The 144179-nt window shown below is 42.8% G+C and overlaps 2 protein-coding genes and 1 pseudogene across 3 annotated transcripts; 2 read left to right on the plus strand and 1 right to left on the minus strand.

Moving 5' to 3' along the window:
* The first annotated feature begins 22415 nt into the window (after positions 1–22415).
* On the plus strand, positions 22416–25028 carry LOC119817250 (PRAME family member 12-like). Its single transcript, XM_038334424.1, has 3 exons — positions 22416–22702; positions 23318–23893; positions 24506–25028. The coding sequence occupies exons 1-3, from the start codon at positions 22416–22418 to the stop codon at positions 25026–25028; spliced, it is 1386 nt and encodes a 461-aa protein (XP_038190352.1).
* A 10849-nt stretch (positions 25029–35877) lies between these two features.
* Lepr (leptin receptor) lies at positions 35878–118325 on the minus strand. Of its 2 annotated transcripts, none has more exons than XM_038333026.2 (19): positions 117709–118325; positions 100098–100157; positions 94127–94456; positions 91568–91691; positions 79958–80163; positions 73516–73658; positions 71898–72042; positions 66996–67286; positions 66731–66848; positions 64174–64373; positions 61007–61155; positions 59225–59384; positions 59031–59113; positions 55196–55412; positions 52532–52714; positions 50958–51053; positions 49319–49424; positions 48146–48221; positions 35878–38660 (listed from the first exon to the last, which is right to left on the minus strand). In XM_038333026.2, the coding sequence occupies exons 2-19, from the start codon at positions 100135–100137 to the stop codon at positions 37836–37838; spliced, it is 3492 nt and encodes a 1163-aa protein (XP_038188954.1). In that variant the 5' UTR covers positions 100138–100157; positions 117709–118325; the 3' UTR covers positions 35878–37835. The 2 variants fall into 2 exon arrangements, with proteins under 2 accessions (XP_038188954.1, XP_038188952.1); XM_038333024.2 differs by lacking the exon at positions 35878–38660 and adding an exon at positions 39491–41651 and having other exon boundaries at positions 117709–118311.
* LOC119816310 lies at positions 70263–71546 on the plus strand (annotated as a pseudogene).
* Positions 118326–144179: the final 25854 nt, after the last annotated feature.

Raw genomic sequence — 144179 nt, forward strand, 5'->3', positions numbered from 1 at the left:
GCCAACTGGCTGGTAAAGTCCTTCTATTGGCTGAAACCCACATGCAAGTAGTCTTCTTTGGTGGCTACCCCACAACAAACTAACTGGGGGGGGGGGGGGAGGGCGGGCAATGAGTTCAAGACCAACCTGGATGGCATAGTGTGCTGCAGGTCAGCGTGACTTACAGACTGAAGCTGTCTGTCTCTGAAAACAAAACACAGAAAAGCTGAGTGATGTATCTCAAATGATAAAAGCTCATCTAGCGTGCTGAAGAGTCTGGTTTCCTCGTCTACTCCCTCAACACACTAATGTCAACATCACCATCATCACACTGGGCATTGTGCAGAAGGCCTGTTTCCAGCATGTGAGGTGGAGTGGAAGGATCATATGTGGAAGACCATCAATAGCTATACAACAAGTTCCAGGTCAGAAAGAAAGCAAAGGAAAAGCCATCTTAAAGGACTGATCTGGATCTCGGGCAGATCTCCTGCCACCCCAAAGGTTCTTTGCTTTCTTTGCAGGCCTAGGAATTGAACTGAATTTCCAACTTCAATATGATTCATGTTACAGGAAGCAGTAACAGGCTTAGGTAACTAAATCAATACCCCTTGGGGACCAACTGTCCTCTGGCCTCGTCATGGCAATGATTCCCAAGGCAGATGTGTTACAGTCATAGAAATACAGAGTGTGGTGGCCCACACCTTTATCCAACACTAGAGGCAGATCTTGTTGAAGGCCATCCTGGTCTACAGAGGGAGTTCCAGGACAGCCAGGGCTAGCTACACAGAAAAACCCTGTCTCAAACAACAGAGGAGGAAGAAGAAGTCGAAAAAAAGGAGGAAGGAGAAAACCCCAGTGTTCACATAGTGACTCCATGAATGGCTTCTAGTCTATGATCTCAGTTCATTCTCCATGGAGATCTGATGAACCTGAACACACCCTATGGCATACCCTGCTGTGGAGAGAGGAGGATTACTGAGACTTAGAGGTTATCTTTCGCTACATAAAGAGTTTCAGATAGGTCTGAGCTAGTGTGAGAACATAGCTAAAAAAAAAAAAAAAAAGGAAAGTAAATGAGACGGTAAATCCCAGAGCTTGTAGTGAAGTATATGCATGGGCCTGGGACCTTGACCATGGTCACTTTTTGCTCCTTCCCAAATTGAGGTCTTATTCAATCACATACCAACACAGTTCTATTTGTTCACCTAAGATTTATGTTTTGAGGCAGGGTCTTTTCCTTGTGGTTATAATTGATTTGATACCCCAACTCTTAACAATCCTCCTGCCTCGGGCTTTTTTCTGCTAGCAGTACTGCTTTGGTCAATGCACCTGGCTGAGCATTTTTCATGTGACCCACATTGTTGAGTCAGATTGGAATCATGACAAGAGTCATGCACAAGATCTCCCCCAAATACCAAAGCACTTGTCTTATGGTGTCTAGTGCTGCTATGAAACACAGACTGACCAAAAGCAAGCTGGGGAGGAGAGGGCTTATTTGGGTGACAGGTCCACATCATAGTCCATCACTGAAGGAAGTCAGGACAGGAACTAAAAGGGCTGGAACCTGGAGGCAGGAGCTGATGCAGAGGACACTGAGGGATGCTGCTTCCTGGCTTAATCCCCAATACCTTGCTCAGCCTGTATTTTTATAGAACAAAGGACCAACAGGCCAGGGATGGACCCAGCCACAATAAGTTGGGCCCTTACCATAAATCACTAATTTAAAAATGCCCTCGAGCAGGATCTTATAGAGGCATGCTCTCACCTTTCCATAATCCTGAAATCAGGTCTGGAATAAAGAGCCAAGTTAGCTGCTAAGACCTTCTCTCTTAGCTACTTAGAAGGTTGAGACAGGAGGATGGCTTGAATCCATTAACATTATGCAAGAAATCTGAAGATGCATCCCAGCCGAGAGATCTTGCTTGCCTAGAATCACAAACCCTGGGCACTCACTTCAGCACTGAATGACTTAGAAGTGGGACATGCCTGTTGACCCAGAATTCAAGATTTGAGGCATGAAGATCATAAGTTAAAGGCTGGCTTATATTGGCTATATATCAAATTGGTGTAGATGAGCTACACCAGTTTCAAAATTATTACCAACAGTGATGGCTCAAGCCTTTAATACAGCATTTGGGAGGCAGAGGCAGGCAGAGTTCAAGGCCAGCCTGGAAGACAGCCAGGGCTACAAACACACAAAAAAACCCAGTCTCAAAAAATCTAAACAAATGAACGAACAAAAACTGCATCTAGCAGGAAGACAGGCTTGGTTCTCTGTCATAAGATGGTTTCACAGAAGACCAGTCCAGCACACTGACTAGAGAAATGAAATCAAGGCTGGAACCTGAGGCAAGGTCCTGCACACCTTTAATCCCAGCATCTCAAAGGGAAAGGCAGGAGGATTTCTGAGTTTGAGGCCAGCCTGGTCTACATAAAGAGTTACAGGCCAATCCCTATTTCAACGAAGGAATTGGATACGATATATGATGGCTGCTCACACTTATCAAGAGGCTATAGGGACCATATTGTCACTTCCTTGAATCTATTCAGGGCAAAACAAAAGCATCAAAAAGTACAACAAATAATTAGTCATGGATGTGTACTCCTTTATTTAATTTCAATGTTCCATAGCTAAAAACCTGGCTTGTCTGGTAGTCTAAGTGTTCAGGGTCCAAAGTTTCTACATAGAGTTCCAAGTCAACCCAAGTCACATAAGATGTCATCATGGCTGTTTGGGGGCTGGAGAGATGCCAAGGGAGTGAAAAGCAAGGACTAGGTCCTTCAGAGGACACAAGTCCCAGCACCCATGTGGCATGGCTTACAACCACCTATATATAACTCAAGATTCAGAGAGGTCCTAAGAGATCCAATTCCTCCGTCCGCCATTGCCACTTTCATTTCTTTTTACGAACCAACCTAAAAAAGTAGCTTGGCACAGTGTATCTTCTCGTCTTGAGCCACTGCATGAAGAAACTACTGTAGTCCTTGAGGATGACATACAAGATGGTATACTCAGCCAGCACCTTCATCAGCGGCTTCTTTCGCCCTGTTCTGGGATCTATTTCCCCTCGTTTGATCTCTGGAGAGTTGTCACGATACTGTGGTCCTGGACATCCTTCCCAGAAGTCATGATGGATCGGTTGTAAATTGAGCACTTGTAGTTTGCACTTACTATGGTTCAAACAGAAAGGAGATTCAGAGGACAACTGTAATCTGTCTTGATCCCACATCTCAACCTCCCCCTTCTACATTCTCTTTGAGTTTCACCCACGGCCTTTCCTTCCACACCAACTCAGCATCTCTCACCTAGGCCAAACGGTCTGTTTACACAGGAAATCAATTCCATCCAGCACAGCCTGGAAGTTATCCGTTTGGGCGTATTCTATCAGGGCCCCCAGAGGGAGGCAGGAGAAGGGCCAAGATACTACCATGGCCTCCACTATCCTTGCTTGTCGAGTAATGAAGGCCTGCTTGAACAGTGGTGGGAAGAACACTATGGGCAGGTTCTCCAGAGCAGAGATGACCAAGTCCTCATTTCTCAGCAGCCCCTGAATGGCCAGATGTTGGAGCGTAGGCATTTCCTGGAAGCTCATCTTGAGGGCGTCAGGTAGAGGGATCCTGAGGAAGCATCCAGAAAGACATCCTTTCAGACCACAGCTTAGAAAGGCCTTTGCTTCTCCCTCACAGAAAGCACCCCAGGCTCAGAGTCACAGCCCAGAAGGGACCTGGTCCTCCTGTTTGACTTTCTATCTGCTGCTCTCATAACCGCAGCTCTTCCAAGGCAGCATGGTAGACTGTGGACTGGCCATGTCAGGTGTGACTCACCATTATTCTGCCCTACCCCAACCCCTGCTGCCCTGAGTCCTACTCCACAGGGGAGCGGGTAACCTGGAGAGAGTGGAGCTTCATCCTTTTAGGTGAACCCTTGCTCCATAAGTCCCTCTGGATGAGCTGTTCCCTATAGTACTTGCCTCATTCTGCCTTCAATTCTGGGTCCTGGCTGGGAAAAATCTGTGAAATGGGCAGTTACTTGTTTTTAAGAACGTTAGCCGGGCAGTGGTGGCGCACGCCTTTAATGCCAGCACTCGGGAGGCAGAGGCAGGCAGATCTCTGTGAGTTCGAGGTCAACCTGGTCTACAAGAGCTAGCTCCAGGACAGGCTCCAAAGCTACAGAGAAACCCTGCCTTGAAAAACCGAAAAAAAGAAAAAAAAAAAAAAAAAAAAAAAAAAAAAAAAAAAAAAAAAAAAAAAAAAAAAAAAAGAACTTTAAAAAACTTTAGAAGCAGGTGTGTGTGGATTCCCCGAGTCCTATCCCAGTGTCTGGGAGGATGCGGCAGAATTGCAAATGTGGCACTGACCTGGGACAAGGACAGTGTCCAACACAAGTGCAGGGACTGGACTGAAACAAAAGCTTTCAAGCAGCAATGGTGAGAGCTTAGCATCCATGATAGGAACGGCTGAGAGGCTGAGGTCTGTGCCCAAGAGGACCCTGCATGTCGTATGCAATTAGGGGGGAACTTTTGTGAGAAGCAAACTCTAGGGTTAGCTTTCCCTGAACTTCATTTCCATTTGGGGGTGGGGATTCAAAACAGGGTTTCTCTGTGTAGCCCTGGCTGTCCTAGAACTCTCTCTGTAAACCAGGTTGGCCTGGAACTCAAGACACCGACCTGCTTCTGCTTCTCAATGCTGGGATTATAGATGTGTACCACTATCCGGCTACTGTTTGCTTTCTTAGTTTTCTGTTTTATTGTTTTGAGATAGGGTCTCATATGAGACATTGTCTGGCCTGAAACTTGTTATGTAGACCCGGTTGGTCCTCTTAAACTCATGAGATCTGCTTACCACTGCCCTGGGAGTGCTGGGATTCAAAGCAAGTATCTCCACCCCAGGATTCATTTAGACATAAGGTCTCCCTGTGTATTCCAGGGTAGCCAGGAACTGAAGAGCCTCATGCCTCGGCTCATCCCTTCACATCTGAGCTGCCACCCACTCTGTGCCTTTTAATTTAATTTCTTACAGTCTTCCCAGGTTCCCTCTTTCAAGGGTCCTAGCTGACCTAACTTTCAACCTACCAATGTCAGTGGCCACAGTAGCTAAGATTAGCGGCCCATGTAAAAGAAAATATTAATATCAAGGGACTGAGGACATAATACAGTCACTCAGAGCCCTGGCTGTCCTTCTAGAGGACCTGGGTTTGATTGCCAATACCTACAAGGCAGCTTGTGCCATATAGTGACAAGCCAAGACAGTGCCAAGATCCCTCTATCTTGTATTCTTGCAATTTCAGTATTAACTAGAATGTGATCTCCTTGATGGAGAATCCCATGGAAAATGACCCAACGTTATCCTAGGAAGCCAGTGTCGTGTCATACTTATCACAGCCTGTCTGTGCTGGAAACAACTCCAGCTCACTACTTATCTTAGCTCTTGTTGACTCTGTCCTTTTGCAAGATCCGCCCTGCAGCCATTAAGTGAGAGGCCAGATGTAAAATCAAGGTACTCAGGCCACACCTAGGTCTTTGGAATCTAAAATTCATGTGGTGAGGACAGATGTTCAGACAATCAATCATACATAAACCAGCATCCAAAGATTATTACAAACTGATAAAGCCATCGTGACATAAAATCTCAAACTGGGTGGTGGTGGCGCATGCCTTTAATCCACTAGGCAAGCAGAGGCAGGTTGGTCTCTGAGTGGTGGGTGGATGAAGCCTGAAAATTAAATTTGAGATCAGCCTGGGCTACTAGAGAATCTACTTTTTTAAAATAAAAATAGAAAAAAAGATCACCAAGACCTAGTAGTGAACCAAAGAGGATTTCTGTCACTTCAAGGCCCACCTGATCCAGTGTCCAGGACAACCAGGGCTACACAATGAGTGAGACCCTTTCAAAAATAAAGATGTTAGGGTTTTGCTCTCCCTTTGAACTCCTCCCGTTTTGAAGTTTTCACTGTCAATTAAAAAATCCACATTCACTCTACATCTTAAAAGAAAGAAAACTTTTTTTTTTTTCAGGCCAGGATTTCTTTGAGTAGCGCTGGAGCCTGTCCTGAACTTTCCTTTGCAGATCAGGCTGGCCTCAAACTCAGAGCTCCATCTGCCTCTGCCTCCCAGGTGCTAGAGATTAAAGGTGTGCGCTAAAAAGGAAACTTTGAAAGGCAGAAGCTGGAGATGCAGCAGGGGTGGTGTGTGCTTGCCCAGCTCACCGGAGACCCTAGCGGTACTGTCCTCAGCACTGTACCCAAAGGCCACTTTGGCCCAAACCTCCATTCCAGCACTCAGAAGGTGGAGGCAGGAGGATGAATCTGAGTCAAAGCCATTTCAGCTACATTCTACATTCAGCTAGATTCTTTGTTAGCCTGAGCTACAGGAGACTCTGTTTCAAAATAGCAAAACCGACAACAAAAAAAGCCAGAAATCAGGACTGAGGACATGGCTCTGGCAGAGGGTCTGGATTTGGTTTCCAGCACCCTCATGGTGGCCCAAACCAAGCACATCTCCAGTCCCAGGGGACCCCATGTTTCTTCTGACCTCTTAAGGCATCAGGCACATATGTGGTCCAAGTACACAAACATAAGCCAAACAATCACTCACATGAAATAAATTAAAATCTTTAAAATGATCTTTAAAAACCAGGAATAAACTGGACTGAAAAATAAGAGAATAGAATTTGGTCACCCTAGCCAGAACCACCAGAATTAGGAGGCTGAGGCAGTGGGAAGACACATTCTTATAACGCCAACATTCCACAAAGACAGAAGCAGGAGGATTACAATTCCAGCCAGCCTGAGCCACGAGGCCACTGCTGTTTTTCTCCGTGCAACCCCAGCTGTTCTGGGACTCACAGCATCAAACTCACAGAGATTCACCTGTCTCTGCCTTCCAAGTGCTGGAATTAATGGTTTGCACCGCCACACCTGGCCTCAAATTTTGATTTTTTTTTTTAAGCATTGTTTTTTTTAAAGTTCTATTTTATTGTTTTGTGGGGCAGGGTGCACATTCATGCCCTCTGCCATCATCGGTGTTGTGTGGACATCAGAGAACAATTGGAGAGAATGGCTGCCTTCCTCCCGCCATGGACCAAAACCCTGTCTCAAGACAACAAACCCATGAATCCACAAAAAGGCAACAACATTTGAGATGAAGTCAAAGCCGTCCTTGAAGCCGAAAGGAGTGAGTCTCCAGTCTGCTCATCAGAAGAGAGAGAAATGAGAAGTCTTGTGTCACCCACGGTTTACTGTTCCCAGTGGGGAGTGTTCTCATAGGGGTGAGGGACTTACCAGACATGGGCACTGGGGACACAGTCCTTTACCCAGCAGATCCAGGAGGTAGCTCCAAGCTCCTAAGGTTCTTCTGCTGTCTTCTTTTCATTCCCCCTTTCACTTCTTCAATTTACAGTCTTATGGACCAACCACAGGCTGCCACGTCATCAAATTGTTTGAGACTCCACCCATTTTATCTTAATTGGCATGAGGTGTGTCCAGAATGACTGAATCCGACCACTCTCTTGACAGCTTGAACAGAGTCTAGGGAGATAATCAGCAACCCATTCATGAACCCCCTTCAGAGTATTTTCCTTCCCTACTTCTTTTCTTTCTATCTCATGGTTTTTGTTTCGAAGCCGGAACAAGATATATGTATAAAGATATAACGCAATTGACCTAGAATTTTCTAAGTTGCCTAAGGTCAGCAGGAATTTACATCACGTCACCTCTCTCTCCATAATGCAAGGTTACATGAGTGAGCCTTAAAGCCCCTTATTTACAGGTATTTTGGGGAACAGGGTCTCATTGTATAGTTTGGGCTGAGACCCAAAACTACAGAGTAATTTGTCCTGCAGAGCTGTGCATTAGGATGTCCAGGGCTGGAAGCCTCTGAAGGTAGGAACTGTGACACAGGGCTGGGGAGGGCAAGTGACGTGGGAAAGGATGGTGGGTGTCTCTGACTCCGTGGTGGTAACTGTCTGCAGCCTTTGTCCTCTCACCTTGAATTCTTCTCTCGAGGCTGTCTAGAGCCCAGCCAGAATCCCTGTCCTCTCATCACTAACTAAATCATCCAAGTCCCAGGGAAATATTACAAATTTATAATCCCAGCTACTCAGGAGGCCGAGGCAGGAGGTGATAAATTCAGGGCCTGTGCACAGTGAGTTTATAACCAGCCTTAACATGCAGGAGACCCTGCTTCAGAAGACAGAAGTTGCTGGGCAGACTGGTGCAGAACTTTAATCCCAGCACTCTAGAAGCAGAGGCAGGCAGATCTCCATAAGGCCAACATGAGCCTGGTCTAGGTTGTCAGTTCCAGCTACCCAGTGCTAGAGGTGAGATATGTAGAACAGTGGGGTGGGTGGGGTGCACGCCTTTAATTCTAGCCCTTGGGAAACAGAGCCAGAGGCATCTCTGAGTTGGAGGCCAGACTGGTCTATAGAGAGAATTCCAGGATGGCCAGGGCTACACAGAAAAACCTTGTCTCAAGAAACAAAAACAAACAAACAAGCAAAACCCAACATTTTTGTTGATGTTTTTCAAGACAGGATTTCTCTGTCCACCAGCCCTGGCTGTCTTGGAACTCTCTTTGTAGACCTGGCTGGCCTCCAACTCAGAGATTCTCCTGCTTCTGCCCCCTAAGGGCTGGGATTTAAGGTGCTTACCACCACACCCAGTCAACGACAAAATTTTTCAGACCTAGAGAGCTAGGCCAACTCACCTAGCAAATAAGAGATCATAGATAAAATACTAAATTTCAAAAAGAAAAGGTAATACCAGGAATGACAATAAATACCTTTAATGCCCTCACTCAGGAGGCAGATACAAGTTAATCTTATCAGTCTAAGGACAGCTGTTCTACATGGTGAGTTCCAGGCCAGCCAAAGCTGTGCATTCAAATCCTGCCCCAATAAAACAAAATGAAACAACCCGAGTGGTGGTGGCACACGCTTTTAATCCCAGCACTCAGGGAGGCAGAGACGGGTGACTCTCTGTGAGTTCGAGACCAGCCTGGTCTACAGAGTGTGTTCTAGGACAGTCAGAGATGCATAAAGAAACCCTAACTTGAAAAATAAACAAACAAAAACAACAAAAAGAAAAAAGAAAGTAGGACACGGTAATTTACACTTTTAAATCCAGCTTTCCAGAGGCAAAGGCAGGTGGATCTCTGAGTTTAATACTCTGCAGCCTGGTCTACATGGTGAGTTCCCAAAAAGTCAGAACTACATAACAGAGTCTGACCCAAAAATCAATAAATAAATACATAAATAAAAGATGAATGTATTCTTTTTATATTTATTGAGCTCTACATTCCTCTCTGCTCCCCTCCCTGCCTCTCCCCTACCCCTTCAACCCTCCCGCAAGGTCCCCATGCTCCCAATTTACTCAGGAGATCTTGTCTTTTTCTACTTCCCATGTAGATTAGATCTATGTAAGTCTCTCTTAGTGTCCACATTGTTAGTCTAAATTCTCTGGGATTGTGGTTTGCAGGCTGGCTTTCTTTGCTTTATGTTTAATAACCACCTATAAGTGAGTACATGTGATAATTGTCTTTCTGTGTCTGGTTACCTTACTCAAAATAATGTTTTCTAGCTCCATCCATTTTCCTGCAAAATTCAAGCTGTCGTTATTTTTTTCTGTTGGTTAGTACTTCATTGTGTAAATGTACCACATTTTCCTTATCCATTCTTCAGTCAAGGGGCATTTAGGTTGTTTCCAGGTTCTGGCTATGACAAACAAAGCTGCTATGAACATAGTTGAGCACATGTCCTTGTGGTACAATTGAGCATTCTTTGGATATATACCCAAAAGTGGGATTTGTGGGTCTTGAGGAAGGTTGTTGCCTAATTTTCTGAGGAATCACCACACTGACATCCAAAGGGGTTGTACCAGCTTGCATTCCCACCAGCAATGCAGAAATGTTCTGTTTTCCCCACAACCTCTCCAGCATAAGTTGTCATCAGTGTTTTTGGTCGTGGCCATTCTTACAGGTGTAAGATGGAATATCAAAGTTGTTTTGATTTGCATTTCTTTGATGACTAAGGACGTTGAACATTTCCTTAAGTGTCTTTCAGCCATTTTAGCTTCCTCTGTTGCGAGTTCTCTGTTTAGGTCTGTACTCCATTTTTTTTTTTATTGGATTATGTGATATTTTGGTATCCAATTTCTTGAGTTCTTTGTATATTTTGGAGATCAGACCTCTGTCTGATGTGGGGTTAGTGAAGATCTTTTCCCATTCTGTAGGCTGTCGTTTTGTCTTGTTGACTGTGTCCTTTGCTTTACAGAAGCTTTTCAGTTTCAGGAGGTCCCATTAGTAATTGTTTCTCTCAGTGTCTGTGCTGCTGGGGTTATATTTAGGAAGTGGTTCCCTGTGCCAATGCGTTCAATTGTACTTCCCACTTTCTCTTCTATAAGATTCAGTGTGGCTGGCTTTATGTTGACGTCTTTGATCCATTTGGACTTGAGTTTTGTGCATGGTGATAGATATGGGTCTATTTTCATTCTTCTACATGTTGATATCCAGTTATGCCAGCACCACTTGTTAAATATGCTTTCTTTTTTCCATTTTATATTTTTTTGCTACCTTGTCAAAGATCAGGTGTTCGAAGATGTGTGGATTGATATCCAGGTCTTCTATTTGGTTCCATTAGTCCTCCTGTCTGTTCTTATGCCAGAACCAGGCTGTTTTCAGTACTGTAGCTCTGTAGTAGAGTTTGAAGTCAGAGATTGTGATGCCTCCAGAAGTTCTTTTATTGTACAGGATCGTTTTGGCTATCCTGTTTTTTGTTTTTTGTTTTTTGTTTTTTTGTTTTTGCTTTTCCAAATGAAGTTGAGTATTGTTCTTTCGAGGTCTTTGAAGAATTTTCCTGGGATTTTGTTGGGCATTGTGTTAAATCTGTAAGATGAATGTATTTTTTTCCACTTTTCTTTGTTGTTTTTTCTTTCTGTCTTTTTTTGTTGTTTGTTGCTTCTTTTCTGTTTTGTATTTTGAGACTGGGTTTCTCTATGTATCTCTGGCTGTCCTGGAACTTATTCTGAAGGCAAGGATGGCCTCAATTCAGAGATGCAACCCACCTGCCTCTGCCTCCCGAGTACTGTGATTAAAGATATGTGCCACCATCAGGCTTTTCTTTTTTAAGAGTGTCTAGGTTACCCTGGCTGCCCTAAAACTCACTATGTAACCAGGGTGGCAGTGAACTCACAGAGGTCCCTCTACCACTTCCCCCAAGTGCTGGGATTAAAACTATACACCACCACACCCAGCAAAGAAGGCTGTCTTAATTTAGATTAATTGACTCTAGAGAGGCTGAGACAAGAGGATTGCATATTTGACTAAACCTGGGCTAAAGTATAAGAGGCCAATCTAGGCTAGACAGCAAGATTCTACCTGAAAATAAACGAACTCCCAGAAAACCTAATATAGCTGATGCTGTACTCCTTTAATCCCAGGATTCTAGATGCAGAGGAAGGAGGATTTCTGTGAGTCTGAGGACAGCAAGGTCCAGGCCAACCAGGCCTACTTAGTGAGACCATGTCTCAAAGGCAACAGCAAAGAAAAAGAGAAAACCCGCTTTTTGTCATTGTTCAGGCCAGCTGGGACTTCAAGTATATGCCCCCACCTGTTGTTCATACAATGGTGGGGATCTAAGTGGGGTTTTCCTGAATGTTAGGTACCCATTCTACCTATTGGGCTTCGACCACAGACTCCGGTTCCAATGTATTTTGAGACTACTATGTCTATTGTAGTTAGATTTAGCCCCCAAAAAATCAGAATTTTATTTGAATCTTAAGGCTACTGTATCCATGTGTTACGTGTCTGTTTTGAGCCACGAGGTAGGAGAGAGGCAATATTTATGAGTTCCACAGTCTTTAATAAACCACCATATAAGATATAAACACAGAAGCCACAAACATTTGTTGCCAATTTAAAGTTACGTTTTCCCTAGGTTTGCCATTACTGCCACCTGCTGCTTTTTTTTTTTCAGGGCTGCACCTGAATCTACTGATATTTTAAATACCATCTGAGTCTCTATCATTCTTTTTACCAGTAAAGATTTGAGAGTCAGATGTTGGGTGAAAACCTGCTAGATCAGAGAATCTGAGAAGCAACCAACTCTCTTTCTTTTTTGGCTAGAGACCCAGCAAGAGAAGTGTCTCTCCACTCATCCCAAACCAAACAGACCTCAAATCTCTAAGTCCCTCCATATTCTTCCTAGCTCTCTGGAGACAGAGGCAGGGGGATCTCTAAATCGGAGGGCAGCCTGGTCTACAGAGAGAGAGCCATGACAATCTGGGCTACACAGCCAAACCCTCTCTAGACACCAAACAAAGTAAAGATATGTATAATAAAATTGATACAAGAAAACAGAATCCAGAAAAATGAACTGTAATGTTAAAGGTGACCCCATCCTCAGACAATCAGACTCAGCGTGTCTTGTGTGATCTTTCTATTCCTTATGTGACCGAGGAATAGGAACTAGGGCCCTGCAGTTGACGCTTTGACACTTTCGGTGACTCTAGAAGGAAAGCTCATTAAAATCCTACTGACAGACATTTTTTCACCTATAACTTTCTTTTTTAACTTATTCTTTGTGTCTTTCACATCACGCGTCTCCATCCCAGCCATCTCCCATACCCTTGATTCTGCCCTCTGTCCCTGCAAACAGCTCCCCCCAAAATAAAACAAAATAAAATTTAAAAGAGGGAAAAAAAGAAAAAAGGAAAAAAAATCTAGTCATAAAAGCTGCCATGCGACATAGTGAGGCATGCAGTAGACCCCTTTATCCATACATCTTTGCATGCAGGTGTTCATCGCGAAGAATCATTGGTTTGGTTGGAGACCCCTGGTCTCACTACACTATCACAGTTAGGTCCTCACTGGGACTCTTCCTGAACGTCCCTTTGCTGCCTGTATTGTGGAGATTCTGTAGCTCTGGGTCTGCAGGACCACGTCCTCCCCACCCCATACCCACCCCCAACCTGTGTCCCAGCAGATCAAAGATGGGGTGGATGTCGGGTGAGCCAACACGTAACCCTGGTTCTGGCCTGGGCAGTTGCAGAGTTGGTCTGTCCACCAGCTTTCCCCTGTCTTCACCAGCAGGGTACGCTCTCCTGCATTGCCCTGCTGGGCCATTTCTGCTTTCACATCCTCAGGGTCTGTTCTCCCCCACACACACTTTCAGGGGCAGCTCTACTGTGTTGCCCAGGCATGGTGTAGGGGCCACTCTCGTGAGTGCTGCAGCTGATAAGGGGCAGGGCCAGCTCTACCACCTGCCTCAGGCATTGATGGGCAGGGGTCTCTCTAACAACATTTCTCTAAGCCATAAAAAACAATTAAATAACATCTCAACATTTTCTGGTTAATTGTATTCACCAATGTACCTGGGTATGAAGGACAGAGGGGCCAATCCAGCCTGAACTGGTTTTGAGGACTCTGAATAAAAGTTCTCTTGCTTCTCAGGTTGACCTCCTTTTGTCCAACTATCAGAGGCCTTTATTTGAAGATAGCCCGGTGGTATGTGTTAGCAAGTTCAGAGAGCATGATGACCCGACTGGAGGATACTGAGTTCAAGGCCAGCCTGGGCTTCACAAAGCTAATAAGAAAAAGAAAAAAAGAAGGGAAAGAAGAGAACACTGTGGCTTAGACCACAACCCCATGCTTTGTGTTGTCATGGATTTTCTTTCAGTTGTCAGTCGTCTTCATTCTTTTTTTTTTTTTTTTTTCGAGACAGGGTTTCTCTGTCACTTTGGAGCCTGCCCTGGAACTAGCTCTTGTGGACCAGGCTGGCCTCGAACTCACAGAGATCCACCTGCCTCTGCCTCCCAAGTGCTAGGATTAAAGGGGTGTGCCACCACCACCAGGCCTTTCAGCCATCTTTGATGGGGCCCCAGCATCCCCAGCCTGAATATGCTGGATTAAAATTCCAGGCCCTTCTGCCAAAACCTCCTTCCAGAGAGAGCAGTTCCTCCTTGCTCACAGTGGTTTGAATTATCTTTGCACATAACCAACTGAAGAGCCACACAAGCAGGGAGTAACAGAGGCAGAGCCAGGAAGAAGGGAAGGGAATGTCAGTTGACTCCTTCATATTTAAATGCAGAAAATTCTAGGGCTTCAGCTGCGTTGAGGAAACAGCTCAGGGTCTTTCCACCCCTAAAGACACAGGACTCACATGACTTTGAACGTGGAAAGCGGCGGAACAGGTCAGGTCTATGAAAGAGCACACAGCAGTCTTCCAGGTTGCAGGGTCTGAGTGTTCCTTTGAAACTCCCATTCTGGGAAACCCTCGCTAAAACGTCCTTCATGGAACAACATTTACAAGCTTATAAGAGTCTCTCTGACTCCAAATTGTCACTTAGAAATGCAGAATTGTCTTTCTGACTCTAAAAGACACTTGTCCCTACAACCTCTTGTTCACCATGTCAGTCAGAGTCTGTGAGATCTGAACCCAGTGCACACAACTTTTCTTCCAATATATTGAACACTGTGAGAAGCAATGGGCTATGGGTCCCCTTGATAAGAGCCCTGTCCCTAGACTGCCACAGCCTACACAGCCTGGGGATTGTTCTGACTGGGGTGATAGCAAATGAAGAAACCAGACACAGGTGGAGCAAACGGGACACTAGTATGCCCAGGGCTCTGAGGGAGACACAGCAGCTACCAAGAAATTCAGCACAATGATATGCATCTGGCGGGGTAGCCAATCCTGGAGGGGGTCTTTGTGGGGAACAGTCTCAAGCTTCAGTAATCCAGGGAAGGAAGCAACGGTTGATACCTTCTGTACATCATCACCATCCCTGGATCTGAAGCATCAGGGTCCTTGATACATGCATGTTCATATCACTCAGGCCTCATCCATTCACCAAACTAGGCCTCCATTCCTCAGTACCAGATGCAACCTTTCCCTGTTTCCTGCTAGCAAAGAAAAACATCTGTTCTCTAGCTCAGAGACTCAGTGCACATTAATGGCAGATGCCCACGGCAGAAGAGACTGCCTTGGCTTGCCTTCTGTCCCTGAGTTTATCCAGGAGCTCAGGACAATGTTGAGAGAATCTCTCTATGAAGACTTCACCTAAGTTGTCACAACACTCCAAGGAGGGAGGGTACAGCACTTGTATCAGCTGGCCCAGCTTGTCTGAGTGGTGCAGAAGGTTCTTCAGGGCAGGACAGACGTGGGGATTTCATTATCATTAGAAACTGACCTTGATGAGCTGGGAGCATTGGCTCAGGACAGGCAAGAGGGCATAAAATGAGGGTCTCCCATCCCATACTGCTTAAAGTCTAGGGTTTCCGAGTCACTTCTGAGTCTCTCAAAAGGAGAACTCCAAGAGAGAGCACGGCAGCCAGTACTATAGCTCTCAGGTTCAGACGTGTGAGTTCAAGGGTGTCCAGATACTGGGTCAGTAATCCAAATCCAAGTGTGAGAGCTCACAGTGACCAACAGACAGATTTTTCAAGACTGTCTTCAGGCACTTTAAGGAGAGATTAAGAGATGAGTTCCAGCAAATGGTACTGAAGAGGGTTGGTGGGATTGACATCTAGACAGACGTCACTTGTCCCAAGGTCAGTCTATCTATATGTAGAAGTCAACTTCTATTAAATCTGCCCAGGGACAATAAGACCACTACCATAATTTAAACCCAAATTTGAAACAAGCTTTAATTAAATACTGACCAGATGGATGGACTCTGGCCCAGTCTATCTCTGGTTCCCCAGATGATGGCCCTGAATCAAGTTTTGCAGCGACTATTTCCCATCAGGTTCAATCAGGGGCAAGGATACATCCTGACATATATCTAACCTACATCTGGCCTACATCTAACCAGGGGCACAAGTGATCAAGCACATCTGCACATCCAGTGCCGATGGGTCAAACTTGTTTAGGGGAGTGAAGACACGTGGCTTGTTATCTCCCATAAATAATTGCCCCAGCATTTCAGGAACTATCTGTCCTTAGGCATAAGGCTTGCAGAACAGAAATTTTTTTAATGAATCTCTTAGGCATAGTAATTAAAACTTTAAAAGTAACTTAGTTAGGCTCTCACACACCCAGGACACCGTCTTTTGTGGTAGGCTCCCACAAGTCATAGCAAGCTAGTCCTGTGGGTATCACTGTGGCCCGCTCTACTGCACAGCAGTGCAGCTCCTTTTCCACTCTCAATAACAATGACCACATCAGGCTGGCGTGGGACATGTAGGAAGGACCACCCTGAACAAAAGACAGCAACATCCTAGAGACATTACCGGAGACCTCCCTGATCTCCGCCCCTCAACACAGCCATGTTTCTGTTCAGAGTCTTCACCACGCCCCTCGTTGTCAAAACCAGTGTCACACATTCCCACCCTGTAAACCCCTTTCAGAACTCAAAACCACTTTTCACATGTGAGCGGTTAGGGGCATGCCAGTACCTGTTCGCACATAGATGAGCACAGAGATTATCTGCTTGGATATTCTTTATCTGCAGCACTGCTGGGTTCACAATGGCCAGACAATTATACCTGCAAAGGAAAGGATGGTTTTCTGTGGTTGTTGACCTTCCTTAGCTGTGCAGGCCTTTTACAGGAGGCCCTTTAGAAAGTAGACAGTCCTTTAACCCCAGCACTTGGGAGGCAGAGGCAGACGGATCTCTGTGAGTTCGAGGCCAGCCTGGTCTACAAGAGCTAGTTCCAGGACAGCAGGCACCAAAGCTACAGAGAAACCTTGTCTTGAAAACAAACAAACAAACAGAACCCCAAACAAACAAAAAAAGATGACTTTTTTTAACAAAGAGATGTTGGTGACAGTGGAATTTGGGGAGCTGAGAAAGGAACACGTTTATCCACTTCTCTTCCTTCTCTGCAGAAGCAGAGATGCTGAAGTGCCTCTTCTTGATTCCATCTAGCAAATGTGTGAAGATTTCCCATCTGCCCCAGCTAAGGACCAAGTCTTGCCATGTCTTCCAGCTGCCACCAAACCTTCAGCTCTAACTCCAGGATACAGTTTGGAGTCTGGATCTATCATTTTCAAATCTCCATGACAGTATAGACAGCTGAGGCCCGACCTGCAGGTTCCTACAGCATAGCTCGATGGACCCTTTTCTGCGCTGGACCACAGCAACAAGTATGCTGCACATTCATTGAGATTTCCTCCACAAGGTTGAGATCAGTTAATACCTTCAAATGTATCATCACTCCAGGGTCTGGAAAGACTTGAAAGTCGATGATTCGAGCCAGGATGTGGTGGTGCAAGTCTTTAAGCCCAGCACTCAGGAGGCAAAGGCAGGTGGATCTCCATGTAAGTTCGAGGTCAGCCTGGTCTACAGAGTTAGTTCTAGGACATCCAGGGTTAAACAGAGAAACCCTGTATTGAAACAAAAAATGTATAAACTGAGGCCTACACCAGAGCAGTGAACTGGCCCTAAGAGATCCGTGTGTGGGGAAGAAGAAGGGCTGGTTAAGCTTCTGGCCATCAATGGTGTCTTTGCTTCCATGCTTCCCCAGGCTGGAGGGCACTAAGAGAAGGAACCAATGGGGTCCTCGAGAATTTGGTCCCGGGTGGATCAGAGGCTTCTGGTACCAGACTGGAGGACTTGTAGAACTTGGGCCAATAATGGCAAGTGCTTAGAACAGAGTAGAGCAGACACGGCCCTGAGGAAGAGGCCTGCCCCGCCTAGCTCACAGGTTAGTGTGGAATGAGGCTGGGACTGTGGGAAATGGGATGAAGAGAAGTGAGACAGGGCCGCAGACGCCTCTCTGGCAAAGAGCCTTTCCTAATGCACAAACATCTGGGGCTTGATTCGAGGCACAGGTGGGGGTGGGGAAAAAGCAAACACGTGCAAGGGAAAGCTGGTGTGTGGCGTGTGGATGAGAAGCAGGTCTCCTCTTCTGAGGATCTCACCCATTCCACACCTAGGACGTGCAAACTCAGCGTGGTTGATTTAGGGAATGTGCCTCATGATTTCTGGAGCATGTGGGCTGTGAGCCATGAGGGGGTTGCCCACCACAGGTCATGAGACAGAAGCATCAACTTTTTGTTTTGCGCCTTTTTTTTTTTTTTTTTCGAAAAAGGATTTCTCTGTAGCTTTGGAGCCTGTCCTGGAACTAGCTCTTGTAGACTAGGCTGGCCTTGAACTCATGAGATCAGCCTGCCTCTACCTCCTGAGTGCTGGGATTAAAAGCATGCACCACCATCTGTTGGTTTCAAAGCCAAAAGATTCTCCTCTCTTCTGTGGGAAGCCTCTCAAAAACACCCCTTTTCATTTCTAGCCTGTCCCATTCCACCGCAGCTCTGGTGTATCCATTCCCATGAGAAAGGTTACCTGAAGGGGCTTTGTCTATTGTTTGATGGTGAATGTACTGGCTCAGTTCTCCAGGACTCTAAAATGAGCCTGAAATAGAAAGTCCAGCATGTCGTTGTCAAAGGATCTTTGCCCTGCTCACCATTATGAACCTGTTCTGGAATTCAGGAGCTGTGTTGGATGCGGTGGCCGACACCTGCTGACAGAGGCAGGAGGATGGCTCGACAATGGAAGCTGAGCCAGGATGGGGGGGGGGGGCACACAGGAGCAGAGCCAGGCTGTAGTGGCACACATTGCTAATCTCAGCACTGGGGAGGAAGAGGAGACAGGCAGATCTGTGTCTGAGAGCAGCCTGTTCTGCAGAGCAAATTTCAGAACAGCTAGGGAAATCTTGTCTCAAAACCTGCCCCCACCCACCAAAAAGGCAGGGAGATTGCAGTAAGTTTCAGTTAGCCTGGGAAAAGTGGTGATACCCTGTCCAGACGAACCATCAATACCGAGAGCTGTGGCCAGGTGCCAAGAGCAGCTTGACAGGGAATCCTGGAGAATTAGGCAGTGACTCCATAGCTACTGAGAAACCCTGTCTCGAAAAACCAAAAATAAAAAAAAAAATAATGAAGAAGAAGAAAGAGTGTGGACCTGAAGGGGAGGGGAGGGGTGTTGTTCTTAAAAAAAATTGCTATAAAGTCCCAGGCGGCAGCTGTAGGCAGCAGAAATGCTGTAGGTCCCAAATGGTGGTAGCGGGCCATGTGGCAGCAGACAGCGGGCCCTGGGAGCAGCCAGTCCCAGGCAGGGAGACACATGGCAGGCAGGCAGGAGACAGAGACATGGACACACATGACATGCAGAGTGAGGTTGAATATTTATTCAAGGGGTTATGAAGGGGGACGGGAGAAGGGGAGAGGGAGAGGGGAAGGGAGAGAGAGACAGAGACAGAGACAGAGACAGAGACAGAGACAGAGAGATAGAGAGAGGGGGGAGGGGGAAGCGGAGAAGTGGGGAGAGGGCAGAAGTGAAGCTGCCTCTCTGAGAGGAAGATGAAAAAGAGAGCGAGCTCAGGCTGGAAGCAGGAAGCAGAAGATCAGCCTGCCTCAGTGGATGGGGGAGGGAGTGGGCGTGGCTTGTCTCTTAAAGGGACCAGGGACCAAAACCATAACAAGGGGAGGTAAAGAGAAACTGAGAGGAATAGAGGGAGGGGAAACTGTAGTCAGGATATATTGTATGAGAAAAGAATCTATTATCAATAAAAAAGAAGAAGGAGGGGGAGAAGGAAAAGGGAAGAAAGGGAGGCAGGGAAGAAAGAAAGAAAGAAAGAAAGAAAGAAAGAAAGAAAGAAAGAAGAAAGAGAAAGAGAGAGAGAGAGAGAGAGAGAGAGAGAGAGAGAGAGAGAGAGGCAGGGAAGGAGGGAAAAGAGACAGGGCAGTGGTGGGTGGTGGCCCACACCTTTAATCCCCAGCCCTCCGGTGGTAGAGAAGGCAGACTTTTGTTACTTCAAGGCCAGCCTGGTCTACAAGAGTGAGTTCAAACCGTACCTCAAAAAAAAAAAAAATTAAAAAAATAAATAAATAAAAGTAGAAAAAAAAAAGCCTGGCAGAGCAATTTTCCTTTTAAGTTAACAAAGATCCATTTCTTTTTTCATTTATATATTCTTGAATATTTCCTTTTTTTGGGGGGGGGGGACATAGAGCAAGGAGCCTAGCAAGTGATCTAGGCTGGCCTTGAATCTCTGTTCCTCCATCTTTCTCTAAAGAGTGGAGGAACTGCAGGTGTGCACTCCTGGGCCCATTGGTGGAGTTCTGGGGCCTAACCCAGGCTTCGTGAGGACGCGCATCCCAGAGCTTCTGCTGAGGGACGGTGTGTATGTTAGTATTTGCCGGCATGTCTGTGTGTATATTTGTGCATCACATATGTGACTGGTGCTTATGGAGGACAGAAGAGAAAGTCATCACCCCTGAAACTGTGGGTAAAGACAGCTGCGTGCCACCGTGTGACTGCTGGGCGCAGAACCTGAGTCCTCTGAAAGCAGAGCAAGTGCTCTTAACCCCCTGCGCCCTCTGTTCTGCCGCAAACCAGACTCTTTTTGTTTTGATTTGTTCTTCATTTGTTTGTTTTGTTTTTCCAGACAGGATTTTTTTTTTTTTTTTTTTTGGTTTTTCGAGACAGGGTTTCTCTGTGGCTTTGGAGCCTGTCCTGGAACTAGCTCTTGTAGACCAGGCTGGTCTCGAACTCACAGAGATCCGCCTGCCTCTGCCTCCCGAGTGCTGGGATTAAAGGCGTGCGCCACCACCGCCCGGCCAGACAGGATTTCTATGTGTAATAGCCCTGGCTGTCCTGGAGCTTGTTTTATTTGACCAGACAGGCCGGTCTCAGATTGCCTTTGCCTCCTGAATGCTGGGATTAAAGATGTGCTTCACCATGCCCAGATCTAAAACCAGTCTCTTAATGTGTTTGTGCGAGGTGCAAAGTAGGAATATTCAGTGTCCCCTTGAGCTGCACGCCACCCTTGGCTGCTGGAGGGAGGGTTGTGTTGTTGGAAAACACCGTGTGAACACCAGTGATCCAGCTTGGCAAGAACTCGGGCCCTGGGATTCAGACAGTGACTCAGACTCCTCTTTGATTGCTTTGGGCTTTTCAGTACTTGCTGTTAGCTTGTTTTATATATCTCTTTTTATTGTATGTGCATGAGGGTATTGCCTGCATGCACGTAAGTGCACAGCATGAGTGCACCGTGCACTGAGTTCAGAAGATGCCACCAGGTGCCCTAGAATTGGAGCTGTGGGTGGTTGTGAGCCACCCTGTGAGTAGTGGGAACCAAACCCGTGTCTGAACTGCTGAGCCATCTCTCCTAGCACCAAGTTCCTCAGGTGTTTTCGGAAGTCAGTACATAGCCACAATAGCACGTCAGCAGGAGAACATTAGTCTTTCTCTATTCTTTATGTCATATGTTTATTTTTATTTATTTACTTTTTACTTATTTATTTATTTGGTTTTTTTGAGACAGAGTTTCTCTGTGTAACAGCCCTAGCTTGTCCTGGAACTAGCTCTGTGGACCAAATTGTCCTTGAACTCACAGAGGAGAGCAGGCTTCTGCCGGCAGAGTGCTGGGATTAAAGGCGTGCGCCCCCACTTGCCTTGTGTTTAGTTCTTGAGGCAGGGTTTCACCCCGCAGCAAGATGTCCTTGAACTCTTCCTAATTCTCCTGTTTCAGCTACTAAGCTGCCTTTGACGTCCTTTGCTCAAGTGGGTTTGACAATCCTCCTCTTTCGGAGTTGGTCTTTCGTAGTACAGGGTAGTCGGGAACTTGCCAAGCAGCCTGTATGGTCCACCCCTTTTCCAGACATTCTGCTTGAGATTGAATGGCCTTATCACTTCTGGAATTTTGGGTTGTTTGCATGGGCTTTGAGACACTGACTGCAGCCAGGGCGGTGCAAGCTGACAATTCACTTCCTCAGACTCTAAATGCAGCCTGTGGCCCAGCTCACAGGGCACATCCGGGGGATGGGATTGGGGAACAGTGGGAATGGGATTGAGAGGAGCAATGACTAGTCAGCTGAGACAGCGGGGAACGTGTGTGTGATTGTGAGTTTCCCTGTGCTGTCTGCCAGGGCTTTCTTTTTTCTTTTTCTTTTTAGATTTATTTATTTATTTTTGTGTACAGTATTCTCAGTATTCTGTCTGCATGTATGCCTGCAGGCCAGAAGAGGGCACCAGATCTCATTACAGATGGTTGCGAGCCACCAAGTGGTTGTTGGGAACTGAACTCAGGACCTTTGGAAGAGCAGGCAGTGCTCTTAACCACTGAACCATCTCTCCAGCCCCTTTTTTTCTTTTTCTTTCTTTTTTTCCCCCTTCGGTTTTTCAAGTTAGTGTTTCTCTGTCTTTGGAGCCTATCCTGGGAACCAGCTCTTGTAAAATCAGGCTGGCCTTGAACTCACAGAGATCTGCCAGCCTCTGCCAGCCTCTGAGCGCTGGGATTAAAGGCGTGCACCAGAACCACCCGACTCTACCAGGACTTTCATGACTTACTTTCTTTTGGTGGTGGTGGTTTGATACGGAGGTGTGACTAGGCCCTTTAGTGATTTCTTTGACAGGGAGGAAGAAGGGCTTCCTAAGCCTCAGCCTGAAAAAGTGTTCTTTCCAGGAGCGTCCCCGTGATTCTGGACCCTGAGGATCTACAAGAATGAGTGACCTAGCCCAAGCCACACGCCTGCAGCAGATCGTGCAGTGGCTACTGCAGGACGAGGCCTTCGCTATCTATGCTCTAGATGACCTGCCCACGGAGCTCTTCCCACCACTGTTCAAGGAGGCCCTCACCGGCAGACACACTAACATCCTGAGGGCAATGGTGGCAGCCTGGCCCTTTCACTGCCTCCCCATGGGGACCCTGATGACTGTCTCCCACACAGACACTTTGAAGGCTGTGCTCGACGCACTGGATTTTCTGGTTACACAGAAGGTTCATCCCAGGTAGGTAAGACCCTTCTAATGGTGCTACCGGGCCAGTCGGGGGACAACCGGAGTGAGGGAGAGTGTAGTCAAATGTGGATCTGAGCTCTCTCACTGCGTGGAGGACTGCAGAGGCTTTTGTTCTTTTTGTTTTTGGAGACAGGGTTTCTCTGTATAGCTTTGGAGCTTGTCCTGGAACTAGCTCTGTAGAGTAGGCGGGACCTCGAACTCAGAGATCTGCCTGCCTCTGCCTCCAGAGTGCTGGGATTAAAGGTCTGTGTGCCACCACCACCCAGCAGGTCTCAGATCTTACAATAGGTACAAAAGACAGTCAGGTGTGGAGGGCAGCTTAGTTCTGACACAGCCTCAGAGTGAGCCTGTCCCCATGCTTCCAGGCAAAGTGGGATCAGGCAGGACTCACAAGAAGCATAACGAGGGCAGGAAAACAGAACTGCAGATGCCAGTGAGGAAAAAGAGTCCTTCCCAGAGGATGGGGCTATGGGATTGATGCCCAGCTCTGAAAACAAACAGTTATCTACGAGACAGTGGAGGATGGAAAGTGAGTGGAGATGTGGAAGAAGAGCAGACTATGTAGGGTCTGATCCCAGCTCTTCCTATTTCTACCTGTCTTCCAAGGAGGTGGAAACTCCAAGAGCTTGATTTGCGGAAAGTGCACTCGGACTTCTGGGATGGACAGGCAGGAGGCCTAGATATCAGCTCCAGCCAGCAGGTCCTGAGCCAGGAGCAAACCCGGGCTCCCCATCCACAGTGTGCTGTGAAGCAGCCCTTGAGGGTGTTAGCTGATTTTGACCTGTGTGGGGAGTGTCTCAGGGAAGCTGACCAATACCTGTTGAGGTGGGCCAGGCTGCGGAAAGGCCTGGTGCTGCTGTGCTGCAGGGAGCTGAAGATCAGATCATCACACGTCTCCACTGTCATAGAGATCCTGAACATCTTAGACAGAGACCGTGTCCCCGCGTCGGAACGGAATTCCTGGTGGCAACAGGGAAGCCAGGCCTGGCTTGCACATTTCCTGGGACAGCTGGGAAATCTTCTGAGAATCTCCAAGACTGTTTTCAGTGGTGACTCTACGCCACCAGACGTGAAGAGCTGTGTTACCGAGCCAGTTCCACAGCTCTCCAACCCTGATGGTCTCCAGCGTCTCTATATGAATAGCATCTATTGTCTAAAAGGCAACTTGAAGGCATTGCTAAGGTGAGATGGGAAGATGTCCTGCAGATCAGAGCAAAACATTTCTCTGTGCTCTGCGGATAGGGGACCCTTGGTATCTACCAGGCACAATGGATCCAACAGGGCTGGAGACCAGTGGAGAGGCAAGGGTGGCCGCCTGCCTCTGTGTTAGTGTGGGAATGGCTGCGTGGGGGCATTGGTAAGGGGCTGAGAAGCTGGAGGAAATCCTGGCACTAACACTGAGTGCCAGAGGCCGGGCTGAAGCAGTGTGAATGGGGATCGAGTCTGCTGCTGACGTCTGTATCCAGAAGGTCTGCAGAGCTACCCCAAGTACGTAACTAGGTCTTTAATCGGTTGGTTGGTTTGTGCAATGTCGCCCTGAGGAGACCAGTACTGGGGGGTTTGGCTTTAGTAAAGGAGTGTCAGTGTGTAGGTCCTGAAGCAGTCCCACTACGATGTTGACTGACCTTGGTGTCAAACACTGTGACCCAAGTGAGAAGGTATTGGCAGCGTCCTGATGAGCACGTCTGTCACCTGGTGAGACTGAACTTGAGCAACGCGAACCCACCCATCATCGCGGCAATTCTGTCACCAACGCTCTCCGCTTGCCAGAGCTCATTTCTTGTCTCTCCCTAGGTGCCTGGAAACCCCCTTGGAGAACCTGTCCATCACCCACTCCCAGCTCTCGCAGGCCGACTTGAATCACCTCCCCCTGAGTCTAAACCTACACCAACTCACACACCTGAACCTCAGCGGTGTGGCACTGTCCCATTTCAGCATCGAGCCCATCCGTGTTCTTCTGGAGAGAGTCGCAGCCACTCTGAAGACCCTGGAATTGGAAGGCTGTAGGATGAAGGTCTCCCAGCTCAGTGCCCTCCTGCCTGCCTTAAGCCAGTGCACCCAACTCACTAAGATCAACTTCCACGGCAATGGCAGCTCCATGGCTGTCCTTCGGGACCTTTTCCAGCACACAGCAAACCTGAGCCAGCTGGCCCTGGAGCTGTACCCTGCCCCCTGGGAGTGCTATGGTGACCAGGATCTTGTCCTCGAAGATAGATTTGCCAGACTTTGTTCTGAGCTCATGGATATTCTCAGGGCCATAAGGCGTCCCGGATCTGTCCGCTTTGCTGCTGGTGCTTGCTTTGTGTGCTATGACTAGAGAGTAGACATCTTTGTGGACAGAGGGAGAAGGCTACTGCTGGGCACTGGGAGGTGACGTCCAAAGGAGGGGTGTGTCATCAAATAGACGCAGAACGCTGTGAGAAAGAGGGGATTAGGAATAATGAGGTAGCAGTTCAGTTGGAAGGGGAAAGTTGTCATGGAGAACAATGGGACCATGGGGACAAGTGACTTAAGAGTCAAATAAAATTTGGTATTTCTAAAGAAGCTTCTAGCAGTATCTATTAATGAAGTGGTTGTTCCTGGGAGGTGGTTTTGATTCACTTGTCAGACCCTGGGAAGGTGAATGCTCACCATCTGAGGTCCTTCTTGGCCACTATTCTTGTCTCCATTTTTAAAGTCTTGAGATCCCTTATCTGTGAAAGGAAGGAAGGAAGGGAGGAAGAACTTCCTGAACTAAAGGGAACCTAATTGATCCATAACAATGAAGAAATTCATATGTAATAAAAATCTTTCTTGGCCGGGCGGTGGTGGCACAAGCCTTTAATCCCAGCACTCAGGAGGCAGTGGCAGGCAGATCTCTGTGAGTTCGAGACCAGCCTGGTCTACAAGAGCTAGTTTCAGGACAGGGTCCAAAGCTACAGAGAAACCTTGCCATGAAAAAAAAACAAACAAAAAAATCTTTCCGACTAAAGAACATACCAGGCCTGTTGAATTCCTGACAGAATTTGAACAGACATTCAAATGAGTGGTATAGTCAATCCTTAAACTATCAAAACAAAACAAACAATAGATGGAGCACCACTAAATTCCTTCCACAGAGCCAGCATGACTGTAACGCCAGATAAAGAGACAGCAACAACAGTAAAATAGGTGACCGTCCCTGATGAACACAGATCCAAGTGCTTTCAATGCAATTCTTGCAAACACAGTACAGGCATATATAAAAAGACCATCCACCATGTTGCGGGAGCTCCTTCTGCTCCTTTAGCCAATAGCCACTGAGATACCAGCCCATTGGGGCGTGGTCTCTCTTTTTAAAAATGCGGCCACTTCCCTCCGCTCGCTCTCTCTGGCTTCCGGCTCCGCTTCTGACGACTAGGCTCCCTTCCTGATTGCGCAGAGGGCTGTTGTCTGGGACGGTGATCTGTAAGTTTTTTCCCCTTTAAATAAATAACCATTCTATTAATCATAATTCCAAACTGGTGTGGGATTGTTTGTGATTTACACCATCACCACCATAAACATTTATCTCAAACGCAGCAATGTTTCAACATACCCATGACTTTCATAGGCAAAAGTCACTGAATTGATATAAGTGGAAATAGCCTTTTACAAAATCCAGCGTGCCTTATAGCTAAAAGTCCAAAAAATTAGGGGGACAGGAAACAGACTTCAACACAATAAAAGCTCTCTATGAGAAACCCACAGCCAGCATCATGGTAAATAGAAATTTGAAACAATTCCAGTGGGGCTGGGGAGCAGGCAGGGAGGTTCACTGTCATCATTCCTATCAATATTGGGCTTGAAGGATTAGAGCAATAAGGCAAGAAGGAAATTAAAGGGAACTGAATAGAAAAAGAAGTTAAACGAATCCCTTATTTCCAGATGATTCTAAAGATTCATTTAGTTTTATTTTATGCAATGACTGTTTGCCTGCCTTCTCATAATGCATGCAATATCACGTAATGCATGTAATATCATGCAATGCATGTAATGTCAGTGCAACCAAGAGACCATTCTAATCCACAGGCACTGTTGCCATTGCCCTCATTTGCATCCCTGATCTTAAAAGTAAGACTCATTGCTGAAGGCACCCAACACTTTGGACCAAGGACTGGGAGGGTGGAATCATGCTGGAACTGATCTGGAATCTCTGTGTACAAAGGTGCTAGAGAAGCTGCTAAAGAGAAGCAATGGAAACTCCTGCCTGGTTGCAAAACCTGTGAACTCCTATGGCAGGACAAGGTAGGTCAAGGTAGACCCACGGGTGCAGTAATGGCACACGTATCTCAAGGGTCAATAGCTACCTAATTGGACTTCTGTTCTTCTGAAAAGTATGGAATTTATGCCCTGTACTAGAAACTTAGCCAACTCCTGTGGCTGTTGAGGTTGTGGACCCTAGAGGAGAACTCACTACTCCGTCATTTCTATGCCAACATAAGTTCCAACTGTTTTTCTAAGGAACATCCCTTGTATCCAGAGATAAGTGTAACTCTTACCTCATTCACATAAAAAAATTGTTTGCTTGTTTAAAGTAGAAGGAGTCCATTACAGAAAACCATAATGGTGAAAAATGAGAGGATAATAACAGTGGGGTACCCATCCCTAATTAATACATCTAGAAAACTGACCTTATACCTAAGGCTCAGGGAACATGCAGGAAGATGGTACAGAAAGACTTTAAGATCCAGAGGATCCTGATGTCCAATATGAGGTAGTGTCTTCTATAGATGACAGAGAATTGCACCCAACTATAACAACATGGTCACCTAAGCAAGACCTGCACAATGACAAGACCAGCTGACATCCCAAACTGGATGGGAAACTCTCACAAGGCCTCAGCCAAGGATTAAGAAGTACAGGAATTAAATAGCTGCTAAGAGGGGGGAAAATTGGTCATCTGGACCCAGCTCCCTGATTGCTTATCCAACCCCTAGTGATCTTCCTTAAACACACATGTATATTTACACTAAAGGAGCTTGGCAGGATTTGTGTGTGTGTGTGTGTGTGTGTGTGAAAGAGAGAGAGAGAGAGAGAGAGAGAGAGAGAGAGAGAGAGAGAGAGAGAGAGAGAGAAATCACTAAAGAAGTGGTCATGAAATTGAGAAGGAATGGGGGTAATGGAGTAATTGGAGGAGGGAGAATATGGGATAGAAATGATGTAAATACATTATTCATTAAATCCTGAAAAAATGGTTTTTTAAAAAACTTGATGGACCAATAAGGTAGCTCAGCAAGCAAAGGCACATGCTGCTGGTAAGCACAGAGATGTGAGTCTGAGCCCCACGACACATATTATGGAAGAGAACACATCTCTGAATGTTATTTGAGTTCTTTTTTTGTTTGTCTGTATGTTCTTACATTTTTGGTTTTTTTGAGACAGGGTTTCTTTGTGTATCTTTGGCTGTCCTGGATCTCACTCTATAGACCAGGCTGTCCTTGAACTCACAGAGATCCGCCTCCCAAGTGCTGGGATTAAAGGCCTGTGCCATCACATCCAGCTATGTTTGTATGTTTTAAGACAGGGTCTTATTAAGTAGCTCTGGAAGTCCTGGAACTCATTATGTAGATTTGGGTGGCGTTGAGCCCAAAGAGATTTGTCTGCCTCTGTCTCTCAAGTGCTGCCATTAAAGGAGTGCACTAACTTTCTCAGCATTATTTGATTTCTTTTGTTTGTTTGTTTGTTTTGGTTTTGTTTGGTTTTGTTTTTCAGGATCTCACTCTCTAGACCAGACTGACCTCGAACTCACTGTGACGCGCCTGCCTCTGCCTCTCAAGTGCTAGGATTAAAGGCGTTTGCCACTGCCCCTGGGCCTGCATTATTTGATTTCTAATTGAATCATTTTTCCTGATTTGTCTCTCAAAGATGTTTGCTGTAACAACTGCCCCTTCCTTCTCTTCATTCTTAGAGGGACTGGTGCTTTTCACACTGGGGTAAAACCTACTATAAGGCAAGGAACTCCTGATGCTACAATCCTCTCCCCCTGAATGCTGAGGTGACAATCATGCACATGAGCCCAGCAGATGTCATAAAAACCAGCTCTAGCCTAGTGTTGCCTCTCTGCATCCATGCTGTCAGACAAAGAAAATTCAAAAGCAATGATTAGAATTAATTATTGGTGGTTGGGCTGTATGCCACGATGCACACGTGGAGACCAGAGGCAATGTTTCCGGAGTCTGTTCTCATGGGCTCCAGACAGCAGACTCAGGTCTTTGGGCTGGAAGCGAGTGCCTTATCTGCTGAGCCTTCTTGGGGTTGCTGGGCAAGGGACTTCTAAAAAGCCATTTGAGGCACCGAGGTTTCTACTCTTTTCTTCAAGAAAGGTACTGCTGTTTTCTGTTTGGAATTTGATGTTGTTTGACAGCTTCTCACTGTATGGGTCAGGCTGGCCTGAAACCCATAGATATCCTCCTGCTTCAGCTTCTGGAGTGCTGAGATCAAAAGCGTGCACTCCATGCAGGATGACAAAGCTGTATTAATAATGTTTATTGTCTGAGTTTCAGTTCATCGTGCTTTGCTGTTGATTTTCACACTTGGAGAGAAAGTGTCCATCTCACCCTTGATGGTTCTAAAGTCCTTTCTCAAGCCATCGTCCCAACTAAGCTTCTTGCTAGGGTCCCCACCATCCATCCACCTCAGCCCTTTCTCATTTGCAACAAATTCATGTGGTGTGTTTGTGTTTTGTGTTTGTCTCAACTACAGCTATGTTTGTTCCTGATAGAACTGCCAAAAGCCTTTTTAGACGCTGTGGAGGAACCCTGGCTACACGAGAGCCTCATCCCTTTCACCCCAGGTCAGATACAATTCTTTACACCGGTCCTCTGTTTTCTCTGTTTCCTTTGATGCTCTGTCGTTCCCCGCTGCTTCGGCGGGCTCACTTTGGAGCAGCGCCCCCTGGCGGTGGGACAAGGCACTGTCACCCTGAATCAACCCCATACCTACTTCCTCTCACGGGATCGCTGGCTCTCAGGTTCCTACCCCTCTCTCTGTGAAGCGTCTGTTTCACTCTGCATCCAAATCATGTGCTTACTGCTCTCTAATGTTTATTTTTCAAATGTCTCTCCAAGAACGCATGGGAGTGATCTCTTGATCCACTGCAGCAGATCCCATTCAAATTCCCCTTCTGCTAAATGACCAAAGGACTCCCTCTTCGACAGACCTAGGACTAACCCTCTCTGCCAATGACTCTGCTCAGCTTGCAGCAGTTAAGAAAGAGTTGATGTCGCTGTTTCCCGCTTCTTTTGAGGCTCCTACTCCCCACCTTTTTCTGAGCTTATCAGTCTTTGCAATGACCGAATGCCTTGGTATAAACCAAGATTCCTAGGAAATTACAGATGACCTTGCCCCGCAGTTATTGGTCAGCCCAGAAAGGAATGTCTGTCTCACCTGAGCAGACAATTCAGGGAGGAGAGGCTGCAGGAGAGGGACGTGGGCTACAGCTGCAACACTTGCCTCATTCCCAACCCCCACACCGCCCACACATGCCTACAAAGGACCACAGCCAGCTTTTTTCCCCTGGCAGCCCCCCCCCCATTTCCTGTGGGAGAGAGGCTGTCCTTCACTGTGTACCCTAATGCAAACAGTCCAGTCTGCTGAAGGTCAGACTCCAGTCTCTTTCTGCCTTCTCTCTTTTTAAGCTCATAAATCATACACTATCAATTTATAGGTATTTACCACGTGGATATGAAAAAAACTAATGTTTTACCTATACTATGATAACTATGGCTAGTTAGCAATAATTGATTGTTTATTTCAAAATAGCGAGTCGAGAGCATTTTAAATGTCCCCAACGCAAACTTAAGATGTCTGAAGTCATGGCTCTGCCAGTCATCATGATCAGTGTGACAGCATCAATACATATGTCTGACAGACATATGTATTGATGCTGTCACACTGCACCCTATACATGCACAAAATTCCTAGGTGTCCATTACATTTTTAAAGATATTTTAAATTGAGGCTGGAGAGATGGCTCAGAGGTTAAGAGCATTGGGTGCTCTTCCAGAGGTACTAAGTTCAATTTTCAGAAACCACATGGTGGCTTGTAACCTATAATGAGATCTTGTGCCCTCTTCTTGTGTGCAAAATAAATAAATAAATAAATAAATATTTTTAAAGATATTTTAAATCAAAGGTAAAATAAAGATATTCTCAGAGAAAATCTAAAGGAACTGATTATTGTTGATCCACACTACAAAAAAAAATACTAAAAACTTCACTGAAGGGATACTATACCAGAGAAAAGAAATATACAAGAAGGGATAGCATTTCAGAAGTTCAGCCAGAAAGACTAAAGAGAAAATAAAACCACTAGTTTGATGTTTATAAAGTACACAGAAACTGCTGGTTGTGGTGGCATAGGCCTTTTTAATCCTAGCACTTAGGAGGTAGAGGCAGGTGAATATCTGTGAGATGGAGTGCAGCCTAATTTACATAGTGCATTCCAGACTAGTCAGGACTAGATGGTTAAAGTCTGTCTCAAAAAGAAGTAAAGAGGGCTGGAGAGACGGCTCAGCCATTAAAGCTAGGCTCACAACCAAAAAAAAATAGAGGGGGGAGGAAAGAGGGAGGGAGGAAGGGAGGGAGGGAGAGGGGGGAGGGAGGGAGGAAGAGAGAGAGAGAGAGAGAGAGAGAGAGAGAGAGAGAGAGAGAGAGAGAGAGAGAGAGAGAGAGAGTTGCACAGAAACCAAAATATCAAACAATAACAAAAAAGGCAGGGCAGGAAAGGAATTGTTACACATCTGAGAAATACAAATTAGGAGTAGAAACAACAATTGGACAGTCACAAGTATGGCAGCCATCACTAAGGCCGTAACATCCTGAGTGATGGCGTGTGATCTATGGAGCAAAAGGGACGAAAGGTGGTGCTGATGCACAGCTATTTGGCAGGAGGTAGCAAAGCTACATCAGATCACAATTTAGGCAATCTTATTTCTAGGTATCCCCACAAGGAGAAACACAGACAAATTTATGAAGCTATGTGCTGAAAGTATCTGTAGCAACATGGTATATCCAAGAAAAACTTTGGTCACAAATATAAAAATTAATTACAACAAACTGTTAATAGTCACTATAAATTAAGGAAGGAGTGTGGTAATAAAAACCAAATGATTTAAACATGAAAATGTGGCCAACTGCAAGTTAAGTATAAAAAAGATACATAGGGGCTGGAGAGATGGTTCAGCGGTTAAGAGCACTGGCTGCTCATCCAGAGGCCCTGAGTGAGTTCAATTCCCAGCAACCACATGGAGGCTCACAACCATCTGTAATGAGATCTGGTGTCCTTGTCTGGCCTGCAGGCATAAATGCAGACAGAATACTATGTACATAATAAATAAATCACTGAAAAAAAAGAGGCAAAAGAAAGATACATAAATCAATTTGAGTTGGTTTTTAACACTTGCAACCAAATACTGAGAAGTAATTTTGCAAAAATATGTGTCCGAATATAATTGTCTGTGAGAATGCGCATTTCAGAATTGCTAATATGAGGTTATAAATCATCTAGATATCCTGAAGTTTGAGCTGTTAAAAATCATTATGGTTTTAAGAGTTTTGTCTTTAAGATTTATTTTTAGTTAAGTATATAGATGGGTATGGGCACGTGAGCATGATGTCTGCTGAGTTCAGAAGAGGGTGTCAGGTCCCCAGGAGCTGGAGTTAAGGCAGTTGTGAGCCTCTTGAAGTGGGTGCTGGGGACCAAAGTCTAGTGTTGTGGGAGAGCATCCAGTGTCGTCAGCCACTGAGCCATCCCTCCAGCCCCTAAGTCATCTTTATAAAAGGATAGATTGTAATTATTAAGCAATCACTAGGCTGTTACTATAGTTACATAGTAATCCTAACTGTATAAAGCTTTTAAGATACATAGTGGGGCTGAGAATGAATCTCAACGGTAGAGCGCTTGCCTACCATGGGCAAGACCCCAGGCTTGATCCCCTTCCTGAAAGGACATGCCCACCACCGTGTAATGATAACAGAGGAGGTTTGGGGACTGGTCACTGCTGACTGAGCATCAAAGGAAGCCATTACTCTTTACATATTTCTCTATTTGAAAATTTTCCCTAGTTACCTTAAAATAGCAATAATGCAAATTACTAGAAGCCTAAATAACAAAGCGTGATCATGACTCATTCCAAGAGAAGACTGAACACTCCAACAAAGAGCTCTAAGGGATAAGATGGGTAACCTTTCTCAATGATTAAGGTGGGCATCTTTCATCACAGGTGATAGCAATGCTGCCAGAGCCCAGCGTGCATCTGGGTAAGTGGGACTCAGTGGCCACGAGAAGGATTTTAGATCTTGAAGTTTCCAGACTCCTATCAGATGCGAGATGAATGTTCACAGGAATTCCGAGGCCCATTCAAAGGCCAACAGCAGATACGAACTTTATATTAACTATTTACACAAACTATAAGGTTATGGATAAAATAACCAAGTAACGTAAATTCACAATAATTTTCCTTTGACTTTCACCTCTCAGGATCCTAATCCTGATCCTGTACAATGGAAAGATTAAAACATATATCTCTGTGACTATGATGCTAACTCTCAGACCAGTGAGGACTTACAGAGAAGCAGGGTAATTATATAGAACACAATCAGAGATACATCTCCCAGTGCTTAAGTTTAGAACATTTATTATCATACAAACTGTCATGAAACAGAAAAACTTCCTTGCCCAGAACTTAGACACAAGTTCCAAGAGTAGAAGACGTACAATATAGGAATCTCACTACAAAATTAAACATCTTCCAAGTTCATTCTCAGGTCCATATTTTTTTGAATAAATATTTTATTTACAACAAACCCACACAGATCTTTATAACATTGAAATTTAGTGTTACGCATCTTCTGCTCTGTGTATTTCGAAAAATAGACATTTTCAAGTGCAACTTTCCAAAATAAATATCGATAGATTTTATATAAAAATAATTCATTCGATACAAACCCCATCCATGGAATCCATTTCAGGCTGCTCATACAAAGGCGCGTCACGGTGTCTCAGTTGTAACCCGTTGGAGTTTAAGTTGCTCGCTCAACATTGACGATGCGTGTAAGAGTCAACTCTTACAAACTCGAGGCTCAAGGGAGTAAACCCGCGGCCTGGGTTGCTTCCCTCTCACGGATGGCTCTTCACAGGCTTCGTAACTACACCGAGGGCTTTCCCACCTGCAGCCTCAGCTTAATCACGCTACGGTGCGCCATTTTCATTTTGTGCTTTAAAGTCCGAGAACAGGTTTTTCTCGGGAACTACTTCAGAGCATTAAAGCAACTGTTAAGATGAGTGTTGGAGGATGAACAAAGATAAATTTCCTCTGAGAGTCACCAGTACTAGAGATCTGCTCACATCCACTGGAAGGACCTAGCTGCTCTTGATTCCTCAGTCTGATGCCCACGCCCCCTGTGCGCATGCCTCTCGATTCTCCCAGACTAAAGTTTGTTTTCCTGCAGCTCTCGGTAGCTAACTCGAACACTACTAGAGGAATGTGAACATATGCTTGACATTGGCAAGAAAGGGGTTAATTTTATATGAGAAGAATTTTAAGACTGACAAGGCAAAGGGTAGAAATCCTAACTTCAAGTCCAGGCTCTCCCACTGGCTTGGGTACTTACCCAAATCTTTTTTAGAAAGAAAGGGACCTCCCTTGTCAAATGCAGAGCATCTACAGGTGGAGCTTAGTAAGGCTACAACAGGAGCCCGACTTTAAGAGAGACAGTGTGGCTTCTGGTTTTTCATCTTTGTTCTTCAGAGTTTGGATGTCGATCTAGGAAACATAAAATCCTGCCACTCCTGACACATGATTTCTCTTCTCACTGTTTGGAGATGGATTCACTTTCTATAAGATTTGAATTTAAAGAGAGTGGTTGTTTTTCAGTTTGAGACCTTTAAAAGACATATTCAAAACTCCACAGTTATTGTAGGTTTGTTTTGTTGTTGTTATTGTTATTGCTGTTTGGGTTGTTTGCTTTTTGCTTATTTGTTTGTTTGTTTGTTTGTTTGGTTGGTTGGTTGGTTGGTTGGTTGGTTTTTCAAGACAGAGTCTTTCTGTGTAGCCCTAGCTGTCCTGGAACTCACTCTGTAGACCAGGCTGGCCTCAATCTGAGATCCGCCTGCCTCTGCCTCCCGAGGGCAGGAATGACAGGCATGCGCCTCCACTGCCCAACTTCATCACAAGATTTTAGAGGTCGAGTTTGGAAGCTGTTTCTCAGTGAATCAGAGCTCTTGCCAGGCTGGCGTGAGGCTTGGGGTTAACTCCAAAGACCAATAGATAAGTTTAAAAACTACTAGAAAATGAAACTCCAAAATTCATATTGAGTTTCCTGGTCCCTTAAAAACTTATATAAGAGCCTTGGGAAGAAAAGTGAGATTATGATGGGTTATCAAACATCACATATTTTCCCTAAATTTTACAAAATTTGATTTAGTAACAATTTTCACAAGGACCCAGTGACTAGCCTTTAGCAATAGTGAAATCAGCTTTCACAAGTGGAAATCAGAACCCAAGTCACTGGCAATAAACTTGACCTTATTCTGTGGGTACCCCATAAGCCAAAGCCTGCAGCTCAGTCCTGCTCTGACAATGACGGCAGACTATGATTATGTCAGTCAGTCTTTCCCATGTGATTTCTGTGTTTAGAAGGAAACTCATCTCAGCACAGCAATGAGCTCACATTCCTATGCTCTTCCTAGACTCCTCTAGCTCAAATGCACACACTAACAATGTGCTCACATTCATTCATAGGCTGACCCTAGAGTCCTCTAGCTCAAATGCACACACTAACAATGTGCTCACATTCATTCATAGGTTAGGGTCCTCTAGCTCAAATGCACACACTAACAATGTGCTCACATTCATTCATAGGCTGACCCTAGAGTCCTCTAGCTCAAATGCACACACTAACAATGTGCTCACATTCATTCATAGGCTGACCCTAGAGTCCTCTAGCTCAAATGCACACACTAACAATGTGCTCACATTCATTCATAGGTTAGGGTCCTCTAGCTCAAATGCACACACTAACAATGTGCTCACATTCATTCATAGGCTGTCCCTAGACTCCTCTAGCTCAAATGCACACACTAACAATGTGCTCACATTCATTCATAGGCTGTCCCTAGACTCCTCTAGCTCAAATGCACACACTAACAATGTGCTCACATTCATTCGTAGGTTAGGGTCCTCTAGCTCAAATGCACACACTAACAATGTGCTCACATTCATTCATAGGCTGTCCCTAGAGTCCTCTAGCTCAAATCCGCAGCATTTCAGTGACTGTTGGATCTGTGACTTCACCGTCACACACACACCATTTTCGCTCCTGAGCTGAAGAAAACACCCATTGGTTTCTCTTACGCACTGATCTGGGCCCAGAAAGCCCAAACCCACGCTGTCAAAGCGGACATGCCCAGTGGTTAATCTCTAGTTATACACTGAGTGAGAAAAAATTTTAAATTTTGCATCTCTCCTATACTGTACCTTCAGTGAATAGGCTTTAGCAATAGGCAAATATTAAAAGTGATAGATTTCAATTTCAACATGTAATAATTTATTACTGAAAACCCGTGGGAACAAAATTTTTCCTGTATCTTTGCACGGAACACCAACTAGTGCTCCTCTACCTTCTCATGCCAAAATAGGCATCAGCTGACAGTAGGATCCTGGGTCATTTTACTAACTCAGGGCATATGACAGTTTCACTGAACACAAAGTCTGGGGGTGGGGAAATCGAATTACGGCCAAGGATCTGTCTTATCACTTAGAAGTGCTCATCATAAAGCAATGGCAGGGCGGGATCTACTTAGGTTGGTGGTAAAACCAACACCCCAGTCTCGGGTCAGCGTGAAAGGCTGCTGACGCTGGGCAGTACATAAGCATGCTGTTAAGCACTAATGTATTCACTCTGACGATACTGATACTCTTGGAATTCTTCCTGATAGTGGACACCTGAATGTGCAGGTTTTTTTTTTTTTTTTTTTTTTTTTTTGAGTCCTCTTGCTACATCAAACACTGAAATAATAATACATTCCCCACATCGGTTTTCAAGTCCAAGACTAGGTCTCAATTATTCAGCCATCACCCTGTTTCCTCTCACTGGGTCTTCTTTGATAGGATCAGTTGTTTTGATTCCAAAGCATGGCAAATGTAAGAGCTAGGTCTAAAACTCAGTCAGTAGCATTAAAAGGATGTGAACTAAATCTGAATTCTGGTTCCATCAATCATTAAGTCTGGGACTTTGGGCAAATGACTTAATGGCCTTATCCTTGGCAGGGGGATAATGATACAGCGGGAATGTGGAGCATGTCCCTCATGCGGTTATTGCGGTAAGCAAGTTAAAGAATGCAACCTGTAGAGCACAGTGGCTGCTTTGTCTAGTGATAGCCAATGAGGGGAGAACTAGCAACTCAGTGGAGAGAGGGAGATGGTGACTCTAGAGAGGCATGCAGTGGCATGTAGCAGTCCCTCAGAAAACAATCACTTCCGTGTACTCTAGTTGAGGCTGGCATTCTTCTCTCCAGGCTGCTCACACTGTCATCCCAGTGCTGGTGACGAAACTGTCATTCTAACAGAAACTTGCATCCTTTGTCACGGATCCTGGCTTTGCTGCAAAGTGACGAGCTAACCCGTCCCTCTTCAAAAGTGTAACTTCTTAGAGTAGGGTTCAATCCTCTAATTATATTCAACATTTAATGGCATGAGACTTCAAATAACACAGTCGGGTGGCACAAAGTACAAACATGTCACATACTTCTGAAGCACACAAGGACACCTGGCCAGTTTAAATTTGCATGTGCACATGTGTGAATTTGCACAACACAAGACAATTCAAGGTAAGGCAAAAACATCCTTGAGACAATTATATCTCAGGGATCTTAGAAATAAGAGACCACCCCAGTCTAGCTTGACAGTATATTCAATGAGAGTCCATCTACATTGCTAGACTCATGAAGGCTTCCTTCTATGTTTTGTCTGTGTTAGTGAGAGAAGATAGACGCAATTAATTTGGAAACAATCATTTTCACACTGGACTCTGATGCTTGTCTCCCACATCCACAACAATAAAAGAATATGTTACACATGATACGCTCTACGGGTACACAACACTAGAGACTGCTTGAATGAAGTTACACAGTGAGGTCACACATCTTAGTCTCCATTATCTTACGACTGTGGGTGGAACAGGTTTGAAATTGCGGCATGTAAGGTACGAAGGTCTTCTTAGCAGAAGTTCCTAAATTCAAGTTATTTTCTACAAAGTGTGAGCAACTGTCCTGAAGGATTCTGATGTCACTAAACAGACAGTGGGCCGGGAATGGGCACAATACTCCTGAATCGTCAGTCAAAAACATATCAGTCTCTCTTTTTTTGATGGAGGTGACCCCTAAATAATAGATAGACTTCTCACTCTGATCTTCATCGGGGAAATTCCCTTCCAGTTCCAAAAGTTCATCCAACCCCGAGAATGAAACTGGTGGTGAAATCGTGTTGGGCTGCTGATCTGATAATAAGAAAAACGCCTGGGCCTCTATCTCCCAGGAGCTGCTAGGGAAAGACGCTCTCAGTGGGGAGTGTTCGCTGGAGATGCTCTTGCTGACAGAACCATGTAGAAGCTCTTGCTCTTCCTCCGTTTCATCCGTTTTCGAGTGGCTGACCAGCGTTGCATATTTCACTGAGGGTTGTCTCTGACACTCATCCTCACAGGTGACCTGAGTGCTTGGAGCCCCAGAGAAGGTAGCACTGTTACACTGGTCACTAATACAAATAGAACCCCTCTCAGGGTCTGGAGTGGTCAGAAGAAGCGAGACCGTAGCTGCTGGTACCATCTCATCTTTATTTTTCCAAGCTGTATCGACACTGATTTCTTCTGAAATGGGTTCGGGCTCCAGAAGAAGAGGACCAAATATCACTGACTCTGCATGCTTGGTAAAAAGATGCTCAAATGTTTCCGGCTAAAAGAAAAGACACGTTTTAATGCTCAGTTTGTTACAACTTCATTCTGTCACACTTGCAGAAAGGCCAGTGTATAAGGATTAAAAACAAGGGACACCAGCCAAGTAGAAATGACACAGTGTGGGGCTGAAAACTTGAAATATCAAAAACCAGAAGGGAGAGACAGTCTTGGCTTTTCAAACTCAGACAAGAAAGTCTCAGACTTGTGTTTTTCAAATGGTACAACCATAAACACACAAATCGCTCTTTAGCAGTAAAAATGAGCTGGCTATTTCATCATGGCCATGGGCTACACGTAAGCCAACCATACCTGCAAATGCTGTAGCCTCCATGGAGCCTGGGTACTGTGACTGGAGAATTCTCTCCTCAGAAAAAGCCATCCTATGTTATAGTTGCCACCCTATTTTATAAGTGATTCTATTTGATAATCACTTCTACAAAATGACTTCTGAAAAAAGGCCTTTCTATTTTATAGCAAATCCCACAAAATTAAATTTTAATCTCTAGGCATGAAAACCAACCAACAAACAGAAAACCAGGTTGGAATACAACATAAGGAGCGAAACAAGTTTTCTAGAGATAGTACCAACAACTGCTTCATACCGCAGGATCCGATGCAGAGGGGGAGTAACTGACTCACATACCTGCCTCTGGCCACAGTGAGAATCTGCTTGAGGGTAACTGAAAATGACAACCAATGGCACTTACTCGCTGAAGATGACGAAAGAGACATTGACAGACTTGAACACTGTTACTCCTTAGACATAACTTCATGTAAAGATATATCCTATGGAACACATGGAATGAAGACAAACACACAAGACAAATGTACAGCATGTTTTTTTTTTATAAGAACAAGGGTTACATAACAATGAAATCCTGTCAGGCAGCTACAAATCAAAAAACTGCGTGCAAAAAGCTCAGTACAAACAATGTAAACTTAAAACATAAAATTAAAATAAAAATACTGCAGATATATCACACTGAATGGATAACACACTAAGGAGAAAATATGTTCAGTTCATAGATCATACGTGTGATTTAGCTTTTGGCTGTTACAGTTTTTTTAAGCTAATAAAATGGAATTCTGAGTTATGGCCTGAGATAGCAGTATGCTCAAATGTTCTTCACAATGGCAAGCATATCCCATATAAAAACACAGCAGTTACAAACTCTTAGCTGAAATATATTAGTGATTAAACAGTAGAAGAATAAATATACTGAACCCTAAATATAGTAATGGCATAGACCTATGTCAGTGTTAAAATACTGATTGACAAACACTGCTAAAAATGCTACGAGAAGAAAATGGACCCTACTCCCACACTGTTTCTGACAGGAATCTGTACATTTGTGACTTCCTCTAAAGATTCTATTTTTCCCTTAATATTTCTACTACTTAAATTGCTGAATTTTTCTAAAAGTTTAAACAAGCTTGACATCCGATCCATTCATTTTGCTATCTTCTTTTTACCAATATGGAAAAATAGAAACAACATACAGCATGCAGTTGAGTTCATGTGTGTTTTTCAAATGATCTGTTCCATCTCTTCCATGGGCCCTAAGCCTTCTTACTGAACAGCTAATTGTGGAATACGTCATGGCCATCTTAGAAAGCATCCACGTGGAAGGCTTAAATACTAAATGCTTTTTAACCGCACATTACTGAACTATATATTACCAATGGTCACAGAACTTCTTCAAAGTATGTTTGTTAAAAATTTATTTCACCCTGTGGATATAAGAACTGAAAAACAACCTTTCATAAATTGCAGCTAGACATTATATTACAATGATGTCTGTTAATATTAAATGAAGAAAAGGGGGTACAACCCTCCTAGTGTCTTAACTTTCTTTGGATTTCCAAATAAAATTACCAATCACGTCTAAGTGACCCACATATCTTAAATTTGAATGTTATTTGTGTCCATCAATTTGGTTTAGTTTGAATGTAAGCAATAAAGTCTATACTATATATTAACGTCATACAGATATGGCAAGACATCTGTTTTTCAGAGAGAAAAGCCCTGTCCTCACCAGGACCTATCTGTAAAATCCCAGAAAGTCTCCCGTTCTTGCACACCTCCCTGTCTGCCAGAAATCTTCGGCTGATTCAGTGGAAATAAATTGATTCATGGAGGTTGTTACTCTCTTCTGCTCTGGGCAATTTGACCTGAGTGTGTAGGGTTATCCTGAAATGAAGGATAGCTTCTACTGTGTGTGTGTGTGGGAGGGTTTATCCTGAAATGAAGTATAGCTTCCACTCGTCTGTGTGGGGTTATCCTCATATAAAACACAGCTTCCATTGGTGTGTGATCACCACAAACCACAACTTCTGGCTTTCTTTAAACTAAAATGAGAGTTAGAACTTAAGTCATGTTCAAAAGTATAGAAAACTAAAATTCCTAGATTGTTCCAAGTTTGGTACACAAAAGCCATGTTATTCAAAAGAATCTGAAATTCATGAATTTATAAGTGTCCATAAAAATCTAGTAGAGAAGCTTTCGCACATAGAAATAGAAGCTAAATACCTTCCCTGTAGTGTGTGTGTGTGGGGGGGGGGTCTTTGCAAAGCTGGATATCAGAAGTTGCCTGTTCGAGCTCCCTAGTTCCAGCAATCACAACCACATTTCTACCACATTTGGTAACAGAATATGTTCCGACAGCAACAGTCACACCATTAACATTTTATGACCAGAAAAATAAAAATTTGAAAGCAGAGACCATGATTATTAATATCAAACTTTAGGTGCTCTGATAATTAAGCATATACCCCCAAATGAACTACATCAAACCCACATAGTGGCCACAAACATACATGTCTCTATTAAGTTCATCATATGTTAGTTCTTAGTAATCCGAACAATAGTTTGGGTTTGCTTCCCTCTTTCAAAATGTAAACATCTTCTAATACTCTACGGACTGCTGGGAAGTTGGTACATTGGGTTCATCTGTGGTGGTCATGAGAGACTTCAAAGAATGTCCGTTCTCTGTTTAAATAAAATAGAACAAAATAAGAAAGCAAAATAAAATGGTCATGCAGAAAGCCAATGATAAAAGATTCCAACCCCTCTCTTTTCATGGACTCAGGCTCTATGTTCTTGTGTTGCATTGCAGTGATGTCCTTAGGAGAGGGGAGGGCCAGGATCTGGAGGGACTTCTTTCTCCTTACTGAATGCCAGGGATACTCTAAAGACAAGTCATTCGCTCTAGCAGGGAAGACTACGGCAGCAGTAGCAGAATAGGTAAAAGAACAAGGACTCAATGAAGAAGAGGGGGATAAAAACCAACAGTAACACTGAAGAGTGTGAGGGGTGGGAAAGGATAAGGGTTAAGTGATGAGAAGAAAAAAGTAAAAGAAAGAAAATGACTTTGTTCCCCAGGTGCTGATTTTTGGGAAATTAAAGTGATGTGATAGGCATGCGAGAAATGGAGAAGACGAATATCAATTTTTCCTTAAAAAAAAAAAAACAAAAAAAAAAACAAACAAACAAAAAAACCCACGGTAGTTCAAAAAGTTTCCGTTTGAAGAAAAAATAAAAAAGTAAATTTCTCTAAAGTTGCAGAGACCTGAGAAAGTCACAAAGCAGTGCACAGACGGGTAAACCTGTCAATGCCTGTGAATCCGCGGCAGCATCCTCATGATGCTCGAGGAGCAGATTGTAGGGCTATAAAAGTGACCTGCCAGGAAGATTAGAAACAACACAGTTGAAAGTAACGTGGACTGGGGGAGGAGACTACAGTTTCAATAGTCTGTCCTAAGCTACACACTTGTATTTCTCTCAAACTCTTCAAAAGGGAGACAGAAGTGCCAGGGCATGCACCCGAACAAACACTGACAGCCATGCTTCCTGCCAGCAGGGGTGGTGGGCAGCTCAGAACAGGAAAAGGTGGAAGATGACGAGCTGTCCCATGGGAAAGAGGAGGGTGGGTTCACTAGGCTGAGTTCACGGAATGGAGACACCACCAGGTCAATGGGGAGCTGGGATACTTGCCAGGAAAGCTGCAGATATGGCATGCAACCAGCCCAAGAGAGAGAAGTGTGCTGCAGTCAATGAAGCTGAAAGGCGGTGAAGATCTGAACAGCCCTTTGACATCAGCCACGGAGATGCAGAATTTGGAGTCTGCCCTGATGGATTTCAGTCTTTGGTCCAACATTTCCTCAATATGCTACCTTTCTTCCCTTCTGGAATAGCAATATATATTCTGTGCCATTGTATGTTGGAAACATGTGATCAGCTTTTTGATTTTGGTTTTGCAGCCAAGAGATTTCCTTGAGTCTCAGAAAAGACATGGACTTTGGACTCTGAAACAGTGTAGAGACTATGAAAAACTCTGGGAACTTTTGAGTTGGACTGAATGCAGTTTTCATTATGAGAGAGCTGCAGGCCTAGAGGGGCCAGGGAGTAGAATGTGGAGGCTGAATGAAAATTGCCTCCACAGGCTCATCTATTTGCATGCTAAGTTAATGGTTTGAGAAGGACTAGAGGGATCAAGAGGTAGGACCTTGTTGAAGTAGGTGTGACCTTGTTGAAGTAGGTGTGGCCTTGTTAGAGGAGGTGTGCCACTGTGGGTGGTGGACTTTAAGATTTCAAAGGCCAACCCCAGGCCCAATGTCTCTCTTTCTGTCTTTCATCTTGGTTCAGGATGTAAAGCTCTCAGCTACATCTCCAGCACCATGCCTTCCTGTGTCCTGCCGCATTCTGCACCATGATGATAATAGACTAATTTCTGAAACTGTAAGTAAGGCTTCAGAGTTGAATGGTTTCTTTTATTTTTTTAATTTTTTTTCCTTTATATTTATTATAATATACAATATTCTGTCTGCATGTATGCCTGCAGGCCAGAAGAGGGCACCAGACCTCATTACAGATGGTTGTGAGCCACCATGTGGTTGGGAACTGAACTCAGGACCTTTGGAAGAGTAGGCAATGCTCTTAACTGCTGAGCCGTCTCTCCAGCCCCGAATGAAGAAATTTTGCATGAATATTTATTTACGAAAATTCATAAAAGAATTATCAATAATAGCCAGAATTTGAATCAAAAATCCAGATGACCTTTAAATAACAAATGAATTAACAAATATGGCATATTCATTTCAAGACAAAGGAATAGATAAGCCAATATATATATATATCTCCCAGGGCATATTGCAAAGGAAACAGCCAATAGAAACCCAATGTTTTTAAAAACCAATTCAGATTCAGTAGTTGGTTTTTTTGTTTTATTTTTTTTGGTTTTTCAAGACAGGGTTTCTCTGTGTAACAGCCCTGGCTGTCCTGGAACTAACTCTGTAGACTAGGCTGACTTCGAATTCAGAGAGATTTGGCTGTCTCTGCCTCCCGAGTGCTGGGATTAAAGGCATGTGCCACCACTGCCCAGCCTGATTCAGTAGTTTTTTAAGTAATATACTTTAAATCCATAAATTTCCTTTAATTTGTTCTTTAAACCCTAATTTGGAGGAGCATTACTTTTTATGGATGTGCCCTATACCTATAAGACCTAAACATTTAAGCTCATCTCTAACTTTTCCCTAAAGCTAATTTTCTCCTCTTTTAACATTTTCATTTCTTTCGCTTATATTACATCAAAAGCAATACTGTCTTAGACAGTGTTCTATTGCTGTGAAGAGACACTTTGACCAAGGCAACTCTTATAAAAGAAACCATTCGGAGCCTGCAGGCACACACAGACAGAATATTGTATACATAATAAATAAATAAATAAATGTTTTTTTTAAAAAGTTTCTTCATTCTTTGAGTAGAAATGTTGGGGTAGATAGCTGAGTCCTGGTTTCAGATGAAAAGAACTGCCAGACTTTTCAAAACCTGCCTGCACTGTTTTTATATTCCTAAGGGCAGTCAGAAAGCTTCAATGTCCCTACTGACTAGTATTTCTGTCTTTTCTGTGATGGACATCCCACAAGCTGTAGAGGGTTCCTCATGGTTTTGACCTGCATTTTTCTGATGTCTAAAGATTCTCACCATGTGTTCACTTGTAAATATTAAGGAGATTTTGTCTTTTACATATATGGTCTCTCGAGAAATCAGATCCTGTACCTACAGTTTTTTTGTGTTAAAATGAACATGACATACAATCGACCATCTCATTTATCTCTGAGTGTGTCATTTAGTGAGTATCAACCACACTAGGGGACACAATGGTAATATGAAATTAATGGCAAGGATTATCACTTTGTCAGAGGGACTTGGGTGTGAATCCAGATTTTAATAAGACCCAGTTAGGTATGTACTCAGGGCAAGCTACCAACCCACCCCCAACCTGTCTTGTCATTGATTCTTTTTTTTTAATTTATTTATTATGTTTTGTCTGCATGTATGCCTGCATGCCAGAAGAGGGCACCAGATCTCATTACAGATGTTTGTGAGCCACCATGTGGTTGCTGGGAATTGAACTGAGGACCTCTGGAAGAGCAGTCAAGTGTTCTTAACCTCTGAGCCAACTCTCCAGCCCCTTGTCATTGATTTTTAATGGTGTATCTTTGTTACACCCTAAAAAATACATAAACATTACATATACGGAAAAAGAGAAATGAAATATTTCCAAAGGCAAAGAGAAATCTCTCACAAATGAGGATATTCATAACCCTCTGTCTTTTTTTTTTTTTTTTGATTTTTCAAGACAAGGGTTTCTCTGTGGCTTTGGAGCCTGTCCTGGAACTAGCTCTTGTAGACAAGGCTGGCCTCGAACTCACAGAGATCCACCTGCCTCTGCCTCCCGAGTGAACCCTCTGTCTTTTAAAAATAATTTACACATTAGGGACTGGAAAGCTGACTCGGCAGTTAGCAGCGCCTCCAGCTCTTCCAGGGAGCCTGAGTTTCTTTCCCAGAACTCAGGTCAGGTAGCTTCTGTCATTTCCAGCTCTGGGGCCTCTAGTGCCCTCTTCAGGCCCCTGTGTGTACCTGCACACATACACACACACACACACACACACATATAAATAAAATCTTTTTTTAAAATTCACTCCAATTTTCCAGACTCTGAAAATTTAGAGTGGTCTTTCAATTTACTTAAAATCTCTGCCAGATGATCTGATAAATCCAGCACCATAATCAGCTCCAATGGGGGGAAGTGAGATGCCAGTTAAGCCAGAGACTAAAGACGGCCACTGTTTGACCCAGCCTAGGTCCTCTCATTTCTGCCAGGCATTCGGAAAGGAGGGCACATTAATCTGGTACAGGCTCAAACTGTATTTACTGAGGTCAGTCTAGTCACGCCCTGTCTTGAGTAGAAGTTAGATTCCCTTTCCATCAAAATATGAAGATAAAATGCCGAATATATGATGCTGGATGGGGAGAGGACTTTAGTTTTCTTTTAGAGGCAGCACAGTGACTGCCTTGAAGCTTTATGGTTTTTATTCAGATAGGCATTTGGTTATTTTAACTTAGAAAAGAAAACTTTGTATTTAAGAGGAAAATGTGCCTCGTCTGTTCTCCGTGTTTCCAGTTTGAGAATGCATCACCGGTTGACTGTGAGAGTATCTACACTAACATCATGGAGCCAAGTAACGACTCTCCATCATCCGGCTCTGACTCGAGTACCATTCTCTCTTCTTTTACCTTTCTTCTTTCTCTTAAGCTTGTTTGTTTCTGTGTAACTTAGGCAGGCCTCAAAATCACAATGCAGCCCTGGAACTCACAACAATCCCCCCCCCCCACTCCTTCTGCTTCGCAAGATCTTGGATATGTCTTCCAGGTGTGCCCCATCACAACCAGATCAAATGTCAATCTCTTAATCATGCCCACTCATACCCATCCATGCTCTAAGACAGCTTCCACATCCTAGCCCTCAGCACACTGGAGCTGAGACCTGCGGAGTGGTTTCTAATGATAAACTGGTAAGTGTTTATCGTCCCCCACCAGACTGTACAGTCCAGGAGCATATAGAGCGTTTCTTACCAATCAAGCCCCAAGGTATAGCAAAAGCATTGGCAAAGGGCAGGTTTTCAGTAAAATTACAGACTGATAAAATGAATACATGAGAAGTTAAAGATGAACAAGTGTTACAGAAGCCAAAAGAGAAGTTCTTCTTCCTTCAACCTAGCCACTCTTCGTGGACCCTGCTCTGATTTCTTAGAAGACAAGGAGGATGTCTTAAAAATCTGTTCTAGAGTTTAGCAGCAACCTCTCCTTATCATCTATAAACACTCGCTCTGTGCCCATTGCACACATCCACGGATGATGCACGTGTGCATCCGAGATGCCACCACGATTATGAGAAATGCTATTGCACGAATTAATTGTGGAAGAGAAAGAAGAGTGATATTTTGTGAGTTGAAAACAACTCGGGAGCACTCCTGAAATAAAAGGAGCCCCGGGTGAGAGGCTGGGAGGGCACAGCAGGGGAGTCAGAGGCAGAAGGCTAGCGTTGGGGAAAGCAAAGATCCTACAGGGCGCATGCTTAAATGCAAAACCACACAGCTGCCACTTCTGAAAACAGGCTGTTAGTTCATTTGATTGGAGACTCTGACTTAAGCAGCTGAGCTGCTCGTGGTGCGTGCACGGGCACCTGCTTCTCATGGATTGGCTGCAATGCTGTATCCTGTTGACTGCAAGTTGCGTGCCATTTGAAGGCTGGGGGATCAGGTTAGTGGGTTGTTGAGAGCATTTTAAAAAAGTGAAAGATAGTTAAAAATATTTTTTCCTCTCTTCTCTTCCAAGCAAGATGTTTCCCACAAAAATTCTCTCATTTTTTCCATGTCTATATATCTGTGCTAGGCTGGAAGAGGAAACATATTTCTCCCTGTGGGTCATGTCAATATATAGAACAGTTACAACGAGAATAAGTTCCAATTGGGGAAGCTAATCCTGGTTCTAAAATAAGATACCTCACCAATATAAGCTTTGTTTTTCTCTCCTACGTTCGGTGACAGAATACCCCAGGGGTAATTAAAAGCAGCAATAGTCTACTATGTATAAATGTGTAAACAGTAGCACAATACAATAACTGATACTTATTAAGATCTTTAAATGCTGCAAGTGTTGAAAATCTTTCTTTCAACTATGAATCTCCATCACTGAGGTTTATTATACTGCATCCTTCCAATTGTAGCATCTGAAAATAATACTGTACTGTAAGTAATAGTGACTATTAAATAGTAGAAACATAATATCAATTCTAAGCTTTTTGCCTAAAGACAGCCCATTTATACTGAAAAAAAAATCAGTCAACTATCTATTCTCCATCTATGATGTTCCTTTCTGTTGCAGTATTTATTTCTTAGTTCACCGTGACCAGAAAAGAAGATAGGTGTGTTGTGAGCTCTCATAGGATGAAGGTTGAATTTTGTCTCCTCTGACCAAAGCCTTACACCCGGCTATTACTAAGGACAAATGATGAGCAGACTCGTTGAAATGAATTGGATAAAGCAAAGCCCTCTAAGCCTTAGAGATGTGGAAAGATCTGGAAGTTCTATCTAAAGTGCAACCTTAAATATTCTGGGTTAAAATACTTAAACAGTGACCTTTTGGAAATTAAGTCCTTGTGCCCAGGAACAATTCTTGGGGTTTGGAACGTCTTCCCAAAACAGCTTTTTCATTCTGCAAAGGAGAGACAAAGCCCTGTGATTAGAGAAACGCTCAAAATAAAAAGGCATTAACAGCTAGCAAGCACACAGAGCCAGCATGAGCGGGCTGGATCGCCTCACTAGGGCCGGACCCATGTTTACATTTGATCTCACAAAGTGATCACTGAATGTCTATGAAGAAGAAACTGATAACCAACTCTTTTTTTACTGAAAGCTGTGTGCCAGGCAGATTTTCCTTAGGAAGCATTCTAAATGGCCATCGGTCACCTGGGCCCACTGTTAGGGTGCCACCCCTGTCATTCAACTAAAGCGTGATATCAGATTGTAATGTCTTCCCTCCATTTGATGGAGGACTAAAGCGTCTACGGATTTGACCGAGTGAGAAAACCTCGTGAGCTGGGTGTTTCAGCGAGTGGTTTGGCACCCACAGAGCCACCAGGGAACTTGCGGCCATTTGTCAAACCAGATACCCCGGAGCTTTCTGCGGCACTGTCCTCCGGGGGGGGGGGGGGGGGAGGGCAGAGTGCTGCCTGCTGCCATGAACTGCTTCTGGTCACCATGCAACAAGATCTACTTGTAAGATCTTAAGAGCTCACTAAAATCATCAGTTCAGATTGCAGAACCCTAAAAGCCATTTTTACCAAACCTAAGAATATACTGTCCAGGATTTCTTGTTACATTTCAACTGATTACTGGATGTATATAAAGAACAAATTTTTTAGCCGGGCAGTGGTGGTGCATGCCTTTAATCCCAGCACTCAGGAGGCAGAGGCAAGTGGATCTCTGTGAGTTTGAGGCCAGCCTGGTCTATGAGAGCTAGTTCCAGGATAGGCTTCAAAGCTACAGAGAAACCCTGTCTCGAAAAAAAAAAAAAAAAAATTAAAGTTGAATTCTGCCTTCAAGTTATTGTTGCCCTATTGAGATGAAAAGTCATTTGCTGAAAACAACCTCTCCTTTTGTGTCATGTTAATTGTATATGAATACATTCATATAAAGACATTTTCAATACTTTTATGCTAGTCAATGTTATGAGTTAGGCTTTATATCAAATTTTGAATATGCTTAAACTACATTCTTTATGGCAAAAGTGTTTAGCACCAAGTGCGATACCTCTGGTGTGAGATTAACAGTGTTCCGAGAAGCAGGACACAAGAGGAAATGATTATGGGTACAATCACATAGAGCCCCGCGTCACTCTGCTGCTTGTCCACGCCACCTGAAAGACAGACACAAGTCAAACCATCAGTCGCTTCAGGAGACTGTTCTGCAAAATCATCCTCAGGACACGTATTCCAATTTCTGTACTACCTCCAAACGTACAGAAACTTATAAAAGAAGAAAGTAGGAGCTGCAGAGATGGCTCAGGGGTTAAGAGCCCTGGCTGCTCTTGGAGAAGGCCGGGTTTGTTTCCCAGCACCACACAGCGGTTCACCACTGTCTATCACTTTAGTTCCAGGATAGCTGATATCTGATTCCCTCTCTGGCCTCTGAGGGTATTAGGAATGCATTTGGTGCACATCTATGTCCAGGCAAATACCATACATGTAAAAATTAAAATAAAAGTATTTTTAAAGGAGAAATAAAAATACATTACGGCCACCTTAATAGTTGCTTTGACTAGTAGCACACTGGAAATTTAGCAAAGCATTGCTTTAGGATTATGTACTTGCCAGGCCGTTCCTTCTAATCTTTGTTTAAACTCTATGAGTCGGCGCACCAACTGAAGTTGCTGTGAGGACCTCACCATCTGCTCCTGCAGACCGTGTCGGTGCCACCCACCAGTCCTTATCCTTGTAGCTCTGACACACCGGTGTCTTGTTGCTTAAGGCCTCAGGGCCTTTACGAGAGCCTTCTGGCCTGATGTTCTTGCTGCTGCCTTAGCCACCATGTTCACTCCTCAGGGCATGACACGTGGCACCCCGGCTTGCCCTCCATTCTCAGATGTTCCGGGGAGACACGTGGCACCCCAGCTTGCAACGCTCTTCCCTTCCATCCTGAGAGCTTTCCTCAAGGACCAGAGCCCACAGAAAGACCATCTAGCCATCCTTTCCTCCCCACGGTCTAACTCTCTGTCTTTGTCTCACTTGCACTTGCCCCCAAGGCATTGCCTTCCACCTGGCTCTGCATCTTAAATAATGTATTCGCTGACCATCAGCGCCTGTACAGCACTGAGACCCAAATTCCCAAAGGCAGGCTTAGGGTCACCACTTTGTCCTCGGTCCCTAGAACAATGTTCAACACGTACTTGTTGAACAATAAATTATTATTATTACAGAAGCAATTACAATGCTTCTCTGTAGAGACTGTATTATCAGGCTGCTTGGATTTAACAACTTAAAAGGGAATAAATTTAAAATACGGGTGAGTGTAGTAATCCAAACAGAATGTGTCCAGTGAATATAACTAGCCCGTTTCAGATAATTTTTTTTTCCCTGAACAACCCAATAACACATCTAGGTAAAACTCTCAGCTCTTCCCTGACCCTATGAGGAAGAAATTAATCCAGAAAGAGCATAAATACTGAAATACAAAACATAGAGAAAAGAAAGTAGGGCTGGGGAGACACCCCAACAGGGAGAGCATTTACCGTTTAAGTCTGATGACCTGAACCTGGAGAAGAAGGACAGGGGTCCCAGGGTTGTTCCCAAGCCTCCACTTGGATATGGGCCACAAGTACACAACATCAATACTAGCACACGTGTCACACACACAAACTTATTTTAAGAAAGAAATTACATTTTTCTTTTACCTTGGGTGAAACCATTAATTATCTTTGGTTTTCCAACTCCTTCCATAAATACTGGGTAAAGACTAAATTGATATTTCTCAATGGGAATAAAGTTATCTGAAAAGAAAAAAAGAAACAGTAAGAGTTCGTGTTAACTAAGAATGAAGCCTATATAGAAAAATACAGACTGAGCTGTGCTGGCACTACTCATTCTTTAAGGACTGGCTTGAAGACTAAAGGGATTTCAGAGATAAGCTAAGTGCTCCAGATTTTGCTAGCAATAATATTTACTTTCAAATACGGTTTCAAAACTCCTCCTCATGATTGTCACCCAGATGCATGCGCTGCCTCTTTGGAACCTATTCCCTATGGTGGGATGCCTTGTTCAACCTTGATGCAGGGGGGAGGAGCTTGGTCCTGCCTCAGCTTGATGTGCCATGCTTTGTTGATTCCCACAGGATGCCTGACCCCATCTAAATGGGGATGATGGAGGAGTGCATGGGAGGAGAGGTGGGGAGAGGAGAAAAGGGAAGGAAAACTGTGGTTGGTATGTAAAAGAAATTTAAAAAATGAGGGGGAGGGAAAAAAAAAACCCTTTTCCTCAGACACAAATGACTGGTTTTCCAAGGGCATGCTCCGGTGAGAGCTGAGTTTGTTCAAGTTCAAGACATTTTCTCTCTTTACTCCTGAATTTCCTGTTCCAGGAAAGTGTGTTCTCCCTTCTCCCACCATCCTCGGGGTCTCTTGTGTTATCTGGGGTCTCGATAACGTGGAGAATGATGATCCCCACAGCAATGTACGAGACAGATGTGACAAGGATTCTCACAGACACTAAGGACAAATGACCAGCAGCCCATAAGAGGCAGAGCCCTGAGAAGCCTGCATTCCTCATCCCTCTTGGTGATAGGATAGAGCAAACCACCCACGGCAGGCATAAGGAACTTGGTCCCCTGCTTAGAATTTATAAATGAATTTAGCCTGAGACCAAATTGGTGTTGGGAATGAATGAGAAAAATGTGGGTCTTCTAGATGGCACAAAACCAGGGCAGCGCCTAGCCTCCCTACTCATCCTCCCTTCTTCCTGGCTCTGCTGGGGCCGATGCTATCCTGTACAATCCTGTACACTTACCTCTCAGGGTCACTGGCCATTCTTGGCGAGATTGCACTGACCTAGGTCAGGTGGTCCAAAATCCTCGGACTTCCAGCCTAACTCACTGCTTAGTGACATTCTGATTGGGTACTGAGTTGGGGGTGTGTGGCGTTAGAGCTTAGAAGACATTAAGAAGGAAGATGGAAGCAACATGAACTCAACTAAATAAATACCTTAGGTACACTTTAGAATAAAAGGCTATACGATCGTCACATATTCTGACAGAAAGGGTTGGGGAGAAGGTTTGGGACATCTGATTGCATCTGTGTAAAACATAAAAGAAAAACGCTCACAGAAATACAGCAAACATTCTGACCAGGCAACATGACTATAATTCAGTTGGCAGCCCTTGGCGTCTGCATTTGAGATTGTCATTAACCCCTTTATTGTCTAAATTCCCAATCTGTGGTGTCATCCTAACCCAAGAAAAGTCCTGTGAACATACCGTGGATGTAATACTTCCTAACATTCGAAGGGATCCGAAGCCACTTCATTCCGTCGTCTTCATTAAGATTTTTCCATTCAATAACCAGGTATATTAGGTTGTAATCCCCGGGTGACAGCGTCCAGGAAAGGATCACACAGCTGCTGCTCAGGGGGTAAGCACTGAGTGACTGCACAGCGCTCACTGAGGGGAAGAGGAGGAAATTATTTTAAATTCAAAATTAATAAAAATGTACTAAGTGCCTTGAGGAATAGCCCAGATGAAGGGAGAAGGAAGAGGAGGCAGACAGTTGATACAAATGAATTGGAGCTCATGCAAGCAGAGTGAGCAAGTTTATGATGTGGAGAACCAAAATGATTCTACCTCAGATCTAAAAACAGACTTCGGGTGGGGCCAAAATCGTTCTCAGCTGGAGTCGCACGCAAGCCTATTAACCAAACTCTCCGGTTCCCACACAGTTCTCTCTCCCACTGGTAAGGGACATTTTCAAAGCGGAGTGTCAGCAGAGTCCCTTCAGAAAGCCTTGGTGGATTTCCACACCTGAGGAGGCCGTTCCTCTCATGCCTACATGGCCCCGCAGGCCATGCATGTCTCAAGCCTCTTTCTGCTGTGTCTGTTTCTCCATGCAACAGACACCCCGCTCTTCATTCAGCGTCTCCCCTGAGCTGTGGAAACCTAACCAGGTGCGCAGCTACTGGAAGCTAAGGCTTCCCCATCCCAAACCTCAAGATGGCTTCTCTACCCTCAACCCAAGATCAAGTTCCTGTTTACTTTCTTTCAAAAAAAAAATCATATTCCTGGTCAGAAATGGAGACATGTGCCTTCAATTCCAGCATTGAGGGGTAGAGAGAAAAGCAGATCTTTATGAGTTCAAGACTAGACTGGTCTATCTAGTGAGTTTCTGGTCAGTCAGAGCCACATGAGACCCTGTCTCAATCTCCAGGACTCACATAAAAGTGGAAGGTGAAATCAGCTCCACCAAGCTGTCCTCTGACCTGCATACATACTCTGGAATGTGCATCCCCCACCCAAAAAATTAATTAACTGTAAAATATATTTTTATAAAAGAAAGCATCAGTGCTTAGAATGATCAAATATACCAACATTAATTAAAAGGTGAGGCATTTACTACTTGCATGAAATAAAGCCCAAAATAGTTTCCAGCTCTCAGCAACTGATTTGAGTCCATGTAGCATGTTACTAAAATAGACAGCATTTTATATATAAGAAAATACTGTAAATATACTATATGTAAATATGTGCTATAGTATATATAGTATGTACTAATAGAATATTACATATAAAATGTTCTATATTCTAATTTCTAAACAGAGGTAGTGACTCACCTCCACTGCTTCAAAAGGGTTATTAGATTTATTAGACTATTCTGTTGCAAATGAACATAGTTGGGTAGCAATGTATTTTTCACACAGAGAATAAGTATGAAAATAACCTGGACTTCTCAGAGGTGATTTAAACAAGAAGGACTATGCCCAGGTTCCATACTGAAAGGGGGTGCCCAAGCCCAACTCATACACTGCAGTGCAACCGCCACACCTGAAGCCCAGGGAACCTCACAGAAGAGAGAAGGGACAGACTGGAGGGGGAACCTCACGGAAGAGGGAAGGGACAGACTGGAGGAGCCAGAGGCTCAGGACATCAGCTGTTGGATAGTGTCCTCTAGACATGAACTCTACATAGTATCACTGCTGAACATCAGCAGCATACTGACGACACCAGCCAACATGCCAGTGTGGACGGGGAAATTCACATGGTCCCAGTGAGGGCTCTCTAACAGGCCCAAGGATGGCAAACGGCTCTGGCAGGTCTTGCCCATCCACCTTTCCTCTCCCTTGCTAAATCATTAGATTACATCCATAAAGCTAGCCACCAAGCTCTATTCCCTTATTTGGCCCCTTCCTTATGCATGACCAAAAATCTAAAGTGCAGTTATCAAAACACCAAGGTCCAGCAATCAAGATTTATTATTTGGCTACACTAGCTAACATGTCCAATCAGGACTTACCAACTCATGCTACCACAGACTTCCCCGTTCTCTCCTTAAAAACCACCACTGCAGAGCCACCTGTTGCTGTCTCTGTCCGATCCAGAGGCAGCTGCCCCCCAGTTCCCACCCCCCACTTATCCCTCTGGGGTAATGAATCTTTGTGCTGAGAACTTGGTATCCAGGTGTGTTCTGTGCTGACTCCGAGGCCCCCTGCACCCACCCCTAGGGGAAGAGCTACAGGTGATGAGCGCATGCCCAGAGAGGAAGAACCAGTCTCCTCCATGGATGAGTTCCTTCACAGGATGACTAATCCCAAGTGGCCATCCCTGGTCATAGGTACATTTGAGCAAAGCTAAACAGACTTGTAAGTTAGACATATGTGTGTATATGATATTTAAATAATAAAGGAGAGATCGTGAATTTTAGAGGGGCTACATGGGGGGAATTGGATGGGGGAGAGGGAGGGGCAAGAGTGATGTAGATGCAGTGCTGTACTAAAAGTCATGTGAGCAGGCTACATCATAATTTAATAGTGGGGCTAGAATGATGATGATGATGATGATGATGATGATGGGATTCTTTGTGAAGCACCATAAAAACAAACAAACAAACAAACAAACAAATAGGGCAATCAACTGTTTCTCAGCATCTCTTACCTTTACTCATCGGCCATGAAAATGTTAGATTAAAATTTGCGAGCGAAGCACCAATGGAATTGACAGCCAGAACAGTAACCGTATGCGCTTGCTCTGCCCACAGGAAAGTGAGATTGGTCTGACCTCCTGCGTCTTCTGACCACGTCCCATTGTGGGCAGTACGATGCTGGACCACATACCTCCTCACACTGCACAGGGAGTCGTTTTTCATCAGGGGCTGGAGTAAACACAAAAATTTGCTAGCTTATGGACCACAGCGTTTACACCAACTGAGCCCATAGAATTCTGCGTATACGTTCCCACTAGGAAACAAAAGTTAGACCAAGGTAGGCACTGCTCAATCTAGTGTTAAGGGATCAGGGTGGAGTGGGGGTGGAAACTCTGCAATTCAGTAGGCATGGGCATATCTAGGAGTTGTGCAGCACGGGGAAGCTATTTCCCCCCTCTGATGTTTTTCTTCACACCCAGAGACTAAATTAAAGACAGTGACATAAGAACAGAGTTAGGACATTCGAAATATGAAGAATAGATAGGAAATACAAAGAATCTCCACTCTAATTGTAGAGAAAAACTAAGGAGAAATTTACTCATCTAATAGCAAGCCTTTTGCACTGCTCAGATTCTGGGAAGAACCAAGAAGGCTCAGTTGGTATCAACACTTTGTGATCCCGAATAAATCTGTCACTGTTCTCCCTAGGATGTGCTTGGAAGATTATCTAGAGCAAGAAGAGGTTTTGCAAACAAAACAAAAACCTTGAAGGTTACCAAATAACAAAGGCTATCTGGGCAGTCTGTGTGGCCCTGGACATTTCTGTCCCATAGCTTTCTACAGAGTATTATACAGTGTCGTGGAAGATTCCTGTGTCAAAAAATGCCAGCTCCATGTTCTTTCATTCTGAAGAGTCCAAGAATACCCTTCACTTCCCAAACAATCACCTTTACCTATTGCAGTGAAAACTGAAAGTTGCCAATCCCTTAGAAAGCTAAGAAGAGCTGAATTTTATACCACATACTAGAGCAAGTGTCTCCAAGTGAAAAATGACAGAGACGTGCTCACACAGACGCATGGGTGGAACCTCGTGGGTAGTTGGGTGGAAGTAAGATGTGAGAAAAACTCTGTAAGGAAATACCAGCTTTATTTCATCTGAAAATTCCATGTCATTTTGATGTGAAAATATTTATATTTTTTGTTTTTTTGTTTTTTGGGGTTTTTTTTTTTTTTGGTTTTTTGAGACAGGGTTTTTCTGTACCTTTGGAGCCTGTCCTGGGCTAGCTCTTGTAGACCAGGTTGGCCTCGAACTCACAAAGATCTGCCTGCCTCTGCCTCCCGAGTGCTGGGATTAAAGGCATGTGCCACCACCGCCTGGCATATTTATATTTTCAACCACAAGTAAAAACATCAAAGATATTAAAAGATGCTCCTGGCTTATCTGTACATCTATCATTCAGCCCTAAAATGAGTATTTCTCTCAAGTCCTGATTTCCTTCACTGAATAATACTGTTAGAAACACTTCTTCCTCTTTAAAGGCTTATGAAATCAAGGATATATGCAGGTATACTGACCTCTGTACACATACATATACTTAGTTCTATAAGAACCCACCTATGAGCTTGTATTGATCTCTAACTCCAATCTGTGACTACAAGAATCATTCTGGCTGACTTTCTTGCTAGTTGGGTCCTTCTGGGAGAGCAGTGAAAAACATGTGCTCTGCCCCCTTCATCTTCTTAATTTTTCCATTTCAAGACAGACAGACAGGGATGTAATAACTGCTAGCCTACATCCCTGGAAAGGAAGTGCACAGCTCCAAAGTGTTTATGCTGTGCCTTCCATCTTTCACGCTTCCCACTAATTTCCAAAGTTAATCAAGTCTTTTCCCTTTCCACTCGCATGAAGATAATTTCATACACATGTGACAGTCATAACTAATATGTATTTCATCCCCAAATCCTCCAGTCTATGATTTTTTTAATCTGTATACTTTAAGGTTAATCTTTGCCCTGGGAAGTTTCAGGTTTGCGCAAATGTATAGTGTTATGGTGCCTACTGTTTCATTTTCTACTGAAGAGTCTCACTTTGGAATAATGGTTAAAAATACAGCAGTTAGAATAACTCGTGTGTAAGTTTTCATGTAAAGAAAGTCTTCATGTAACCTGGGTAATCATCTATGAACACGATGGTCAGTCAAGGCTACACTTAACGTGCAAAGTAGCTGCACAGGTCTGCATTGCCACAAGAAGCCAACCAAGTTTCTTGATGCTCTGTATTCTCAATCAGCAATCTGAACATCTTTAAAAAGCAATTAACCATTCTAACAGAGGTGGACTCATACCTCAGTATGGTGACTCTTTCCCTATGGTGACTCCCTCCCTATGGACGACTCTCTCCCTAGACGACTTTCTCTCTCCCTACGGTTACTCTCTCCCTACAGTGACTCCCTCCCTTTTAAGTTTAAGTTAATTAAATTAAGTAAAAGTGAAAATTTAGGTTTTGCATCACACTGTATACAACTCAAGCCACAAACCTATAGGTAGCTGCCATGTGGACAATGTACATACAAACTCTTCTTGCCATTATAGAAAGTTCTACCAGGCAACATCACAGAGGAAACATGGGAGCCAGGCATAAGGAAGGCATGGGAACAATCTAGAAAGAAAAGCCATTTTTCTGTTCAAGAGCATGACAGAGTATGAGGAAGCAGAGGGGGTAACTGCAGCCTGGGCCATAGGGTAGTTGTTAGAACTATGGGGAGATAAAGATAAAGGACAGCGAATTAGATTTTGTTCATGGCTGACTCTACCTACTAATGCCTGGGCAATGTCACTGTCAGTCCCTCTCAGTGTCAATCTTCTTTTTTTTAAGATTTATTTATTTATCATGTATAGTGTTCTGGCCTGCATGTATGCCTGCAGGCCAGAAGAGGGCACCAGATCTCATTACAGATAAGTTACTAGCCACCATGTGGTTACTAGGAATTGAACTTGGGACCTTTGGAAGAGCAGGCAATGCTCTTAACCGCTGAGCCATCTCTCCAGCCCTCAGTGTCAATTCTTAATGTTACTTTCAAGCAAAAATATCGAAATGGAAGACTGTTTAGAATTGCATTACCATGTAAACAAAAGTATATAGTAATGGGAATAATAAACGAAGTGTACACAAATTCTTACATACCCCAAATTTTATACAGGGTTAGTCTTAGATCAGGAAACCATTTTTAGACATATATTAACTTTCTTCCTCTTGGGAACTGAAATTAATTTCACATTTACATAGTAAACATAGCATTACCCATCTCGTGTATTTTATTCCTAAGCTTAAGCTTGATATCTACTCCTGAAATTAATTATTTGGGATCAGAATCAACTCTATAGAAGAACGGATGCTTGGCATTTCCACGTTGATCATCCATCATTATAGAAAACACTTATTCTTTGCCATCACATAGGTGAAATATTCTCTTACATCTTATGTGCTTAAACTGTGAAGGGGAAGCCATGGTTACACTGTTCAGGAATCAATCTGTGGACTGATTATTAGCAACCCTAATTATCATTTAGTAATCTTACCCTGATACAGATGACAAATATGAAGCCCAAAGAGCCCAAGACACCACCAATAGTGCAATGACACAACTCTAATTGATCTGAGACAATAATAAAGGCTCCTGACTATGTCAAAACCCCAGACACTTAGCTCTGAGAAACCACATCTCAGAAATACATTAAAAATTACGTAAGATATGGGGTCACTTGTGAGATTAATAATATGACAAGGTTATAAACAAAGAATAGACAAACAACTGCAGAATAAAATAAAAGAGGAATTAGAAATACCTTCCAAAGCAAGGTGACATTTCTCTCTCTTTTAGTAACATCCCCATCCATTATTCTCCAGAATTCAGGTCCTCTCATAGGAACTGCAAAACAACAGGGAGCCCAAATTGGACGCGTGTTCTTAGAACGTTTTCAGTCATACCTGAAGCACACGCGTGTGCACTTTCAAGAACCATTAGCAGGTGTTCACAGACCTTTTACATCCATGACAAGCGTGTAGGCTGGCCTGCTCCAATTACTCCAGTACCCAAATCCATCCAGCCGCCTGCAGCGCACCTGTACCACGTAGACGGCACAGAGGTCCAGCACCGGCAGGCTGGCAGACTTTGCTTTTGCATCAAATACATCGTGCATCTGTAACAGAAGTCACACCGTCAACACATGTGCCTCCGGTGGGTCCCGGAGTGAGTGTGCTTTTATTTGAAACCTTAACACCATACCAAACTGAAGACGGAGTGATGCTGTATTTCCTCAATTCAGAAACACACAATATTTGGCTAGTCAGAGGAGTGCTGCCTCTCACATCTGGTCATTCCCTTGCTTACTCCTTGCACTTGCAAGGTCAATCCCAAGCACACTCTTGCTCCACTGTTAACCCTTGCCCTTTGATCCTCTCTCCACCACAAAGACAAGAATTCAATAATGGCGGTCAGACAGGGCGCTCTCTAGAGAATCAAGCTGATAAGACTCTTACATACATATAGCCCAGCTGACGTCATTGGGCTAATAATACAATCTGGGCATCTAGTATTTCCATTCTTAGCAAGATGCCCCAGCAAAACTGACACAAAATTTCCCATGTGCACACTCAACTCTATGATTGCTTAATAAAAGTAGCCTCTTTCAAAGTGCTCCAATGCATGCGCATACTGAAAGATATCAGAAGCTTATAGGAAGTGTGGGTCCCTGAAAGAAAAAATGAGTGTGAATACAAAGGATGAAATATGACAAATGTTTCTTCAGCAAGGGCCTTCTCCAAACCTTTAATGTTACGAACTATCTCTCTACACCAGGAGGGTAGGTACAATGAGGTAGGTTTTCCTGAGCCTAGTCAACAAGGCAATCTTTATTTCAAGAACAGTTCACTGGGAAAATGTCCTGTCAAGTATGCTTTGGGGAACGCTGGAACATTTTTGTTCCTTACAAGGATTAAACTTTGACAATCTGAGTCAGTGCTTCTCAACCTTCTAATGCTGTGACCCTTTAATACAGCTCCTCATGGTGTGGTGACCCCAAGCATAAAATTATTTTCATTGCTACTTCATAACTGTAATTTTGCTACTGTTATGAATCATAATGTAAATAGCTGATACTTGACTCCCGTGAAAGGGGCCGTGACCTGCAGGCTAAGAACCACCAATCTAAGTAATAAAAGTAATTACACAATACCGGAGAGTATACTGTTGTATGGCAGTGGCAATGGGACACAATGAAACTCTGACACACTATAAGATGCTGGTGCATGTTTGGCTCTCAGCAGTTGTGGTTGCCTACATGAGACATGCATGAGCTTGGTCATGGAAGGGAGAGGGGCTCACAGGGCCCACACTTCTCCCTGAGGATTTTACTGCTGCTAGGGAAGAGGAGACAGTTTCTGTAGACGTACAGCCACTGGCAAGCTGCCCATGTTCCTGGAAGGAAATCCTTGCCAATGATGGAGAAAGGTGGCTGCCAGGAAGAGAAAGGGAATCAATGGTAGGGGATAAGAGGTGGTAAGGGGGATGAATATGACCAAATACATATGTGTATATGTATATATATGAAAATATCACAATTATTAAGTATAATTAATATATGTTCATAAAACACTTAAATAGCATTTAGTAGTCTCAGCATTGCAGAGGCTGAAGCATTAGGGGGTTCACAAGTTGAAGGCCAGCCTGGGATGCAGAGTAGAGACTTCAATTTACAGAGGGGCATGGGAAAGGAGAGAGGGAGAAAGAGCAGAGAGGACAACAATTAGAAGTAAAAGGTACCTTCCATTGTATGTCTTTTCCATTTAAGCCATATCGAATCTGGAACTGAAGATTATTCTCCGGAAAGACAGGCTTTTCCCAAGATACTTTTAATAATCCAATGTTTATAGTAATCTCTGCTTTCACACTAGATGGAGGTAGTGGTTTTACTAGAAAGTTAAAAAAATAACATCATGTAATAGTAACTTAAAGAGTACTATCAACTATCTTTCTACTTCATAATTATAAATCAATACCCTTTTTAAAGCTTTCTAATTCATTGTCTCATGCCTATAGCTTTGTGCAATACCTAGGAAAGAGGATTAGCTCTACTTTGAAAGCAAAGAGGTTCACTGGAAATCTCATCAGCACATTAACGGTGTCACTTCGCAAGGTCAGAGAACACCTGCTGACTGAGCCCTTAGAAGCTCGCTTTTCTACAATCTGAGGAAACAGACTTTAATTAGCAGAAAACAGAGGTGCAAAATAATGTGACTTTTTAAAAAAATAAATGTTTAAAAATAAAATGCATAAAATACAGAAATGCACAGAAGATAATTACCTTGTTTCTTCTTCCTCTTCCTCCATCTTCTCCTCCCCACCCCCTTCTCTCAGGAAGGTCTCACTTTGTAGCCCTGGCTGCCTTAGAACTCACTACATAGTTCAGGCTGATCTTGAACTCACAGAGATCTGCCTGTCTCTGCCTCCCTAGCACTGGGATTAAAAATGCACATCATACCCAGCTACCTTGTTTCCTTAACATCTTATATTGCTGCTCAACCTGACTTTGACTTACACCCTGAAAGTGCATTTGCCCAACGTATCATTTCTTCCCATGGAGCACCATTTTCCCTAACCATAGGACAATAAGGAAATGTGACTTGTTGGACTAGGATCTGGAAGTCCAAGCACATATTAAGCATCTCCATCTCCTAATTGTGTCATGACACCAAGCATCAACTTCACAGTGCAACACCCATCTTGACTTCACTTGTGGGGGATACCCCTGGATGGGGCAATGGGTTCAGCTGCCACAGCAACATGTTAAAATAATTAAGTACTATACTTTCACACTGGTAAGGAATTTTTCTCATCTCAGCTCCCCTCCACAGCAAGCCAGCATCTAACTGGTCTGAGTCTCTAGGATGATGGCCAGGACACTCCTCTTCTTGGGAATTATTGCACAGGTACCTCTACCATTGAACTATCCAAAGAGAAATGGTCCTTGGCTGGAATATGAAGTACACAACCCTGTGGCTGCACGGTACAGAAAGAAACCCACCAACCCATAAACAGGGCAATGTACAGATGTTGTATGAGGGAAGACAAGAAAGGTCTCTGTAAACATTAGTCTGCCCCTGAAACCTGTTGTTTTTTCAAGACAAGGTTTCTATGTAGCTTTGGTGACTGTCCTGGAACTAGCTCTTGTAGAGCTGGCTGGCCTTGAACTCACAGAGATCCGCCTGTCTCTGCCTCCTGAGTGCTGGGATTAAAGGCGTGCGCCACTGCCGCCCGGCTCCAAGTCTCATTTCTAAGAACAACCACTGTGTAAAAAGTGTGGCCTCTTGTTTGAGCAGCACTTTTCAATCATTTAAGCAGTCAACACTAGTGCTTTAGACCACTCAGGACAAAACACCTTGAACTTGCCATTAGTATGTAGTTTCTCATGGTCATTAAATTTCTCGTAGCTCATGATAGTATCCATCACTAACCCTGTAAAATGATCAAACTTTCGTCTCTGGAAAAGGCCATTTCTTTTCAGGACAATGAAAGTCCATGTCTGAGGCTCCGTAGGACTCGATTCCTTTGGTTGTGATTCAGTGGATCACATGGATGGATTCAGTGGCTACCAAGAGGGGGTGTATATACTGCCTCCAGTGATGCACACGTGGGGGGGAGTATGAAGAGCCACACACAGTTGACAGGTGGTACAGAATATCTATGGGCCTAATCTAAGTGTTAAAAGCTACAAAGAGATGGAGCTGAGACTTACATCCCAAAGCTTCATTTCCACATTGGTCTCTTCCTAAGGCAAGATGAGCCTGACTTAAATTTTTTGCTTTAGTTTAGGAAAGCAAAACACCCAATGGTATCCAGATAGCATGTTGCTAAGTTCATGCTGTATGTGACTGCTCACGGCCCTTTATTAGCCTAGAATATTGAGTAACAGGAAAGTACCAATAGCAGAAAAAAAAAATGGAATCGTGCAAAGAAAGAGATAATCAATTGGTATTTATATAGGAAAACAGATCTAAGAGTTAAAATGAGTTCATCTGGGGCTGGAGAGATGGCTCAGAGGTTAAGAGTACTGACTGCTCTTCCAGAGGTCCTGAGTTCAATTCCCAGCAACCACATGGTGGCTCACAACCATCTGTACTGAGATCTGGTGCTCTCCTCTGGTGTGCGGGCATACATGGAGGCAGAATGTTGTATACATAATAAATAAATCTTTAAAGAATAAAATAAAATGAGTTCATCTGATATTTAACAAAACCTAGATTCTTCTTCAAATGTGTGCTGATTAATTGAAAAAATATACTGATTTTTGACATAATTTCCTAATGAATAATGTATTACTTCAAAATAAATTATCAGAAATGGGTCATTTCAAATATTCCACAGTGACTTTGGATGAATACATCAAATGTCTCAAAGGCTCTTTGAATCCTTTAATCTCAAGATACTCTCTAAAATATTCTGTGACTGTCATTACAGATATCATCATCTTTGTCCACTTTCTTCATCTTCTTTGGATATTTCAAATGCCTCTTACCCAGCTTCACAAATTAAAGTTTTGAAATATGGTTACTCAGGTTGCAAAGCCCTCAGATTATCCAGGTGAAACTTTCAGATTAAAATAGCAAATGCTTTCAGGGATACTTTATATTTTATAAAAACCTCATAAAATTTCACTCCCAGCACCACAGGCAACTCATCAGGTGCTCTATGGAAGTATCCAACTACCATGAATCTATTGTCCATATTTACAAACAAACATGCCACAAATAATATAAAAAATAAACTCAAAATGGCAATACAAAATCAAAACTAGAAATCTTCCTAAGGCCAATCATCTTCTCAATTTCTCTATAAAGAGAAGCATTTTTTTAATTCAGAATCTAGTGTGATTAGACAGCATCCAGATGGCATCCAAACCTAAGGAAAATGCACAACGCTGTCTGACGTACCTACAGAGTCAGGAAGGACACACGTGGGTGGAGAGTCAAGTGAGCCTAAAGAATGGTTGATCCTGATCCACATTGTGTAGCCAGATAATAGAAAGATCGGCTGGAAAACACATTCATAAAAGCCATCCTTCTGCAGGATGCAGTTTTTGGGCTCAGATGCAGGATGAATAGATGGACTATCGGAACAATACAGGCTGCTCCTTAAAAGATATTAAAAAGAAAAGAGCCAGTTAATATGTGGTATTAATAATAGACAAGAAGACATTTTAGAACTCTGATTTGTTGTTCAAACGAGAGGACGTTCTCTGTGCAGAAATTGATGTTTTTATTAAAAACACATTGTTGAGCTCTATCTGGATCTCAATCTTTCCACGGAAACAGTAACCATAAAAACATTGCATGTGCATTGAGTAGTGGAGGCAATGGGAAGAACTGACAAGAAGTAAGTTAGGAATAGAGTCGCAGGACTGTGACGGTCACAGTAGCCCACTGGTTCTCAGTCTTCCTAGCACTGCGACCCATGAAACACTTCCTCATGTTGTGGTGACCCCCTCAACTATAAAATTATTTTATCACTACTTTACAGCTGTAATTTTGCAGTTGTAATGTAAGGGGTTTTTTTGGAGATTGAGGTTTGCCAAAGGCTTGCATCGGTGACATGCTTGTAGCATTAAGGATCCAAAGCCGGGCACTCCGGGGGCGGAAGCAAAGCAGGTTCTTCTTGCTTCAAAAAATGATTAAATTCCAACAGAAAGTGAGAATACAGCTGCTCAAAATATGTGGCTTGATCAATAGTGCCCTAATGCTTTCGAGTTCAAACTGATGTAATTAAAATAAATGCCAAATCCTGATTCATACGTGAATGGTAATGAAATATATTACTCATTTTCTCAGAAATGAATTCTTTTAAACATTAGAAGTCACAACAAACCTACTTCCTCACACAACACAAGGTGATTCTTCTTTTTGAAATGGTCCTTCTGATACTGTTTGCTCTGAGTATGTATTTAACTGACTAAAGCTCTGACTGCTCTCTCCAGGGATGAAAATGAGAAGAAAAAAGAGAACGAAAACACTAAAATCTTTTCTCATTTACCATCTTCGCAATATTTTCTCCTCAAGGTTATCAGTGTATGTGTGTATGTGTGTGTGTGTGTGTGTGTGTGTGTGTGTGTGTGTGTTCAGATAATTAATGGTGAGAGAAATACAGTAACAGAGGGATGTGTAATCATCACTGGATAGGAAATAGCAGTGCAGAAACACAGGCGAAGGTCCACTTAGAACGATTAGCATCACCATCATGACAACAATAACCATGTATTGATTGCTCCAACGGGATGTTTCCTAGATGTTGTATTACTTAATTACAATGAAAGGAAATGCCATTAATTCCCCCTAGACACCATATAAATCATAGCATTTTCTCCATTTTACAGACAATGAAATTAACATGTGGGAGGATCACAAACTCACTAAGTATTTGTAGTTGGTCACATGATGACCCTGTGAATGTCAGGAGGACACATGAGCCATGAGGCTTACAAAACGGTCTTCAGCAAACACGTATTTGCATGTGGAAACACATGGAAAGGCATATGTAATTACAACGGCCTATCAACGTTCAACTTTCAACTGGCTTAAAAATATTCATAGCAGATAGGAGAAAGACAATAATGCTTCCCACGGAAGAAATGCAGAGATTGACATTTTTCTTCCAACCCTGCAGAGAAGTCAACGCAGAACATGAGGGACAGAGCTCAGATCACAGGATTTGATCCTGTGATACATTTTTCGAGCTGAAATCTTTAATTTTAAGAAGAAATGGGCACCTTGTAGAAACTGAGATTGCCCAATACAAATGTCCATATCAGAGCCTAGAGACTAAGAGCAGTAAGCGTGCTGGCTGACCACCATGGGATCCTCTGCAACCAGGACGCGTTTCTCTTCTCAAGGAGATACAGTTTAAGACACACGCTATGTTGAGACGAGGGAAATACTGTATGGAGATGTCTCAACTCTTTAAGCAAAGAAAGGTAAAAATAAATAAGCACACAGTTCTCTTTATTATTAATTATTAATCTCTTACCCCTAATGAATGACTGTTTGCTTCCTAACTTAAGTCACTTTGTTCTAAAAGAGTCACATCTTGTAGGATCTGGCCCTTTTGCCTCTTTTTCCTAAAACACATCATTACTTGAATGATAGTCAACTCTTTTTTGTCACGGCTCACTTTAGGCCATTCTCGGAGCCCAAATACACTGCATAGGAAATAAGTCTCTTGCCTCCCTTGCATGTCACTCAAAGACTCAAAATGCAATCCCAAGAACCTGTGTGGCAGACCTGACAATATGAGGTTAAAGCACTATATATATATATTATACATATAATATAATATAAACCTCAGGTGTGAATGTTTTCAAAGATGACAATGTATGTAATTTCTCACAAATTTTCTAGCAAGTTAAATTCAAACTTCTGCTCAGGGAGGAAAAATTGCTATGGTAAAAGATAACTGGCCCTGCCCAGAGAAAAAGAAAGAAGCAAATACAAGACATACCTGTGATACCTCAACTGCACAGTGCTTCCCACAAGTGATGGGATTGTGCGGGGTGACCATCTGCAAGTCATTTTAGTTAAGTACCCGTCAGTTTCACATGATATATTGATATTGACATCTATTTAAAACACATTAAAATATTAATACAAAGTACAAACACCAAAAAAAAAGTATGAAAAACATTTTCTTTAAAAGGACTCTAACACAGTCCGTGACAACGAAGGATCTCGTGGGGACAGAATGAACAAGGCCTTGGGGTTCTTACCGATCACATATAACTCAGCGTAGCGGTGGTGACACTCCTGCCCACTGCAGCAGTACACTGCATCATAGGCAAACTTCCCGCGGGGTCTGGTGGCTTTCAAGTTGGAAAAAGTAACTTTGCTAACACGGTCATTCACAGCGCTATACTGGATTTCGGGGATTTTCTCGGCTAGATTCATCCACCAAACTATCTGTTTGGAGGAAATAATTTGGTTTTCATTCTTGTAGATGCAATGGAAGGAAGCGTTCGATCCGACACTTGTCAGAATTTTGGGTGGAAAGTACATGACGTCTGTAACACAGGAAGAAAGGTGGGCATTCAGACGGGGAATGGAAACCATCCTGTGAGTAGCCGATACCACAGCAAAGAGATCCCCATATTCCTAGTTACCCTGCCAACATCAAGTCAGTGTACTGAGAAACTGGCTGACACTGTGAACAGCCCTTTAGAGCCCCAGGAATCCCTGCTCTCAAATGAACAGAGCCTCCAGGAACACCATGACGAGCTTCTAAACATGGGGCTTATCAAGTGTCATTGTCAAGGGACAGGTGAAATAAACTAAAACGGAGCATCATTTATTTCCATCATGATGCATTTTCTAGCAGACACAATCAAAAATAACTAAGTAAATCAATACATGTTAAAGGAACGAGAAGGAGCGGTGAGATGGCTTAGCGGGTAAAGGTGCTTGCCACCAAGTCTGAGGACCTGAGTTCGGTCCCTAGGACTGCCATGGTGGAATGAGAGAATTAGCCACAACAAGGGGTTCTCTGATCTCAGCATGTGCATCGCGGCATGTGTGTGCATGCAAAATAAGTGAACTTTTAATTTCAAGAGGATCAGTGAAACATAGCATGTATCGTGTTATCACTATGATACAAAATCTTGATGGGGGGGGGGGGGCTGGAGAGGTGGCACAGCGGTTAGGAGCATTGCCTGCTCTTCTAAAGGTCCTGAGTTCAATTCCCAGCAACCACATGGTGGCTCACAACCATCTGTAATGAAGTCTGGTGCCCTCTTCTGGTCTTCAGGCATACATGCGGACAGAATATTGTATACATAATAAAAATAAAGAAATATTTTAAAATAAAAAAAAATCTTGATGGGAAGGGGGATGTTGTTATTGTTTTTTATTTATACATATGAAAGTTTCTAATAAACAGGCAAAGGAATGGGTAAAATGGCTGGCCCTGTAATTTCATACTAAATTTACTGCAATGGTTTGTATATGGACTCTCCACATTAGGCACTTGCACTGAGTGTATCTACGGCAAACAGAAACGGGAAAGCAGTGGGCAGATGCACTAGACTATGGGCATGACTGGGTATAATCCCGGCCTCGAGGACATGCAGCCTTCACTGTTGACCTGTGCCTGTCGCACACCCGAGAGATGGCTAACTCCACTCCGTAAGCTCCACAACCTCACTGCCGAACTGTCTCAAAGCCTCCGAGTTGCTGTTATTTTCTACAGAGGCACAGAGTGACTTTCATCAATTGAGGCTTTTCATTTACAGATTGTTTTTAAAGCCTCAAGATGTCATGAGTACTTTATGGTCTGATGGCCTCTATGCTATCAGACAATACACTAGACTTCTAGCTATAGAGCCCACCCTCATGGTCACATACACTTTGTAAAAGAGTCTCTATGTAGTCACACCTTAAGCTTTATTGTGCACCTGCAATTGGGCAGATTGTTGCCTGGAAACCTTTCCCCATTGTAAACATGCTGACAATGAACCGTCTGGTATTAGACTCTCTGAAGTCTGATCCAAGCTGACAAAGTCAATCTGCACTGAGTTTTCATCCTTATCTCTTGGTGCAGTTCGTTTCCCTGTATGACACCTGGAGCCCCCCCCACATGACTATAATATATAAGAATGCAAAATATGAGCTGACATTTGAAAAAAAACCAAGGAAATTTAAACTTGCAGATATTGACATACATTGTAAAGAAAAAACAGAACTAAAAACATATCCATCTAAAGACTTAAATTGAATGAGATCAAACATTTGGCAAAATGTAACCAACCAGTGTATTATATGAAGTTTCTAGAAAAGCTTTTATATTCAGCTTTGAATCCTAGTAAACTTTGAAAAACAACATTGATTCTTCTAGTGCTGCCTCTTTTTCTTGAAGGGGAAGTTTTAAATTTTAATTATGAAAACAAGAAAATAAAACAACATCTGTCTATGGAAGCTAAGCGCATTGCCCTGTGGCAATAAAGACAGGCTTTCGGTGTGTATAGGCATGGGAGCCTTCTCCTTCCTTCACACAGTTTCCCTCTTCCTCCAGACCTGACCCCATCACACCACACAGAAGCCTCCACCTGGGATACCGTGGTTTGCGTTTCCCCCATGTGACTCCACAGGGCACAGCTAGTCAGTAAGACCTGCTAATAGAAGACTATGCCTCCCTCGGGAAGCAACCAAAAAGTTCAAAACCTGAATTACCAGCATCCCATTATACATATGGAAACAGTAGAAGGGTATCCGAGGAATAAACACATAAAATCACCATCTAAAACTCTCATGCCAGATCCCCGAGTCTCCAGGCTGAACTGTTGTCCAACACTCGGTTTAGCTCCCTCATGATCTCACTTTGCACCAAGCAGCTAGTGTCGATCTTCCTGTCTCTTTAGGTTTTGAGATTCTGAACATGTAGGCTGTGAAGTCATAAACTAAAATGACATCTGATAGTTACCAAATGTCTATTATGAGTCAGGAGCCATAATACACACTTCACTGTGCTATTTCGCCGTATAAAAGTCGTCCATATGAAAACATCCTGATCTTACAGACAAGGAAACCGAGGCACATAAAGGTGAAGAACCTCTCCAAAGAAATCATATTGATGGGCCTTGTATAAACTGGCAGACTCCAAAATCAGTGCTTCTCAGACACTGATGCAACTTGCTTTCTGCCTAATTAACACGTCTTCAACACTAAGTAATCAATAAGGGAACTTGCTCAATGAAATAGATTTGACTGTGCTCGGTGTTTTACATCGCCATGTCTGAGCATCCCCCATCAACCCGAGTAAAATTAAACAAGCAGGCTACCAAAGGATGATGAAGTGTCTTCCTAAAGTCACAACTCAACGGGGGCAGGGTTGGAAATGGCTGGCACAAGACTCTCAGGGCTCGACAAATGCTGCTTCTCGCCTCCCTGAGGAACACGTGCATAAACCACCATTTCCCTGATGTTAAAAATAACTCTGAGAGGTGGCTGGATGCCAGACACACGGGCCTCTGAGTCACCACAGCCAGATGGAGAGCCCAGGGGATCGCTCGCACCTGAAAAGGACTGCTGAATTACATGCGCCGGAGGTGGAAGTCTAGGTCGAGTGTGGGATAGTCTCAGTGGGCACCCAAGAGTATCAGCTGTACCCACAGTGTTCTCAGTAGCAACAGGCCCTGGGCTGGATTTCCAGAGAGAGCTGTGCCAGGCGTTCCTAGCTGATACCAACAGGTTGTTGTAGTAGTTAGGATGCCAAGAAGAGAACAGGACCCACCCACAGTTTGGACAGCCTCTACCAAGCTTGCTTTATCAGTAGGAAAACCTGATGTAGGGATAAAATCAATTTTTTATTGTTGACACGTGATACTGTGGGACAGCGATCAAGTCGACAGGAAACAGTCGCAAGATATTGCGACACACTGTCTACAGAACAAGATGCAGCCTGCAAAATGGCTGATCTTTACAGACACCTCGAAGGCTTTTGACATGAATACAGATTTGATCCTCTGAGTTACGGTGAATATAGAGATCAAACCAAAGACTTTACTCTGAAAACTCCAAAAACAGCCTGGTGAGATGTCCCAGTAGGTGAAGAGCTTTCTGTACAAGCCTGAGACCCTGATTTCAGATCTCTGGCACCACAGAAAAAGCCAAGCCCAGTAACCAAAGCCTGTGATCTCAGCACTGGGAAGCAGAGACAGGAGGACGTCAGGGGCTTGCCCAAGCAGCTAGCCCAGCTGAGTCAGCAAGCTCCAGGTTCGGGAAGAGACCCCGTCTCAAATAACAGGTGAAGTTAGAAGATAACCAAAGACAATATTTGGACTCTTGAGCATAACCCCCCCACACACACACATCCACACGCCCACGCACACTCTCGTGGGTACACATGCATCTGAAAAATAAACATTTTAAATGTTTATCTCTTTTTTAAAGATTTATTTATTATGTATACAATATTCTGCCTAAATGTAGGCCTGCATGCCAGAAGAGGGCACCAGATCTCATTCTAGATAATTGTGAGCCACCATGTGGTTGCTGGGAATTGAACTCGGGTCCTCTGAAAGAGCAACCAGAGCTCTTAACCACTGAGCCATCTCTCCAGCCCTTAATGTTTATCTCAAATGAATACAAGTGGATTCTAAACAAAAATGAAAGAATTAATGACATAAGTGGTATACATGCTAGGTCTTTAAAGTGGAAACTTCATGTTAATTTTTTATTTTTTTGAAGTGTTTCATTATGCAGCCAAGGCTGGTCTCAAACTCATAATCCTCCTCTCTCATGCTCCAGAATCCTGGAATTCACTGACATGAGCCACTATGATTAAACAGTTCACTTTTTCATATTAAAAAAAAAAAACTCCAAAAGAGCTTATTTTGAAAGCAAATAGGCTTTCAGATGCAATTTTCAGTAACAAATCGTCCTGCTCAAGATTTGAGGAAAGTGTAGTGTGTCATAGACACACAGGTCTCTAACACCAGCACTCAAGAGCAGCCAAGGCTATATACCCAGGCCTCATCTGCAGAAAGAATTTTAAATAAAATGTTAATATTATCCCCACCTCTTGTTGAGGGAAATAAAAATTGAAGATGCTTATGATATACCAATGGCAAGGAAGGCAAGGTCTGGGAGAATATTTCCAGAGAAACTTTGGCAAGCCCTACCTTGTATGGAAAAGACTCGAGGCAAACTCCAGTCACTCCAGAGTCCTGAGTCGTCCAGCCTCTTGCTCCTCACCTGAACTTCGTAAGAAGATCCCGGAAGCACACTGTGCACCAGCAGGGACGGAGCAGAGACAACTTCAGTAGCCTGTGAAATGTTATGTTGAAACAACAGAGCATCAAGTTGGTGAGGAGCGTTGCCAAAGCTGAGAAGAAGCAAGCTTCGGCAAATCTCAAAGAAGCAGAATATCACAGACGTCTGGCCACAGAATTGAAATAGGAATCATTGACCAAATGAAAAAAAAAATGATAAATAGGAATTTAAAGAGCCTGTAGGTCAAACAATTGTGTCAATTAACAAGTATTAACTGAAGGCTAACGCCAATGTGGGCTTTAGGGTTTTTGAGAAATGGTGCCAAAGTTCCTGGCAATATGGCAGCCATGTTTCTGTCCATTGCATATCTGGTAGGGAACAATGAACAGAGGTGCAGAGAGGGCTGTCAGGGTCCTAGAGAGGGAAGTTGCCCAAGAAGAAAAGCGTGAGTGATAGTGACCGTCCTGACCCTGGTGGCTACATCCTGACCCTGAACTTCAGGCCAGGAGTCAACACAGTTTATAAACCGGAGGGGAAGATATCTGAGGCCAAATCGTGTGGAAAGCAAACTCTAGCTAGGATCTGCCTGTGTAGCACATTCAGTTTTCCAATAAGGCGCTTCAGCTGAACTTCCTGCTTTCTTCAAGACTGTGAGAGGAAGACAGGGGTCAAAGGGTAAATAAAAATCATGAAAAGCATGACGCGTGCCTAGAGCACGGTCCTGGGATTTCGGACTCACTAATGAGGAAGCGTCTAGCGGCAGCCCTCACTCCGTGTCTATCCACCGACACCAAGGGTTCCCGAACCGCTCTCTAAAAATAAGGCCTCAGAAAGTAACACAGTCCCAAGAAGATCGATTTCTACCTGGAACGATGCGGCAGGAAGGCTCACTGTGTGCTGTGAAGGCTTTCACCTGACGCCACAGGCCATTCGTGACCTCCTCCTCCCCACCCACTCTGGGCTCAGACACCGTCTCTGCTACCCCTGTATTCACTCACAGCCTCGGCCACACCGACCTTCTACCCAGTCTCCCGGATCCCTACAGTGCCATCTCCTCCAAATCCTTGCGCAGATATCACCCTCCCAATGAGGCATGCCCCAACCGCCACTTACTACGACAATCTTTCCTCCTCCCCTTTGAACCCAAGGCATCTTGGGTATCTTGCTGCATCTAGAATAGCTCCTGGCGACAAACAGGCACTCAAAACACACATCTGCATAAGCAAAAGCGGGTGCTGATTCTGATTGACATCACAAACGCGAACGCTGTGTGTAAACACACTGAGCAACGAAAACGGGAGGATGCAATGTACATCCGCACTCCACCGATGTAAACGGTTATAAGTTAAAATTTCATAATTGGACTTTCCGTAGTATGTATAAATTATCTCAATATGTAATATTTGATATAATTTAGTCCTTACTAGAAAGCACAGGCTAATTTAGCAGGCAAAGGTAATTTCTGCAAGACTTAGGGATCTTTAATCATTTCTCAAAGTTTCGCTTTCTTTACCAAAATATACTTACCTCTCTTGTAACTGTAGAATTCTCTGAATATTTCACTTGATATTGAAGTGGAAACGGGGCCACCGTTGGGCTGTCCCAAGAAATCTTTAAATTACCATCATCTGTGATTTCCATATGCAAACCTATTGGTGGATCAGGCTTCACTGAAAGGGAAACAAAAAAAAAAAAAAAAGACTTTTAACTCGGGCAGTTTTCACAGCAACCATATCTGAGCAAAATGAGGCTGAAATGAATTGCCAGCATAGCTTGCCTTTCAGATACTTAAAAAATTTAAATTATTTGAGGGCTAATTACAGAGTTAAAGCAGAGGTGCATGGTGGGCCCTTCCTCTGTACCATACTTAGCGCAGCAAACCACTGTCTTGGTTTCTTTCCCCTGTGTGCGAAAGACTATAAACCAATAAGTGGAGTTGTTTTGATAACCGTGATTCCCCTTCTATAAAAAAGTCTGCCTAAGTTCACTTTGCCTGGTAAGTTTCAAACTCACTTGGAGCCTCTGCCTAGATGCAGTCACTGTGCCTGCTTTCACTGGCCACGAGGACAGCAGCAGAACGCAGAAACACTGCTCAGAAAATGCACAGGCCTGGGTAAAGTCAGCATATCTGTCCGTGTAAAATACCAATCCAAACACACCCGCTCAGCTCAGGACACTCCCATGGAATATATGAACCACTGTAAGGCCCTGACTGTCTCCCGACATAGGAGTGGGATCTCTTAGCTGAATGGGGACTTTGATGAGGTAAATGATTTCTGAGTTTAAAAGTACATGTGCTTATTATCTGTATGTGTATATGCATACAGAAGTACTTGATTATGTCAACCATTTAGAAAACTTTTCAAGGCCGGGCGGTGGTGGCGCACGCCTTTAATCCCAGCACTTGGGAAGCAGAGGCAGGCGGATCTCTGAGTTCGAGGCCAGCCTGGTCTACAGGAGCTAGTTCCAGGACAGGCTCTAGAAACTACAGGGAAACTCTGTCTCGAAAAACCAAAAAAAAAAAAAAAAAAAAAAAGAAAAAGAAAAGAAAAGAAAGAAAACTTTTCAAGTATGTGAAGAAACAATTTAAATATCTTATAGGTAAAGATTACGTTAATAAATTATAGTTCATAGCATAAAGGAAATTCACGCAGCCATTAAAAACCACATTGTAAACTGGGCGGTGGTGGCGCACGCCTTTAATCCCAGCACTCGGGAGGCAGGCGGATCTCTGTGAGTTTGAGACCTGCCTGGTCTACAAGAGCTAGCTCCAGGACAGGCTCTAAAGCTGCAGAGAAACCCTGTCTCGAAAAAACAAAAAAATAAAAATAAAATAAAAAATAAAAACCACATTGTAGTAGAATATTGAAAACGTTTAACTTCTGAAGCTCAAGAGGTTTATCACAAAGTCATACTTTCATTATTTTATAAAATTTATTTAATATTATGTGTGTGTGTGCTTGTGTGCACATGCATGCACACACATTCAAGTACCCTAGGAAATGAGGTGACATTGGACCCCCCCCCCACCAGGAGCTAGGGTTACAAAGGGTTGTGAGCTGCTGTGTGGGCACTGGGAACTGAACCTGAGACCCCTGCAAAAGTAAGAGCTTTCAAATGCTGAGTCAGTCTCCAAGTTATATCCCCAAGATGTTAAAAATAGTCAATAGCATATATATTGCAAATTAGAAGTGTGTATAAATGGTTATATATATATGTATATATATTTGTTCTTTGAACACCTCTATATTTACAAAGTTTGTACAATTAATAGGAATTTCTGAGCTTGTAGAAATTACTATTACAATAACACATTTACTGCTTTGAACTGTATTTTCAACCAAAATTCACTTAGTTCTCATGCATCCCATCTGTTCAGGAATTTAGAGAAAGCTTTTTGTTTTTGTTTTTGTTTTTTGTCTTTTCATTTATTCAAACCTACTGACATTTTTTGTGACTTATTACAAGTTTAGGTTATTGTAAGCAGGGTGAAGAAACACGAAACACCACATAAATTTTACTGGGTTCCCAGGACCAAAAACAACACAAAAGTTAAAAAAAAAACAAAAAATAATTGTAGTGCAATTATACACAATTGCAAGAGAGTTCACATTTCCTATCTTCTACCATTATACACTCATTTTAAGATATATTACAAAACACATTCCCCTGGCTCTCCTATATCCAGCTCAGCACTTACTGTCACGTGACTCACTCTGCCATACAAAAGTCTTCAAAAGCACTGGGGAGACCTTCCTTCCACCCAGCCCCACCCACCTAACCAGCCTACAACTGGTCAGCTCCGCCTCTCCGTCACAAAGTCTGTCCTCATGAAGACCACTACTGTTTGGCAATTCTGATGTCACTTTACAATTAAGTTTGTTCTGCCTCTCAGCATAGAATTCCACACAGCTACGTATACCCTTGTTGAAATGGTTTTTTTGCCTTTTGTTTTGTACTGTTTTGTACATGGTTTCTCAAACAACACAGTGTCCTTCATTCTTACTATTACCTGTTAGTTTCTTCCTTCCTGAATTCTGACTGGGTGATCTCATAGAATCCATAGATTCCGCTCCCAGATGTATATTTCTCCTAAACTCGGGAGTCGTATGTCCAACTGTCTGTCCAGTACCTCACAGGATTCTAATAGTCGTCTCAAGCACAACATGACCTGGAATTCTGCACAAACACCAGTCCCAATATTCCTCTCTGAAGAACTGGTGTATCCACTGATGGAGATCTTCAGAGGCAAACTGAGGGTAAACTTTAGTTTCTTTCTGTCCTTCAGATCGTATAAGCAAATCTCATCAGTTCCACACACCTTTATTGCTAGTGCACTAAACTGACTGGTCCACCCCTACAGTCTCCTGTCTAGGCTCATTCTCCAAAACAGAATAAATTTTGAACACAAAGATATACATCTGATCATATCAAACCCTCAATTAAAAGTTTCAATTTGAATGGAATAAAATCCAAACTCTATAACCCTGGTCTCTGATGTTCTCTGGTCCTTAATATTTCTGCCTAATTTTCTATGAGTTATACTTCATTAAGTCCAAGCACAGGGACTTCTTCATGTTCCTTATTTAATCACAGGGATATACATATCAGTTTTTCAAGACAGGGTTTCTCTGTATAACAGCCCCAGCTGTCCTGCTATTTGCTCTCTAGACCAGGCTGGTCTCGAACTCACAGAGATCCACCTGCCTCTGCCTCCCAAGTGCTGGGATTAAAGGTGTGCGCCACCACCAGGTCACAGGAATATTTTCATGTGTTCATGCTTGAAGCATTTTTCATTCTACAGTTTTACATAGATAGTCTTCATTTAGTTAATACTAAAGAGATCTTTGAGTATTGTCTTAGGGTTTCTATTGCTGTGAAGAGACACTGTGACCATGGCAACTCTCAAAAAGGAAAAGATTTCCTTGAGTGGCTTACAGTTCAGAGGCTCATTGCATTATCATCATGGAGGGACATTGTGGCATGCAGGCAGACATGGCGCTGGAGAAGGAGCTGAGAATTCTACATCTTGCAGGCAACAGGATGTAGACTTAGACACTGGGTATGGTTTAAGAATATATGAGACCTAAAATATCTCGGAGTAACTCTAACCATACAAGTGGAAGACCTGTATGACAAGAACTTTAAATCTTTGAAGAAAGAAATTGAAGAAGTTACCAGAAAATGGAAAGATCTCCCATGCTCTTGGGTTGGTAGACTTAACATAGTAAAAATGGCAATCTTACCAAAAGCAATCTACAGATTCAACACAATGCCCAGCAAAATTCTTCACAGACCTTGAAAGAACATTACTCAACTTCATATGGAAAAGCAAAAAAAGAAAAAAAAAAAAAAACCAGAAAACGATCCTTCTGGAGACATCACAATCCCTGAGTTCAAACTCTACTACAGAGCTACAGTACTGAAAACAGCCTGGTATTGGCATAAGAACAGACAGGAGGACCAATGGAACCGAATAGAAGACCTGAATATCAATCCACAAACCTTCAAACACCTAATTTTTGGCAAAGAAGCAAAAAATATCAAGTGGAAAAAAGAAAACATATTTAACAAATGGTGCTGGCATAATTGAATATAAACATGTAGAAGAATGAAAATAGATCCATATCTATCACCATGCACAAAACTCAAATCCAAATGGTTCAAAGACTTCAACATAAAGCTAGCCACACTGAACCTTATAGAAAAGAAAGTGGGAAGTACACTTAAATGCATTGGCACAGGAGACCACTTCCTAAATATAACCCCAGTAGCACAGACACTGAGAGAAACAATTAATAAATGGGACCTCCTGAAACTGAGAAGCTTCTGTAAAGGAAAGGACATGATAAACAAGAAAAAATGGAAGTCTAAAGAATGAGAAAAGATCTTCTCCAACCCCATATCAGACAGAGGTCTGGTTTCCAAAATATACAAGGAACTAAGGAAATTGGTCATCAAAAGAACAAACAATCCAATAAAAATGGGGTACAGACCTAAACAGAGAACTTTCAACAGAGGAATCTAAAATGGCGGAAAGACACTTAAGAAAATGTTCAACATCCTTAGTCATCAGAGAAATGCAAATCAAAACAACTCTGAGACTCCATCTTACACCTGTAAGAATGGCCAAGACCAAAAACACTGATAACAACTTATGCTGGAAAGGTTGTGGGGAAAAGGGAACACTTCTGCATTGCTGGTGGGAATGCAAGCTGGTACAGCCCCTTTGGATGTCAGTGTGGTGATTTCTCAGAAAATTAGGAAACAACCTTCCTCAAGACCCAGAAATAGCACTTTTGGGTATCTATCCAAAGGATGCAATCGTGCCACAAGGACATGAGCTCAACTATGTTCACAGCAGCATTTTCTTTCAAACCATCACAACCATCATAACAGAAATAATAATCCCTGTATCCACATTCTCACATAATCTTAATTCTTCCACAGCATTTACAAATTTTGAAAATTTTATGTTCAAATACAAGAAATTGATTTTTCCTTAAAATTATGTCTGCCTTAGGCTAGGATTAAGAGTTTCCAAATATATATAATAAGCCCAATGGTGACACTTCCCCTGAACTACTCTACCTAGGAAACAGATTGACTACAATGCTGATCTTTTTAAAATGACTAGGTAGAACTAGCTTTGCAAAGATAAAAACATAATGCTAAATAAGTATGTAAACATTTTTCCCCATGACATAATTTCACAATTGAATTGCTTGTTTGTTATTATCACTATGTTGTACAAAGTCATGCCCACATCTCTAGAGAACAAATTACTTGAAAGTCCTAATGTTAAAATAAAATGTTTAACAAGAGTTCAAAAGAAACATCTTGAGGCATACAAAAAGAAGCAACATTTGGAACTGTATGGAAAATTGTAACAGATACATGGACAAGTCTTTCCAGCGACACCAAGATGTGTGAATCAAAAGCAGCGTTGCTTAGAGGGTGGGGAGGTGGCTCAGCTGGTAAAGCGCCTATCACATGGATTTGGATCCCTAGCACCTACACAAAGCCCAGGCATGGTGGTGTTTCCTACAGTCCCAGTGCTGAGGGGCCAAATATAGGTGCATTCCTGGAGCTCCCTACGCAGCTAGTCTTGCCAAAGTGGGAGGGAGCTCCAGACTCAGTGAGAGACCCTGTCACAAAAAATAAAATAAGGAAGAACAATAGAGGAAGAAACCCCACATTGACCTTTGACCTCCACATGGACCTGCCCACACACATGCACACCTATGAAGAGTTGTATGTTGACATTTCAGGAAATAGAAACAAAAATCAGTAACGCTGCTGAGTAACATACAATCGAATACAATGTACATCAGCGTGCATATAAAACTAAGTAAGTACCTTAATACGTGTGTGTTATTCGTATCTATTAACTAACTATTTAAGTTTATTGAAGGGGCTTGAGGATCTCTGCAATAAGAAAATGGGGCGCTCCATCCATATGAGGCTGTCTTGTACTCTGGCTGTGGTGCGGATGGCCTGACTGTTTACTGATCAGTGGTTGCCTCTGCTCAGTACACGGGCCTGCTGTGTGAGTAGAAACCCTGCCCTGCTCCCCATGGCACCTCCAGCCCCTATAATAATCTTTGCACACATGACTCCTAAGACAGATTTCTTGGAGGAACAAGTTCAGGTAAAAATGCTTCTAATAATTTTCAGAAATAGTTATCCGAGATGTAAACAGAGTCGAATAATACATATCCATCCGCTAAGGCCCCGGCTGCTTCAAAGGATCACTTCGGTGCTAAGGTTAGAGACATCTATGACTATGTATGAACACAAGGAGAAGCTGCCTGTGGAAACCCCAGTACTACATTTCCCATGATTTCCAGTATTGTTCAAAGTGATGAAAGCCAGTGACAATCTTTAACCCATAAGCAACCTTTCAACCCCTTCGCGTGACTGACTTTTTTGTAAGAGTCACTGTCGCTCTGAGTCAAGCACAACTTACCACCCAGTGAGGGCTGCGCTGACATCAGAGGGGACTGAAAAGTGACACCGGCAGATGTCATTTCCAAATACATCAGAAGAGAGTGGTTGAGCTTGGCTCTTGGCACTGGCACATCGCAGTCACAGCCCCGAACACTGCAGTTGCACTGCTGGGCTTGAAAACTGTCTCTCGAGGGGGCCCGGGACAAATCATCTGTGACTTCAGGCCTGCATTTAAATACAAGAGCGAAATGTGAGCGTGGGGGTGGGGATACTGGACAGGGTTTTGAAAGGACAGCGAAGAAAACAAAAATGAGAGGGCAAATGAACTGTCAATCAAGGCGGCATGAGCCAAGGGGCCACAGAGAAAAAAAAAAAAAAAGAAAGAAAAGCCACTGCTCTAAGATACCACAGCAGTGGAAATATCTTTAAACACAAATACGAAATAATGGCCTTTTCCAGGCATCCCTAAACTTAAAGAATCGCCTTCAGATCTGTGCTGCAGAAATGCTAAAGAAAGGCTGTGGGGCTGGAGAGATGGCTCAGAGGTTAAGAGCATTGCCTGTTCTTCCAAAGGTCCTGAGTTCAATTCCCTGCAACCACATGGTGGCTCAGAACCATCTGTAATGAGGTCTGGTGCCCTCTTCTGGCCTGCAGGCATACATGCGGACAGAATATTGTATACATAATAAATAATAAATAAATAAATAAATAAGTGTGTATATATATATATTTAAAAATTTTTAAAAAGAAACAAAGGCTGTGAACACAAGAAAATAAAAGAAGATTGAATCTGCTATCACACAAAGGAATGAACTTTAACTCCGAGGATTTTTATTTATTTATTTGATGATTAAAGCAAAAGTATCAACCATGTATTTACAGGGTGTGACACAGACTAAAGTATGTGACATTATCAAACTAACTTGGGGGAGCTGGGAGTGTTCAACTGAAATGTCATATGACGTACCAAGTGGTATAAGGTTACTTAGATGCTAAGACATGTCCTAATTCAAAAGCCACTAAAATAATTAGTCAGTAACGAAGATTCAATGGAATCATAAAACATAACTTAAAAGAGGGACTAAAGAGATGGCTCAGCAGTTAAGAGCACTGGCTCTTTCAGGGGACCTGGGTTCAATCCCCAGCACCCACATGGCAGCTCACAAGTCTCTGTAATTCCAGTTTCAGGGGATCCAACACCCTCACACAGACATACATGTGGGCAACACACTAATGTACACAAAATGCAGATATATTTTAGGTTCTATATATATGTATACACACACACACACACACACACACACGCACGTATGTATGTATAACCTACAAGAATGGAGGAAAGTAGCCAGGCAGTGGTAGCACACACCTCTAACCCCAGCACTCGGAGGCTGACAGATCTGAGTCTGAGGTCAGCCTGGTCTACAGAGCAAGTTCAGGCAAATCAGAGCTACATGGAGAAACCCTGTCTTTGAAAAAGAAAATGGAGAAAAGAAAAGGACAAGAAATAATGAGATGAGAAAATAAACAGAGGCTTGGGAATAGAGTTAGAGTCATTAAATGCAAATAGCTTTCTCTTAGAAGGCAGTCAGTAGCAAAGTGGGAAGAAGAAAAAAAAGACCCAATTACAAACCTCTCATAAGAAATCAATTTTAACATTAAAATGCAAATTTACTAACAGAGAGCATTAGAAAAAGATATGCTATTCCAAGACAAATCAAAATAAAGCTGAATGGCTACACTGACGTCAAGAAAGTTGAATGCAGGGCATTAATTATTTACCATGGTAAAGAGGATCATTCATAACAAAAAATGTGGAGAGGGGTCACTAAAAGTAATATTAAGTATTTATCTAATAACAGGCAAAAATAAGCTTAGTAATAGCTACTGGTGGAAAATTTAACCATTCTCTAATAATGAATGTAGCAAGTAAACAAAATGACTCGGGATTAAGAGCTGAACAACGCTGTCAACCAACTTGACCCATGTAGTGGGACTGGTCCTCCACACGCTAACCATAGTAAGTTCACCTTGCAGCAAGCCAACATTTAGCAATGCCAAATTGTGCAAAACAAGCCATCCCTCACACATAAGGACAATGTTCACCAAGAGCAGCAGAATTTCTCATAGGGCAATGAGAAAGTAGACTCAAATATGTAATTTGTTGCTTATTTAGCTCTTATTTGCTTTCAAGTAAAGCTTATTCATACATCTAAGAATTAAGCACAGCGTGAAGAAGAGGAGGAGGGCGGGGACTGAGGAGATGGCTCAGTGGGTAAAGTGTCTGCTGAACAATCGCAGGGACCTTATTTGAAACTCAAAGAACCCACTTGAAAAACTGGATGTGATTGTGAGCAGTACTCTGAGTGCAAAATGGAAGGAGAAACAGGAGACTCCCCAGAAGTTCTCAGAAGTTACTAACAGAGAGCATTAGAAAAAGATATGCTATTCCAAGACAAATCAAAATAAAGCTGAATGGCTACACAAGCTAGCCTGGTTTGTCAGCAAGAAACAGGACACCCTGGCTCAAACGTAGTGGGATGTGAGGTCTGTTGCACTCTGACCTACATACACACACACACACACACACACACACACACACACACACACACAGGTTGCTACAATCTGTTTAATTCTTAGATATATGAACAAACTTGACTTGAAAGTGAATAATGATGCAAAAGCATTTGTCAGATTGATTTTAAATCTGGCGTATTTACAAACCTTACCTTGTGCAAAATTTTTTAGGTAGAGACATAAGTATTTAGAACTCAAAATTTGTTGCTAAGAGCCAGACATGGTTCATAGAAGGTACATTCCATCCTCTGACCAATGGTACAATTTTTTTTTCTTCCCAGGAAATTTCTCTATAAAATTACCAGCATTCTCTAAGCCATGTGTATGCTAACCTGGTATAAAAAATACCACCAAAGAGTGGCACCTGAGGTCTTAATTTAGGAAAGATGACAGCCAACCCCAGTTTGGAGCTCTTGAAGAGTAACTTCACCCACATTAGCTTTGCAAATTGACTATCTGAAGTTTCATAGCATGAACTGAAAAAAAATGGCACCACAAGCAGACCGGTAGTGGTGCACACTACCCAAGTCCCAGCACTTGGGTGGCAGAGGCAAGTGGATCTCTGTGAGTTTGAGGCCAGCCTGGTCTGCAGAGCAAGTTCTAATACAGCCAGGTCTACACTGGGCAACCCTGTCTAAATAACAAAATTATATATAATATGTACATATATATGCATATATATTCCATTAATTATTTAGATTACAGCCCTTGGCAATCAATTTTCTCTTCTACAAGTTTTTCTTATCCAAGCTCATGAGGAGGCTGATATTCAGCTCAGGAGTCCACAGTCCATGTCCTGTGTTCAAGCACTTTACCCATGGATATGAGTCCCCTCACATCCTCTGCATCCCTCTCTGTCGCCTCAATTCAGAGATAGCGCCAGGTGCTGCCTAAGTTCCCCAGTCCTGTGCTGCATTCTGGAAACTTCCCCCACCATAGACAGCTCGGGCGATTCAGAGCCTGCTTTGATTCCTTCCGATATATAAGTGGCTGCTCCCATGCAATAAAGTAGACGATGTTCCCTGAAGTCATCTCCTGAGTGGTTCATCTCTGTGCCCTCTACCAACCCACTGGTGTTTCCTTCTCAACTGGGGACACCCCCGGAATGACAACAATGTCCCATAACTCAAAACGAAAACGTGCCTTTGCCCAAGTCTGGTAGACAGTTGGCTATATCATTTGAAAGATGGAGCTAGTCAAAGAACCCTCCCTGTTCGTCAACATCTCCAAGTCGGAAAACAAACAAACAAAAACAAACAAAAATTCCCTCACCCCTAATCCTAATAGATGGCACTTGTCATCAGCCTGATGGCTTGAGTTTGATTTCTGGGACCCATGTGGTGGAAAAAGAGAACTGACCCCTGCAAGTTCTCTGGCCATGGCTGTGCTGTGACACACGTACCCACACATACCCACACGTGTGTACACATACACACAAATAAATTAATGTAAAGGTAGGTCTGAACTACCCTAAGCCCCTCCCAAGTATGCGATCAGCTAGATTCTCACCAGCTCATGCTTGATTTTCTAAATATTTCCTCGTCCTAGGAAGCAGTTTGCTTGCTGGCCCTCTGCATCTGCATTACCAATGAGAGCAACAGCCATGACCAAAGGGACTACCCTCCCTGATCAATGTCCCTGTAGAACATGGTGAAGGTTCTCACAGTTTGCTTTTGTAAGAGAAAAGATAACAAAGAAAAGAGCCATTAAACAAAAGGAACCAGTGTTTCCAGGGAAACTGAGGTTTCCCTTTAGGTTCTGAGCCTGTTAATAAAACATCCCAATGGAGACTCAGCAGGAAGCTCAAGGATAATTTTGGTGGGATTTGAGAGAAAAGCACCAGGGCAGGAAGGCTGTACACCTCAGGGGTTAAGGGGGGTGAGATAAAAAAGAGGAAGAGGGGGAGGTAAGCATTTGGAGGTCAACAAGCAGCTGCATGGTAGAATATGGAGGTGAACTTCAGAGGGAAAAAAATGGGAAAACCCAGAATGCCAGGGAGAGCCAGGATTTGGCCAGTATCCAAAATAGAAAGAAAAAAAAGGAGTTATGATTTTTCTGGGTAACTCAGAAAAGTGAACAGGCAGTGGCTCCATAAACCACTGAGTGGTGAAGGGGCTTCTGGGTAAGGCAGACTACCTCACTAAGAGGCTAATTAGTCCGCCCCTCGTCTCAGCAAGTCTTTCCATGAATCAGATTTCTGACAAGGTGTCAATGAGTGAAGAATAGGTTACTGGCCCAGTGATTGACAGGGCAACTAGATTATTTGTTCTTCTTTGAAGAAGGTCATTTAGAAGGTCAGGTCTCTCCCCAGGGCAAGAGGTAGACCTTCACTTTTGTTCTTCTGACCAGGAGGAAGGAGTTTGCCTTAGTGGGCCTCCATGGAGCCTAGATACCTTCACTTTTCAATAAAGCAATTTAAACGCTAAGGAGGGTCTTCCCTTTCTTACGTTACCAGAGGAGCAGAAGTTAGGGCCCAAAGTTCATGAGAGAAAGAGCCATCCTTGTTGTCCTACCAGCTAGCAAAAATCTGTCTCACTACTAGGCCATGGGAATTATGTAGTATCTAGTCTCTCCAGAAATAAGTCAAAGTCGAGAAACGCCATCTGAGAAAAAACAGAAGCGAGAAGGGCTTATCTGTTTGTAGAATAAATCTGGAAACTGTGGTAGGGTCGGTGAGGTAGGGAAAGCCTCATGACTCTGGGTAACTTTCCTTGAAAAATCTTTCTGCTTCTCCCTGGTGAAGCAACATCCAGAGCCTTCCCACCAGTCCTGTGGGTAATGTGGGGTCAGGCACTTCCCTGTAGAGAGGAAAACAATCAAGACTGACTTACATCAATATTGGACACAAACACAGAGAAGTCTGACTATGTCCAGTGAAGCGACCTGTCAGGGAAAAACTCAGGAGAAGACACGGGTGTCTTTCATAAAGGAGACAAAAAAGAAAGGTCCCAGAGAATGAGACCAAGTACCTCAAGAGAGAGAAGCCAAGACTCATGGGGCATCATTCCTGAAGCTACAGAGGGTCAGGACTAGCGTGGCTGAAAGGAAAGCTGGCCAGGGTGTGGGATTCTTCGTATTAGGTTTCTAGGAAAAGCAGGTTTATAAGTGTTGACCAAGTCTGGAGAATGCACGTGACAAGTCCAGTAGGCGGGGTCGGGAAGAACAGTGAGGCCGGTCAAGGCTCTGAAGCTCATGTGTGTGTGGATTTTGAAATCACCAAATGTTGATCGAAAACCAGGGAGTGGAAAAAGTGAAGCTGCCTTTAATAGCCAGGAAGGTCCAAAGTCACTCCCCAGCGTGACTTGGCAGGCAGCTCTTCTCGACCTGACCTGGACGCTGCTCCCGTGTTCACTGGCTTCCTAGCTCAACCGCACTCAGCCTTCAATCTTCCAGCTCTGCCATCTGTGCCTCGGGCATTCGCAAAAGCTCTCCACTTCCTCTTAGTTCACGTGTGCCTCTTTTTATTACATGTCCACAATTCCGAACCTGGCTGCAGCATTTTATGTTTTTACAACACCTTGTCAGCTCCACAATGAAAGGTATTCTGTAGGGCTTTCCTACCAGGCGGAAACATCCTGCAGGGGAGTTCCTTAAGCCAGAAGGTAGACAACTCACATAGCTTCAGGAAGTCCCTGAAACTGACCAGATTTACTAGGTCCTGCCCTCCCTCCCAGAGTAAACAGTAAGAAAGAGAAATCAGCCAGACTGACGACTAAAAGGGGTTTAGATCAACTGAGTCACTGAAAACCTGTTGAGCTGCCTGCAGGTATGCAGTGTTTTCCAAGTCCCTGACTTTGCTACGCTGTCACCCATACTGAGGTGGGCTTTGGTGGTATGTCTGTTTTTGTCATTTCTTTTCGTGTAACTCCCCACCCATATTCCTGTATGTAACCCCAATAAAACTCATTGGTTAATCAAGGCAGACTTTGATGGTATCCTTACTTCGGTCTGTCGTGGGCTCCTTACCTGGAGTGAATAGCAGTGTGTATAGTTTCGCCAAGAAAAGTCTCCTTACATAACCAAGGGAAATCCTGTTGTGAACACTATTTCCCCACACTCATAACATGAGGCTCACAGTAGGGACCTCACAAAGGAAAGGAAGAACTTCCTCCCTGGTCAAAAATAAATGTCTAAAGCAGCCCCAGCATATCACATTTGTTAGCGTATCTCTCCTTCAGGTTCTCAGACAAACATTAATAACTGAGCTCAAACAATGCTGTCCATTTGAGGACATATTTATAGGTTTTTAAATCCTTTTTAAACATCAAATTTTAGCTCCTGGAAAAACACACTTTTTTCACACATGGAAGCCTTTGAAGGATTTTGCTTGTGAATTTTGATGGAACAAATGGTGATTCCCTTAAAATAAAATGATACATTTAATTACTGTCTTAAAGCAAGTACCAGCATTTCTGAATAAGGAAGCTTGGCCATAAAGTCATGCTGCATAACACACTGTGTATAAGAGCATTGCCAAAGCATTCAGAGATGTTGCAGTAGTCTTCCGAATAGAATTGATTCTAGAAGCCAAAGACCCGGGAATGACACTCAATCAAAACCAACAGCCTGGAATCAGTATCTAGACATAATACAACATATACTCTCTCTGGCTTCTAACCCCACAGCATTTCAGCAGAAACTACCTTTCTGGGCATAAGCATCTGAGAAGTAGACATCCCCTACTGGTGAAAGAGGCAAAGAGCTCCCCATCCATAAATGCAACCTCCATTTCATGACCCAACACCAAAATTAATTTCCTAGCCATGGGCAAAGATAACTCACAGAGTTTCGGTTCTGAGTAGACTATTTTACAATGCCCTACCACCCCCACCCCCCACATACATACACAGAAGGCTGGCTCTGGACATAGCGTACATAGAATATAACACAAGCCAAAGGTCTGGGAATCCTGGCAGGTTATGCCCACAAACAGCAAATGCCCATGGAGGCTGAGCAAGCAAGGTTAAGATTCAATGCCCTAACAACTAGAAAGAGGTCAGGGATTTATCCACTTGTCTTTCAGAAGTACTTTCCACTGACAGCCATGGTCACTCTCCCCATGACTCTAGTCTGCTTTTCTATTGCTGTGATGAAAAAACACGGACTAAAAACAGCTCGAGGGAGAAAGTGTTTATTCGGCTTCTAGGTTCCTGTCCACCATGGGGGGAAAGACACCTTGGGAGTGCAAAGCAGGAGCTTGAAGCAGAAACCACAGAGAAAAGCTGCTCATTGGCTTGATCTCTACACAAACCAGGCCCACCTGCAGAGGATGGCACCGTCCACCGAGGGATGGACCCTCCTACATCAACCAGCCATCAAGACAATGCTCTACAGACATGTGTACAGGCCAATCTCATAGACGCAGTTCCTCAGTTGAGAGCCCCTCTTCCAAGTATGTCCAGATTTGTGTCAAGTTGACAAAAATTGAACCAGCACACCCAGTGTTTTTGAAATCTACTAGATTTGGCTAGCTGGTTCCCCCACTAGCCTGCCCCAAACGGAGAATTAAGTAGACTCTAACTATGGTTTTCACATGTGTCTGGTGAGGCAGTTTGTCTTAGGGACAAGGACTCAGTCAAATCCGTTCTTTCAGTGTTCTTTCGTGGCAATTATTAGTTACCAATAAAGGCAGAGATGGAGGTAAGGACATAGTATTTCTAAAAGTGTATCTTCTGCATGTACTAAAGATAAAGGACCATGGCTAACTTAGCCATGCAGGAGCAGGCACCACCCGTGCCACACTGACTCTCATTCGTTATTTTCAGACTCGTTAAATAGAGCACAGAAGGGAAATGTGTCACTGGGTGCACTTCTGTAGAGGAACAACTGCAAACAACAGCTTTCTCCCTTTGTAATGTGTACAGAGTCCAAGGTCACGGTGAACTGATCACCTAGCGCAGAAAGGAAGATAGTAACTCTACATATTTGATACTTCCTTAAAGTTGTTCCCATGGCATTCATTTTTACATTTTTTTTGAGATTTTCTTTTCTTCTTAATTAACCGTTGAGGTAACAATACTAAGGACTGGGATTCACTGCAGGTTCTTCATACATATGTCTCCTCACACTTTGTGTCAAAGGCCTTTCCTGCTTCAACTGAGATGATCATGTAATATATCTCGTTAAGTATATGTATATGATGGATTATACTTCATTGTTTTAGTCGGGGTTTCCATTGCTGTGAAGAGACACCATGACCATGGCAACTCTTATAAAGAAAACATTTAATTGAGGATGGCTTGCTTACAGTTTCAGAAGTTCAGTCTTTTATGTCCATGAAGGGGAGCATGGCAGCGTGCAGGCAGACATGGTGCTGGATCTGAGAGCGCTACATCTTGCAGGCAACAGGAGGTCAACTGACTGTCACACTGAGTGAAGCTTGAGAAAAGAGACCTCAAAGCCCGCCCCATAGTGACACACTTTCTCCATTAAGGCCACACTTCCTAACAGTGTCACTCCTTTGGGGGCCATTTTCTTTCAAACCACCACATTAATGTTTTGTGCATGTTGAACTAACAGAAATGAAGGCCCATTGCCTGTGGCTCACAGATGAATTGCCAAGGGTTGTGAAATGTATAAGATAGTCAGTAATAAAGGCTTCCTGCTATCAGATGTATAGGAAGAGCTAATAAAATACTTACAAGTCAGTAGATTAAGTGTGTGTTCTTACTTGGATTTAGAATTAATTGTCAGATCAGTGGCCCCCTTTGGCCAGAATGACTCAAAGATATCAACTAAACCCTACCTAAATTATAGCTGCAGATTTCTTAAGTCTAGGACTTTTTATTCAATCATTAAAAAATAATTCTCCTTTTGTTATACAAGCAGAATGATATGTGCCAAAAGAATGGCCATACCAATCATTTTAGCCCCTGACTGAGACCACAGAAGGGCTGAATGTACCTAATAGCTCACATGGTCATGAGGGTAAACACAACTTCAATTCCACCCAACAAAGTACACATTTTTGGTAAAGCCAGTAAGTAAATATGGCATGGACTAGAGGCCTCACAAACATTCATTTTTTTCCTTTTATCACCAGTACTTGCTGCTGGACTTTGGGTTCTTAGCACTGGAACTTTTGCTGTGTTTTAAGAGCAGGTGTCCCTTCACCAGCTGCCTTCTGAATCGAAGATGGGACAGCTGTGCTTAGTCATAAGCAGATGCCTTTCAAAACACCTGGACCAGATAAAGAATATTTGTCTCTCTACTACTAAAAAGGACTGCTCTGCAAATTTTAGTAGATGGAGCCACATAATACATAAATGAGACTGGAGACAAAAGTGGAAAATTACTAATTAAAAAAAAACTATAATAGAACTTGTGTTATTGGTTTTAGGGAGAAACGCTGAATAATACTTCTGAATTTTTAATATTTAGTCAATTATTAGTTTCTTGACACTTCCATACATGTGTGTAAAACATTCTGATTGCTCTCACTCTACCCTTTCTTAACTCCCTTCTGCCAACCCCTATCCCTCCTCACAAATCCTTTTCCTATAGTCAACTCTTTTTATTTTGTGTTGTGTCCCATTGAGCTTAACCAGAGCCATCATGGGTTTGAACTGTTGATTGGGGCCTGGCAGACTCACCAGTGGCTACATAAGTAAAGACAATGACTCTTCCTCTCCCAGACTCCATCTGTAGCTCTTAGTTCAGCATAGAGGATGTGGTAGTTTGAGTGAGAATGGCTGCCATAGACACATATCTTTGAATACTTGGCTCCGGTTGGTGGAACTGTTTGGGGAGGATTAAGAGGCGTGGCTTAGTAGGAGGAAGTATGTCACTAGGGGTTGGCTTTGAGGTGTCAAAAGACTTGCACCATTCCCCCTGTGCTCTCTATTGCCAACTTTGCATTTTAAGATGTGAGCTCTCAACTGTTCATGCTGCCATTCCTTCACTCTCCCATCATGGACTCTAAGCCTCTGAAACCATAAGCCCAATTAAACTCTGTTTCTTTATAAATTGCTTTGGCCAGGATGTCCTATCACAGAAATAAAAAAGTCACTAATATATCAAGTAGAGCCCCAAGAAGCCCTCCCACATCCATGAATGACTATGGACAGAGCCAGTCTTGAACAGGCCCAGTGTAGGCAACCACAGGTGCTGTGAGTTCCTGATTGCAGTGTCTGTGCCCTGCCCAGAAGATGGCTTTTCAAGGCTCTTCTCTCTATCTTTCAGCTCTTACTGTATAGATATTTTTAAGGATGGAAGTAAAAGGTTTGTTTTATCTTAGGCACCTTGCACCCTTACAGAATCTCTAAAATAGAGAGCTTACAAAACATCTAGTGTTCTTATGATGGTTTAATTAATCCATATAAAAATGAAAACTAGAGCCTTCACTTTCTTCCTTGTCCCCTTTCACTACTGAAACATTACCAGCTCGTTCAATTTCGGTATTCTCCTGGACACATCTATAATCCAGCTACCCACCACAGAAGGAGTCTCCTTCAGGGCGGCAGCCTATAAACCCCAAGTCCTCCTGCCATGGCGCATCTGAGTTCTGCTGGCTTTGTGAATTTACCAGGTCATTAGAAAGTAGGCACCTCTTCACCTTCTTCATTATATCCGGCCTTCAATAAAACCTCAGTCCTACTGACAGGCCTCCAACTGCTACCCATGCATTTAAAATCTTCCTAAAGACAATATCAAGTTGTTTAAAGCCATTCATGTTGGCAACGTTTTCAATGCAGAGTTTGTACACAGTGAACAACCTCTCTCAGTCAGCAAGTGGATAGGGATGTGTCGGGAAGAACATTAGGGTAATTCCTATAATAAACACATTAGCCAGCTCACACAGAGGAATAACCTGACAGTGTCCACATTTCTTTTAGACTGTATGTCCATCCCCATCTGCAGCGTCTCCACGCCTAAATAAACAGGAAGAGAAAGGGGACACCTAATGGGGGAGATGGATGTAAAAGCAAACAAACAACTTTTTATAATGTGCACAGCTGCAAAGAAAGTGCAGGGGTGGGAGGGGTTAATAACCTGCATCTGTGCTTTAAACAAATCAGGTCAGATGACTAGCCAAATTAATCCCATCGGTACTCACAGATCATATAAAAGATGGACCTTAGAGTCATAATTCTTGAGGGGGTTCTTAAGCAATGGCTCCATGTGACAGCTGAATAAGGTCAAGTCCCCTTTCATCCAGCACTCGATGTCCCAGTTTACACCTGCATTAAAAATAAACTGCATTAAACCAGGCAGTGGTGACACACACCATTAATACCAGCACTTGGGTGGCAGAGGCAAGTGGATCTCTGTGAGTTCGAGGCCAGCCTGGGCTATAAGAGCTAGTTCCAAGACAGGTTCCAAAGCTACAGAGAAACCCTGTCTTGAAAAACCATAAAACCATAAATACATAATACATACATAATAAAAATAAACTGCATTAAACCTGAGAAACGCTCTCAACAGCCCAGTCAAAGAGAAGCACTAAACTGAATTTAGCAGTGTTCTGATACTATTTCCACTGCCCATTCTGAGAGGGGGGAAAACAGGCTATTTGGAGTGTGATTGGGTAAGCCATTCGGGACCTTCAACCCCTCTGCTCAGTACCTCAGTGTTCCCCCTCCCCACCTTGCTCCAACCTGTTTTAAATCAGAGAACTAAATCCAGTTACCATTTCTCAACTTGTTTTTAATCTCAAGCTACGTAAGCAGGACAAGACTCACTTACTTATCTTAGGTCAATAGATCAAGACAATGACCTGTAACCACTTGTAACTCCAGATCCCCAGGACCCGAGGTCATCCTTCTGGCTTCCACAGGCAACCAAACACATGTGCCATCGTTCACACCCACACCCACCCACCCACACTCACACCCACACACACACACGCACACACGCACACGCACACGTGTGTGCGTGTGTGTGTGTGTGTGTGTAAATAAAAGTGAAAGTAAATCTTTAAAAATACATATATGACTCACAAGGCAAAACTAACTTAGGACAACACTAACATATTTATTTCTAGCTTTGGGGGACCTTGTATGAAGGAGAATCCTATATGAAAGAAGAACAAATTAAAATCCTTGAAAGCCACTACTTACCTTCCTCATTTTAGTCACAAAAACTTTAATTCACTTAAATGTTAACTACTTATTATCCACTTAAAGAGTTGAAATGCATAGTATGGTAATGATTTCCCATCAGAAATGGCATTTTTATCATTCAAGACTCATTATTAAGATCTTGTTCATTCTTAGTATACTTAATAATCAATGGATCAGCTAAGCTATTTCCTTAATAAGCAAAAAGCGTTATTAACATTTGTGAACTCAATTGGAATTATTCCTACTAAGTTGTTTTTAAAATCTAGTTTTATAAAAAAATTAAGTTTCATCATTATTCTTTTTGCAATGATTTATTTTGTTTTATCTCTCTCTCTCTCTCTCTCTCTCTCTCTCTCTCTCTCTCTCTCTCTCTCTCTCTCTCTCTCTCTCTCTCTCTCTTTCTCTGTATGTGTGTGTGTACCTGCATGATTTTAAGTGCACCAAAGACATGCATGTCCACAGAGGCCAGAAGAGAGCATCAGATCACCTGGAACTGGAGTTAGAAGTGGTTGTGAGTCTCCTGACGTGAGTGCTAAGAACCAAAACAGGTCCTCTGCAAATGCAGCAAGTGCTCTTGACCACTGAGCCCCTGAACCCAGGTCCTCTGTGAAAACAGCAAGTACTCTTAACCACTGAGCCATCTCTCCAATCCTTTCTTACTCTTAAACTGATTTCAACTTAGGATGCTTTTTCCCGGGTAAAGTGCTAAACCAGGTAGATGGGGGAACATCTGACAATATCTGCAGATTTCTTTTGTTTGGTTTGTAGCCCAGGCTGGTCTGGCGCTCACTGTCCTCTTGATTTACCATTCATGTGCCACTATGACAGGCTGGAGATAGATATTAGAGTTACAGATAAAGATATTTCTTTCAGTACTGTATAGAGACCAGGGCTTGTCAGACTAAAGAATTATCTGGACTGAAGGGTCATTAATATCTACTGGGAAATCCAACTAACACCACACAAGAGTCCTTACTTAGGTATGCCTATTCTTCCCTATTTGGGGGTCTTCTTATATAATTGAGCCAGTTAAGTCTTCTCTGTCCATTCAGAAGACTTAAAAATAGTTTTGCTGTTTTAATTTTTATATACAAAATTAACTAAGCTTGCTGCTTTCAATATACATTATTCTTAAAACAACAATTAAACTCACTCAGTATAACATATTGTTTCGGGGAGATTTCTTGCCTGCACAATTCATTATAATTTTAAACATTTTGAAATTTCACTACTTCAACAGTGGTGTTAGTAATTTGATATTTTATCTATTTCAAGTGTGCATTTTTTTTTTTGCTTCCAAGAAAATTTAGACTCCGAAGAGCATATTTACAAGTAAAATAGTTCCCTTAATGATAGTTTTGCAAGCTATAAAAATGAGCAGAGCATATTTATTTGTCACACAATGAATCCTAATTTTAAAACTATTTAAAAGTTATAATGCATGTTAATCACACAATAAGATAGCTAATTCATACAAGCTATGGATAATTAAAACATTTTGACGGATACAGGCATAACACAAGAGTGTAGACTTGGGACATGAAAGTACTTACCTAGCTGGCGGAAGACTAAAGCTTTTACCGCTGAAGCCAGCATCTTCCCTTCGGTTTTACTTGCTAGCACAGAGCAGTTTGTATCTCGCTCATTCCCAAAGCAGCAGTGGAAAACGGTTTGGGATGACTCAGACACGTAGACACCACTTGCGTTAAAGCTAGCTTCGACGTCTGCGTCAGTTACCCCGCTCAAAGCCGAAGCCCTCTTTGGGATTCCGGCAGGTGAAAGAAAGGCATCCCCCGTTGTGTTTGGTGGTGCACAAAACAACTTAAACCTCCAGGGAACAGCTGGATATGCCAGGTGAAGTGCAGCTATCCCATAAAGAAATTCTGTTCGGACAGGAAAAAGACACAGGCCACAAGTGATCATTTTGACAAAGATGTAACTAGGAAATGCTTGAGACTAAATGGGGCAGTCCTCAGAAATACTTAACCTTCAAGAGAATAAGTCTGAGCTTCCACCTTCCAGTGCATCAGACTTGAGAACTTGATACATTTACTGGACTAATTCCATTTTCTGGCACCTCTGCTTTGGAAATTCATGCATCAATTTTCTTCGTTAATCTAGCAAGTTTATATTTTAGCATGAGAAAATTTACATTAATTCTCTCCCTTTTTATAGTAAAATTATTCGAACTTCAGAATAAATAAGAAATATCTGGATGTTTAGTGATATTAATAAGGACTAAAGCACTCTTAATCTTCATTAGAAGGATCACGACAATGATGTTAATGTTTTCGGAGAAAGTTTGTCTCTAACTTAAGGAGAGTTTCAAGGTCTCTTGAACTTTCCCAGGAGTCTCGAGATGTATAATATCCTAATAATATCCAAATGTATAATTTAGATGTATAATATCCCAGGAAATGATGCAAAACAGTCCTTCCAGGAAACTCACACAGCAGGTAAATCATTACCTTTTCAATAAAGACCTAAAAGCATTTGCAGCACTATACCCAAATAAGCTGCAAATTTTGAGTTGGTCTTTAAGTAAGAAATTCTTGAAAATAAACAATTAACTCTCTACTTTTCTTCATTTTACAAATGAATCTGAATAATTTGATGACCTCTTCGCTGTATACATTCACTAATGCAGTGAGTCTGATGACCTCCTCACTGTATACATTCCCTAACGCAGTGTGAGAATCCTTGGAATTGTGTATGGAATGAGAGCTTTTGAAGAAGTAAATGCAACAGAGTGTAAAGAAACAGAAGCAAACAGAATGTTCTTTGGTTTCCAAATGGATAAAGTGAAGAATTCAGACAAAGGCATAATATTCAGTTCAAAGGAAAAGAATAAAACCAAGCAATGAGAAGACACAGGAAATGTACACATACATCCTTAAGAAACCATCACGATGGGGGCCGGAGAGATGGCTCAGAGGTTAAGAGCATTGCCTGCTCTTCCTAAAGGTCCTGAGTTCAATTCCCAGCAACAGATGGTGGCTCACAACCATCTCTAAGGCCCTCTTCTAGCCTGCAGGCATACACACAGACAGAATATTGTATACATAATAAATAAATATTTTTTTAAAAAAAGAAACCATCATGATGACACAATCTGCATGGTTCCACCAAGGATACTGTTTGCCAGGATTTAAGCCGAGCAGAGAGGTGAATAAGCAGGATGTGTGGACACTATTCTGTCTGATTCTATAGGAGTGGGAAACATCATTGCCCAAGGCCACAGGTGGACAAGAGTGAACCCTGATGAGAACAATAGAATTAGATGATAATAGCATCAAAGTAAAGGAAAAATAATCAGAAAAAACATACACTTACAGAACATTTGTAGTTCCAGCTCCTCAGGAGGCTGAGGCAGGAAGACCACTGGAGCCATCAGTTTCAAGACCAGCCTGGGCAACATTGTGAGACCCTCATCTCAAAAGAAGGAGGAAAGGAATAAAAAAGAGGGGAGCAGCCCATTTATAATAACTACACTTTTTAAAAAAATGTGTCAAGAAGTGAAAGATTTCTACACTAACTATAGAACATGGATGAAAGAAATTAAAGATAAATGGGAAAATATTGTATTTTCATACAATTGAAAGAATTTTTTTAATATTTTTAAAATTTTACTATCCAAATCAGTGCATAAATTCAATGTATTTTTTTTTCTTTTGGTTTTTCGAGACAGGGTTTCCCTGTAGTTTCTAGAGCCTGTCCTGGAACTAGCTCTTGTAGACCAGGCTGGCCTCGAACTCAGAGATCCGCCTGCCTCTGCCTCCCAAGTGCTGGGATTAAAGGCGTGCGCCACCACTGCCAGGCTTAAATTCAATGTATTTGAATTTATCAAATTTAATCCATATCAAAATGTCAATAACATTCTTAACAGAGAGTAAACACAACAAAAGTTCATATGAAACAAAACAAAAAAACCCACCAAAAACCAAAGAAATTATGGAAATTATATTCAAGAACTAAGCTGCCTCCAGCCAGGCATGGTAGCACATGCCTTTAACCCTAGAACTCGGAGGCAGAAGCAGGCAGATCTCTGACTGAGGCCATCCTTGTCTACAGGGCAAGTTCTCAGACAGATAGGGTTAGAAAAAAAAAGAGCAAATCTGACTCCAAACATAGGACTAAGTCACGTAAGTAAAACAGCACGATGCTGACAGGAAAAGATGCCTGAATCAACACAGCACGATTAAGAACTCAGAAATAAATCTGTGTATCTAGAATCAACGAAGCTTCAACAAAACTGCTTGCCAAAAATTCCCTGGAAAATTAATAATTTGTTTAGTAAATGGCACTGGAAAAAAAATGAGCATTCATAAGAAATAAAGAAACTATACCACCATCCTTCATCATACACAAAAATAACTTGACATGGTTCCGTGGCCTAGCAGAGCTGTAATTATGACTAGACTAAAGTCAAGCTGGGAAACACTGAGATTGAGCTATGTGATATTTTGAGACATACTCCTAAATCACAGGCAATTACTACAACAACAAAGACAAAGATTATGTCAAACTCTAGTTCGTCTCTGAGAAGGAAATATTCAACAGAGTGACTGTTCAGATGTCAAACTACAGAATGGGATAAAATGTCTATAAACTGTGTGCCTAATATGGGGTTGCTATACAAAATAAACAAGGGACCCTGCACTAATACTGCACTAATTGAATTCTGTGGGTTAAAAAGAAAAGGAGGATTGTGACATTGGGAGGGAGATTGAGAGTATGGGGGTAGAAGTTGAATATGACAAAGATATATTGTATACATGTATGAAATTCTCAAAAAATTAAAGATACTCTAAAGTAACCCTATTTTAAGATGTTCAAAAGATACAAATAGACATCTGCCAAAAGACGATACACAAGGAGCTGGAGAGATGGTTCAGCAGTTAAAAGTACCTGTTGCTCTTCCAGAAGACCCAGGTTCAATCCCCAGCATTCACAGGGTGGTTTACAAAGATCTGTAACTCTAGTTTCAGAGAATCAGAACCCTCTTCTGACCTCCAAGGGCACCAGGTACACATGTGATACACAGACATACAGGCAGGCAAAACACCCATACAGTAGCTCATCCTCACTAATCAGCAGATCAGTCAAATCAAAATCACAGTGATATGTCACCCATTCATGTTAGAAAGCCATTCTTAAAAAGACAAAACTAACAAGCATTAACCAAGGTAAGAAGAAAGAAGACTCCTCGCACACCATTAATAGGTGTGTACATCAGTATAGCTATTATGGAAAAAGGCACCAATATGCCTCAGAAATGGAAGAATGTGGTCCAGCAACCCTACTATGGGATGTCTATCAAATAAAGAAAAATCACTCATGTTGGTCACAGCACTGTTCATGATATAGAGTCACTCTAAGTGTTAACAAATGAATGGGTAAAGGATTGTTTATATACACACGTTTGCACTGACCAGCTTTTCATTTCCATAATGAAATATTGGACACAGCCTAGCTTTACAATAAAAGGGTTTTAGTTTTGGAGACTAAAAGTTCAAACAACATAGTAAATACTCAAGGAAGATTTGCTTCTTGTACTTGTTTAATAAAATGCTGATTGGCCAGTAGCCAGGCAGGAAGTATGGGCAAGACAACCAGCAGGAAGTAGAGGTGAAGCAAGGAGAACAGGGGAATTCTGGGAAGAGGAAAGCTCAGTCTGCAGTCGTCACCCAGTCAGAGAGGAAGCAAGATGAGAATGCCTCACTGATGAAAGGTATCAAGCCATGTGGCTAACATAGGCAAGAATAATGGGTTAATCTAAGATGTGAGAATTAGTTAATAAGAAGCCTGAGCTAACAGGCCAACCAGTTTATAATTAATGTAGACCCCTGTGTGCTTTTTGGGACTGAACGGCTGCGGGACTGGACAGGACAGAAACCTCTGTCAACAAGGAAGAAAACCTGATGGTGTGAACATCAATGGCAGGAGAATACCATGGGGTCAGGTATGAGCAGAGTATTGGATAAAGCCAGGTTTGCTCGATAGGATAACACCCACTAGGAGCCAGAATTTAAAAGTTCCACAGCACTTCCTGATACCATTATCCAAGGACCAAATTTCTCATCACAATGGATCACTGGGAGACAATCAATTTACATATACTCTCAAACAACGGATGTTATTCCATCATAAAAGAAAGGAAGCTACCATTCTCAACACAAGGAGAGCATATGTTAAGTAAAGCCAGGCACAAAAAGGCAAATGCCACATGACCTCATTGTCATGTGAATGCTAAATGAATCTACCTTAAACAAGTAGAGAGCAGACTGTGAATCATTAAATAGCAGAGGAAGCTGTAGCTGAGTCAGTCAAATAATATGTATATTATATATGTATACTTAGACAGGAGGAGGGCCAAAGATCTAACACACAGTGCGCCAACTGTAGATAGTGACACTATATACCTTCTTGGAAAATGTTAGGGGAGCAGATATGAAGTGCTCAAAGCATTGAAATGATAATATGATATAATACACTTATCCATTAATTTCAACTCTCCATATTTTACAGATTCAAAAACATTTCCTATGTGATAAATACATAGTAACAAAATGCATATGTTATAATTACAAATGAATTTGAAAAAAGTCTAGGCACCAAAAACTAAATAATAAACTAGGTTTCCCTATGTTTAAAAAAAAAAGTTACAGGCAACATATGGCTAGTTCCAAACAGGAGAATGTTTGAAAATGATGGTTCACTAAAACTACAAGACCATTAAAACAAAACAACAAAACAAAACAAAAAAAGCTGAAGAAGCTTCCTCTGAAGGACAAGTCTACAACTGGTGAGAGGAGGGATAGGTATATATTTAACTCTCTTGGAAAGTTGTGGTATTCAGTGACCACTCCAAACATATGCAGCATTCCTTGATAATATCCCCTCAGAGCATCATACTTTCATGACTACAAAAGTATACACCTGTATTTATATATGTGATTGTAGGGGTGTGTGTGTGTGTTTCAGACCTTGCACTTAGATACCATTGGCTCTCCTGGGTCTGTGGTTTTCCAACTTCAGATTTAGAAGCACTCAGTCTTTAATTAAATTGTCCCGTTGCTTATAAACATACGCATATGTGTATACTCACACATACACATATCATCACCATCAGTTCTGTTTCTTTATGGAGCCTTAACACACAGTTAAAAGTCTCTTACAGTTTAGAAAGTCCTAAAATTTGTCTAAGACCAACAAACTCAACAACCAGGTATTTGAAATGTAAAACAAAAAATCTCATCAGAAATATAGTCAACTAACTGCCCAACCTCACACACACATAAAATTCAAATCAATAAAATTGAAACACAATACTTGTCTTCTTTGATGTGGTAAAAGGTGAAATAATGGTGACATGCATTGCTAGTGGAACTGCACAAGAACAGTTATTTATAGACATGGGTTGGGACCCCAAAACACCAAATTACTGTTCAATATAAAAGTTCCTCTTTAGAAATTAATCTACAGAAATATCCTCCCAAATACACAAAGGTGCATGCAACTTACCCCAGTGTAACAAAACCACATAGAACTTCTGACAAATCATCTTACTTCAGAGATGTACACCTGGAAAACAATAAATCAAAAACAAAGCAATACACATAGAAAACTCATTGGCCATCTATGAAAAATACAAAAGAAAAATAGATTACAAATAAGTCTAACTTCAATACTCTAATATATAGGGTCAATATTACAGAATCATTGCATGTTAAATTATACTAATTTTTTTGATGCATATGCTTTCTTATAAAGTAAAAGGAACAATTAAAATTTAAAAGTCACTCTGTTTCATTATGCTATACAATCCAGGGTAAGCATTGCAGGATAAGACTGAATTCTTAGCTCGGCAACTGTTCATAGTTTTGATTAAATACATAACAGAAAATCTAATGACCATTAGTATTACCACTGTTTTATCTTTGTTATCCTTATTTTCTAGAGTTACTGTTATAATACTACAAAGTCAAGCAGTTAAGGCACAGGTAATAATTTTACATTCAATTTCAATAAAAAGAAAAAAAGTTTACAAAATGCCTTTGTAAACACGTTAATTTGCAGATAAAGTAATATTGATATTAGAGAAATTAAAAGTCTGTTTCATGGCTTAGAACACCTCAATACAAAGGATAACTTCTGATAATGTTTCACACAAATTCTACTCAATCAGAAGTCTACTCTGTAAATAAGGTTATTTCTTCTGTCATGAGTTAGAATGATAAAATTTTAATATATTGGGCTTGGAATTGTGACGAAATTCTACATAGTCTCTCTTTCTCTTTGTGTGTAAGTGTGCGCATGTGTGTGTGTGTATGTCTCTCTGTGATGTGTGTGTGTGTGTGTGTGTGTGTGAACCAGAGGTCAACATCAGCTGTCTTCCTCTGTGACTCTATCATTTTGTGGGGGGAGGGGGACAGGCTTTCTTATTGAATTTGAAACCCACCATTTCAGGTAGAATGGCTGTCCAGCCAGTCTCTGGGATCCTCCTGCCTCCACCTCCCAGCATTTGGGTAATAGAAATGTGCTCCCCCAATGTGTAACAAATTCCTCTGAGATAAAACATTTCATCTTGGAGGTGAACTTATTAAGAAACAGGATGTCCTAAGGGAGGTGAATAAATTCATCCTACAGGGAATCTCTTTAAGCTCAGGAAGTAAACAACTCAAAAGCTTCAGGAAGTCCCTGAAACTGATCAGATTCACTAAGTCCTTCTTTCTCAAAGTATATGTAGGCAGTAAGGACTGCTGAGAGACACTCTCAGAAAAGCCTAACTGCCCATAAGAGGCAGACCAGACAACTACCTGGAAAGGGCTAAGACCACATGAGCTGCCTGGAAGAGACATTTTCCAGCCCATTGAGGTGCCTGCACATTGTGCAGGTGCTCTGGGTTTACGGTTTTTTATGTGCTGATACCCAGGTTCAGATGGGCTTTGATGATGCTGCTGTCATTAAATCATCTCTGCTCTTGTAAGTAACCCCTCATCTATACTCCAATAAGTAACACCAATAAAAACATCAGTTGACTAAACTGGGCTTTGGTGGTGTCCTTATTTCGAACTTCTGTCAGTTCCCTCTGTGGGGCAAGTAAATGTTTTTCGTCTCTCCAGGAATAGTGCCAATGCCAACATGTACTTCAGGCACTGAGTCATCACCCAGTGCCATTTCTGTCTTCCCTATGATCTCAATCTGAAGTTCAGCCTGATGTGTGGTGTATTTGGAGGTGAGAAGCCCTGAACTGGATGCTATAAGTCTTAGGTTCAAGTTTGGGCTCTTCTAACCAGCCTTTAGGACTCGGGGTTTCAACTCCACCTCCCTCTTGCTTATCTGAAAATCTAACTGTTGGATGATTTTAGCAACTTTTCCAGAGCTGCCTATAAATGGAAGTTTTATTTTAAAATAGAGATAGCACCCTCAATATAGATACTGCTATAAATGATCAAAAAACATGCTTCATATGAAAAACAGCATCAGTTGATGGGTATGTTTGTTCCCCAGTTTGTATACTCTTGGGGACCCTAGAAATGTATAAGGAGTCTGTACTCTATTTTTTCTAATATGCTTGTTTTTCAAACTGTGCTTTTCATCAGAACTTTGATTCTTTTTTAAAATTTATTTATGTATTTTATATATATGAGTGCTCTATGTGCATATATTCCTGCATAACATAAGAGGGCATCTGATCCTACTCTAGATGGTTGTGAGCCATGATGTGGCTGCTGGGAATTGAACTTGGGACCTCTAGAAGAGTAGTCAGTGTTCCTAACTGCTGAGCCATCTCTCCAGCCCCCAGAACTTTGATTCTTTATTTGAAATCTCTAGAAATTGGTTCAGTGCTTGGAATCCTCATGACCTAATTGTAAGAAATGTATGCAAGACACACACACACACACACACACACAATTTTATATTACCCATTCCAATATCAGACTTCTCATCAAATAAACCCAAGAAGAATATTCATAATCAGGATGTGTCATGAACACAGTGTATTGCTGGAATACTTTGATAAACTAACTGTAATTCCATCCCAAAACAGATTTGATTTGCATTTAAATAACCAATCTACTAAGTGGTCAAATGCATCAGTTGATCTCTTGAATAAGGAAGTTCACTGTCCCATGCAAGACAGAAACTATTCTTACAATGTTAATTCATGCCACCAGGTTCCATTCATATATGGGAGGCAAACAATTACAGATATGAACAGGAATACAGACTGTGAAAGTGGTTTTTTACACAGATTCAATGAGAGAAATATTTATGTTCACCCAAAATAAAAGGAATTTAAGGACACTTACAGAAACACAAGCATGACATAAAAATGACAGAAGTTTAAACCTATGATCAAGAATAATAAAAATGGACTTATAGGATGTGCCAAATGCCCTATGTAATATAATGTTTATATTCAGAGACTAGTTCTGCTACAGCCTTCGTCAGACAAGTTTCCTTGTGGTGGGCGGCAGTTACTGCTGGTCAAAGTCTAGAAAATAAGTGCTCAGGCCCAAAGGGGACATCACTATCGGCCCCTCCAAGGCCAAAGGAAGAAGTGACAGGAAGAAAATAAGTGCTGGGGGAAACACTGGTTTTGGACATAACATGCTGTTGCATTTCTAAAGAGTGGCTATTATTATCTGCACAAGACTGGACCCCTTGACCTTCTTTAATGAAGGACAAGTGGGCTCATGAGGTTCTACACCTCCTAAGGATACATATACAGTTAATAGTTACTAGGGGAAGAGAGAGATTTTCTTCAGTGATGTAGCAACGGGTAAGTTCACCTATTTAAATAACCATCCACTCATGCTCCCACAAGTAACCACAAATAAACTATTTGGCATTAGCAATAAGAGAACAAGAGTTGGTTCAAGAGAGAAGCTGGCATGCAAAAGAAGACTTTCGGGATGAGGTTTAATAGGAGAAAGGTCCTAAAGACTACGATCTGGCCACGAGGCAGGGAAGCATTAGAAAAGGAACAATAAAATGTACTATAAACAGCATAAGAGGGCTTTAAATGGAAGGAGAGGCTTCCCTTTAGAAAGGTTCTTCATTACAAGAGATAATAAAGGCAATATACAGCAAGCCAACAGCCAACATCAAACTAAATGGAGAGAAACTCAGAGTGATCCCACTGAAATAAGGAACAAAACATGGTTGTCCACTCGATCCATATCTATTCAATATAGTTCTTAAGGTCCTAGCTAGAGCAAGAAGACACCAAAAGGAGATCAAGGTGATACAAATTGGAAAAGAAGTCAAACTCTCACTATTTGCTGATGATACATAAGTGACTCCAAAAAGTCTACCAAGGAACTTCAATGCATAAATACGTTCAGTAATGTAGCAGGATACAAGATTACCTAAAAAATAAATCAGTAGCCCTCCTTTACACAGATGATAAATGGGCTGAGAAAGAATTCAGAGAAATATCGCCCTTCACAATAGCTACAAATAGCATAAAATATCTCAGAGTAACTCTAACCAAACATGTGGAAGACCTGTATGACAAGAACTTTAAATCTTTGAAGAAAGAAATTGAAGAAGATACCAGAAAATGGAAAGATCTCCCATGCTTTTGGGTAGGTAGAATTAACATAGTAAAAATGGCAATCTTACCAAAAGCAATCTACAGATTCAATGCAATGCCCAGCAAAATTCTTCAAAGACCTTGAAAGAACGGTACTCAACTTATAGAAAAGCATAAAACCCAGGATAGCCAAAACAATCCTGTACAATAAAAGAACTTCTGGAGGCATCACAATCCCTGACTTCAAACTCTACTACAAAGCTACAGTACTTAAAACAGCCTTGTATTGACATAAGAACAGTCAGGAGAACCAATGGAACCGAATCAAAGACCCAGATATTAATCCACACACCTTCAAATGCCTGATTTTTGACAAAGAAGCAAAAAATATCAAATGGAAAAAAAGAAAACATATTTAACAAATGGTGTTAGCATAACTGGATATCAACATGTAGAAGAATGAAAATAGACCCTTATCTATCACCATACACAAAACTCAAGTCCAAATGCCCTTGACTAAAGAATGAATAAGGAAAATGTGGTACATTTACACAATGGAGTACTACACAGCAGAAAAAAAAATGGCATCTTGAAATTTGAGGGCAAATGGATGGATCTAGTAAACATCATATTGAGTGAGGTGACCCAGACCCAGGAAAGCAAATATCATATGTACTTACTCATAAGTGGCTTTTAGGCATAAAGCAAAGAAAACCAGCCTACAATTCACAATCCCAGAGAATCTAGACAGCAATGAGGACCCTGAGAGAGTCTAATCTACATGGGAAGTAGAAAAAGACAAGATCTCCTGAGTAAATTGGGAGCATGGGGACCATGGGAGAGGGTTGAAGGGGAGGGGAGAAATAGGGAGGGGAGCAGAGAAAAATGTAGAGCCCAATAAAATCAATAAAAATGAAAAAAAATGAGAAAAAGAGCCATCATGGACACGGCAAGGGGGAGCCCAGAGTGGAGCTTAGGTATAAATGGGGGAAGCTTCAGGGGAAACAAAGCCCAGAACAGAAGGGATAGCCACGGTTTATACATGTTAGGGGGTGAGGGGAAGTTTTAGACTGTACATGGTATGTGTATCGGTGTTGTATGTTCAGTGCATGTGGTATGTGTGTGTATATTGTGTGCATTGTGTTTGTAGTGTATGGTATTTATGTGGTATTGTGTGTGTATGTGTATGGTATGCATGTTGTATATGTTATGTATGCACTGTGGGTATATTTGGTAGTGCGAATGTATGTGGTATACATGTGTGATAGGTATATATGTGTGTGTATGTATATGTACATATATAATGGTATGTGTGTTGTACATGATGTATATATATGTATGTATTGTAGGTGTATTGTGTGGTGTGTATGTACTGCTTTATATGTATGATGGGGTGCACGGTGTATTACTGTGTGTATGTATGTAATATGCATGTGGGACTGCATAATGTGCATGTTTTATATAGCATGTGTGGTGTATGTGTGCATGAGATACTGGCATGTGTGATGTGTGTTTATATGCATAGGGTGCAGGTAGATATGTGTATGTATATATGTGCATGGGTGTAGTATAAGATATATATGTTTTCTATATTATATGCAGTGTGTATGTATATGAAGTGTGTATATATGTGGTGTGTATACTATGTGTATTGTGAGGGGTTATTATGGAGTGTGTGTTGTATGTGTACATGTATTTGTGTATGTTGTATGTTTATGTGCACAGTATGTATATGAAATATAAGGTGTGTGTTGTATATATGTGAGGTGTGTATTGTGTGAGATTGTGTATTATGTGTGGTATGTGTGTATGCAAGTGTGTGTTGTATATGTATATGTATGCTTGTGTAGTGTATGTTATATGTTTATGTGCATGGTGTCTGTGCAGTACACAGTGTGTGCATGTTACATGTGTATATGTGTGTTTTGTACTGTGTGGAATGTGTGGGGTATATATGTATATGTATGTGAGTGTGTGTGGTACAAGTGCATGGCATGAGAGCTATGAGTATAATGTATGGATGTGTACAGAATATATGTGGTATATATGTTGCATATGGTATTTATTGTGTGTATATGTATAGTGTATGATATGTGTGGTGTGTGTACAGTATGTATGTATGTATGATGTTTATGTGGTTGTGTACATGTATATTTGTGTGTGGTGTGCATGTATAGTGTGTATGTGTACCTATACATGTGTGGTATGTGTTATATGTGTATGTATATGGTTGTGTATAATATTTATATGTTGTGCATGTGTGTGTATTATGTGAGGCATGCCTTGTATATGATGGGGATGGAATATATGTGTATGTAGAGGAATACATATGGTATATGTTCTGTGTATGTGTGTCATGTGTATGCTTGTGTAGGAGATGTGGAATGTATGGTGTATGTGTTGGGTATGATGTGTGATATGTGTGTGTATGTGTGGTGCATGTGTGTGTGGAGTGGGTAGAGTGTGTGCACTGTGTATGTATATGGTGTGTGTATGAGGTTTATGGAATATATATGTATGGGGTTGTATATATGTTATATGTGTTTACATGTATGGTCTATTATATGCATGTATATATGACATATGAATATGAGCATATATACATGCTGTACATGTGTGATTATGTGTGTGTGTTTTGTAATATGTTTATGTGTGTATATATATATGTGAGGTATGTGGTATATGAGTGGTCTATGTGTATGTGTGTACATGTAGTGTGTGTGTGTGTGAATGGGTGGTATATTAGGTAGATTATTTCTATAGCTGGGTTTTCCTTTACTGTGACAAACACCATGGCCAACGACAACGTGGGAGAAAAGGGTTTATCTTGTTCACACTTCACATCACAGCCCATCATCATCAGAGAAGTCAAGGCAAGAACTCAAGGCCGGAACCCGGGGGAGGAACTGAAACAGAAGCTTATTGGCTCTGTCCGACTGCTCTCTTACAGCACCTGGAGCCACCAGCCGAGGGTGACAGTGCCCACAGTGAGCAGCCGGGCCCTCCCACATCAATCATCAGTCAAGAAATTACACAAAAGGCTTCCCACAGGCTAATCGGATGAGGACATTTTCTCCATTGAGAGTCCCTCTTCCAAAATGACTCCAGCTTGTGTCAAGGTGACATAAATTGAATCAACACATGGGTGTTTGACATATATGTGATGCAACTGTGTACACACACATATGTACATATGCTTATATGTGTTTATATATGAAGTATATGATATGTGCATGTGTGTAGGTATCGTGTCATATATATGTATGAGGGCGTGGCGTATGTGCTTGTTAGTGTGGGTGTGTGCACATGTGTATATGGGAAGTATGGGTGTGCATGCGTGTGGTGGCATGAGATGACTCCGTGTCTGTCTTTCCTCAACTGCTCTCCACTTCTATCTTTTTGGGTACATGGTCTCTCACTAAACCTGAAGCTCATGAGTTCAGCTAGGCTGGTTGGCCAATGGGCTTCAGGGATCTTCAGAGCTGCAGGAGAAGGCCACCCACTGTCTCCAGCTTTCCACATTGGTTGTAGGAGTGGAAACTCAGGTGCCTGTGTTTGTGTGGCAGGCATTTAGCCAGCTGAGCCATCTCTTCTAAATTCATATTTGAGTTTTAGAAATAAAATATTCCAAGAAACATAGTAGGTACTTGTAAATATTTGTGGAGTAAATTAACATAGGTGCTATACAGTTCCATATCTTTAAAATGGCATTTTTTTTAAAGCTCTTCAGGAATTTAGACAGAGAAGATGGTTGGTTGGAATATGCAAAATTTGAAGAAATCTTTACAGAGAATCAATCCATCGTCTGGCCTGAAAGGAACTCACGTGATTTCTGGATGTTCAGTCAGTCATCCACCCTGCAGAGTGGACCAGACACCGAGGGCCTCGTAAACACATCATCATTACTATAAACTCCACACAAAAGAAAACTGGCAACTCTTCAGGAGCTGCAGCGCTCGGGAGAATGAGCCCCTTGCCTCGCCTGGGCGCACAGCAGAGTTGGCCCTGTACACGTGAGTGAGCCAGCCCTGAGGGTATGAGAGGGCATAGCTGGTACTACCTCTCTCATCTGTGGCACCCGGACGAGGGCAAGATGTGCCCCCCTTGTCTCTGCTGCCTCCAGCTGGTGAGGGAGCTTTCCCCTTTCCCAGCTGCAACACTCAGGAAAGAGGGCCCTGAACCTTATCGGGGCAGCATGGCGGAGCTCTGCAGCCAGGGCACACACGGGTGAGCTAGCTGGTCCGTGGAATAGGAGCATGGGTGTCCTGGCCCTACCCCACATCTGCCATATGGTGGCATGGGCTGGGGAGAGACGCTCCCCCCCTGCACCTGGACCATCAGTGTTTAAGGTATGTAGAAGAGCTGGTCCTGAGGTCAGAAGAGTGGGAGAGCTGCCCCTGTCCCCCACCAGCTGCAACACTCCAGAGAGCAGGCCCTGTACCTCACCTGGGCAGCACAATAGAGTCAACCCCATCGGTGGAGGTGTGGGGGAGTCAGCCGTGAAGCTATGAGCATAGGAGAGCTGTCCCTGTTACTCATCTGTTATATGGTAGCATGGGCAAGTGAGAAATGCCCTCCCCTGCACTCCTCCCCACCCTGGGCCATTGATGCCTGAGGCAGGTGGGCGAACTGGCCCCGCCCCTTGCTCATCACTACAAGAGGTGAACCAGCCAGGACAATGCAAGAGAGCTTGCCCTGGTGGTGAGGACAAGGGAGAGCTGGCAGACTGACCAACCCTGCAAATACCCAGGCCCAGAATCGAGGTTGGCCCATGCCAGCATCCACCCCCATGTAGGATCTACTGGAGCACATGAAGGGACTGGTCCTGTGGACCCAAAGCTGCAGGATTTCCACAACACAGGAAAACAGCAGGATAACCAAGAGGAGTTCCAGTAAAGGCCCAGCATCGAGAGTGTAGCAGAACCCAGAGGTCTCAAACCAGACCGATGACTCTTTGCAATAAACACTTGGAAGTAAAGAAAGATCTATGGATTAAAGGGTTGGCTATGTGATTCGCTGTGTCACACTGCAGCTTCCATGATGGGATTAATTTTTCTTTCCCTTTTTTTTCTCTTAAATTTTATTTTATTTTATTTTGGCGGTAGGGGGAGAGGTTGCAAGGGCAGAGGGTTGATACAAAAGGATGGGGAAATGAATGGGATGGAGATGCACGATGTGAAAGACAGAAAGAACAAAGACGAAAGCTAAAAAAGAAATCAGACTCGTGTTCTACTGAATGGTCGCATTTTGGATTTTCTGAGGAAGATCAGATGGTTCCATTTTTATAACAAATGATTACTTCGCCATTTTTATCTATTAAATCCACAAACAAAATCAAAAGCAGTCTCAGTCAGTGTCTGATGAGCAATTAGACTGAAAAGAAAATCATTTGTAACTTGTTCCAGTGATCTCCCAGTCTCTGAGCCTGTGGAGATGCCTGTGAATTAGAAAACCAAGTCTGACATTCTGCTTGCTTTGACAAATATCTCAAGTGGTTCCAGCTACTGCTAATGTTTCTGCACTTCCTAAAGACGCCTCTATTTCATACTTAAATAACAACATCTAAGCATTTCATTTGAATATGCATGAACTACTATTTCTTCAAGAGTCAAATTTTAAAAAAATATATACAGCCTGATCTATTTCTACCAACTTTATCATTTTAAGTGTGTCTACTTTCATTCCTTCACTTAGAATAGGAATTTGCCATGTGTTCCCATCTATGTCCCTGGTGCCTGAGGAGGCCAAAAGGAATGGTCAAATCCCCTGGAACTCGAGTTGAAGGCAGTTACGAGCCACCGTGTGGGTGCTGGGAATCAAACCTTGGTCCTCCAGAAGCAGCAGCCAGTGCTCTTTACTACTGAGCCATCCCTCCAGTCCCTTAAAGTCAAAAAGACTTTTTCATGTAGGGTGGCACACTCCTATAATGACAGTATTTAGAAGGGAAAACACAGATGACCACAAGATTGAGGCCAGCCTGGGCAATACAATGAGTTTCAGGCAAGCCAGGGTTCCATCAGGTCTTGGAACAAAACAAAACTTTCCCATTATCTTGGCATATGCATCTGTTACTTTGAAAACACAGCTTCGAGTGTTTTCATCACTTACAGGAGACCCAGCTTCGGCAAGAGATTGAGCCTCAGAGAGGAAAGAGCAGAATGACTGAGAAAGACAGTCAATGCCAGCTTCACACACACACACACACACACACACACACGCACGCACGCACGCACGCATGCATGTACGCACAAACCTGCACACACATGTGCACCCATGTACATTGGAACACAAACAAACAACCAAAAAAGAAACCAAATCCCTGGGGGTGGAGAGATGCTCAGCAGTTACTAGCAGTACTGCTCCTGCAGAGGACCCAAGTTTGGTTCCCAGCACCCACATCAGGCGGCTCACACAGCCTGTGATCCCAATCTCAGGGGATCTGATGCCCTCTTCTGACCTCTGTGGGAATCTGCACTCACACGCACAAACCTACACCCATACACAGAACTATACAACAAAGTAAATCTTAAAAAAAATAACTAAATCCTTACAAGAGAATTCCCTAACTAAAATATTTATTTCTGTACTGTTCTTATATGAATAATATGGTTTAATTTTTTTTAAACCAGGGGCTGGCAAAATGGCTCAGGTGGTGAAAGCACCTGCTGCCAAGCCTGACAGCCTGAGTTCGATCCCCGAGACCCTACTGGGGAAGGAAAGAACTGACTCCCACACGATGTTCTCTGACCTCCTCTCACACGCTGTGGCACATGTATGTGTGCACACGTAAACAAAGTAATAAAACACTTAAAATGAAAATAATCCTAAGTGAATTCTTCCCAGTGAGTTTAGAGCTAAAATTTTAAATGAAGAAAATAGTAAGAATCCTATGCTTATGGTGGTGTATCATTAAAGATCGATAGTGCCTAATATTTAAAGAATTCAGCTATTTAAAAAGGGTGAACCAGTGATATCTCATTTGCTTGACGTTCATAAAAGTTTCCAAAAGTGAATATCTGCTTGCCCTTGGCGTGAAGAATGGAAAGGAATGTAAGGCCCACTGCAAGTCAGGGAGCTGTGTGAGATCAGCCATGGGAACAGTGAAAGGCAATAGGAAATCCTGTGGAAGATCTGATTCACAGGTTTGGAATGTGCTTGCCAAAGACAAGGAACCCAGAACCAAGCACTGCTTTCTATGGCCTGCTCTCTACCTCCTACCCGTTCTATGAGAAAGTCTTTCCTCGATCACACCTGTGACGGCCACCACTGCTCTAAAACCCAAGGCCATTAGAGAAATACTTAGGTATCTCCCACATGGGTCTCGTATGATTAATATGATTTTAAAGGATGCACCTTATGAACATAGTGGAAATTATGATTAATGAATATTTGTGTTTGTGCCGGCAGACTTACTCTCTATTTAAAATGAGTCTGTGGTCTCACGCCCTCTTGCTCTGTGTCTGTCTGTCTGTCTCTCTGCCTCTGTCTCTGTCGTCTCTCTCTCTCTCTTTCTCTCACAGAGAGACACGCACACAGACACACACACACACACATACACACACACACACACACACATACACACACACACACACACACACCATAACTATGTATGTACACGATTTATCTTTTCTCATCTCCTAGACACCGAGCATCTTGGCTCAGAAATTCTGTTGGTGGATACAGAATACAATTGTTCGATTATCTCATGTTTATAGTTTCTTAATTTTCATAGGTTAAACACCCAAATCACAGCTGCCAGTCGAAGCAAAATGAGGAAATATAATTCTGGGAAAAACCTAAGTTGTCCTTGAGTTCATGAGACAGACATTTGGTAACAGCTGTTTCTTACACATGACTTCACATTTTTTAAAGCCGATTATAACATCACTACAAAAGCGCCTGCGAATCTGTTTGGTTCAAAATTTTGGTTATTACTTAATAAAAATATATATCATGCTTAGCAGAGTCTCGCTATGCAGCCCTGGCTGGCCTGGAACTCCCTATGTAGACCAGGTTGGCCTCGAACTCACAGAAATACTTCTACGAGTGCTGTGATTAAAGGCACATGCTTTGGAGTCCTGCTTATTTTGATTTGTTTGTTGGGGTTTGTTGCTGTTGCTTTGTGACTTAGTAATCTGACCATTAATTCTGTCCTCTAAAGATTATTTTGCAACATATGCCTGAATTCTTGTAGCCTTCTATATAGCAGCTTCCATAGGTCAAATATGCTTCCCAAAGCACATGTGTTGGGAGCTCAGGCCACAGAACAGCATTATTGGAAGGTTAAGGTTTAACAATAAAGTTAAGGTCGTACATAAGTTAACACTATTGCTGGACTATTTTGGTTTTGTTTACATTTGGCCTCCTTGCTCTCTGTCTCATGCTTGCTTCCAACCCTGCCAGGATGTAACGTATCGAGAAAGGTCCCATAGATACAGCCCCTTGCCACTGGATTTTCCACCTTCAGAATCCTGACTTGAATATTATTTACAGCGTCTTCATTATAAACTCCTGTCTGTGGCATTTTGTTATAGCAGTAGGAAAAAGTATGGAAGGGACCAAGTGAGGGGGATTGAAAAAAGAAGGGAGGAGCCTAAATATCCATATTTGTGGAATCAACTTTGTAAATGTATTCTATCCATTCTCACAGTTTGAATCTGAAAAGTCTCTGAGAGGCTCTGATTTGAACACTCATTCCACAGCTGGTATCTGAGAAGGTTCTAAAGGCTTTGGTGGCGGGGGTGGGGATGGGAGACACATCCAACTCAAGGAGGTGGGTCACCAGGGTTGGGTCTTACGGGGTATGTTATCCCTAGCTGCTTTCTGCCTGCTATGATGTGAACAAGTCTTCCTCCACCTGCTTTTGCCTTCATGCTAGTCTGCTCAAATGCATGAAAGCAAGAAACTAAGGACCTAGTCCTCCTAAATCTTGACCTAAATTAGATTTTTCCTACTTTAAGTCTTTATCTATTCTGACCACAGAATATCCAAAGTAACTGATACCGTCATCTAAGGCAGCAGTTCTCCATCTGTGGGTCACGACCCTTTCAGGGGAGTCACAGAGCAGATATCCTGCATATTAGATATTTACTTTATGGTTTTTAACAGTAGCAAAATGAAGTAGCAATGAAATAATTTTATGGTTGGGGTGACCACAACTATATTAAAAGGGTCACAAGTATTAGGAAAGTTGAGAGCCATTGAATTTCCAGCAATGAAAACAGAAAGTCAGAACAGTCAATCAGCAGAAAAAAACAAAAACAAAACAAAAAAATACCTGAAAAATTCTGACACACTACACCCAAGTAGTAACACAGACTGGAGTTAAGACTGAATGAAACACACACACAAAATTAAAAATTCTGCCCTTGTGATGGTCTTGTTCTAGTGATAATGGAACTGAAAAGTATACACATGGCATTTTAGAAAGTGAATAAACTCTATGGAGAAAAAAGCAAAGAAAAGGGGGACATTTACATTGCAAAGTAAGAAGTCAGACAAGATCAAATATCACCTGCAGACATTTGAACACAGACTTGGGAGATGTGGGTTACAGAGAAAACCATATAGACATCCAAAGATGAGCAACCCAAACAGAGGAAGCTGAAGTGTAAAGATGGTCACTGATACGCTCAAGGAAAAGCCAGGAGCCCAGGAGGAGGAGGAAGAGGCAGGAAAAGGATGAACGAGGGATCAGAGGGATCTTATAATTATTGCAAGGATTTGGGCTTTGACAACATCTGAACTGGAAAGCCACCAGAGTGTTCGAAGCAGAAAAGTGTCATGATGTGATGGGTATGCTTTACTAAAATTTTTATTTTAGGGGACGTAGAGATGGTTCAGTGGTTAGCTCTTCCAAAGAATCCGGGTTTGATTTGATTCCCAGCCCCGACATGATGGCTCACAACCATCTATAACTGCAGTTCCAGGGAATCTGACACCCTCTTCAGGTTTCCGTGGGCACCAGGCACACCCATGGTATACCTACATGCATATTTTTAATTTTAGTATTTATTTATGCGTGTGTGTTTGTGCACATGGATGGGCATAACCACAGAAGCCTAAAGAGGGCATAGGAGTTCCCTGGAGCTAGAGTTATACTTGGTTTGATTGTGAGCTGCCTAACACGGGTGCTGGGAGCTGAACCCAGGTCCTCTGGAAGAGCAGTAAGCACTCTTAACTGCTGAGCCATCTCTCCTGCCCCCTCACATATATTTTAAAAGGAAAATCTTTTTCTTTTCTTTTCTTTTCTCCTTTCTTTCTTTCTTTCTTTCTTTCTTTCTTTCTTTCTTTCTTTCTAAGAATAGATTGAAGAGAACAATGTCTACAAAAGGATTAGTAAAAGGGTCCCTGCAATAATCCAAAGGTTAGGGCAGTTTGTAATGGCCACTGAAGTAATTGAAGCAATCGTGTTCTGGAAGCCGAGAAGATTTACCTACATATATACATGGGGTAGAATAGAATGTAAGGGACAAACCTTGGCTCCAAGGTTTAGGGCCTAACTAATTTGAAAGATGGAGATGAGAGCAACTGCAGATAGGGGATCAAGAAGATCCTACTTGGGGCACATTGAGCTGGAAGTATCTACTGGACAGCCAAGTGAAGATGCTGAGCGGGAGGCTGAGTAAAGGTGTCTGAGCCTCAGGGCAGGAACTATCACTTTCTGAGTCCTCAGTATACACAGAGAGAAATTACAAGAAATGTTCAAAGAGTAGAGAGAGAAGAACAAACACGTAAGGAGCCGAAAGACCAGCAGAGCAGACAGAAGGGTACAGACTGTGTGAGGAGGAAAGCAGGGAGGTACATACTGTCCTGGACAGGAGGGGAAAGAGGGGGCAGCTGGGACAAGACTGTGAATGGCTGAAGTGCAGTGAACACTGAGACCAAATGGCAAGGGTGACGTCATCAGAGACCTGACAGTTCCATAGACCTGGGCAGAGTGTTCAGAACTCTAAAGTGCATAGGAATGGGCTTAAGAAAGAAAAGTAAAAACATAGGTAATATGAACAGCTCTTTCGAAGTATTTTGTTTTGGAGGAAAGAGAAGAAACTAACAATATCATAGACATAATATATAGCCTAAATAATCTACAAAAGGACACACTCAACATTCACATAAGTTTTCCTTTGAAATAGGCAAAACTAGGCTTGCGGTAAGAAAGAAGCAATAACAAGTATGGACATTATCAGGTTATCCTTCTCGAATGATGAGTAGAGAGGTATTTGTCTTATAATTACCCATTGCAATGATTTTCTAGGTAGTTTATCAGCCAACGAAATCATTTATGCATTTCTCTCTATATTTGCCACACTTCAAATGCTAAAGACCAAAGTCACATGACAACAGACGTATCACTGCTGTACTCCAAAAACCACCTACAAGAGCTGGATGCCACTCGTTCAGTAGAGTGCTTGACTGGGAAGCCCTGTGTTTGATTCCCAGCACCCCATAAACAAGGTGGTCCATACCTGTAATCCAGCACCCAGGCAGTACAAGCAGGAGAAGTTCAAGATCATCCTCAGCTACAAGGTGAGTTTAAGGCCAGCCTGGGCAATATGTTGTTTCTATGTTTGGGGTGTGTGTGTGTGTGTGTGTGTGTGTGTGTGTGTGTGTGTGTGTATGTGGTTGAGAAGGAATACTCTAAACTATAAACAGATCAGATTTAAATAGAAACTCCCAAAGCCTGTATGTGTGAAGCCTGGCCAGTAGGTGAGCATTTGCACTTTCCTAATTTAATTAAAATTGGAATTTGTAAATCACATACAATCTTAAGAATTTGAACCGAGCATAAGCTTTTTCTTCATTTTTAACTCCACAGGACATATTTTGTAGTATGAATGTTTGCCTCTAAGGATAAAAAAAAAAAAAAGAATGCAATACAGTATCTGCCAAGAGAATTCATTTATTTTGGCTTTTTTTTTTTCTGGATATGTTTAGGTCTTATTTCCAAGACCTCCCACTTGACAAACACAAACCATTTGGTCCTATATTAGTGATCTAAGTGTGAAGCAATGACAGGGTTTTTTTTTTTCCCTCGATAAATTCACGGGAGACTAAAGCTTCGCACTGCAAAAGAAGAAGGGGGTCCCTGCCAAGCATCACAGCTCTCCCAGCTGTGAATGAACTGGCCTGGGTATGAGCAGCAGATGGTTGTAATGTCCCAGTTGTTTCGCAGACAAGCACCAGCAGGGTGTCTGAGTTCTAAGACTCCCTGGCTCACCAGCATGGAATTCACTTCACTCTGTGCACGTGTCAAAGGGGGAGACCCTCTGCCTCAGGAGGTCCTACGGGGAAGACACATGTCCGGCTAGCTGATGCCCTTTCCAGCCTAAAGGCAGCAAAAGAGCTGGAAATAAGTTAAAATGTGCTCACAAAGGAGTCCTTCAAACCCATTCTGCTCTCCCAGATTGCACACAAAGCATTTGTGGGTGGCAAAAGATTATTTCATTTTAGACCATGTCCAACAAAAAGAGCTAGAAAATGCTTCTCCGTCTATCCTAACTGGCAATGTTGAACTCTCAATTTTCAAACCAGTAACAGGAAAATATTATATGTCCTGATGAAAGCTACTGTCTCATTCTGCACCTGCATAAGGGAGTCGAGGTGTTTGGTTTTTTATCAAAAGTGAAGCAAAAAGTAATGGCATTGATGCTTTATAGTATAAGTGTGTGTGTGTGTGTGTGTGTGTGTGTGTGTGTGTGTGTGTGTGTGTGTTCCTAATTTCTGGTTGATCTACTTAGTTAACCTCTGCTATTTTTCTGGGATCCATTCCAAGACCATGAAACATATCACTGAAGTTGGCATCTCTGTTATTGAGGTTCTTTTCAGAGGCACTCTGAAGTGGTCTGAAAAACCACTTTTTATACATTCTGCACAGAGCTTTATGCTAAAAAAGGCCATGAGCACCACTCAGTAATTGATGAGAAAGTTACAATTTTTGGTGTTCTCTAAAGTATTTTTTCCTCCAAATATGCAATACCCCCAAAAAGTACTATGTTAAAGCTACACATTTAGACATTTCTCTTTCTTCTTTCTTTCTTTTTATTTCTTTTGTTTTTCAATGTTGGAGACACTAGCTTAAATGTACTTTGATTCTTTACGTTAGTGCCAGAGGACTTATTCATGTATAGACTATATATTTACAAGTTCTTTACAAATGTTTTGTTTTCTCTACAGCTATTAACTGAAAAATCCTGAAAACATAGATAAGTGCACATAAGAACCCCAACCGCAAGACCATGAAATTAGCAAGACTGACTATTACAGAAGTCTACATTTTTAAATAAGGAGTACACCTGAGCTATTATTAAGAGTACCTCAGAAAAGATATTAATCCAACCCTCTAAATATAATAGATGAAGAAACCCACGGAGGTTAGTTTAAGCACAAACCACTTAGAGATAAACTGGAAACCACAGCAGAACTCAGGTGCTATATCGCCAGGTCCGGAGCCCTGGCAGTGCGCCTGTGTCGCTGTCTTGATACTTATACACAGACCCTCCGAGCCCCTCAGAAGAACTCTCTCTCTCTCTCAGTTCACAAGTATCGTCTCTCCCCCAATACCCAGTTTCTTAGATGGCGTCAACATACCTGAGTTTGCAGCAGGATTCCTCGGTGCGATCTGGTTTTTTTCCTCACCGCTACAAATCCTTTTAAAGGAGTGCGTCTGTTGGGGCTCGGCTTGAGGCTTTGGTTGGCTGGCCGGCTGGCTTTTCTATTTGTTTTGTTTTTAATTTGCTCGGGGAAAGGGAAGAGGGTGGGAAACTAAACCCGCCCCACAACACATTTTTTCCCTTGTGTCTTTCAAACCAACCCACCCTCTCTTGGCCCGCGGGGCTTAAAGGGTTGCTGTCGCAGTCCCAGGCAGTTTCCAAAGTGGCAGGAGGCCTGGAGAAGTTACACAGCCCTCCGCAGGTGCCGCCCCAATCAACAGCCCTGGTCCCCAGACCTGCTGCGTCCTGCGGCGCAGCCCTGGGCGGCCCCGTGCCAGGGGTTCAGGACGGAAATGGGGTCCCGCCTGTGTCGCGGGGAGATGCGAAGCAGGGAATGCCTGGGTTCTGTGTCGCTGGGTCTGGAGGTGCTGGTCACTAGCGCGCGGGCACGCCGCTGTGGGGCACTGGCCACACAGGTGACCGCGCGGCAGCGGGGACGCTGCGCGCGTGGCCGAGGCAGGCGCTTGGGCGAACCTTTGGGCTGCTCCTGCCCTCCCTGGCCTCTACAGCAGCAGGTGTGGGAAATGCTGCACTAATAAACACAAGGACTGGGAAAAGTGGGAAAGGGAAACAGAAAAGACCCCAAACAGGGAAGTCCTGAGCTCCCTGTCTCCCAAAGTGCATCATCAGTCATCTCTGCCTTGCTTGTCCCAAAAGGAAGGAGGGCCATTCCTTAATCTAGTTAGCTAATGATCCCCTCGTTTTCCATCCTGGAACGCAATGATATTGATGTAGCAAGTTGGGGGTGGGGGGAAAGTATCTGTCGTTATAGAGAGTCAGATTCCAATCTCAAACTACATAAATATTTTTGTTGTTCTCTGATCAAAATGTGCATTCATTTATCTGTTTACTTCCTTAATGACTGTTTATTGAGAACATGTGCTATATTACTTTCTTTGAACTTGGGGGAGGAGGACGTCCGCGTTCATAAGATTTCCAGTTTTACAGCTGACCTGAAGGAAAACAGAATGAAGATGAAAGAATAAAAACAAGTGGAGAGACTTTAGATTGGGTAGATAGCGATACACAAAGGGCTTTCAAGGTTAATTTAACCCGCATCCTCCCCCCCCACCCCAGGAAGGCCATCAAAAGTGGGCACAGCGGGTGTGTTGCCTGAATTAACCCAGCCACAACAGGGTTGAGATGAATTCATCCTTCATTACTGGGGTGGGTCTTCACCCCAAAGACAAGTGTCCTAACGATAAAAGGAGAGGACCGCACAGGTATGAAGAAGGCAACCTAAACCAAGGCAGACACTGGGATTGTGTGGCCAGCTCCAGCTCCAATGGATGACCCGTTACGGAAGCTGCCACCGGTGGGATCTGTAATACAGCTCCTCCCCGTAGACACGTTCTTTCGGGACCAGCGACACTTTTCTGACAAACACGTGGCCCTGCGGACCATATGTTGAAGCTGATTTATTCAGAAATAGCACAAGTACTTATTAAGTAGGCTTCATGGACATCTGAGGTAGTCAGCGTCAGCCTAGGAAAGCTTACCTTCGGTTTTCACCAAACCGTGGCAAAAAAGCAAACGGACGAATGTTAGAAGTGGAGAGTTTGGTGCCTCCAGATTATTATTATTCTAACAACACAAAAAGAAACCTTAACAGAGTAAATAATCAAATTAGCACATTCATTTCCTATGGTTGCTATAACAAATTACTGCAAACACAATGCTTAAAAACAGTAGAGATTTATTCTTTCTGCTTGGGACCTCAACAGGTCTATAGTCTCCCTCTCCCCTTCCTGAGTCACCAGGGGACACTCCAGCCTGCCTCTTCCACCCCTAGATCTCAGGCATTCTTTGTTTGTGGCCACATAATTCCAGCATCTGCCTTTGTCTTACCCTGGTTTCTTTGCTCGTGTGTCTACTGTTTCTATTGTAAGGACAACTGCCTTTGGGGTGAGGACCCCTCCCAATACTGAAGGGTGATTTCATATCAACTTCCTTAACTTAATGATGTCTACAAAACTTGCCTTTTTTCAAATATGGTCATATTCATAGATTCTAGGGATTGGGTCATGGACATTTATTGAGAGGAGAGTGACTAATGAACCCATCACAACTACTCCTGAGAGCACATCCAAAGGGATCTAAGTCAACAGGCCACAGAGACACTTGCACACCCATGCTAACAGTTGCATTATTCACACTAATTAAGAAATGGAGTGATTCTAAATGTCCATCAAGAGAGAGGCGAGGCGGGGTGTGGCTCAGTTAGTCAAGCATGGCCATGCAAGCATAAGGATCTGAGTTTAATCCTCAAAATCTATGTGAAAATGGCAGGTACTGGAATCTGTAATCCCAGAATTGGGGAAACTGGGACAAGAACCCCTCTGAGGCTCCCTGGCCAGTCTACCCTACCTGGTAAGCTTTAGGCCAATAGAAATCCTGTCTCAAATGGGATGAGCAGCATTCCTGAAGATGACATCTGAGATTGTCCTAAACACACACACACACAAACACGGTAAAATTTAAAAAAAAAAAAAAAACCAGGATGAATGGAAAAAGAAAACAGTTTGTATAAAGAATGGTTTATTCAGTCATAAAGAAAAATAAGGTTATGATTATCCAGGAAAATACATACAAGAGGAGATCACTATGTTAAGCAAAATAAACTATATTCAGAAAGCCAAACGAGAGAGAGAGAGAGAGAGAGAGAGAGAGAGAGAGAGAGAGAGAGAGAGAGGTGTTAAAGTAGAAAAGAACTTATATGGGAGAGGAGGGAGGAGAAAAGAAACAGAATACAAGCAACATGAGGCAAAGGGGGAGTTAAAGACTGGGAAGGGGGCAGGGAGGGTAGGACAATGGTGGAGGGGGTGAATAGAAACAAGGCAAAATGGCACATGAGTATTAAATACCATGCAGAAACCCTGTTGCTTCACATGTTAACTTCAAGAAAAAAATTTAAAACCTGGGCATTATGAAAAGTAACCACCCTAGAAAAAGTACAGAGGCTCAAAGTCTCCATTCCGCTGGAGTCCCATGCATTGCCTGAAGGCTAACCACAACCCACTGCAAGCCCCCACTACTGCTGAAGTGGATCCCACCTAGATATGTCCGTATTTCCGCACTGAATGTCACCACACCCCTAGCTTTGCATCTAATTAACTGGATACCTTTGAATCTCTGCCTTGCTGGCACAAGGATTCATTATTTATCTCAGGCATGGTAAAGAGCTGTGAAGGAATAAATGGATTAGAAAAAAAAAATCACAGCCAGTCGGTTAAGAGTCATCCCTACACTGAGGAGCATCTCTATCGGGAGACAGAGTTCACCAGAGCAAAACGGATTAACACTCTGGCTCACTCCATAGGTTTTGGAAGGGAGAGGGAAAATCCATAAAAGGAAACCTAGTGTAAAAAATAAATTAATGTGTTCACCTTTTTTTTCTCTTTTGAAAAAAAATCAATAGACTGCACATTTACAGATGCAAACCCCACTGGGAACAATCAATCATGACTGAGCTTACCGCTACATAAACTGGGTAAAATATCTTATCCAACTATTTTGGTTGTTAGTTTCAGAGCGTAAACACTGCCTGATTATCGCCTTGGAAATCTTGACGCAGCCCTTCATGAACCCCTGAACTTCCGTGACCGACTCTCTCCTGGACCACCTCTTTCCTCCTCAGCTTTCCTTCTTATTCTTCACTCTTTGCATCTAAACCCTCAACCAACAGGGATGCAACCGCCATGCACTGAATAATCACACTGGGTGACTTACGGGGGTCACAGACTCATCCAGCAACCAACCTTGTGGTCAGTGATTTGGGCTGTGACCACAATCCAGAATGAGTCTCCTGTTACACACACACACACACACACACACACACGATTGAACTTTGTGAAATGAGTACATGACCACATAGATCGAACAACAAAAGAGTACTGTACTTGAAAACTTGAAGGATGTTGCAGTTTGTTTTTTTAAAAGAAATTCACTAATACAATCAATAATGACAAATATTCAATCAAAATCTTAGATGACAGTAAAGGCCCTCTTCTATTTAATTATACTGAACTGCATTTGCTGGGTAAATAATGAAACTATTTCATTAAATAACAGACTTTAAGGCCCAAGTAAACACTAGCAACAAAAACCTTTTACATACAGATGTTTTAAGTTAGGGTCACATGACATGCCAGTAGCTGATAACCGGCAGACCCACTTGAGTAAATAGTAACAAGTCCCTCTGTCTGTACCAGCAATTAAAAGGGGGGCATTCCAAGCAGATAATACAAAACTGATAGCATTGGAGCCGAAGATCAATTTTCCATATTAAACACAAGCAGTGCCTCCAAAACACACTCAGTTCTCAACAGGTATTATTAGCAAGGTATTCTAAACAAAATAGTTAACAATCAATGAAAGGAAAATAAAGCTTTGGGGGGGGGGGAATTGAAGAATAAGAAAAATCCAAGTTCTAACATAGTTGTGAAACAGGATAATATCAACAAATCAAGTAGAGCTAACTGACAGGCTGGCGATAATATTCAAAAGCTCTTCTAGCAAAGGAGTTTCTGTAGGCTCAGAATGAACCAGCTCCTCTGCTGCTCATAATGTATTATAATATATGTTATATACCATAAGTCATACATACCGTGTAATATACTCATGCTGTTGCTCTATGAATGCTTTTCGAGTGAATGCACGTCATGAAAAGAAACACGAGGGGAACAAATATATTTAGAACAAACAACTATCTTATGGTCAAGCCCTGTGCTGTCAGAAACAAATACTAGGGACTGGAGAGGTGAATCAGTGCTTAAGAGCATTTGCTGCTCTTGTAGATGGCCGGAGTTCAGTTCCCAGCACTCACGCTGGTAGTTCACAAATGCCTTTAACTCTAGCTTCAGGGAATTTGACACTGTCTCCAGGCCTTCTTCTGTACCCGTATGCACTTTCAAATGCTAATATGCGCACACAATAAAATAAAATAAATCTTTAAAAAAATGCTGTCCAGATGTGCTGGTACATGCCCTTAGTCCCAGGCTTTGGGAGGGAGAGGCAGAGGCAGAGACAAAGAGAGAGGCAGGTGAAAATCTGAGTTCCAGCTAACCTCAAGTGATTGTATGTTCATTTCAGAGTCAGACAAAAGGGCCATTTGAAAACAGCTATACGGGAGTATGAGTCCCTTATTAAATGAGCCCTAGGAAGTAAAACCATTCACATGGTCCTGAAAGGCTGAGGCAGCCCAGCTAATGTTCAGTCTGTTTTCCCACCTAGTGCCCCAATCCATAACTCATTTACTTCATCTAAATCCCTCCCCGTGGGGAATGCTGTTGGCAAGGATACAGAAGAATCATATTCCCTTGACTGCCTGCCAGGGAAGTTCACAGCCCCTCCTTGCACTGTGATCCAAAACTAAGTAGCAACCGGCTGGTAGATGGCTCAGTGGTTAGGAATGCTTGCTGCACAGACAAGAAGACCGGAACTCAGACCACAATACCCGTGCAACAAGCCAGGCACAGTCCAACACACCCCTGTGACCCCGGCACTGATGGGGCCAGAGGCAGCAGGATTGTTACAGTTTGCTGGTTGCCTGCACAGCTGTTGAGTTCCAGGGTTCGGGGTCTTGCTCAACAGTGAAGTGCTTGCCTAGCAGAGGTGAGATTCAGTGAGTGCCAACAGCCTCAAAGGATTTAGGTAGAGAGTCATAGGAAAGGCCACCTGATGGCCGCCACTGAGCTCGGTGCATACACAGGCGCGCTCACACACCATACGTGCCACGTGCGCGCACACACACAGGTAGCATTGTTTACAATTTTGTATTAAGGATGAAAATGATTTCATGCAAGATTAAATATCAGTACCAGAGCATGATTTTTTTCCTCTAGGATTTAGTAACACCGTTTCAATACCTCATGCTATATCTTTATATTTGTTGTCTATCTACCCACCAATTCATCAAAAGTGGACACCAGCGTGTAAGAAAATTTTATAACCTCACCAAGTCTTACAGGTGAGGCAAATTTATTATTTCATTGCCCCTAAAATATAGTGAGAAATAAAGTTATGAGAATAAGTATTGGGAACTCACTCTTGAAAGGGGGCTATAAATACATGGTTGGGATGAAATGAGAATTCTGCCACTAATTCAGAGTTTTGCACTGAAACGCTTTTCAATCTATGTCCTTACAGAACTTGAAGTGGCCAATACCTCTGATTTTCCTGATGCTCCATCTGTACACACACACACTACAAACCAATTTTCACATAGCATAAAGCATGTTGTTCTCTGCAGGAACATAATGGGATTTGAGAGCCAAGCCCACCAGGCCTATTCACCGGCCAGCAATCCACCTCTCGCCCGCACCAGCCGTGGAGGCTACAAAAGCCAAAGAAAGCACTGCTTCCTCCAGAGCCCTGGTTCAGAATTAATGGGTCACGAAAGATGAATTATCTTTTGCCTTGGCCACCGCTGTGACCTTGAGGAACTTTCTCAGCCACTCCCTTCCTCCCCCTCCTCTGTTTTTCCTGGACTCCAAGCACGTGGGTCTAATCAGGCTGCCAAGTGTAGTATCCTGGCTGCACAGGAAGGCCGCGCAGCACGTGGCCTACGCTGGGCCTGTCGCAGTAACCTCTGCCTGTGACTCCAGCTGGAAGAGAGCATGGGAAAGTGATTGGAGACCGGTCAGTCCAGATTGTTCTCTGAGGTTTTTCCAACAAGATCTGGTATGAGATACCAAGGTGTGCGGGCCAAGGAGCAAAGTTTCCCCGGTCAGCTGCTTAGTGCTGTTTGCCCACACCCACCTCCAGGTTCAATCAACAGCAGATTAAAAAATATTTCTCAATTGTGTGCATACCAAACGTGTGTCGGTATTTCTTTGTCATTATCCCTTCACAGTATAATTCTTTATATTATACTAGGGATTCCTACTAATCCGAGACTTGAATATCCACCGCTCTCAGCATATGTGGAGGTATTAGAGCCAGTCTGCGGTTGGTACAAGAACCGGATGCATGTGTGGTTGAGAACCAGAGCCGAAGCTGCCAGCAGCCAGGTCCTCTGCCGTGTAAGCAGCATGAGCTGGTGTGAAACACAGAATTAGAATTTCAGGCCGCATAAATAAATGTCAGATATTGTAGCTCTCTATTTTTTTTTTTCTGGTGTATCCGAACTTAATTTCCTCAATAGGATCTGTTTACCAACTGACAGAAATGGTCAAAGAATTCCAGTTCTTGATTGGTGTATTTTGTTTTCATATCTAACTTCCAGGCAGGGAGGGGACAGCACTGGTGTGGAGGACACAGTCAACATGAGGAAGGCCCTGATCCCTGGACATCTGCTGAATTTGGCCTCTGCCTCCACTCTCTGTCTTCTAGTGTTGATCTACATGGATCGATGCCAAAGGTTACTTGAGACCAATGACTGTCCCTGTTTGCTCCAGGCCTTTCTGAAGAGCATAGAGACATTAGAGACGTGGGCTCCAGCACACCCTGGGTTGCGGGCACCATGCGAAGGCTTCCAAGCCAAGCATGGTGTCTGCCTCTGGCTTGGGAATTACTCCTCTCCTCCGAAGCTTTGCTGAGTCGAGCTGGAAACAGATCACCAGGGATGACAGCCCCTTCTGCTGCATTTGAGTCTCTCAGAACGTTTCTCTCCAGACTCATTAAGAGCATCTACTGATTCTCCCCCACTGAGCTCCATCTGAGAAACGAACTTTGCCGGCAACTTCAGACTCTGTGTTAGGGTTTTATGTTTACCATTCTTGATCTTTTAAAGTGCATCTGAGTTTAAACATCACTGAGTACAAATGCCTACTGAGCGTCACTCAGTGATGGAGTTGTCTCAAGGACGCAGGCCCCTTTTACTCAGGGCAATATCAGTGTTGCCTCTCTGCTGTCTCTCCTTCTTCCTAATTGGGACAGCTCTCTTAGTCTTCAGAGCTTGAATCTGGTTTATTATTATTTTTGTAGAGTCAAAGCACAGTGTGCTATAACATCTCCTTCTGTGGTAATGGACCAAAATTACAACGGAGTTGTGCGGATACATAAAAAAAAAAAAAAGCACCAGGGGAAAAAAAGCACACCAGATAACCAAGATAGCCCTCCACAGAGGGCACAATGCCCAGCATGAAGCATGTGTCTGGTCCTAGGTTCTAGGTGCCACCCCAAGGGCTTGGCCATGCATTCTAGAAGCCCAACTCCTCCTCTTCTGCTTCTTGAGTTACCACAGCCACTGCTCCCTTTTCAGTCCCAATCATCCCAGCTACATTTCTGCCATCCCCACCCTGAAGGATACCAGCCAACACAGCAGGCAGGCCAAGAGGCCGTGGTTTTCATTATCTCCTTGAAATGGATATTTCAACACTCAAGTAGCAGGGAAAGCAGACATGTAGGTGGTCCCCAGACGCCCTGCAATCACCGGGAACCTCCATTAGCTCAGCCCTTCTTACTGTATGTAGAGTTGTTATTACTATGCAGCCTAGAACTCAGGGCTAGAATCACCGGTATGCATCATCACCTTGCCAAGCTGTTCCCATCTTCTTGATATGAGTATCCTTTGCTCTAGGGCCAACTTTCTCCATGTAGTAGAAAACCTGCTGAAGCCACTCCCAAGTTTTCCATAAATTACTTCCCAACACGAAGTAAAAGTCCGTCTGGGCTTAAAGCTTCTTTAATTCGGTTTCCATAGTCAAAAATGTAAAAAGAAAGGAAATTGTTGAGTTTATTGATTTTTCTCATGTGAAATAAATAATAGCTGCTATTCAAATTATAACTATAAAACAAAATTCTTATAATTAAGAGTTTTAATTTTATGTGTATGAGTGTTTTGTCTGTGTGGTCTAAGAGCACTACATGCTTGCAGGATCCTCAAGGGCCAAAAGAGGGTGTCAGATTCTCTGGAACTGGAATTACAGATGACTGTGAGCCAACACGTGGGTGCTGGGGACTGAACTCTGGTCTTCTGCAAGAGCAGCAAGTACTCTTAACCGCTGAATCATCTCTCTAGCCCCTATAACTAAGCTCTTAAAATTCCATTTCAGAAATGCATAGAGAAAAAATTGAATCTTAAGAGATCACTTTGTATTTTTGTATCACAGAGAAGAACAGGTATTTAGAATAAAAACCAACAGACTTTGTTTCAAAGGTGAAAATTAAAATGTTAATAAGTTTGCAGAAAAAAAGTTAATCATGAAAAAAGTTAATATTACAGAAAGGACACTGCATTCTCAACTTGGAATGATACTAAAGCCAGGGAGACTGATGCATTCCGGGACATCACCCAGTCTTAGGTTACTCCAGCACTCTTGCTTCAATTATAGAGTAGATGGACTTGACATTATGAAACACATTCCATTTAAAACACCAGTGCATACAAAACGTCCAGTGTGTGTTGCTTAGTGATGGAATCATTTGTAAAGGAACGTTAGTAATTTTTTTTTATCATCAAAGGCTTGGTCATAGTGAAGATGCAAACAGGTCTTGGATATACTTTTCAGCCCCTCCCCCATGGGTCCCCTCTATGCCCCACAAACCTAGAATTTAATCATTGTCACCAAACATCCACACTTCACTGAACCATCCATGAACTGCTTGGTAAAACTCCCGGGTGCCCTCTGGGCCCCTTCCCATACCAATCCTCTATCAAGTTTCCAATGAAACACAACACTGTGTTTTCGAGATTCAAACAGTGTGTGTTGTAACATCTCCTTCTGTGGCAACGGAAACAGAACACAGCCACTTTAACTTTTTTCACCCCTCCTAGTTTCCCCTGATACTTTTCCCCTTTACCAAAGGATTATGCAAACAGTGGGACCCCGGGAACCTGAGTGTCCACTGTGACAGTCACTGGCAACTGCCCCCAGTTATGCAAGATTCTTGTGGTAAAAATGAATTGCGGCTGAACGCTCTTCATCTTCCAAGCTGGGCTCCCATTTGGATGAGTGGTTCCCAGGCTCTGTACTTCAAAAATAAAATTTAAAAAATGTGTGGAGCACCACCTTGTTCTTGCCAACTCTTGCTTTTGCCAAATAAGGATTTGGAGAAAATAATGTTCTCTACCAACATCACCATGTCATACTGAAAAAAGGCCCTTTTTAAGTCCAAGAATGCAGATGGGACGTTGCCTTAGCTTAAAAGGAGGGAGGGGACTCCTCAATCTCAAGAACAGGAAGCTAACAACTATAAGCTAATCATAGCCATCAATACCCTAAAGGAAAATAAATAGTACCCTCAAAGGGTCAGATTAAAAATATTTTAGTAAATAGAAAGTTTAAATATATACAGGGACAGGAAAATTACAAATATATATCTAATAGAAGATAACTAAAATACACATGCAGAGAGAGAGAGAGAGAGAGAGAGAGAGAGAGAGAGAGAGAGAGAGAGAGTTACCTAGGGACTAGCAGCAGCTGGAAGCTGTTAGCCCTACACAGGCTGAAGAGGGAAGGGAATCATGTTTCCATGGGAAAATGAGAGCTGGAATTGATTAATAGAGAGAAAGGAGAAGAGCAGGGCAAAGATATGCATCTGTCGCCGCCATTCCACCTGAACCAACCGAAAGTCCAAGCAATAGGGTCTGAAGATTGCCGTTGGTGGGTCAGCCCCCTGAGCAGAGAACAGGCCAGACAAGATGAAAAACGGAGCCTAGCTTCATTAACTGTGGATCTAAATGCCATATTGTGTAGAATAAATGAATATGGGGATTGAGAGGGGGAAATGGCACATCCACTAAAGTTCAATTCAAACTTAACTATAAATCAATGTTTTAGATGAATATGTTTATCATAAATAGTAAGTTAAATAAACGCAAGGTTTTCCCAGCGGCATTCACCTGCGTTCCACCCTGGGTGACGCCACTGAGGCTTTGACTCGGGACGCACAATGTGTACACTTCGCATCGTGCACACAACCAAGCGCCGCTGCCCCAATGAACACTACCTGCAACGCCCCAAGCCAGATATGAGTCTGTGACATCACAGACTGTAGTGTCTTACTGTGCAGATGAAGCTTTCTGCTCCTACAGGAACTCGATACTGTAACTATGGAAAACGAAGACTTCTAATATTTTCTGCCATCATCCTCCAACATGTAAGCAATAAGTTAGTGTATCTGTGCTAGAATGTTTTATTTTAAAAATTGCTGCTTTAGTCGTTAGTTTGAGTTTCATAACACATCGTTCGATGAATTTGGGGATTATGGCAAAATTTCCAACAACTTCTGATGGCCCTAAATACTCTGACATCTTACACTATGGATATATTCGAAGCAGCATCTCAACACTGACAATTATAAAACCAAATTACTAACCAACTCTGAAATACACTGATGATGTTCTACACTCAGTATGAAATATTCAGCCAGGATTTCACTCCTTATATATAAAAATAAATGAGCCAGTCCATCTCCTTTGTGTTCAGTTTTGTTTTCACCTTTAATAAATGGTAAAATTATAAATAGCCAAGAATTATTTAAAAGAAATTTCTTTCTTTAAAAACTAATTTATTTACTATATATGCAGTGTTCTGCCTGCATGTATGCCTACAGGCCAAAAGAGAGCACCAGATCTCATTACAGATGGTTGTGAGCCACCATGTGATTGCTGGGAATTGAACTCAGGACCTCTGGAAGAGCAGCCAGTGCTCTTAACCACTGAGCCATCTCTCTAGCCCCTACAATAAGTTTCTTTATGTCTTATCATCTGTAAATTTTGAGTTTTATTCCTATGTCACATGCTAATAGGATAACGCAAGTATTTCACAGGTACAAAGAAATCATACATAGAGAAGATTTAGGGAGCACTACAGTATACTGATGGGCAATGGGGGGGATGGGGATCAGGCAGAGAAATGGGTATGCATATCAATGACTTCTTTTCTTTTTCATTTTGCTTGTGTAGATCAGCTGATTTCAACCTTCCTAAGGCTGAGACCCTTTAGTACAATTCTTCCTGTTACAGTAACCCCCAACCATAAAATTATCTTGTTGCTACTTCATAACTCTAATGTTGCTACTGTCATGAATCATAATGTAAAATCTGATACGTGAGATACCCGAGTCAACCTCCAAAGGGGTTGAGACCCACAGGTTGAGAAGCCCTTGTGTAGAGACTGCACATACGTGGAGGCTGGAGGTTGACATCAGGTGTCTTACGTCATTGCTCTTCTCCTTGTCTTTTTTGGACAGGATCTCCCACTAAACCTACAACTTGCTGTTTGCTGTTTCAGCTTGTCTACCTGGCCAAAGAGTCACTGGGATCCACCTGTACACACACACACACACACACACACACAGAGAGAGAGAGAGAGAGAGAGAGAGAGAGAGAGAGAGAGAGAGAGAGAGACAGAGAGAGAGACAGAGACAGAGAGAGACAGAGAGAGAGAGAGAGAGAGAGAGAGAGAGAGAGAGAGAGAGAGAGAGAGAGAGAGAGAGAGAGAGAGAGAGAGAGAGGCAGTGTACCTGCCGGTGGTATAATGGGCAGCTTTTACCTGGATTCTTGGGATTTGGTTCTTTACCCACTGAGCCAGCTCCCCGCCATTCTTTTTTCTCATTTTAGTAGAGAAAAGTTATAGGAGAAATTTTAAGATCCAATGATGCTTGTAGCCACACTTGAAACAATCCTTAATTAATGGCTCAACAGCCAATGGAATGGCACCAAGTGGTCCTGAAATGAGCAGCCTGTTCCAGGACTTTATATTTATCTCACTGATTAAAACCACAGCCTCACAAAGATATAAAATAGAAACACCATCAAGCACTTCATTCAGTTCAGACCATTTGCCATGAATTACAGAGAGCCACTTTTACCAGAGCGCTCCAGACTGCTGCATGTGGATGGTACCTGGGCACTTTAAAAAGCCCTGGTACCGGGCTCCATACATCCTGGATTGGTTGAATGGGGTAAATATTTAAAGGGGTTTTTAAAAGAATATATGTATATTTTATATATATATATATAATATATTATTTTTGAAGCTTTCAATTTACAGAAATTTTGATCTAAAAAAAAGTGCAATTGTCACGCCCCTTAAACCATGTCTCCTTTCTGACCTACAACCTACACTCATAGGATGCACTGGCCAAATCAATAAACAAATATCAACACATAATTTTTTTAGTGGAAGTCCACACATTATTCATATTTTCTTTTTTCCACAAACATCCTCTTCCTGCCACAGGACCCCCTCTGGGGTGCTGCATGAATGACGGCTCCTCAGACGTTGCTGGGTTTCAGCAGCATGGTCAGCCCGGAGGAGTCCCCATCTTGTGAAATCAACCCCAGCCACTGCCTTGTTCTCTCAGAGTTAGGCCATGACTGTGCAATTCACGGGAGTGAAGACCAGGGAAGTAACACGCTTTCTTTTCTTTCCCATCGCCTCACACCAAGAGCATATGCTAGCCTCACTGCTCCCTCCTCCAATATTAGTCTCAGTCACATGGCTGAGGTAGCATCAGGTCTTACTTCCTTTATGCTTTGTTTTGGTTTTGGTTTTTCAAGAGCTGTGTAGCAGCTCTGGCTATTATCCTGGAACTTGCTTTGCAGACCAGGTTGGCCTCAAACTCACAGAGCTCCACCTGCCTCTGCCTCCCCAGTGCTTGGATTAAAGGCGTGCGCCACCACCGCCTGGCTTGGGTTTTACCTCTTAAAGTAACTCTTCTCTCAGCACTTTATTCTTTGGGAAGAAATCACCATGCGCGACCCACACTTAAGGACTGGGGAATCAGCTTGACTTCCTTGAAGTTCCTCTGCCCGGGAGATCTATCTTTTCCATGGCTTACAGTGTGTTGAGTTATTTATATAAGTAGGTATAGTTGTATACTTTGTATTTTAGGTTATAGGTCAATGATACTTTATGGTGATGCCCCACTGCTTTGGGGACCATTAAAGGCTTCAAATGCTGGCTTCTATTTCCCTTTAATATACCCCATCATTGTAGGTATATTTTAAATTATTTCTTTGCTTTGGGGCACAATAAGATGTGCCACACTCATTTTGTATATCTCCTATTATTGAGTAAATCATTTCTCCAGAGATGTGTGGTTCATTTTATTGGAATAGTACTAGAAAGAAAGATCTGGATAAGACTGAGTGTGTCCTTGCTTCTCTACCCTTCCAGCTGACACACCAGAGTGTGTGTGTGTAATTATTTACATATATTTACCTCTGTAACTATTGTAATGAAGGCATAAATTCATGCTGATGTTTCCACTTCTCGTTTATGACCACAAAGATCAGTCTTTCCATCTCTCCTTGCTCACCCATAAACTCTTTCATCAATGACTAGAAACTAGCATGAAACTGAGTTCCATTCACTTAACTGATTCCAAGAAACATTTGTTTAAAACTATTTGTTGCCTCCCCCGCCACCAAAGAAAACCTTATCAATTAGACTACAGAGCTAATGGGTAACCCCTATATTCATTTTCAAAGGTTTTTAGGTCATCAAATTTTTCTCCCCAGTCCCACTGAAGGAGATTAGAAAACATGAATAAATTGCTTTGTCATATTCCATATTCTACTCTGGGATCCTCCTGGATGATTTTTTTTGAAATTTTTATGTATTAAGGCCCAGTATGTATTATAAATAAAATTCTATGGACTTCAACAAACCCATACATAGTGTTGAGTGAATCCATCATTACAGCAGGCAAAATGGTTTGGCCACTTACATAAAATACTGTCTGTGCTTTAGCTGCTCATCCTTCTTCCTCCCTTAGTCCCATAATGACTGAGATCCATTTGTTGTCTCTCTAGTCTTGCCTTTCTCTTATATCCTATAAGTAAATTCATATGCTATATGACCCTTTTCAACTGGCTTCTTTCTCTCCTTCTCTCTGTCTCTGCCTCTCTCTGTGTCTGCCTGTTTCTCTTTCTTCTCTCAGTCTGTGTGTCTCTCTGTCTGTCTTCTTCCTTCCCTCTCTTGCCCTCATCCATTCTCCCTCTCTTCTCTGTATGAACTCCGGAGGTTGTCTTCCTCTGTAATCAGTCCCCTGAAGCTACAGAGGATGACATTACCTTTCTGCAATGTCGCTCTTTCCTGTGCTCTTCACGTTCCAGCCCCACTGGCCACGCATTGCTGTCCTTGAACAGTCACACAGCACAGTCCCAGGCAGGAGCCTTCCCACTGCCAGCCCCTGCACGTGAGAGCCTCTCTTGCTCCGCGTGTTCCTGGTCATCTCCTTCATCTAATTTACATGTTTACTAAAATGTCACATCCACAGCGAAGCCCTCGTGAACACAAAGTAGCAATCCTCCAATGACGAATTCCTTCATCTCTACCTGCAGCCCTTGGTCCTTTGTGACACATCTTACAGCACACAGTCCGAACCATGCTAATGGCTAGCTCGTTAAACTCACTTTAAAAATCACTCTATTCATTAGCTAGGGCGGAGTATATCAGACAATCTAATTTCATTTTCTCCAGGTTTTGAAAGATCATGTCCTTCCCATGGCCTGTGTTTGGCCTGAGGATGGCTGCCCTTGCTGAGTTGCCAGGGCTCTTTTCTGTGAATCTGTTCCTCCAGTAACTCCCTGTATTTTCAAATTCCCTCTACCAAAAACATTGGTCAGATAGAATCAGGATCCATCCCACTGGCCTCTTTAAGGCCTACCTCCAAACACATTCACATTCAGAGGTAATTATGCTTGGAGCTTCAGCATACACATTTCAGGGAGATATAGTACAACCCACAATAATTATTCTTCCAGGGAGCAATTATTTCTTGTTTTCTATTGAAAAGGGCAGAGATACGCCCCCACTATGTAGTGGTTCTCAGTCTCAGAACTAATAAATATGGCATGTATGGAGGAGACATTGAGTATCAGATTCTGAATATCTTCAAATGTTATGCAATAAGGGGTTTGAACGTGTCCCTGAAAATTGAGATACAACACAAGAAACAGATTAGGAAGGCTGTATATGAAATGTACAGAAATACTAGGAGAGAAGCAAAAATTAATTGATTATAGCCAAAGAAGATGAAGACAGTAGAATGCCCAACAAACACATTCTTCAGATCCAAACCTCAGTGGGAATGGGAATGTACTAAGGTTCTTATTTTTGAAAACCACCTCCCCACGATGCCAAGCATCCTCCACATTCTGTGATAATCCTAACACTTCCTTCTGACGGAATTTATTCTGATTGTGCATGGTTGCTGTGGAAACTGAGTCTCAGAGATGTTAAGCATCTTTCCCAGCTAGTAAATGGGGAGTGTGGAGCAACAGCTCAGGGCATGTCTTTTACCTGCACAAGGCCCTGGGTTCCACAAAAGAGGGAGCTGATATTTGCCCCTCCCCCCCCATCCATCTGGACTAGTTTAGGTCCTTGCCTCATCAACTTATGCCAAACCGTGTCACAGCTCCTGCTGCAGGTGTGGGCTACCTGGAACACTCACTAAATGGGGTTTGAGAGGCTTGGTTTTTTCCTTCCGTCTGTTGACTCGCCCACAGAGAAGTCTGTGAAAACACAGCAATGCTCTGGGGAGCCCACTCTTCCATTTCCCTCATCGCTCCTACCTCCGAAAGAACAATGCTGGACTCATAAATGTTTAACGGCCTCCCCTTCCTCCTCCAGTAGACGAGGGGATAGAAAAACACAGCAGCACAGTAAAGACCAATGCCCTTGGAGGCGCCTGGAGGTGAGGGCTGTGCTCAAGTGCTCACTGGTTTTCCTTTCCAGCACCTTCATCAGAGGTGCACCAGTGAACACTCGCCCTTGAGAGAGATGTCACTGAGCCCGCTCTCTAATGACACTGAACGAGAGAGAGAAAGCAGTGCCTTGGTTCCTGCTTATAAGCAGACTGCATCCAGATAAAGACAGACTTTGAAAGAGAGCATCCTTTTGTGCCTGACAAAAGAAGGCTTGGGCTATTCTTCAGTGAGCTTTTAAAGAAAACTTTATGTATTCACACTTAGATGACAAACTATCATGAAGTCAAGCATATACCTGCATAGCACAGGCATTTAGAGGAACCACTGATGTCATTGTGAGCTAACTGGCAGGCTCTCTGGAGAGTCTAAACTAAACTAAAACCAGGAGAGAGAGCCTGGGGATTAGGAAAGAAAAGCACAGGGACCGAATAAATGCCCTTCCTTCTTCTGTTTATGTAATAAATGCACTTACTGTTGCCATGGCAAAGGGGCCAGTCTGTTTTCTCCTTCCTCTGTCTCTACCTATTATTATATCCAATACCAGAAAATGCCATGCTTCCCATTGGTGTCCAGGATCACTGTGTTATCCATGTACTCTGCATTCATCTCTCTCCTCTGTAGCCTTGGTCATGGTTATAGAGAAAGGGCAGCTGCTGGCAAGGGACATGGCTTCTACTACATTAGCAGGATGATTGGAAGGAAGGAAGTGGAAAAGAACCTAGCATGTAATGAGTCAGGAAGGCCCTCCTAACCTTGGAAAGCCCCCGCGCCCCAAATGGAAGACTCTAAAGATGTCATTTGAAGCAAACGCCACCTCATTGGTTAGCTAAATTGACTCAGTACAGGTTATTTTGGCCTTCCCAACAGCCATAACAGTGAGGAGCATATTCTTTTCTGTTATAACTAGGCTGAGATCATCAAATATAAAGTCTGAAATAGAAATAATAACTCCACAGTGATTGGACAGCATATGACATATCCTGCCAACTTCATTATGCCACCCTGGATGAGGGACAGAGCATACTGCTTTGTCTTGAAAACATGACAAAAGTTTTACAATCACACCACCTCACTCGTTAATTTGCCTGTGTTTTCAAAACCATCGGTTAGGAGCATAAGATGGGTTCAGAACTGGTTTAAGTTGAATGCAAAAACAAAAAACCAAAAGAAAAAAACATATTTATCCTTTCTCTCAGAAATCTACATTCTAGTCTTGTCATATGAGAGGCAGATAAATAAACCAGGCATTTTCGTTTAGAAACTAAAAGACTGAGTTTGAAAAGCTGTGCCTGCGGGGATAGAGAAGTTAGGGGAGAGACAGCATCTGCATTACGTAGTCACGAAAGCTGAACCAAGTGCTCTCATCCTGTTTGTTTGCTCTGGGGCTCGGATGTACAAACACTTAGCTCAGAATGTTCTCTCACTCCTATTCCACCCATCGTGAGACACTGGCTGTGTCTCCTTTCATAACCACCTCGTATCCCTGGCATCCATGTTCAAATAATCCCACAGAACAAGGGTACCACTGGCAAACTTGGCATAGGAAGGGTTCCTAGTCTCAGATCTCAAAGGAACCCAGTCAAGAAAACATTTGGATCCTATCAGCAAATATCTGAATAGCTGTCGCAAGCAATAAAGAATAACTTAGGCTTAAAGCAACAAGAGTCAAAATTGAGATAATTGACCAAATATTACAAAGAATAAGATTTTCAGCCAATGTGTATTAAAAAGAAACTTCTCTGAAGAAATACTTTTCAAATTGTAATATGCATATGGTCCTATTAAACATGAATTTTGTTTTCAGGTCCTGATTAGGGTCTGAGGTTCTTCATTCCTAACAAGTTTTTAAGTTGCTGTGATGTGCTTGTTCTAGAATGGCCTCTTGGGTCACAGTGAACAAGAGTTATCCAATAATGGCACTCATTTGGACATACTGGGTTGCCAATCGACGATAGTGTTTAAGTCTTAAGTATAACTATCTGCCAGCATTCCAGCAGAAAGTGCTTCCACATGACGTGCAAGAATGAACTCAATGTTTCCTTTCCTGTCAAATGATTAGATTCAATAGTTTTGTAACAGAAATGTCCACGTGGCTACTCCTTTTGAATCTTGAAACACTTTCACATAAATAATTTTAAATACTTGACAAGACTTTCTACTCCAATTCAGTAGATGCCAAAAAAAGACCTTACATATTAAGTGACTAGGTCAAAGTCTTCCAACAATGTGCAGAGCACCTACCTACTCTTGGCTCATATCTGAAGCCAGATCTACATTCACCAGTGAACTAAGCAGAGATGGTTCCTGCCGAGATGTTCCAGCTCGGGACACACCTACAAGATGCATTTCACTTGTTATTAGCACACTGACGTTTCAACGAGGCCAGGATCTGAAAACTGTATCGTGACAGTGAGATGAAGACGGTGGCCAGCCATCATCTAACGTGTCAGAGGGACAGGGAACGCCAAAGGCGAGGGCTGCTGGGCTTGCCAAGCAGCTCTGGCTCCATCGGGATGCACAGCATGACCCTGGCGGGTTGACAGGTCAACTTTTCACCCCGTTTCAAGGAATCCTGGCAGGAATGAAATAATTGTGACAGTTACAAACAGACTAGAAACTCTGAAACTTTCATCAGTCGCTTCCCCACAGATGGCCTGGCCTCTGCCTCCCCCTTTGGAAGCAAGGACAGAACAGGCGGTGAGGATCTGCCCCCCTTTCATACTACAGATGACACATGGGACCTCACGAAAAGCTAACAGGGTCTAAGACCTCACAGACTGAACTTGTATGAACTTTCGAATTCCTTTTTTTTTAATACTCTGGCCCAGACAGCTTCCCTCCTTGCCTTCCTCCCTCCCGACTCTCCACCCCCTCAAATAGCATCCTAGAAGAGTTCCATCGTGTCTTATCTATCTTTCCAACACCTGGAACACTGTCGATCCAAATCAGAGAGATGGCAAGAGAGCTAACTATGCAAGTATGGGAAACAAAGTTCAGAGTCTCAGCACCCACAGAGAAAGCTGAGCATGGCTGTAGTAACCCTGGACAAGGCAGGTGGACCACTGGAGCTTGCTGGTCAGCCACCCTGGCAAGGAAAAAAGGCAAGATCTCAGTTTAATGAGAAATCCTATCTTAAGGAAGTAAGGTGGTCGGGTGGTGGTGTCATACACCTTTAATTCTAGCACTTAGGTGTCGGGGGGGAGGCAGAGACAAGTGGATCTCTATAAGGAGGCCAGCTTGGTGTACAGAGTAAGTTCTAGGACAGCCAGGGCTACACAGAGAAACTCTGTCTCAGAGAAAGCAAAAGAAGAAGAAGAAAGGAAATAAGGTGAAGAAAGACAGAGGAAGATACCTGATGTTCATCTATGGCTTTTGCGCATGCACAGGTACTCAACTCCACAAATATATATGCACACAGAGAATACTGAGAACCCATTATGAACCAATCAATGTCCTCTATCTCCCGTTTCACTGTTAACGCAAGGTTCAAACCCTTCCATTGTTTCCTTAGCTATCATTACTTTCTACCATTATTCTTGTTGATAGCTAAGCTCATGCATTAGAAAAGAGATTGAAGCCAACATGCCTTTCTACAATCTCAGGCCCCTTCATTGTGTGTCAAATATTGATTTCACCCAGTAAACAGTCTAAGATGGAGCTTTGGATGTAGGTGACTAATTGGAGAGTGATCTATGAAATATCATCTGCAAGGCAGCTGGGGCAGGCAAGGAAGGTGCTACAGGTGGCCACAAAAGGAACTCTAATAGTAGGAAACAGAGGTTGTCTTTCTACCCCCAGACTGACAGGTCATTAGCTACCAGCCTCTCCTGAGCTGCAGCATCATCTGGATGAATCATCTCTCTTCCTCCAAGGGCCAGTTCTAGCCCTGGGGTCTGAAACAGGAAGATGGCCATGAGTTCAAGCAAGTGCCAGGCCAACCTGTGTTATAGCGTAAGACCTTACTTCAAAAATCAAAACAAAAACTGCCAAGATGACTAAAGAGACAAAGCCACTATCAGACACAGACTCAGATGGGAACAAACACTGAAATAATCAGATCGGAGATTTGAGAGAACTATGGTTAGTAAGTTAAGGGCTACAGTAGAGAGAACAGACAGCAAGCAAGAGCGTGCTGTAAGGAGAGGGATACACTCTCAAAGAAGACTGGGGGGATGGACCAGTAGGCGAAGCACTTTTTCCACAAGCATGGGGCCCCGAGTTGGAATACCTAGAACCCACATAGGGGCCAGGTGACATGCTTATAATCCCAGAAGTGGGGGCACAGAGGCAGGATGAGCCCAGGAACTCTCTGGCCAGTCAGTCGAGCCCGTAACAGCGAACTGCAGGTTCAGTGGGAGAGTCTTTCAAAAAAAATGTGGAGATATGACCGAGGAAAATATTCCATTGTCAAGCTCTGGCCTCCACATGTGCCTGCTTACATACTTTGCAAAGATGTAATGCATGCACACGCGTACACAGACATTTAGGAATCACTTTCTTATTGTTGGGAACCAAAACCAGCAATGCAGAATATCTTCTGAGGGCTCATCAGTAGACTTAAAATAACCAAGAAAAGCCTTGGTGATCTTAAGCACAGGTCAATAGAAAACATCCAAAACTGGAATTTAAACAAATACACAAACAAAAAAAAAATCATCAGAACAGGATATATAAGAATTTTGAGGAAGTTTATAAAATAATATATGCACACTTGGGATATCAGAAACAGAAGATATTGAGGCCAGAAAGGTAATAAAAGATTTTAAAAATCCAAAATTAATGAAAGACACAAAGACCACAGATCTCGGAAGCTTAGAAAACACTAAACAAATGAACTTTTATTTTTAAAAACCGTGTTTGGTATACTTAAGCTTGACACAAGCAAAGAGAAAGACAAAATCTCCCAAAAGGAGCACCATCAGTAACAGAGACCCACCTTACTCAGAGAGGTCAAAGATAAGAATTACAGCAGGATTCTCATAAGAAATCATGCAAGCAAGAAAAGGCCAGAAAGCATTTTTTGACTGTTGGACAAAACACTTTTCAATATAGATGATAAATTAAGACCTTTTGAAACAATCAAAAGCTGAATGAATTCATTTCCAGAAGAACTGGAAATGAAAGAAATATTGGAACAAACTTCTTGAGGTCAGACACGGAAGCCTCTACAGGTAAAATTCGTACAATGTAACATTTGTACAATGACAGCAATAAAAAGAAAAAGGTCACCACCCCATGCAAAAGCACAAATGAAAAGTAAGTATGCATCCCGAAGTAAAAGGCATCCACCCAAAAAGGCTGCGGGCTGGCTTGCAAATGTATGACAACTGGAAAAGCAGAATTTAAAAAATCAATGATGTCTCAGATTCAGGGGGAAGAGAAGAGAGGATCAGGTGAAGTGTGGGGGATTTTAGGGAAGGAAAATCACTCATTGTGATGCCTTAGTCATAAAGACTGGATTATTCACTTTTCGGAACTCCACAGAACTTTCAGCATTTTGGGAATCTGGTTACACGCAAACTTGAAAGCGCACACAAGGAACCACAGAGAGGAAGGCGTTCAGAGTGTGGTGACACAAGCTGACCAGACTGCAGATCTGTGAAACAGCACCCTTGAAGGGGACCGGGGAGAAAGACACAGCCTCGAGCAACAGGGAAAATGGGTGGAGTCTTGCCCAGAGGCAGAAGAAGCCACCGCACGTGATGCGCCCCCTTCATTTCTGTTCTGCACTTGATAAAGTCGTATCCCACAGAGAGCAGGAAAACTGCTCTGAAACGCTGCCCACAAAGGCTGAACCCGACTGTTAACTGCGTGCGGCAGATGGGAGAGATACATTTCTCACCGTCTGAGTAGGAGACTACAGACAAGAGGAGCGAAAGGGCTAAACTGACTCACGGGGCTGCAGCTTGAGTTCACGCTGAGCTTAAAGCAGATATAGATGAAAGCAAAGGAACTTGTGCCTAGCTGGATGTAGAAACAGATGGAGACGAGCAGGAGCAGCCAGGGATGTGTGGCTGTACAGAGACAGGCGCAGAAACGTGTTTCCTCTATCAGGCGCAGGGATCTAGAAGCCGTGAGAACCCAGTAGCAGTGAACATCTCTGTCTTTGTTGCTTTTATTTAGAGATAAAGCTGCTAAAATCATTTTGGAAAAAAACTGAACGCCTCTTAAAGTAGTTAGCTAAAAGAAAGAAATGTTGCCGGTGTGTTTATGGGAAAATAGTTCTGGTACAGTCTAGACAAAGGCTGGTGAAGGACACAGCCCACTTGAGTAGGTAGCTCCCACGTGGCTCCGGCAGGCCTTGCCCTTCTCTCCCGTTCCTTCCACCTTGCTAAAACCAGCTAGGTTACATACCTAAAGCTAGCCACCAAGGCCTATTTCCCTTTTTGGCCACTTCTTCTTCCTGAGATTGAATATCAAGGTCCAGCTATCTAAGTATTGAAGTCCGGCATCAGAAGCCCCCTTCGGCTCAACTAATTAACATGCCCAATTAAAATTAAACACTTCATCCTAACACGGGTTTTTTCATTTTACCTTTATAAACCACTGTTTCTGTCTCCTCTTTATCCGTAGGCAGTCCATTGTCTCTGCCCCCCTTCCCTTGGCCCCTTCCCCTTCTTCCTCATCCTTTATCTCCTCTACCACCACATTCTAACCCATCCTAACACAGACCGCCCTCTTTCTCTTCTTAAAATTAAACCGGCAAGGTCCTTTACTGCTGTTTATCTTTCTGGGTCAGAAAGCAGTCATTTTAACTTTTCTTCACTGCTTAATAAAATACCTCTCTGTGAAAATAGGTGTTTAGGTGTGGTTTGTGTCTAATCTGGGCTCTATTAGGGAGAGCTCACACTATGTGGAAGTCTCCTTCAGCAGAATAAGATAAACAGAGTACTATTTATTGATAACTGATGACCAATGATGTAAAAGAAAATTAGGATTCTAGACATGCACAATAAAGGAAATGGGAAGAACATGGTAATATGATAAGACCCTGGGATACAGAAAAGCCAGTGCTCAATGTCACCACCATGGAATAGAGAGAGGTCAGTGTGTGATGTCACTGTCATGGAATAGAGAGAGGTCAGTGCTCAATGTCACCATCATGGAATAGAGAGAGGACAGTGTGTGATGTCACCGTCATGGAAATGAGAGAGGACAGTGTGTGATGTCACCGTCATGGAATACAGAGAGGTCAGTGTGTGATGTCACCGTCATGGAATACAGAGAGGTCAGTGTGTGATGTCACCGTCATGGAATACAGAGAGGTCAGTGTGTGATGTCACCGTCATGGAATAGAGAGAGATCAGTGCTCAATGTCACCATCACGGAATAGAGAGAGGTCAATGCTCAGTGTCATTGCCATGGAGTAGAGATAAGTCAACTCCCAGTGTCACTGCCACAACTGAGGAAGGTGGCAAACAGGGCGATAACCTGATAACCAGGTGGAGCTTTTCTGCATTGTTATGATATTGAGTAAACACCACTTGTGTATTTCCCATTTCTCAATTCAATATGGAATACAACCAGTTAATTTAAGGTTCTTTCTTCCTTTCTTCCTGGCTTCTTTTCATTCTTACTTTCTTTCTTTTGTTTTGAGAAGTTAAGGAAAATATAATTTTGGGGGTACCAGGTTGGTGGTGCACAGAAAAGCCACAGAAAGCAAAATAACAGATGGAAGAAAAAGAGAATGTCAAGAAAGTAGAAATGAAGATGCGGAACAACTGTTGAAGATACGAGCCCTTTGAAGACCTCTAAAAATAGGAGTTTGGGGGAAGGTAGTGGGTTTCCTCTAAGTCTGAAAGACGGCTGACAGGCAGGGTACACTTCTGTGAAGCCAGGGTGTGAAAGGGTATGGAGCTGTGTATGCATGGGCCCATTTTACAAGTGGAATCCTGCAAATACTGGCTGCACTGGGTTTAATCAATGTGAAATGTTAAACTCCAGCACACAGTGGCCACACACCAAGTGAGAGGAAACTACAATTCACTTGTTGCCATTTTAACGGGAAAATACTACGCCAGCACAGAAACTTCCCTTGTTTGCTTGTGTGTTCCTGGCTTGCTGCCTTCTCAAAGTAAACAAGACGGCACTGTCCCATCTCCCAGAACAAAACAGCAGTACCACGTAACAGCTAAGCCAAGAAGTAGAACTCCAAACAGACACAACCAACTCCTTTCGCCAACTTCTAACTCTGTTGACGCTCTTCTCTCTTGATTACATAAGTGGGAATGTTTTGAAGTTACACGAAATTTTCAGCCAAGCCTAATGTGTGGGCCTGAAATCCTAGCTCCATGGGAAGTTGAGGCAGGAGGACTGAAATGCAAGGCCAGCCTGGACAAGCCAGTGAGACCCTGGGTCAAAGCAAACAGTGGGGAAAAATAAGCTTGGGATTAGAGCTCAGTGGAAGAGTGCTTGCCTACAATACAGAAGACCTTAGCTTCAATCCCCAATGCTGCAACATTGGTAAATAAAAGAATATGCACAAATTTAAGGAAAGGATACAGCAGGATAAGGATGCATTCTGGAGATCCGCTGGATAACCATACAATTAAAAGAATTAGCATGCTGTATTGATTAGCTTTTCTGTCAACACAAACTAGGGTCATCTGGGAAGCAGGCAACTCTGAGTGGCATTTTCTTGAATAGTGGTTGATGTGGGAGTGCCCAGCCTACTGTGGGCCGTGTCATCCCTGGACAGGTGGTCCTGGGACGAACAAGCAAGGTGGCCGAATATGAGCCTGGGAAGCAAGGCTGGAAGCAGCACTCTTCCATGGTCTCCTCTGAAGCTCCTGCTTCCAGGCTCTGCCTACAGTGCCTGTCCTGACTTCCTTCCCTTCATTAGCTGGACGCTGAAATAAACCCTTTCCTCCACAAGTTGCTTTTGGTCATAGTCTTTATCACAGAAACAGAGAAACTTAAATAATACGCATGGTAAAATTTTATGTTTCTCAAAAGATATAAAATATGAAAAGGGTAAATTTTCTTAGAGTCCCGCCCTTAGACAAAGAACTACAGGCAATTAATGACTGCTGGGAGGGGAAGAAGTAGCCTGTCCCAGGGATGAGCTCCCTTATCAGCTGCGTAATACAAAGTGGTCATCCCTGAAACCATATACACACAAACACCAAAAATAGACACGGCTGTCTTATTTAAGCATTTGTGCATACACGTACGTTAATAACGAAAGGAAAAGAGGCTATCAGTTTGAGAGTAGGGGGATGAGAGGGGTTTAAGGATGGGTAACTGGGAGGGGCTGGAGGGAGGAAACAAAAATTTTTAAAAATAAAAGTTTTATGTTATAGAAATTTTACCACAATTAGTTTTTAATTTTAAAACAAAATAAAAGTACACGGTGATCATTAATTGGCCACTAGTCCCATAGAGAAGAGAGGGAAAAGCTGGAATCATCTTAATCCAGGCAAGGTTAGATTCTGGGGAATGTCATCAGGACAAAATTTGACCCAAGTACATCCATCTTAGAAGACGTGGAGAAGATAGTTTAAAATTCACCATGAGCACTAAGAAAAGAATTAGAAAACAAAGCAAAGCAGATCATAAGATATGAGATGCTGCAGGAGACAGACAAAGAATTGGCAGGTCACAGAGCATGGTGTCAATGAGGAAAAGGTGGAGCAAGCAAAGACTTCGCTGTGGTGTGGAGCACTTCAGGGTGTGAAGTTGCGGAGTTGGGACAGCCGGAGAATGAAGCTGGAAGACCAACCACACAGATCTGCCAGCGTGGA

This window comes from Arvicola amphibius, chromosome 6 (genome assembly GCF_903992535.2).
Source record: "Arvicola amphibius chromosome 6, mArvAmp1.2, whole genome shotgun sequence".
Classification (NCBI taxonomy): Eukaryota; Metazoa; Chordata; class Mammalia; order Rodentia; family Cricetidae; genus Arvicola; species Arvicola amphibius.

What these genes read in the sequence shown, in the direction of transcription:
- LOC119817250 (XM_038334424.1), top strand. Translation starts at nt 22,416, where the DNA reads ATGAGTGACCTAGCCCAAGCCACACGCCTGCAGCAGATCGTGCAGTGG. An exon ending in ACACAGAAGGTTCATCCCAG is followed by an intron (nt 22,703 to 23,317) that starts GTAGGTAAGACC and finishes CTGTCTTCCAAG; the next exon opens with GAGGTGGAAACTCCAAGAGC. An exon ending in AACTTGAAGGCATTGCTAAG is followed by an intron (nt 23,894 to 24,505) that starts GTGAGATGGGAA and finishes GTCTCTCCCTAG; the next exon opens with GTGCCTGGAAACCCCCTTGG.
- Lepr (XM_038333026.2), bottom strand. Translation starts at nt 100,137, where the DNA reads ATGATTTGTCAGAAGTTCTATGTGGTTTTGTTACACTGGG. An exon ending in GTCCATCTTTTATATGATCT is followed by an intron (nt 80,164 to 91,567) that starts GTGAGTACCGAT and finishes ATTTAAATGCAG; the next exon opens with GCCTGAAGTCACAGATGATT. An exon ending in AGCGCAGCCCTCACTGGGTG is followed by an intron (nt 73,659 to 79,957) that starts GTAAGTTGTGCT and finishes TTTCCCTTTCAG; the next exon opens with TGAAGCCTGATCCACCAATA.